Here is a 135,955-nt window from a genome sequence, read left to right as displayed (position 1 = left end):
TCTTTTTACCCCTCTTGATTCTTCTGCTAATATTATCATTCATATACCCTCATATTTTGAATAATTCATGAAGCTCTTTTATCTTCAATCATTCTCTTGCTCAATGTTTCTCTTCTTTTGAAACAAGTCCTGGACTATTAGCAATTCTATCAAATTGTCTGCAGAGCAATATTATTCATCAATATTCTTGATTAATTAACTCAAGTTAAATATCTAAGCCTTTTGAAGAGCATAATCTTCTGAACTGAAGTTTAGTTCTACTGGGTATTTCAATTTTCTTTACAACGTTATTTTATTCCTTGATCAATTTATGACATTTTCATCTACATAGTAGAGTCGACAAAAAAAAATGAAGATTTGAGAATAGATCAATAATACAAACACATATCTACAATACAAGAGGGGTTATGATCAGAGTGTAATATGTATTGTATCATAGAAAAATAATAAATATATAGATCTTCCATCTTTTTTCTATGATCAATATGACATTTTCATCTACATAGTGGAGTCGACAAAAAATAAAGATTTGAGAATAGATCAATAATACAAACACATATCTACAATACAAGAGGGGATATGATCAGAGTGTAATATGTATTGTATCATAGACAGATAATAAATATTTAGATCTTCCATCTTTTTTCTATGATCAATATGACATTTTCATCTACATAGTGGAGTCGACAAAAAATAAAGATTTGAGAATAGATCAATAATACAAACACATATCTACAATACAAGAGGGGATATGATCAGAGTGTAATATGTATTGTATCATAGACAGATAATAAATATTTAGATCTTCCATCTTTTTTCTATGATCAATATGACATTTTCATCTACATAGTGGAGTCGACAAAAAATAAAGATTTGAGAATAGATCAATAATACAAACACATATCTACAATACAAGAGGGGATATGATCAGAGTGTAATATGTATTGTATCATAGACAGATAATAAATATTTAGATCTTCCATCTTTTTTCTATGATCAATATGACATTTTCATCTACATAGTGGAGTCGACAAAAAATAAAGATTTGGGAATAGATCAATTAAATAACTCAAGCACATAGCTATATTACAACAGGATATATCAGAGTATAATAATATGTATTGCATAGATAAATAATAAAGATATCAATCTTTTTTATATGATTATATTATCTTATTTCTATTCTATTTATCTTATTCTATGCAATGCCAAAGCTCCGAATGTTAATGTCCAAAGCTCCGCCAATTTATGTACATGCATAACAATATAATTATCTGTAGTTATTATATTACAAATTGCTTTTTCATATCATATACAGTTCAATAATTATTTTCTTAGTCTATATTATGTAAATTCGTCTATAATTTTGCTGTATGTAAGCTATTGTATATAATAAGTGTATAAGCCAGTATATATTGTAATCTACATAAATAAAGTCTTTTATCTTATTTCATATTTCTTCTTTCTATTTTCTTTTTATCTTTTATAATTTTTTCTATGCTCCCACGATAATTATTAAATATACAATATTAGCAATATTATACAAATATTACACTTTATGGGAATATATAAAGATTAGTGCAATCTGTATTTTCTATTTCTGAACCTTGCTTTTCATCGTTTATCATATTAGTTTGATTACCACATTACGTATTACGGCTTGAATCTGTGGTATTATTCTTCAAAATCATCATCATTTCATTAATTAAAGAGCAATCTATTCTCCCTGAGGGTAACGTTTGTCGCCCGAGGGGAAATTTATTGTCGTCAAAAATCCTTGAGGGAAAATTGTCGGCTATTTTTCCCTCCACCTACATTCGTATTAATATATGTTATTTAACTTTTATTTCATGATCATCCGTTGTGTTCCATATACATAGCTTTTTCTAGCATAACTTATTCCTAGGCTCTTTATCGCTAATAAACAGTAAATTTCTCAATCTATTAAATTAGTGTTGTATTTTCTGGCTTTTATCTCCAATAACCAGTAAATATCTGAATCTAGTAAATTAGTTATATTTCAGGCTTTCTAAAGGTAGATTGCCACATATCAGTATGAAAATATGATTCCTTCGAGTTCTATTGGGACTATTCATACTCGTTTGGCCGGGTTGAGTGGCAATAGTCCTATTAGAACTCGTAGGAATAATATCTCTACTGTACCGGACATGTTCACTGATAGGTACTGATATAATTGTGGTAATCCATATTTACAATGTTATATTATTTTCATATCTACTGTACTCTATAACTCAAGATAATTACAAATATCGGGGCACCGAGCTTCGCTCGTTATTTTTATTTATTGATAAACAGAACACAATTCTCTAAAATGAATATGTTTATATTTCACAGCTGGCTATATGTCATCTTATGAATTTCGGGGATGCGATATTTTGATTTTTCACATACTCACTCGCTCACTCACTTTTTTACTATCCACAGCTGTTTCAGCCAAGGATGAATTATCCTTTTAATGACGTTCAGCGAGTTTTCCCAAGGATGAGACCAAGTGCAATCGAATTTCCATATCATAAACCTACTGTTACAAATTTCGTGAAAATCGTTAGAGCCGTTTTCGAGATCCGTTAAACATAAATAACCAGATATAAAAATATATACAAATATACAGATATTGCTCGCTCAATATAATAGGATAAGTTACATTACATATAATAAATGATTATTTCGTTTATGTTAACATTTTATAGCTAAAAACATTACAATATTGGAATGAAAAAACAGGCGCTAGCTCAAATCTTCTTCTTCTTCTCCTCCTGTCTTTTTCTTCTTCTTTTTTATTCTTCTTCTTCCCTCCTACTTCTCTAACTTCCCTTCTTTTCAAACTTCTTTTCCACCTTCTTATTCTACTTTTTTCTTCCTATTCTTCTTCTTCTTCTTCATCATCATCATCATCATCATCATCTTCTTCTTCTTTTTCTTCTTCTCATGTCTTCTTCTTCTTCTCTTTCTTCCTCTCCTACTTCTTTCTCATATCCTTTTTCTTCTCCTTTTTTCCTCTTCTTCCCACCTTTTATCCTACTTTTTTCTCCTTCTTCTTCTTCTTCTTTTCCACTTCAACTTCTTCTTTTTTTCTTCTTCTCCACCTTCTTATTCTACTTTTTTCCTTTTTCTACTTCTACTTCTTCTCTTCTCCCCTCCCTTCTTTTTATTCTTCTCCCTCTTCTACTTCTGTCTGATATTCTTCTCATTCTTATTCCTATTCTTCACTTTACCTTGCCATTACTGTTCTAAACACTTATAGATAATAGGATAGAATGGATGAGTACCATAAATTCGGTATCAATAATTGTTCCACAGCCAAATATGATCTCTAGTTTATAATCTCCTTGAATTTGTGAGACTTACTGAAAGTCACGGCCAGGATGATTTCCCCAATCGTGATTCAAATTTTGAAGGCCTCAAAAAATCATTGAAAGTCATGGTTAGGTCTTAAATCGCATCTTAAAGTCAAACCAAATCCTTTTCTGGTTGCAGGCATTTGAAACATAATCTCTCTATTTGTGTCAGTGTCATTAGTAAAAGCCCTATTGCTTCAATTAGATCACTGATTCAAGACTGTTTATTTAGTCTATGGTTGGATTCAAGTGGAAATGTCAGCATTGTTTGGACGTGAAACATTGATGTAGTTCAAAGCAAGTACTGCAGAACAGTTCGATTTGCGTCACTGTAGACACAGGGAATATAGAGAGTAGACAATAATTATTGTATACTATCCGTCAGGCTCCCTTCGCTCGCCATATCTGTCTAGCCAGGGGGCTCCGCCCCCTGGACCCCCGTAAAAAATTAGATCAGCGGGCTCGCTTCGCTCGCCATATCAGGCGATATAATATTCCCAGTAATAGCTCTGATTGAAGTAGCAGGGCCCAATAAATTTTTCCGCGATAAATGCATTTCAATCTTCAACTTGGTGCCAACCTAACAAAGTCAACTCAACTTAATGCCAACCTGACAAAATTATTAATTTAGTTACCAGTTAACAACTGTTTCGAAGAGGTACTCTCTCTAGATTATAGTTCTATATTAACATATGGTATGGACATTTTTCAATTATAATTAAGAGAATAAGAAGAATATACATGCTAAAAGACGAACTTTAAACCCTTAATAACCACCCTTAGAGTTAAAATATTGCTAAAAGATTTCTTAGTGCGCCTCTAAAGGGCCAACTGAACATACCTACCAAATTTGAACGTTTTCGGTTCGGTAGATGTTTCGTTCTGCGAGTGAGTGAGTGAGTGAGTGAGTCAGTCAGTCAGTCAGTGAGTGAGTGCCATTTCGCTTTTATATATATAGACTTGTAGGTAACCCATGATCTGCAAGATTTATTTTAAAACTTGACAAACTGAAAACTTGACGTAATGATATTTTTAAAATTGAAAATAGGCATATAACCATCCTCCGTTAATAAATTAAGAATCTACATGTAAAATTTCAAGTTGATCAGTCCAGTAGTTTAGACGTGATGATGCGTCAACAGTTATTTGTATATCTAGAGTGAAAAGTACAACTTTTTCTCCTTGTGAGAATTTTCCTGAAGGAGTACAACAATTTTCCTGAGGGAGAAAAAGTATTTTTTGCTCGTGATGTACACAACATTTTTCCTCCATCTACATTTTTTTATAGAAACTGCAAATCAAATCATTTTAATAACTTCAGTTATTGGTGACAATGTTTTCTAACAACATAACCTAAAATCTAAAACCTAAAAACCGGTCGTCTGATTGGCACTTCTGATTGCGCTATCTATCAGCAAAAGTTGTAACAATTATCAGCTGGGGCGGCTATCAAAAATGGCTGACTCCAGATCACGCGTTTCAGATTTGAATTGCAGATGAAAAATATTTTTTGGCTGGTATTTTGAATAGAATAAAATATTTAAAAATATGTATAAATTTTCATCGTCTACTGATATTAAGTAGGTAATATCATACAAACATATATTTCATGAGTTGATCAAATTTCTGGTTGTTGAATTCGGTTGACTCAATGACAGACACCTCTATTATGCTTCCTCATCTGAGCTTAGGCCCTTCTAACATATTTCAAATGTAAGTTATTAAAATAGAGATACTTTCCATTTAAATGGAGTCACTTTTACGCTGTAGGGAGTTTTCCTGTTTTTTACTACCGAGAGCGAAAAAGTGACACTTTAGTATTAGGTTCCAGGGAGTAAAGTGAGCACTTTAGACAGTAGCCTTAGGAAAACATAATAATTTTCCTATCCCGTCCGCGTATAAGCCAGTTCTTTCCTTTATTATATTATAGATAATAACTTAGTTCTAACATGATAAAGTAATGACAGAACTCAAATCTTGTTTAGAAACCTTTCACAACTTAGTGCCAACCTGACAAATCTGGACTGGTTACTATTTAGTTACCAATTTTACTACTCTATATTATAATAGATTTATAGAGAGTGGTCTTAATACTGTATTAGTCGTCTCTAACACTGTATAGTAGGCATAATACTGTATTTAGCCGTCTGCAACACTGTACTGTATTTAACAGTCCAAGGCCGTTGCAACCCAACTTTCAACGTGTTTGCTATGATAGAATTCTGTTCTTCATTGAAACTGTTGACCTTTACAGTCAATATTTTTCCTCTGCCAGAGGCCTAAATTGTTTTTATCTTCTGGAACTCGTACAATAAATTGTCTATAGAGCCTGCCTGCGTTCTAGATGCATGATATAATCTGTTTCAAGAGCCTTTAATAAATTACGTTTCTGTCAGGAGTGAAATCTCTGGTAAGGTATCTGAAATAGAATTATTGACATTTGTTTGAAAAAATGTATTAATTTCTTGAAGGTTTCAAAAATTTTACAAAAATATCAAATCCTCCATGGCTTCATCAAATTCCCAAACCTCTAAACTATGAATTATGCAATTTATCTTTTACTTATCTTTTAACTTATGAACATCTTGAACTGATAAACATATTTCTTTAGTTATTTTCTCTTGAAATACGGTTAGCCTTTTCCAGGATATTTGAGCTATGGAATAAAAAAAACAATTTTCAATTTACAGATTAGATTTTTGTAAATTACGAATTAGAATAGGGTCTCCATTATTGCATAATTCTGGACTTTTTATACAATACAATAATTATTAAATAATTCTGTGTTTTTAATATAACGTTACATGTTTGAATATTTTGCCTGTCCTAAAATAAAACCGCTGAACTTCGTAAATTACGAATTAGATAGAAATAGAATCTCCATTATTGCATAATTCTGGACTTTTCATACAATACAATAATTATTAATTAATTTTGTATTTTTTAATATAATGTGTTACTTGTTTGAATATTTGAATATTTTGCGTGTCCTTAGATAAAACTGCCGAATTTCAGGAAGTTGTAATGGTGATGAAAACAAGAAAATGGCTCCTATAGAATTATTTTTGTAAATGTTTAATAAGTGACAAAATTAGGACACTTACAATTACAGGTATTGAGAATTCAAAGACGTTTTTTTGTATTCGTGGGAGTAAAAATAAGGAATATACCAGATAAAAGAAGGAAAGAATAAAAAAAAAGTGGAGGGAAGGATAATGTTTGAAGTGAGATGAATATGGAAATTAAGATTCTGAATAAATTTTAATACACTATATTTCAATAATACCTTAGAGAAAAGATAGAGTTATATAAAACATTCTTCTATGATAACATCAACCAAACTACTAGAAAATCATGCTATGATATTCTAGTTGATAAAAATGCTTGAGGTATTCATTATGATATTCTAGTAGATAAAAATGCTTGAGGTATTCATTATGATATATTCTAGTTGATAAAAATGCTTAAGGTATTCATTATAATGCTCAGATTATAATAACAGAGCTTATATAATGTTAGCATACAATAATCAATTCACTTCATAAGCAAGGCAGTTAATATTTCTATAAACAAAAACAATAGCTTCTACTACTAAACAAATAAATCAAAATTGGTGTATTTTATCACGCTTGAAGTAATTTCAAGGATGACCATTTCCGTAGCTTATTTACTGAATAATAGTTTGATTTAACTCCTTGTTAATTGAATATTTTAATAGTTTTTGATAGTTCAATTCATTGAGTGCATTGTTCTATTTTATTTGTAATGTGAAGGTCATCAAAAATATTCGTTTCTTCACACTACTATCAGAGATAGTAGTGATGCAACTTATATACCTACGCTATATTTTCTCTATGCTTCTATATACCTAATATCATAGATGAAGGATAAGTAAGTTTTTGTCTCTGCTAATATCTTCTCTTACCTTTCTTATTTTCAATTGGGTATATTATTTTCATAATATACCATTATTTTATTGTATAATGAATGACATTATATTATAGCCGAAACATGTTGTGACTAAATAATTTTAAAAAGGGTAAAATTATTTACCGTTTTATTAGAGTAAAAATCAGACTATAGAATTATTCATCATAAATCAGCTGATAAGTGATTACACAGATGTGTGGAGAAGCCAGTCTATTGCTGTATTTCCGAAGGTCTATAGTTTCAATCAGGTACTTGTGGATGAGAATACTGCGTGAGGTCTACTGTTCACAGAACTACTAGTATAATTTATGAATTCGATAAAAAGTATCCTCAATATCATTATCATGTTAGAATAACCGTCTACTCTATATATCATTTATGAGTTTGAAAATCGCTTCCCGGTGTTTCGGAACCCACCTGTTGGTCCACTCTTCTCTCATCATCATCTGTCCCATTACCCAACCCACACACAAGTCTAGAGCACATGTAGACATCACCCTCACCCAAACAAAAACAAAATCTCAAGTTGAAATAGATTGAAAAGAATAGAAAAAGACTAAAACTTAGAGACTGAGGAAATAAATTGAATTGTTCTTGAATAATCGATAATTTTATTGTTTAGTCTCCGTGTTGGATCTCTTGGAAATCGGTTCAATTGTAAAAAGTTAATTATTTTTCCGCCAACGTTCATGTACGTGACATTTTTCAAGTTTTTCCCAGTTCGTGACTTGTAACTAAAACTTGTCTCAATTCGTGGTATAGATCGGATTGCAATTACAATAATTAACTTTTTTCTGTCTCCAAGTATTGTGATAATTTTCCTGGAAATTTGAGTAAGTTATTTTTCAAAATAATTGGAAACATTTGAACTATCTCAATGGCATGTTGACTACAACATTCAGTAGCGGGAGAAGTTTGGAAATATTTTGATTGTTTTTCAATTAGGTTATTACAGTTCTATTACTTAATGAACTTTTATCCTTTCTTTCTAGATACTTTTGAATGCATTTTGTCTCAATTATATAAAAATACTAAATGTACTGTATAGTACTTTTCAAATTTTCAATTAGCATATCATAAGTTCGGTACTGATTTTATTCACTGAATTTTATCCTTTTTCAGTTGATAATCTGGAATAATCTTTACTTAATTACATATACTGAATGTAAAGTGGTTGTGAACAATTCATTTTTCAATAATTGAACATGACAAAAATTGTTTTTCCCATCACCACCAGGTTCGGAACTCATCTAAAGCTGCAGGTCCACTCATCCCTTATCATCATCATCATCATCATCATCATCATCATCACAATACTCTCCATCACCCATGCACAAACCTTGGCTTATATATAGGCATCACCCTAAAAAATGACTTATAGAATTAAGTGTTGTAGAATAATTTATTTGTGTTTTTTAATTTGTTTCTTATATTTAAAAGTTCTCGAAAAGGGTACAGTGGTGTTACTTCTTCTTCTTTCCAGGATTAGGCGTACACACCTAATTTTTCAGAGCTCTTCTTCTTCTTCTTCTTCTTCTTCTCTTCTTCTTCTTCTTCTTCTTCTTCTTCTTCTTCTTCTTCTTCTTTCCAGGATTAGGCGTACACACCTAATTTTTCAGAGCTCTTCTTCTTCTTCTTCTTCTTCTTTCCAGGATTAGGCGTACACACCTAATTTTTCAGAGCTCTTCTTCTTCTTCTTGTTGATTTGGTTTCTGTCTCTCTTTACTTCACTTTGCACAACGCTGTTGGTGACCCTTCTCCCCTCTCTCTCCTGTGGTTCACATCCTTTGTCTGGCTTGTTCCGCATTGATTCTGCTGCTGCTTTAAATTTGTTTGTTAGCTCTATGGTGAAGTGGAACCGCTGCCCATTTAATATTGATATACTGCATCTATGTTGTAACCCTCATACCTCCCAGTATTGCCACACCACAATGGCGGCGTCTTGACATTGATTCAATTTTTGCATAATTTGATTGGGGATTTGTAGTTTGAAATGTGGAAGAAATGGAATTCAAGTATAGTATTAAAAATATATATTAGATCATGTCTTATTGTAGGACTGTCTTGATCAAGCGTGTTTGAAATGTGGAAGAAATGGAATTCAATTAGAGTATTATACATTAGATTATGTTTTATTCTAGGACTTGATAAAGTATACCATTTTTGAAGTCGGCTGTCGGCTTTGTAAGATTGGTTCAATTTTTGCATCTTTTTGATTTGATGCCCTAAAATGCAGGATAATTGATAATGGATAATGGACTTAATTTAGAATAGAGTAGGCTATTATTCTAGGACTTTTACAAAAATAGAAATATTAAGAATGGCGTCTTGACATTGGTTCAATTTTTGCATCTTTTTGATTTGATGCCTTTAAATGCAGAAATAATGGATAATGGACTTAGTTTTTTTGGCAAATTTCAAATAGAGTAGGCTATTATAGTAAGACTTTTACAAGAGCACAATATTATTAAGAATGGATTCTTGATAAAGATTCAATTTTTGCATATTTTTGATTGGGGGTTCGAAGTTAAAATTGAAGTCAATTATAACTATATTTCATTCTAGGACTTACCATATTTGAAGACGGCTTTGTGAGATTGGTTCAATTTTTGCATCCTATTGATAAAGGATTGGATGCCTTGAATTTGGGAATAATAAACTTCAATTCAAATAGATTATTATTCTAAGTGCCGGTTACACAAAAACCGGTTAAATTTTAGCCGTGATTAATAATTTCACGAAAACCAATCAGAGTAGGCTTTATGGAAAAGACGGCTTCTCTGATTGGTTATCGTGGAATCATTTAGGGATAGAATTCAACCAGCTTTTTTACGACCGTACGATGACTTTGAGAGTGCATCCGTGGCGTATAGAGAATTTTTTTTTTGGGGGAGGGGCAAGGTTAGTGTTAGGTAAAGCGAATTTAAGTGACACCCCATGATACTTAATATCAGTTTTTCTGCTCATATTCAAAGGGTAATTTGCGCTGAACGCCCTTTTTATTTTACCGTCAGGCCGTCAAAAAGTCAGATTACTGTACTTTTTCTGTAATTATTAATGCACTGATTTTCCTTCATATTCATTATTTCGGGGGGGGGGGGTCTGGTCCTCATATACGCCCCCACATGCACTATTATCAAGGATAGTGTCTTGATATAGGTTTCATTTTTGATAGGGGATTTGAAGTTCATACACTGGAAAAAAAGAATTTAATTCTAGTTGTTTTATTTTAGGGCTTTAACAATAATGCACAATTATTCAGAATAACATATTCCATACTAAATACCATATTCGAACTAGTGATCAGTTTATGTGTGAATACTTGATACTTTTTCAAATAGTCAAGTTTTTATCACACTGAAAACAAACACTAAAACAAGGATATTTCAGCTACACCCTCTCCTCCAACTCGACATGAAGTCCAATAATAAAATTTTAGTCCAGTCATAAATGAAGAAATGAATTTCTATACTCATATAGTTTGTTATAAGTCATAAAACATACTCATAGTAATTATAGTCCTGATTTTAAGAAATAGCTTTGCAGTGACAGAGTGAGACTCAAGTATTGGGGCAATTTATAACGTTTCACAGTAGAAACATAACCTATTTTTTGGACATTTTATTAATTTATCCAAATTTGGGAATGGAATAGATTTGGGAAAAGCCTGTTGTTCCTTCCTAATCATATTTATATGATTTGTGATTCTGTCCACGAATAAATAAATAAATTTGCTAAGAAGTCATTCATTTCAAAATGTAGCATTGTTTGCATGGTTAGCAGTGATGTTGTATTTCCAATGAATGCTAACAGCTTATAGTTAATAACGAATGAATAATGAATTTATTGCCAAATACAAGAAATATTTTTACAAATAAAATTATTTCAATATAGTATAGACCTCTGTTCTACTGTCAGTATTGTTTGAATGGGAATCATTGATGTTAAACACAGGGAATACTGACAGTTTGAAGTGAATTTCAGTATAGTTTAGGCCTCGGTTGTACGCAACTCTGCGGTAATTGGCTTTTTCCTGATTCAATCGGACTGACTCCCCTCCCCTCCTCTGCTGTTTCTCCCCTCTCCTCCTACAAAACAATCTGTCTCTGAAGTCTGAAACCAAACACTATTAAATGTTCCACTCTTTGTAAACGTTGTCCAAGCTTTGCCATCTAGCGTAAAATATCTTTAAAAAACTAAGCCTAAAATATTTCTTTAAAAAACTAGGCCTAGAATATTCTTCAGACATTGGAAACTGTATACTCTTTCAAAAAATACTATAGAATTCATCAGAAATTGCTACGCCATGTCGTGTACAATATATTAAAAAAACTAGTCCTACTAGAATTCATCAGAGATTGGAAACTGTGTACTCTTTCAAAAAATACTAGAATTCAAGTAGTAGTTTAATGGAATATTTCTAATCAATTTATTAGTTCAAGCCATTTAAATTCAAAATTTATAGTTTCTATGTTTATTTTGGACTAAAATTTTGTAAAAATTGTACACGTGAAATTCTAACCTTATCTTGGACTTTGTCACCTTTAAATTTGGAAGAAAAATAGCACAAGGACTACCTTATTATTATTATCTACCAATGTTATTACATAAGTCTCATTTGCATTGTTATACAATAAATATTTGGTTGAACTATTCATCAGAAATTGATTATGGTGTTCAAAGGACTAGTATCTTCCAATGAATAGCTCAGTGGTTCAAAAACAACGTCTGTAAGAAATTGATAATGATGAATAACCGGAAATAGTTTTCTGGTATTCCAATCTCCGATGAATTAGTGATTCAAATCTAATTTTTATTTTTTTTTCTCTTTCATGTAACTCAGGTCAGGGGTATTTATGAAACATGGGTAAAACATTCACAATATGGAAAGTACTTTACATACTTGGATTAATTTCCAGATGGAAATTACTGAGATATTGCAATTATTAAAATTCTAATGAATTAATTATTATTACTAAACGAAAATCCAAAATTAATGGTGTAATTCACCCCAAAGATTTCTGCTACTGCAAATATTGACAACAGGGTAAACAGCTAGATAGAAATTCGATGAGGTAGCGCTATTCAAAAATGATTTGTCAGCCCGGGAATTATAATTACAGCATTTAATTTGGATTTTCGTTTAATATAAATATTGGGGCACCGAGCTTCCCTCGTTATCTTTATTACTTGATAAACAGAACACAATTCTCTAAAATGATCGTGTTTATATTTCACAGCTGGCTATACGTCATCTTATGAATTTCGGGGATGCGATATTTTGATTTACCACATACTCACTCGCTCACTCACTTTTTTACTATCCACAGACGACGAAAGTCTCAGCTGTTTCAGCCAAGGATGAATAAATTATCCTTTTTATGTCGTTCAGTGAATTTTCCCAAGATGAGTCCTCGTGCAATCGAATCTTTATATCATAAACCTACTATGTTCCAAATTTCGTGAAAATCGTTAGAGCCGTTTTCGAGATCCGTTGAACATAAATATATACCCATATAACCATATAACCACATAGCCAGATAACCAGATAACCACATAACCATATAAATATATGTATACAGAAATTGCTCGCTTAGTATGATAGGATATAATAGGATTGGATTAATTTCCTTAGACTATCGTGTAGCATCCCACTATAGAGTCTGTGTTCTATTCTAGAGTCTGTAATAACGTATTCAACTTTTTGCGAAAAGCTTCAGTGTTTGATGAGTTTAGGTTATTTACTTTTTATCCTTGTGTCCTTTGAATGGTTAAAGAGAGATAGATACAGTGAGTGGGACACTGTGTTTGAAAGGGTGATTGATTGATTGATTGATTGCCTTTATTAAGGGCGGAGTTGGGACTCCAGGTCCTATCTGCTACACAACCCTTTACCTAAGGAGAGAGAGAGAGTGTGAGAGTGAAAGTGTTAGAAAGAGAGAAAGTGTTAGAGAGATAGTAAGGGAGAGAAAGTGATAGATAAAGAGAGAGAAAGTGTTAGAGAGAGGGAGAACTGAGCGATTGTGACGTCACAAGTACCTAGTGGGAGTCATGACGTCATATTACGATACGTGTTAAGGGTGGGTTTCGCTCTGAAAACCATGAGAGCATGCAAGAGTGGCCATAATTATTATTCCTTACCACGTCATCTTTGACATGAATGTGGGTGAATGAACGAGTGAAAAATATGACCTGTTTCATTCATTGAGCCTTTTCATCGTGGGAAAATGAAAAAACGTTTTCCATTAATTTTCTTAAATGACAATTTTCTTATGTTGCAGAACTTCTTAATTTTCATACGGTAATAAAAATTGATAAATATGGAAGGTCATCACTGGCTGAGGTCCAGTATCAGAGTACTCAGGTCGCACATGATTAGTTTTGGGGATTTGTCGTCAGTTAACAGCTATTTTTAAAATTCGAGTCAGTGTCAATGTTGTAGAACCGTCCCATAATGAAATAAAAACACACATACAGGGTGTCCCACGAAAGGTGTAACAGCCGAAGACCATGGATTCTCTACATTGAATTTGCAACAAAAATGTCCAGTTAAATTTTCTTATATCGACCTTAGTTTTCGAGATTTTTCGATATTTTTGAAAAACGTTAATAACTAGAAAACTATCTGTCAAAATCTAATTCCAAAGACATGGTTGGAAAGAGGGAGAGATTTCCAATAATATTCATAAAATTTGTTCCTTTGTTTGACGTTTAGTGTTCAAACTGTTTGAAATTTGGCTTTGAACTCGACGAATGTACTTTTTACAACTTTGAACGCTCATAAAAAGTTCAAAAACGTCAAACAAAGGAACAAATTTTATGAATCTTATTGGAAATCTCTCCCTCTTTCCAACCATGTCCTTGGAATTAGATTTTGACTGATAGTTTTCCAGTTATTAACGTTTTTCAAAAATATCGAAAAATCGAAATATCTCGAAAACTAAGGTCGATATAAGAAAATTTAACTGGACATTTTTTGTTGTAAATTCAATGTAGAATTCATGGTCTTCGGATGTTACACCTTTCGTGGGACACACTGTTTATCATCAAATTCTACAGTCTTTAAACTATTTTAAAGTTTAAATTAATCCATTTTATCAAAACTGCTGCTGGATTGTTCCTGTTGTATTATTCATTAAGTAGGGCCGTAGGGGTAAGCCTATGTATACACTGTTAATTATTTAATTGACGTGCCATACACTGTTGGAGCTATGCTCAAATTATACAGTTTCACATGACAAAATAATAATAATTCTTGAAATCTTGATAAAATTTGCTAATCCTTTTGTCTTTTGTGAATTTTCTGTAAAGTGAACGGCTTTCGTGAAATTTGCCATCAAAAATTTGAAATGGCCACCATTTTGAAAATTTACATCGAAATTTTTTTATTTTATTTTATTAAGTTGAGTATTTATGGCATAAATATTCATGCCAAATTTCAGATCAATACAACATTTCGTTCTTGAGATAAAAATTCTTAAGTGAAGAAAAAAACAAAATGGCAGCTATAAGGATAACCGCTGAGTTTTGGACATTTCAAATAATATGCCATTAATTTGTAGTCTTCTATCATCCAGGAACAATACCCTAAAAAGTTCGACACTACTTTTGAAACAATCTGTATATTGAATCACGAAGTTCATAGTACATAAATCCACTAAAAAGTAAATAGACACTCTGAAGAACTTATAATATATTAGGTACGCCTACTATCGAAAATAATATATACAGTATTAGCATAGAGGATAAGAATTTCTCTGATATTTTATCCAACAAAATACTTGAATAGGAAGGTACTCAAGGGCTCAAGCAATGCTTGGCTGCATTGAAGGTTGAAGGTACACATACTTACGACGCTGACTTGACCTTCCATTCCTCCCACACTCTTTGAAGGGCTTTCTTGGCCCATTCATAAAAACGGTGAATAGTTATTGCCCTTTGAACACGTGTTGAGCTCCTGACCTTCAAAGTTTGCGCGTATTCAAGACTGGAATTCGCTTCAATGGAGGTTTATATCCATAATTAACGCTGTTAAATAGAGGTTTCTGTAACGTAAACAGCCTTGAAAGTTGTGTATCGAATTTATAAGTGTCGCCAGCTCTTTGGTACAGATTTATTTGGAGCTTTGCAAGATTTACTACCATTTTGTTCCTTTCCCAATCATTCGTGGTTGAGAATGATATTGTATCTATCAATGTTTAAATGAATATAGGGAAGTACAGTACATTATTTTGTGTAGACTATTCAATGTGGATGATTCTTTGCTATTGAATAATCAATGTATATTGTTTGAGTTGATGTCTTTTTCAAATCATAGAGTATTGAACCAATGCAATACGAAAGTCTACTTATTTCCAAACTCCTTTTTTTAGATTCATTTTCTAACGTCTTCAATGATATTGTATTAAATATAATACACGTTTTCCAATGAAGAAATATATTTCTCTTTTGATCCATTGTAATTATTATGTTTATCTCGATGCCGTTCATTGACTTGAATAAGTCCTCATAATTAGTTTCCACTTCTAAGTTACAAGCTCAAATTTTGCAGGTTTATTTCAATCATCATGGATTACTGTATTTATTCTGTTCAAAAATGTTCTCTTTAATTGTTCTAATGTTAATTCTATGTCCTAAGGTTATTAACAATATACACATCGAATTTTTTCACGCTGGAAATCATTTGGCTTTTAATAATTTGACTTGAAATTAGGCTATATTTTTTCTCTTTTGAAGAGAAAATTAGGCTATATTTTTTCTCTCCTGAAGAGAGAATTAGGCTATTTTTTTCTCTTCTGAAGAAAAAATTAGACTTCATTTTTTCTCTTCTGAAGAGAGAATTAGGCTATATTTTTTCTCTTCTGAAGAGTAAATTAGGCTACATTTTTTCTCTTCTGAAGAGTAAATTAGGCTACATTTTTTCTCTTCTGAAGAAAAAATTAGGCTATATTTTTTCTCCTCAGAAGAACTCACTTTCCAACTTGTTGAAGCTTTCGTACTACAAAAACTTACATAGTTTAAATTATTAACTATGTAATTTGAATGTAAATAATATAACACCCATATCTGATAATATTAGTTATAAGTGTGTATTAAATAAATTTATCTTTTCTATTCCAGGTGAGTCTCAAATTATCATTTTATGAAACGGTGTCACATCGTCACATCACTACCGTGAGTAGAAATATCAGTAGTCATTAGTAAATAATGTATTTTCTATTTAACTTTGTACTCAATTTTTTACCCAATTTAGCACCTACTTATCTCAGTCTCAACCTTATAAGAAGAGTCTAATACTTTTTTTGTAGGCTTGTTGAGTGAAAAGGTCAATTCTCTAGGATGAATTGCATGGTATTTTTTCTGAAAAAAAAACTCATGAACACATTACGGTGATATCTATCACGTATACGTTTACACATATACTGATATCTATCCACGGTTGTATAGATATTATTTGTATATATATTATAGATATTATTAGACTGATATTATTTTATTTATTTCATAACTAAACACCCTTCCATTTGCACATAATATAAAAAATATATAAATAGGTTACATATTGATTAATAATGTAGTTAATAATGGACTATCTGTTACCCCATCTAAATTTGGAAGAGAAATAGCACAAGGTTATCTTATTTTTTCTCTCCTTATAATTTTCATGAGTTACTTATATAAATGAATAAAGAATGAATGTAATAATAGATACTAAATAATAGATTCTTTTGATCTTTATATTGTGAAGGTCAATGAAAAATAAATTAACAGATAAAAAGTGGGCGGTATGTTGAAACTCCCTTTCAATATCACTATTACGTCACTCGGTGTAATGTGCATCTAGCTCTTGCATTATGACGTCACCATTGAGATGACGTATTAAGCGAGCGATTGTGGGCGTCTCATGGAAAGCGTGTAGTGCGTAAATTGTAGGCGGGAAAATGGGAAATTCAGAAATTTCCCCTCACCCCATATTTTTCCCTCACGTTTCCTACGCAAATTCCCACGCATGTTTACACACACTACATAGGGTGCAGTTGAGTGTGAAGGGTTTTTAACCTTCCCCCCCCCCACCTTGAACCCTTAGTACCCCTCAAATGATTGCGATCTTGAGATGCTTTTTCGTACCCGCTTGTTGAGACAACAGGGTTCGTGTGTAGATTGTGTGCCACACGAGAGGGCACAAGTGGTGTTGTTATCTTAGTCTCCCTCATAGTAAAAAGAAAAGCTGAATGAGGTTATGTGACCTTGTGTCAAAAGGTTAATTCACACGCAACAACTGTTACTGAATGGAATTAGATTAAAAACATTTGTATCATTTGAGTGACCAAAACCATAGTTTTATCTATTTCCGATTTTCCACTCCAATACTGATAACCTGTCTATAATTTCAAAATGTTGTCAATAATTGTATTTGCCACAAAATAATACAGATTGATAAAATAAATATTCTAATTTACAAAATGGCACAACCGGCCATAGAACAACTGGTGCGTCGGCAGTAGGTTCAAACAACTATGTACAGCAAACATGTCCATAGAAAAGAAAATAGAGCTTATTCAAACCACTAAAATAAATAAACTTACAGAAACTAGGTCACATCTCAATCTTCACAAATCTAAGACAAAATTACAAGCAAATGACAAATACAATTACATTTATAGTCGAACATTACCTTTATTTGGCCGATTTATTTTATGAAATTGGGATGGAAAGAAGCTTTGACTGTAGTCTGTTTCTTTGTCCTTGATTGTTGATTGTAAATGATGAATAAAAACAAGGAGAAACTAATTTTTAAGATTTATAACACAAAATTGAAACACCTCAATTCCAGATTGAAAAACAAATTTCAAAAATTATTTGTTCACTAGAAGACACTTTGTTGATGACGTAGGTTGATGGGGGAAAGGAAACCTTTCGTAATTTTTCTAATCCCTAATTCCAGTACTAAACTTTAGGTGATTAATGCATTGATAACTTAAATTTTCTTTATCAAGATGTTGATAAGAACATTTTGTTTATCACTATCGTAATTACATTGGCATGATATTTCCTCATCTAGCTTATCATGATTCGGTTGCTTCCTAGAACGAACAACATTAATTTATTAATAAAATCCTTTTTGTGTAGTTGAGAAGTTGATATTGTGGTAATTATTCATATTAAATGAAAAAGACTAAGAAATTGTCAAAAACCACAGATTTATTGATACTTAGAAAGACCGGTTTCGGTTATTACACCATTGTCAATCTCTGATAAATCTCTCAGATTTACCGGTCTTTCTAAGTATCAATAAATCTGTGGTTTTTTGACAATTTCTTAGTCTTTTTCATTTAATAATAAAATCCTCTTAGGTTGTCAGTATTGCAAAGTATGTAAGTATCCTGATTACATGGAACTCTCAAACAAATGTGATTTGTTAGCGCTATTTATTTTACACTTTACAACTTTATCAACTCTATTTTACAACGGATTAGTTTAGGAACTCAGTTGGAATTTCAATAATATAATATTGTACCGACAAGGAGCTGAATAATCAATGAAACATAAATAATAAACAGAAAATCTGAAAAACATAACAATGGAATATGAATAAAAATAGAAAACTAAGTACCGTATCTAAGTACCCTTTTTAAAATATTGTTCAGTCACAATAAATCATCAGCTGTTCTTAGTGAGAATTTGTGTGTATTTTTGGCTTCAAAATTCATAAAATAACTTAATTAATACAATGTGCAGTGATAATTAAGTGTAATATTTAACTATAATTTGGTGTTTTAATTTTTCTAAATTTAAAATTTGCATCTCATATTTATTTTTGGACGAAAGTTGAGCTTGAACTTCTTAGAGAAGAAACATAACCTATTTTTTGGACATGTAATCAAAATTTGGGAATGGAATAGTTTTGGGCCAAGCCTGTTGTTCCTTCCCAATCATATTTATATGATTTGTTATTGTATCCACGTATAAATAAATAAATAAATATGATAATGATAATGGCATCATATAGCCGAAACATGTTATGAGTATACAATTTCAAAAAGGGTACTTAGATACGGTACTTAGATTTCTATTTTCATTTATATTCTATTGTAGCCTTGAGAAAAAAAGATAATAGAAATATACAGTATTATCTTATACTGTAAAAATCCTCAATGTAACTTTTCTTGTTAGGGCTGCTTGTATTTACATGAAAATTTAAAATACTAGTACCCTTTTTATAATTCATTTTTACTTGATACTCAAAATATTGCAAGTTATAACATGTTGTGAAAATTAAAACATAATAATGTTTAAAATTATGCTTCTATTTTCAATTTTCATGTAACAATCCTGTACAGTTTTCTTCTATTTCTGGTGCCTATCCGTTACCGAATTTTGGCAATCATTCTGGCAATTAAGTCTATAACTTTGTTGAAAGTTGCTCTAAAAAGTTCCTGTACAGTACCAAGAATAGTATAAATAGACACTCTATATACTATCCTTGGTACAGTACAGCGCCCAATTGAATTATATTTCCGTGGAAACTTGAAAGAATCCATTCTACTCCAAAATGAAATACACACAATTCGTTGTTTTAAAAATCTGAAGACCATTAGGACGACCCGTTTCTTTTAGCAGATTCCCTTCAGCTCCACAAACCATTTTGACAACAAAGCTGTACCTCCTCGAACATTCCTATTGTACCAACAAAATGAAGAAGAATGGGATGGAAGGAAAAGAATACCAACAGAGAAAAAAGGTTTTAGGTGGTGATGTGAGGAGGAGCAGGAGGATGAGGATGAGGAGGAAGAGAAGGAAGAAGATAACAACGGCAACTGCGCTATAATCACGGCCCTATTGCATTGCTCATTCAAAAACCTTCTTGCTTGAGTTAGTTGGGCTTTGTTGTGAATGAAACAGATTACATGACATAGCAAAAGTAACGTTTGAAAAGAAACTATTTTGATAGATTAACTTACTTTCCCCAATGATAACTTATTTATTATTTATTGATTAATACAATAAGTACATTTAATTACTTTTAATTAAGTACTTTTTAATTTTAATTGTGATTAATTCCACGAGAACCAATCAGAGAAGCCGTTTTATCAAAAAGTCCTATCATAAAAATGATAGGGAGAGAAAAAATAAGGTAACCTTGTGCTATTCCTCTCCCAAATTTATTTAAGGTTACACCTAGTCCGAAATAGGTAAAGTGCCGGTTGCAAAAAGCCGTTTAAATTTTAATCGTGATTAAATCCACGAGAACCAATCAGAGAAGCCGTTTTATCAAAAATGACTTCTCTAATTGTTTCTCGTGAAAATAATCAAGGTTCAAATTTAATCGGCTTTTGTGCAACCGGGCCTAAGTCTTGTAGTTTTTCACTTCAAGATTGACTGTATTGTAGTTGTTCTTTAATTTGATTCGATACCTTAAGCAAGATTTAATTGACAAACAATAACACGAATTATTGTGTATTTGATTATGGGAATAGCGTGAAATTTAGAGAGTAATAGTACTATGCAATAGTAATATGACAGAAAAGGTCAATTATTTCCAAAGGGAAGTCATCCGATTCCAGTTTTAATACTTTATCATTAAACACACTAATACTCTAATACACTATGTAGAATACACTAATAGAATACACTTTAGAATCTTCTATGTATATAAAAGCGAAATGACACTCACTCACTGACTGACTCACTCACTCACTCACTCACTCACTCACTCACTCACTCACTCATTCGCAGAACTAAAAATCTACCGGACCAAAAACGTTCAAATTTGGTAGGTATTTTCAGTTGGCCCTTTAGAGGTGCACTAAGAAATCTTTTGGTGATATTTTAACTCTAAGGGTGGTTTTTAATGGTTTTAAGTTCTTTTAGCATGTATATTCTTCTTATTCCAATATCTTAAAATTATAATTGAAATGTCCATACCATATGTTTATATAGAACTATAATCTAGAGAGAGTACCTCTTCGAAACAGTTGTTCTGGTAACTAAATTAAAAAATTTGTCAGGTTGGCATTAAGTTGAGTTGACTTTGTTAGGTTGGCACCAAGTTGAAGATTGAAATGCATTTATCCAGGACCTCCTAAATACCAATTTATCCAATTAGCTAAAATTAGCGTTTTCTCAGCTTTTCTGCGTTTCCTCACCTTTTTCAATAATTGATGGAAATACATTAAATTCAGTACACAGGTTTAGCTGAGGTGGAAGAATTTTTTTCGCCAAAGATACGCCGATATAGTAACAGGTGTTTTTCGAGATCAAATTGACATAATACGTACAAATTCGGTAAAGAGATTCCGCTGAGGTCTACGTGCAGGCGAGCGAAGCGAGCCCGCTGATCTCTTTTTTGGACAATCCAGTCGGGGGTCCAGAATTCGGTACAGAGGTTCCGCTGAGGTCTACATGCAGGCGAGCGAAGCGTGCCCGCCGATCTCATTTTTGGACAATCCAGTCGGGGGTCCAGAATTCGTTACAGAGGTTCCGCTGAGGTCTACATCCAGGCGACCGAAGCGAGCCCGCTGATCTCATTTTTGGACGATCCAGTCGGGGGTCCAGGGGGCGGAGCCCCCTGGCTAGACGGATATGGCGAGCGAAGCGAGCCTGACGGCTAGTACACTATATAGAATACACTAATACTCTATAGACTAATACTCTGACAGAAAAGGGGTGTAATTTTAGTTATTGTTGGTATCCATCAGTACTACCTCTATAGTTCTGAGAGGAGCTCTATAGTATAGAGTTGATTAGTGTACTATCACTATCCCACGAAATCATCTCAGTGTGAAAGCTATCTGATGTGATGCGATGCAGATGCATTCATTGTTCATTGAGCCGCTCCAACACGTGCTGTATTTAGAGGAGCCACGTGGGTACCTTATAGCATGCATACAACAAGTGGGACACGCCGATTTTCCGAAAAGGGTTTGCGAGACAGTGGTGTGGGGTAAATTCAGACGACTATTGCGAATAGATAGTCTGTACTAGGAATCTCGACAGGGGTAGAGATAGGGAGAGTGAGAGAGAGTGAAAAAGAAAGAGAGAGAGAGAGTGTGTGTGTGTGAGAGAGAGTAGAGAAAGTGATGATTAGTCGAAGAGCAAAGAGAGAGAGAGTGGAAGAGAGAGAGAAAGTGATGATGTGAGAAAGAAAGAGAGAGAGAGAGTGTGAGTGTGTGAGAGAGAGAGTGATAGAGATATAGAGTGAGAGAGAGAGAAAGTGATGATTAGTCGAAGAGCAATGAGAGAAAGAGTGGAAGAGAGATAAAGTGATGATTAGTCCAAGAGCAAAGAGAGAGAGAAAGTGATGATTAGTCGAAGAGCAAAGAGAGAGAGTGGAAGAGAGAGAGAAAGTGATGATGTGAGAAAGAATGAGAGAGTGAGTGTGTGTGAGAGAGAGAGAGTGATAGAGAGATAGAGTGAGTGAGTGAGTGAGTGATAGAGAGTGAGAGAGTGAGAGAATTGAATTAAATAATTGCCTTTATTTATGTATTTAGAGAGAGTGAGAGTGAGAAAGAGAAAGAGAGGGAATGGGAGAGAGAGAGTGATAGAGTGCGAGAGCAAGGATTGAATTGGCAAGAGAGAAGAGAAATTAGTAAGATACTGTTGACCATCATCACACTGATAAAGGATAAATATTCTTGATTCTAGAAAGGATTAATAAAAAAGAATGAAAATATGTTTGTCAGAGACAGTGATTGAATGAATGGAAAAGACTGAGACAGAGACTGAATAGATGGGAAAAAGAGTGAGAATAAGTGAGAGAGAGTTTGAGAATTAATTAGAAAAGAGAGGTTTCCATGGTTGGTAGACAATGCAAGAGGTATTGATTTATTAATTCTCATCACAAAATTTCACAGAAACCTATTGCATCACAATACAATTACATGAAAAGGACATGATATTATAAACACAATTCATACTTGATTGTCAAGAACAATGCTTCAAAAAAGAATAATAAAATGGAAAAAAAGAAAGGAAAATCAGATTACAAACTTTTAAATCGTATCAATAATAAATTGAACACACAAAATAAATTCATATAATTCCTTAACAATTCATACTTGACTGTCTAGAACAATGCTTCAAAAAAGAATAATAAAATTAAAAAATCATATTACGAATTTCTAAACCGTACCCATGATAAATTAAAAACTCAAAATAAATTCAATTTATTTAATGTGGAAATCACATTAAATAATTTGAAAAAATGGTTTAATAATTAGAGAAAATAGAGAGAGTCAGAGAGAGAATTCTTCAAAGGGTGAGAAAGATTTGTGAGTGGAGAAGAGAGAATTAGGGTCTGAGAGTAAAGAAGAGTTAGTGAGTAAGAGAAGAGAGATATGAGTCAGAGAGGAGAGATTTGAGAAAATACTTTCGAAATGGTGAGAGAGAGAGAAAGATCAGTAAGATAAGGGTGATGAGGTGAGAAAGGAGAGAACAAGTGTGATGAGAGAGTGTTTGTGAGAGAACAGAGAGAATGAATTTGTAGAGAGAGAGAGATTGATTGATTGAGTACTTTATTTATGTAGATTACAATATATACTGGCTTATACACTTATATACAATAGCTTACAATACAGCAAAATTATAGATGAATACACATAATATAGACTAAGAGAATAATTATTGAACTGTATATTATGATATGAAAAAACAATTTGTAATATACTAACTATAGATAATTAGAGAGAGAGAGAGAGAGAGAGAGAGAGAGTAATAGATAACAGAGAGAATTGTTTTGAAGAGAGAAATAGATAGAGAGAGAGTTTGTGAGTGTGAGAGAAGAGAGAAAGAGTTTATATGAGAGAAGAGAGAGTTGTGTGAAAGAGAGAGACAGTAAGCGAGCAAGTGAGAGAGAGGAAGAGAAAGTGAGAAGAAGAGAGAGTGAGTCGCATCCTAGAGTCACGCTGTCACTAGTGACTGTGTCTCCTCTTGGGGGTTTATTCGCGAAACAGGAGGTTGTATGCCGCTGTATACAGGGTGGTGAGTGTGTGTGTGTGTGTGGCCAGATTATTGAACCAACAGTGCTGCCATCTAGGGGGAAAATTATCCCCCACCCCTTCTCCCACCCTATCTCATCCAGCTTCTCACTAGCACGGGGGAATTCATCCCTCCCCCCACAAATGGATCAAAGTCGTTCACGTGCTACTGTTATCCCCTCTTCCTCCCTCTTCGATAGGACCCTTCCCCTCTTCCTACTCGTTTCAGGGAGGAACCCCCCCTCGGTAGGACACCCCCCAAAAACGTCATCGCCAAGGTCTGTGCGCGAATCGTGCAATGATCCCTACTAGATGCACTGACATCCGTCGATTTCGCGAAATGCATCATCAGCTCAAAACTGAAATCGTCCTCTCTTCAAACCATAGTCGCGGGAATTCAGTCATGCTTTCATTTCGAGGTTAACATTATTAGACCCAATAATTTGATTGTATGGTGACAGATCTTTCAATTACTTTGCACCATCTTACCATTTGTACAAATTACCATTGGCACCATCTCAGTTTAAACGGTGATTGACCGATCAGCTGTTGGTTTAAACCTGGAATAAAACACATTATTATAAAATGTAAGAATTCAGGGCTTCTTTCTTGTATTTATAAAATAGAATATAGTACTCTTTAAAACGGTGATTGACCGATCAGCTGTTGGTTTGAACCTGGAATAAAACACATTATTATAAAATGTAAGGATTCAGGCTACTTTCTTGTATTTATAAAATAGAATTATAGTTTTCTTTAAAATTAATAAAATATTAAAAAACAAGAATACAAATTGTAACGTAACCACTAATTTCGATGATCACACCATCGTCAGGTTATAAAAATAAATGACAAAAAATTATAAATTAAAATTATTATTTAAAATAACAAAACTATTAGTAAACATTTATTTTTATAACCTGACGATGATGTAATCACCGAAACAAGTAGTTAAGTTACAATTTGTATTCTAGTTTTTAATATTCTATTAATTTTAAAGGGTAATATAATTCTATTTTATAAATATGATCATATCGTATTCATTATCAAAAACAAGAAAAATACAACAAAAATTGAACAATATTTTTGACGTGGCTTGAATATATAAATATGACTATATCATCAAGTGTTCTTATTTTATTGTCAAAAACAAGAAAAATACAAATAAAAATTGAATAATATTTTTGACTTGAATAAGAGTAGCCTGGCGCTCCAGCACGAGTGCATGTAAGGCTGGCCACTAACCTTAGGACACACACACATGTCCATCATGCACGTTTTGTCATCAGCTTCTTACATAGAATAAACAATCATGAACCACTGGAAAATTACAGTTTATAATGATAACTAAATAATAAATGATATAACTAATATAACTGATATAACTAAATAAATGATATATCTAGAGATAATGATAACTAAATGATGAATAATTATTTAACCTCGCAGCGAAGAAAAATAATCAACAATAAATCAAAAATACAAAAACCCAACCTCAAAATTTTCTCCGTAGCTTTTCACTGTGATGAACGTTAGTGGCCAGCCTAATCGTAAATTAATGTTTATTGTGCATTATATAGCTTTTAGTGCGAAGGCAACAGGTTAAAAACTTACTTCTGCCGATCTGCCTCCTCATAGCCTTGCGCACGCATCCCAGTGCGAATCGCATGACTGTGAAGGGAGCGGGAGAGTTTTTAAGCTGTGGTTAAATGGTTGAAATCATCGCATCGTGCCGTCATGCGAATCGCAGTGGTGTGTGCAAGGAGTGACGCAGATTAAATAAAAATAGGCTAGCATAAAGAGTAGACTATGATTGTACAGTATTATTGAACGAAAATCTAAATGAAATGTTGTCAACTACCTCAAAGAACTCTTTCTGCTGCTGTAAATATTAACAACAGAGTGAACAGCTAGAAGAAAATTTGATGAGAGGCACCAAAAGTATGGAACTGTTGCACTAAAAGAGTATGGAATTGTTGCACAATGCACGTGTGTCTATCAACTTGACCACACGTTTATCCGGTAAATTTAACCAATGATTAATGACGTCATCGGATTGTCGTTCGCTCCCTCATTGTTTCTCGTGGCGTTAGATGACATCACTCAATCGCGGTTAACCTTAACGAACGAACGAGAGAATGTAGACGTTTGTTGGGGAATGGTTGTCACGTGGTTGCGCTGTTATCTGTCCGTATATAACCGTTCAGATTAGATGAGAGGTACATGTGCTATAGTGAGGTCCACGTTATAATGGCAGTGGATAAAGAAAGAAGAATAGCAATACCGATTCTCTGCATTAATTAATTATAGTTCTACACTGTCAAAAACGTAATTGGCATCGTTGTGGACCTAGAAAAGGATAGTACCACCGGCTTTGTCGAATGATAAACTAAAATAGCAAAACCAAAGTTGATCAAAACTGTCATTATAACGTGGACCGCACTATAGCTGCTACTACCGTTGTATGTATGACCACTTGAGTCAACTCTACTAAATATGGTATCATTTAGGCTATTAGTTTAAAAATCGATTCCGGAGGTTCGAAACCCACTTAAATCTGTAACAGGTTTAAGTACCGCTAGTACAGCTATAACCCTGCTATATATTTTGGAAATGTTACTGTTTATAAAATTTAGGAGAAGAGCAGTTTTGGGCTGAACCTGTTGCTCTCTCTCAATCATTGCCATATGATTTGTAACTATAATGATAAATTAATAATAAATGTAGGTCCATTCCTATCTCATCATCATTATGATCCTTTCCATTACAAGCCATGAACTTATGTGGATATCACCTCAGCAAAAATAGTCATTAGAATTGAAATTGATGATGGAAAGGTGTTTGTATTTTTATTGGCGGTAGGCCTACTGTACATGAATCTATACTATACTCTATACAAAATACAATCAAAACTCACTTCTAAATAATCTCTACATGAAGTCTGTATTAAATTCCAACGTAAGTAAAAGTGACTAATGCTTTCAACAAAGAAAATACTTATTATATACAGGGTGTTTCAGAAGTAGTGTCGAACATTTTAGGGTATTGTTCCTGGATGATAGGAGACTACAAATGTCGTATTTGAAATGTCCAAAATTCAGCGGTTGTCCTTATAGCTGCCATTTCGTTTTTTTCACTTAAGAATTTTCATCTCAAGAATGAAATAATGTATTAATCTGTAATTTGGCATGGATAATTATGCTTTAAAGACTCAACTATGAAAAATAAATTGAAAAGTTTTCGATGTATCAAAAATAGCGGCCATTTTAAATTTTTGATGACAAATCTCACGAGAACCGTTCATTTTACAGAAAATTTACAAGAAACATAAAAGTTGACAAATTTTATCAAGATTTCAATGATACCTCATTTATTAAGATTGGTCAGAGAATAACAGAGAAATTAATTATTTTCGTACTGCATACATGCACAAGACAAACAAGATCATATGAAAAACATTGTAAAATCAGCTGTATTGCCATATGGAGCCATACTGAGTTTCAAACCTTCTTTTTAAATACAATTGGAATTAAAATTCAAATATTGATGTTCAAATGGTGAAAAGTAGTCATGCGTGCAGTACGAAAAGAATAATTCTCTCTGTTATTATTTGACCAATCTCAATAAATAAAATATGCTTGAAATCTTGATAAAATTTGCTAACTTTTTCGTCTCTTGTAAATTTTCTGTAAAGAGAACGGTTTTCGTGAAATTTGTCATAAAAATTTTAAATTGGCCGCAATTTTGAAAATTTATATATCGAGAATTTTTTATTTTATTTTTTTAAGTTGAGTCTTTATAGCATAAATATACATCCCAAATTCCAGATCAATACAACAATTCGTTCTTGAGATAAAAATTCCTAAGTGAAAAAACAAAATGGCAGCTATAAGGATAACCGCTGAGTTTTGGTCACTTGAAATACGACATTTGTAGTCTCCTATCATCCAGGAACAATACCCTAAAATGTTCGACACTACTTCTGAAGCATTCTGTATATTGCAAATGTGTATCACAATGAAGTTACAAACTACAGACACCCAAAAACGTTTAAACTAAATCTGGTTCCAATTCTTGAAGCGATAATAAACCACTGCATAAAAAGTTGATTCAAAACATGTCATTCACTCTCTGCCTTCTGTTGTATCTCTCAAGCTCAGTTACACAAAAGCCGGGTTAACTTTAACTGTGATTAATTTCACGAGAAGGCCTTTTTGATAAGACGGTTTCTCTGATGTAATTAATCACGATTAAAATTTAACCGGCTTTTGTGCAACCGGCTCTCAATGTCTTTTGAACACACTTTGCGGTATGTTGAAGTGTATTATATTATTATTTTTATGGTCTGTAAAAAATGGTGGAAAGAAAGAAAGTGTTGTGTAATGAGATGACAAGGAAATGAATTCAGTTCAAATCTATTAGTTTAGCTTCGAATTATGGAGGTACAGAGAATAATGATGAAATGAATCGTGGTTGGTTATCCCTTTTGAAAGTGAGGGACAGTGAGAGCGGATTGAAGCAATTAAAACAAGGAAAACTGCATCATTTTCCTTGTTGAAGCCTGCGTTATTGAAAGAGAAAATTATTCTGCTGCACGGTACTCTATCGCGTTTGAATAACAGAGTTGAAAAGTTTTTATCAGTGCTGTACCTTTGAACTGAAAGTTTTCGTTTTCACAGATACTTTTCCATTATATGTATCATATATTTTGTACTCTGCTGTATTTCAAATTAATAATTTCGTAGCTGAGTGATTCCTAATAGAATTTCACGATCTTGAAATTTTTTTCATTAGAGGCTGCAATCGTATTTTCAAAGAAATCCTTTCAAAACTTTCCCCCCTATTTTCAGGTAATAATATAATATTTTGCATTCTACTGTGCTTCAAATTAATAATTTCGTAGCTGAGTGATTTCTGATAGAATTCCACGATCTTGAAAATTTTCTCATTGATTCAATTATTGACTGCAATTTTTTTCAAAGAAATCCTTTCAAAACTTTGTAGATTTCTCCCACTACCTCTATTTTCTGGAATAATGGATTAGTTTCTAGAATCTCTTCTGAATTTCGGTCTCTATTCTCTCAAATATTATGTTATCTATGTCATCCTCTATTCAAAAAAATAATTATTATTAGGCTTTATACAGATAATTTCAATAGATTCTATTTTCTCTACAGAAATCTCCTCTATAATTCCATTCCCTAATAGATTAATGGTGAGGTGTAAATTATAGCTCAATTTAGCTAAGTTATAGTTTACAGTTTAGTTTTACAGATAGTTTCTTATTAACTTAAGTTCATATTCAGAAATTTTCTCTTTAATTTGAATTATTAGGCTGTGAATAGTTTTCAATCTATCTATATAAAAGCGAAATGGCACTCACTCACTCACTGACTGACTGACTCACTCACTCGCAGAACTAAAAATCTACCGCACCAAAAACGTTCAAATTTGGTAGGTATGTTCAGTTGGCCCTTTAGAGACGCACTAAGAAATATTTTGGCAATATTTTAACTCTAAGGGTTGTTTTTAAGGGTTTAAAGTTCGTCTTTTAGCATGTATATTCTTCTTCTCCCAATCTCTTAATTATAATTGAAAATCCATATCATATGTTACTATGGAACTATAATCTAGAAAGAGTACCTCTTCGAAACAGTTGTTAACTGGCAACTAAATTAATAATTTTGTCAGGTTGGCATTAAGTTGAGTTGACTTTGTTAGGTTGGCACCAAGTTGACGAATTAAATGCATTTATCGCGGAAAAATTGATTGGGCACTGCTACTTCAATCCTGGGAATATTATATTACTAGCCGTCAGGCTCGCTTCGCTCGCCATATCCGTTTAGCCAGACGTTTAGTCTGGACCCCCGACTGGATTGTCCAACATATGATAAAAATTCTCAAATGAAAAATGCAGGCGACCGAAGCGAGCCTGCTGATCTCATTCTTGGACGATCCAATCGGGGGTCCAGGGGGCGGAGCCCCCTGGCTAGACGGATATGGCGAGCGAAGTGAGCCTGACGGCCTGTAGATTCTATTTTTTCTTCAGAAATCTCCTCTATAATTTCATCCCCTAATAGATTAATGGTGAGGTGTAAATTATAGCTCAATTTAGCTATAGTTTACAGTTTTTGAGATAGTTTCTTATTAACTTAAGTTCATATTCAGAAATTTTCTCTATAATTCGAACTCCAATAAAATAATGCTGAGGTGTAAGTTATAGCTTTTTTGCTTCGGTCTATAATAGGTGTTCTTGGTTTTATTCTCTAGTTCTATGCAACTATTCTCTTGAAAAATATTTGTAACAATAATACAAATAGGTCACGTTCTCTATTGAAGTACGAGTTTGTAGATCAAAACCATTTTTATCTCACGTTCCCTACAATATCATAATACACAACTAATCTAAAAAGTCTACTCTACAGTGTGGGAATACGTTACTTCCACAATAAAAGGGAATGAAGTTAAGCACTTTTATTTTTCATTTGTTCTGTCTTGGGTGGTCTCTTTCCATGCTACTGAAATTGAAATTGAAATTATCTTTATTCTTCTTTTTAGAAAGTACAAAAAAATTACATGTACAAAACTTGAAGAAGGTTCCTCACATGGGCAAAGCCTGTGTGCGAGAACATATCCATTATTAATTATATCGATCCAATAGATAATCGATTCTAAATATCGATACGAGATTGGTTATCCTATGATACTACTGTACATAGATGAATTAGTTTCACCTCAACGCTAGTATAATTCAAATTCAATATTATTGTCTCGTCTCACGAATCCTCAATCAACCTTAATTAATCAACTCTCACAAATTCATACTTATTTTGCTCCTTGTTAGTTTGACCTGTATGATGTTCATCTCACAGATAATAGTTTCTCATTCATTGATAATCAATTTCATTGAAGAGCCTTCTACAATTAATAACACTAAATCGTAATTACATCCATACTATTTTATATGAATGAAAAACAACTTTTAATGTGTCTTCTATTCCACCTTATTTCAAGGTTCATAACCGTATTAATGAGTAGATCTGGTTTTATGGTACATACTCTACAAACCTAAATAAATAAAAGGATTGAAACGACTAGAAGCCTATAAACCTAAATAAATGAAAGGAAAACAACATGAAGCTTCAGGTTATCTTGTGAAATATTACAACTTGTTATCTTATTTATGTTGGTGATAATCAATGTATCAAGATTTCAGTAGAACCAGCACAAGTAGGCAACTTCAGTACATCAAGTTTTCAGTACCTACAGCTCCTGTTGCTTTTAGAAAATCCACAGAACAGTATTATACATACATTTTTAAAAATAATTTAATAATTTTATTCTCTTCAACTCAATATACACAAAAGAAATCAAAATACAAAACAACACAATCAAAAATTTGATTTCTCATAAAATACCAAAAACAGGCTTCATGATGGGGTGTGCTGAAAAGGAAGAAAGGAGGAAAAATAGCTATAGTAAGGTCCACGTTATAATGACAGTGAATAAAGATAGAAAAATAGCGATGCCGATTCTCTGCATAATTTAATTGTATTTTTACACTGTCAAAAACATACTTGGCATCGTTGTGGACCTAGAAAAGGATAGTACCACCGGCTTTGTCGAATGATAGACAAGGATAGCAAAACCAAAGTTGATCAAATACTGTCATTATAACGTGGACCTCACTATAGCCAACTATGGTTTTCCATGTAATAGGCAGGTGGAGGGTATAAAAGTGAGGAATGAAGGGTGATGAGGAGAGGAAAAGGGAGAAATTAGAGAAAAAGAGAGAAAAAATTAATCAAAATTCGTAAGCTAAATCACAAATTACATACCTTAAAGTATTAGTACATTACATAGATAAAATACATTAGATTCAGTATTATATTATATTTAACTCCACCTATCAAATACTTCTGAATAATACTAGCATATTGTCATTTAAAAGCAAAAACCAAACCCCTAATCTTACCTTTAACTTTTCCCCAACCCATTCTCCATAATATTACAGTCAACCGCAAGAAAGTAGTCCGATGGAAATTGAAACAGATGAGTCCCCCGCATCCATAGACGTTGCCAATTCGTCTGGTGTATTATGAAAATATTAATTAATTCTCATTTATAATCAGCTGTGAACGATAACGTTGATCAACTCTTTATTTGGCAACGTTGATCAACTCTTATTTGGCAACGTTGATCAACTTCTCATTTATAATCAGCTGTGGACAATGTTGATCAACTCAATTGGCAACGTTGATCAACTCTTATTTGACAACGTTGATCAACTCTTATTTGCTGGCAACGTTGAACAACTCTTAGTGCCGGTTGCACAAAAGTCGGATGAATTTTAACCGTGATTAATTCCACGAGAACCAATCAGAGAAGCCGTCTTTTCAAAAAAGCCTTCTCTGATTGGTTCTCGTGAAAATAATCACAGTTGAAATTTTACCGGCTTTTGTGAAACTAGGCCTTATTTGGCAACATTTCATTCATCTGTTCCAATTTCCAAAGGAACTCGTGCGGTTGACTGTAGTTTGCAACGGTTGGTGACTGTTTCAACCAGCAACGAGAACAGGATGCCCTGAAAACTTGACATACTGCTGAATGGCACATCTTTTCATTTCTTCCAGTATCTTTAGGACTGGTCAAAATAGGTACTTGAGGTACTTGACAACCTGAAAACTTGACGTACTGATGTAGGCCTACTCCCATATATGAATTAATTTGTAGCTTGGCTGCTTAAAAGCCTGTCAAATTTCAATCCTGATGAAATTTCAATCAGAGAAGGGTTTCCTGAGAAGAAGGCTTCTCCGATTGGCTCTCGTGGCATTTAATCAGGATTAAAAGTTAACAGACTTTTGTGCAACCGGGTGATACTGTCTCACTTGTCTTTTTAGGGCTACTGAAATTATTGAAACACAATTAAATATATTGAGTACCCTTTTTATTTCAAGTTGTATTGTAATAAAATTGAAATTGAAATTTATTTCCACAAAGTAGCCTACAAAAATTTCAACCATACAATACAAATGCAATGCATTACAATCAATTCAAATGTAGAATATTCCTTACTAAATAATAAAAGGATACTTGATATCTTTTATCACTGTTTCAATTAGAGTCTCTGTAAGAAGCGCATCTGCGTAGATAGCTGTTTTACATTGGGGGGGACGTACTAGGGGGTCTCGGGGGGTGCCCCCAAGTTTTTTTTTAATATAGCTTATTAAAATGATGGTTTTTGAAGCATATTTCACTTCAAATCCGTTTTCAATCCTCTTATTTGGCAGTGGGTAAATAAAATGAAATTCTGAGTTAATGGTTTTAAGTTTTACTAAATATAAATCATTTACAAAAAAAAAAAAACAGCTTCATAAATAGCATTACTTAGTTGTATTGTTTGTTTTGATTACCAACCAAAGGAGGATAGCTAAATAACCAGAAAAAAGTTCTCCACTCACAAACCATACAAAGTTGTAATTTTCACTTAATTACTTAATACCTAAAACTGTGTTACAAAGATCAACATAAATTCTCATTTTTCAAAACAAAGTCTTAAATCTTTCTGATTGTAACTCTTGTAACTACTGTCCTTGTTTGGAGAGAGTTTCAGATACAAAATACTTATGTAACAATCGTAACATAATAGATGAGTGTGTTAGTGTGTGTTCGTGCATAATAAGGATATAGATTCTACTAGAATACTCAGCACACTGGTCACTCTTGTCATACATACAGACGACACTATGTATAAATATTTCTTACAAGGCAAGTTTATTCCCAATTTACAAATAAACTAATAAAAATGTGTTATCATAATTAAAAACTTCAATAAATTTATCCTGGGGACATAGCCTATACCAGGGCTCTCCAACCTACGGCCCGCGGGCCACATCAGGCCCGCGGATACATTTTGTCCGGCCCGCCGAGAGTTTGAAATCAATTTTAATAATCGGAACCACAAAGTTTGATCCTAAATGGGCAGACATTATAAGTGGAAAACAAATGCAATCTTCTCACTAAAAATAAGTGTTCTCTTTTAGCTTGGTAACTATTTGTAAATTCGTGTGTTGTCAAGTTGTCTTATTACTATTAAAAAACTTATTATTTTGTTTAATTTGCTAAATTCATACATTGTCAAGTTTTCTTATGACCTTTTTACACTCAATAGATTGGACTTTGTATTAAAGTGAAATGAATTGGGTTGTTTCTTCCTGTGTTTTAATCAAACCTACTTAAAACTCCTCATATTATTTTAATGGAAATATAATAATTTTACACCCCCAAAATCCCCCGTCGTTTGTGTACAAGTCAAATTCCGCGTACATCTTTGTTATTGGCCCTTCAAGTCTCCCAAACATTATCAATGTGGCCCTTGGATAAAAAAGGTTGGAGACCCCTGGCCTATACCATAAAATATTGGGGGGGGGGGACGCGTTCCCCATGTCCCCCCAGGATCTACGCCCATGATAGAAGCGACACACATCCAACCTATTTGAGCTTTCAACTTATAAAAAACCTTTGTAGCTTCTTTTGTGTAGCAGTATTACAGTACTCTATATTCTTGTTCTTCCCAACATTTAGAAACTAAACTGGCTCCTAGGCTTCAATAAATCTTATTTCATTATTAGAGCTGTTTTGCGTTCTTTGCTGTGTCGTCCTGTCTTTATCATGGTGTCGGTTTAATGAATGTTATTATTGAGATACTTTCCGGTCGCCTTGGAATCTTGGCAATTACAACAAAGATAATTATAAATTAATCTAGGACTATTGCGATGTGTTGTAACGGCTAGAGGTCCATTTTGTTGGGTAGCCGAGTGTACATGGTCCCGTTTCGCCCGATTATTGTCGGGGAAGCAGAGTGTACCGCGGCGGCCCATTCCCATTCCATTTACATGGTGAATGACTGCTTACTGCTTCTGAATCCATTTCGCTGCCAAACTATACAACTATACAACACTGTGCTCACTGTCTCCCGAATATTCTTCTTCTTCTTCTTCTTCTTCTTCTTCTTCTTCTTCATCCTTCTCTACCTCTTTATCCGTTGTCCTCTTTTATTTCCTGTTTCAATCGTCGGATTAGTCGACTCTTCTTCTTTTCCTCCCTCTTCACTATTGCTCCTCCTCATCACCCTCATCCTCATTCTACTCCTCCTCATCCTCTTCCTCCTCCACCGCCTTCTCCTTCATGACACTCCATCAGCACCGCCAATGAACCGCTTCAAAGCTCTGTCCAATTCGTTACTCTTCTGCTTCTCCTCTTATTCCTCCTCCTCCTCCTTCTCCTCCTACTCCTCTTTATCATCATCATTATCATCCTCCTCCTACTCTTATTTCCACTTCTCCACATCCACATCCTCCTTCTCCTCCTCCTCCTCCTCCTTCTCCTCTTACTTCTACTTCTCCACATCTACATCCTCCTCCTCCTCCTCCTCCCTTACATCCTCTTCTACTTCCTCATCCTCTTCCTCTTATCCCTCTTCATCACCTCCTATATCTTCTTCTCCTTCTCCATCTCGTGTATTTATTTCCCTCCTTTTTCGGCTTTGACAACCTTTGAATTTTCTTTCTTTTTTGGCATGACATTTTAGCGTCCAACATTTCCACTTTCCAGAGCACTGGAAAAGTCTGGAAAATCGTCAGAGGTTTTCCCGGTTATTTTGAAAAAATATTTGGTCTATATCAAATGATGCATGTGAGCTAGTTGTTATGGAACGATGTTTTGGTTAAATTCATTATATTATACATATTTTCAATTTATTTTGCTTTTCTCCCTTTTAATCCCCTTTATCCAAAACATAAATGAATGAATTTGATTAAGCTCTTTTTGAACAATAAACTACTATATTATGTACTGGCAGGTAACCCGTTTTCTGCAAACGTCTGATTAAAAACTTGGCAAACTGAAAAGTTGACCTAATGAAATCCTGAAGAATTCAAAATAGGCCTAAAACCATCCTCGGTAAATTAAGAATCAATATACGAAATTTCGAGTTGAGTAGTTCAGACGTTATGATGCGTCATTTGTGAATTTCTTATCCCGTACGTGTTCAAGCAAATTATTTCTTTTATTATATTATAGATTTGTTAAGAACAATATAGTCCATTTGTTTTTCAAACAAACAAAATGGGAAATCCACAAGTCTCTGTAAGTTTCTGATTTCACTTATTAATTTATTTATGTATTTTTAATCATGGATACAATCACAAATCATATAAATATGATTGCGTAGGAACAACAGGCTTGGCCCAAAACTATTTCATGCCAAATTTTGATAATGTTACATGAAATGAATTTTGTTAATGTTAATGCATTTATACTGAAATGCAGTCATTATTTTATATCAAAATTAGTAACGAATCGAGAAATTTGCAATGTAAATTTCTCTGTCATTCCTTGAATGTGTAACAGTTGGTTCATACATTATCGTGTCGTTACAGAGAGTAGAGGCGAGACTATAATGCCCAATCAAGATTCTAAAATAGCAAACCTCTTTGATGCCGTTCAAAATAATAGATACGAAGTCTATTTGTCTGAGCATCAGTCTCTTTCTCTTCCTCACTCACTCTCTCTCTTATCTTGAGAATGTCTCAATCTCAACACCACCGGCTAGATTGGGATGATAGCCAAATTATCAAGTAGAATGCAAAAAAGTGGACTTCATTCTGAATAGAATAGCTCACTTCATTCGTGTAGAATCACAGATGTAATTTGAATCAAGTGATCACATTACCAATATTTTTTTCTAGTATAAGATGAGGTAGAATTGAATAAATTTATTGAAATGAAATGACATTAATACCAACTGCATTTCTGTGTAAAATCATTAATGTAACTCGACTGATGCGGTGGTGATCACTTTAGCAATATACAGATGGAAATTAGCATTGTTCAAATGCTAATTAATAAACGCTAATTAGAAATGCTAATTAATAAAATGCTATTATCAAACGAAAATCGCAATTAAATGTTGTATATCACCCCGAAGACTTCTCCTACTGCAAATACTTTAGCAATCATTTGTTCAGTATAAGATGAGAATGAATTGAATAAATTTAGTGAAATAAAATGACAATAATACCAACTTATCTTCTGAAGGAACAGTTCATTAATGTGTAGATTTGAATGGTAAGAAATGAGATAAATTAGAATAAAATCAAAATTATAACTAAATTACTGGGAGAGGGATCACTGAGTCAATTCAAAATTGAAAGGTAGAGAAGACGTTAGTCTCTACTCTGCCTAACCTATAATATAATAAAGGAAAGAATCGGCTTATATACTTACAGAATAGGGAATTCACGAATGACGCATCATCACGTTTGAACTACTGGACTTATAACTTGAAATTTTGCATATAGATTCTTAATTTTCCGAGGATGGTTACAGGCCTATTTTAAATTCTCCAAGATTTCATTTTAAGTAAAGTTTTCAGTTTGGCAAGTTTTTTATTAGCCCCGTGCGGAGTTTAGGTTACCTACTAGTAAAGAATATTTTTATTCAATTTTTTTTAGAATGTTATAAAATGGATTGAATGAAATAGCTGGCTTTATCAATAATAATGTACAATCAATTATTAATATAATGTAGTATATTAATATAATGTACAATCAATCACTCCCTAACAGTAAGAAAAGGTTTGGGATGGAAAGGAAAGGAAAACTCAAGAAAACGACTATTTCATCAATGGTTTGATTAGAATGAGCAAAAATAGAATCGAATAATGTCATCACTTGACTAGTATTATCCTCATGTATCAAATTGTACTAATATTTCTAGCAGAAATCCATCATAATCCAACAAAATTCCATCCCAAAGTTCCTCAATACCAAATCATTGTACCACTTGTGGCTGTCATCAATATTTTCTTGAAATTCAACATGTAAAAATCAATGATTTCTTCTTCTCTCTCCTTCACCCATTATAATTGGATATTCTCGTCTTATAAACAATATTGACCTTGAATCGATTCACAAAATTAGTGTAGACGGTAATGACATTCCTTACTGTAGCTCAGTTAAAAATTTAGGCATTATTATGAAAAATACTCTTGACTGGTCAGAACAAGTGAACAAAACTTGTAAAAAGGTATTCTCAGCCATGCATGCATTGAAGAAAATGCACGATATTCTCCCTAGAAACATTAAATTATTATTGGCTCAATCTCTCATCTTCCCACATTTAATGTATTGTAATTCTGTTGTTCTTAACGATATGCAAGTCACGCTGAATGATAAACTACAGCGTTGCCAAAATTATTGTCTACGTTTCGTCTACTCTCTCCAACGCCATGATCATATCACCCCAGCCCACATTGCTAGTTCAACATTAAAGCTTCCCGATCAAAGGCTTTTTCGAATAGTCAAGCTTGTTAGAGATATCTTGAAATACGGTAATCCGAACTATTTTAAAGATGATTTCAAATTTGTCTCTGAAGGTAGGAGGATAGATGCTTCACATACTAGAACCGGAGAAAGTACTTTAAGGATACCCAATCATCGAACTACTATTTTCACAAAATCCTTCTTAGTCAGTGCCTGTCGTGCATGGAATGCACTTCCTGTTTCTATCAGTCCATCGAGAGCCGAGCGAGCTTCATCCTGACTTTAAAAAAACATCTTCTGGAACATATGACTGAAACTGTCCGCCCTAGAACGATCACATGACAACCATCCCCCACCCATCCAACAAATACAAACCTTTAAACCTGTTATAGAATGAATTGTGTATATATATATTATATAGACTCATGTTTTTTAATTATCCACTGCATACTGCTGTATATACTGAAAGTTGATTACCCTTACTACTTTCAGCATACTTCATTTTATTAATCAATAATTTGATCTTATCTACCTATATAATTATTTTACTCTATCAATTTTCTGTTTTTTTTCTCTTAAATATTTATATTAATTAAAACTTTTACAAAATTCCATTAATAAATAAATCCTTAGCTTAATTAATTAAATTAACGTTTTGGTAGAGAGTTAGTGGGGGGGATATTTTTAATATTCTTTCCGAAGAATGGACATTGATATGTCCAAAGCTCCGCCAATTTATGTAGATGCATAACAATATGATTATCCATAGTTATTATATTACAAATTACTTTTTCATATCATATACTTTCAATAATTATTTTCTTAGTCTATATTATGTAAATTCATCTATAATTTTGCTGTATTGTAAGCTATTGTATATAAGTGTATAAGCCAGTATATATTGTAATTTACATAAATAAAGTACTCAATCAATCACCTTCTTTTGGTAGAGAGTAGGATATTTTTAATATTCTTTCCGAAGAATGGACATTGATATGTCTAAAGCTCCGCCAGTTTATGTAGATGCACAACAATATTATCTATAATTGAGCTAGCTAAACTCAATTACAATAGTAAATGTATACAAGAAAGTAAAAATAAAATTAAAGCTGCATGGGAAGTAGTTAATAGGCATCTTGGTAGGAATAGTTCTTCATTAAATAGTTCCTGTAAGTTGTCCGGTGATGAAATAAACAGATTCTTCTTAGATAGAATAGAAGCCCAGAACAAAAACATTCCTAAGAGTACTTTAGACTCCAATTACTACTTATCAGAAGTGCCAAAGCCAGAATCAAAGTTCATCTTTGAGCATTTCACCGTGGAAGAAGTTTTTGACACAATTCACAGAATGAATAACAGCAACTGTCTGGATGTGAATGGCCTTAACTCTTCAATACTGAAACGGCTGCTTCCGAAATCTGAGAAGTTCTAGCCCACATTTTCAACCAGTGTCTGGACATGGGGATTTTCCCTGACAAACTGAAAAGGGTGAAGATGATCCCTGTATTCAAGAAGGGTGATAAGTCTGACATAGAGAATTACCGACCTATTTGTATAATAGAAATAATTTCTAAATTATTTGAGATGCTGCTCCACAAACAATTGGTAGGTTATTTCGAAAAAAACGGTATACTGACAGAAAGCCAATATGTTTTTCGTAAGAACCTGAGTACTTGTGACACTGTTTTGAAGCTTGTTCAGGATGCTATTGAAAAGTTGGAGCATAATAGACGTGTCAACCTTAGAGCCTATGATCAATCCAAAGCATTTGAGTCAGTAGAATATAGTATCTTAGCGAACAAACTCTCATACTATGGCCTTGAAAACGCGGCAGTAAACCTCATTCATTCATACCTAACCAATAGACTGCAGTTTGTTTGTAGAGATGGTAAATTTTCAAGTGGTGAAGTCGTTAAGTTTGGTGTGCCACAAGGATCCATACTTGGGCCACTTTTATTCATCATCTACATAAATGACTTACCAAGTTTGATAAGCAATTGTCACATTGACAACCAACCCTACCTTTTTGCTGACGATCTAGGTCTAATAGTGAATGGTTCTGATAAACAAAGTGTAGATACAGTGGTTGAAACAAGCACATTGGCTATAAGAGATTGGTGTGCATCAAACAGTTTAAGCTTGAACCTACAAAAAACCAACGACCTTCAGTTCAGCTTCAACACCAGGTCCACCGACATAGGCTATCTAAAGTTCTTGGGTTTTATGCTAGACACTAATTTAAATTGGAAGTGCCATATAACATACATAGCTGGGAAGCTGAGTAAAGGTTTATTTGTATTGCGCAGGCTGAGACATATTGTTAGACATGATGTTCTAATGAGTGTGTATTATGCTCATATCTTTAGTCATCTAGCTTATGGCATACAATTGTGGGGAAACTGTTCCACAATTATCACACTTTTAAGACTGCAGAAGAGGGCTGTAAGAATTATCTGTAAGGAACCACCCCGAGCTTCATGTAGAGCGCTATTCCGTAGATTAAGGTTATTGACTCTGCCTTCACTTTATGTGTTTTCATGTTGTTTATATGTTAAAAAGCACCTGAGTAATTTTAGATTAAATGGTGATATCCATAGTTACCCCACAAGAAGCAGTCTTAATGTTAGAATTGAGAGTAATCAATATACAAGCTCTCAGAAAAATTGGAAATACATGTCGGTAAAGCTATTCAATTAACTTGATGTTGACGTTCGAACGATGAACGTTCCACAATTCAAGACTCACTTGAGGGATTTGCTAATAGAAAGGTGCCTGTATTCTGTGAGAGAGTTTTTTGTCTGACCAAAGCTAACTGTGATATATTGTAAATTGTGTTAGGCGTCTAAGTGTCTGCTATTATTATATTGTATTATTTTACTGTTTACTATTTGTAATGTCGGTCTTTGTATAATCTATTGTAGAAAATGACGTTGTTTGTAACATTTTTATGTTCCTTGACAATAAATGATTGATTGATTGATTGATTGATATAGTTATTCCAAATTCCTTTTTTCATATCATATACAGTTCAATAATTATTTTCTTAGTTCATGTTATGTAAATTCATCTAAAACTTTGCTGTATTGTAAGCTATTGTATATAAGTGTATAAGCCAGTATATATATTGTAATCTACATAAATAAAGTAATCAATCAAACACCTTCTCTCTTCTTCTCTTTCCTTCATTCTTCTTCTCTCTCCTTCTCCTTCTCTCCTTCTCCTTCTCTCCTTCTCCTTCTCTGTCCTTCTTCTTCTCATACATACCCTCCTCCTTCCTCCCTTACATCTCATCATCTTTCCCCCTTTTTGCGACATCCTCTTCCTCAACTACCATCACTTCCGGATTTCACTTCCGGGTCTTTAATCACTTCCCATCGGTCCCATCTCAGTGATAAGCTAATAGTTATCACAGTTGATAACAATTATTGTTCAAGATGTCAATTTGAGGAGTTGTATTTGAGCTAATTTAATTGCAGGTTTAATGAATACATTGTGTTGGCGTTGATATTTAGAGTTAAAAATCGGTTTATCTTTTTATAGCAGTTTATAACTCATAACCCACGCACAAGTATTTTAACTGGTGATCATGTTGACAAGGGATATATCACAGGGAGATGTCTCTGTAATGTAATATGGATAGATAATTAGAATTAGTGTTATTATGTTTCCACCTACACCTTTTCTTCCTCCTCCTTCTTCTCCTCCTCCTCCTCCTAGTGTTTCTCTTTCTCCTCCTCCTCCCTCTACTCCTCTTCTTCCTCATTCTCCTCCTCCTCCTCCTCCTCCTTCTCTTCCACTCTTTACCACCCCTTTTCAAAAACAGTTACGACAGTTAAAACTGTTAGAAGTAGTATAACTCTCGCACAAGTCTGACTTTTCTAAGCCTCCTCTCCACCCTATTTTCCTCTTTTCCTTTGATCCTCTTCTCCTTTTACCTTCTCCTTGTATTTATTGTAACGGAATAGAGCTGTCAAGTGAATAAATAATTTATCCACCACCTACTCCTGTCGTGATGTGAGTTGATCAACATCATTTTCATAATCCACATCATGCACAAGTCTCAGCCTCTTTTAGACATCATCTTCTCTTTTCATTTCTCTACCACTTTTTCCTTGAACCATGTTCATTTCATATCAGTTCAATCTATTGCAATATAGGCTTCGTCAAAATTTGTGTATATTTTTAAATGAATAAAAATAAAGTTGATGATAGATTGATTGAGATAAACAATTCAATTCAAAATTAGTAAATAATTAAAGACTGAAAAGTGAACAACTACAAGACTGTTTATCTAAATTTGGGAGAGGAATAGCGCTTTTTTTTCTCTCCCCCCATCATTTTGATGATGCACTCATTGTAAGAATAGATAAAGTAGGGTAAAATTGATATTTTCAATTCAGTATAATCTCAGAATAAACAATCTTGTATAGAAGTTTTCTTTGCTAGTACAAGAACAATAAATCTGTATATAAGCACGGAGTTAGTATAAAGGAACAATATCCTTCTACCTTCTATCCTTTTCTATGTTACAAGAATATCATTTTGGGCATCATATTAAAATTATCCCTCAATTAGTCAATTTGCGAGAGGTATTTGTGTAAATTAGTTGTAAATTTGATAGCTAGATAGCGTTGGCAGTGTGATAGCTGATAGGATTTGACGCGAATGTGGTTTGTCTTCTACTTGTGTTTTTCACGGCGTGTTTAGTTACGGGTGATGGTGCACTGCATTGTGAGTATTGTGCTCTTTCCTCTCTCTTTCACACTCTGTCTCTCTCTAGCGCACTTCTGCTCGCAGCCGTCAACGGAGGAAGATTCTGTTGGGTAGTCACATTCAACCAATATACATAAATATATTGTTGTAGTCTTGTTGCGCTCCGAATGACACTTGACGGGAAATTTCGGTTTCCCTGTTTGCGAAGGTATGCCGGGCGCGCAGGGAAATTTTTAACCACGAAACGAGAACAGAGGGAATTTCGTAGGAGAGAATATCGCAGCTCACAACCTTTTGCTCGGCTTTACATTCTACAAATCACCCCGCGCCCTCCCCCCGGCCTTGAGTGTACACTGTCCTATTGCTTCTACCCCCACCTACTGACATCTATTCAATATGGCCTCCGTCCTCAGTCTTGGCTTAAACGTGTGTTGGAGAGTGCGTATTTCCGATACCTGTCCGCTTATTCGTCGCTTTTCTGTGCAATTACACCGTTTATTCACAAAGTGTTGAGTGAAAATTGTTATTAAAGTGTTCCATTGTGGATTGGTATCGTTCTCGTAAGTGAAAAACACCCACTATCACTCAAAAAACGCCGATAAACTGTTTTTGTTTTGCGATATCCCCAATGTTTGCGAGTACTCTACCGTGTACTACAAAAACACAATCTCATCTCACAACTATTATATTTATCTAACCACCTACCCTTCATCTTTTATCTCATCATTCTCACAAAATCTTCTCACTTAAACAGCTACCGGCCGTATATTCAATGTATGCTCGAATTCACGCACGTCAGTAATGTTATTCAAATCTGTGAATAAAGCGAACTCAATTTGCAAGTTAAATTTGATTGTCCGCCAGTGTGTGTGATGTGATAAAGAAATCATACATCCTTTCCTACCCTCGTACTACATTTTGTTCCAAGTTATTCCAAAAGTTGTCTGCTCAAAGTGTCAAACTTTTGCGTACGATAATGATGAAAAGTGTATTATGAGATTGTAGCCTACTTTTAGTAAGTTAGTTTTTAAAATAACTTGTATCACAACAAACTCTAATTGTGAAACTTAGTTTAGAAATTGTTTGTTTCACTAAACATTGATTAGAAAAAAGTTTTATCTCATTGAAAAATTGAAGATAAACTTGAGATGGATGGAATTCTGTTTAGAATTTTCCCCAACATGGTAATCATTCAGTTGTTTTTTTATTGTAGGCTAATCAGACAGTTTTATATGAGTTTATCGATGTTGAGAGCTTCCTAAATTAATGTAGTGAAATATCATATTTTTTCTCATGAAAGAGAGAACTTTACAACTTTTTATAAGATTTTCTTTCCGAGAATCTTTTTTTATCAGGCTCTGTATCAAATTTCTATCTGTACTGAAATATCTATCCTTTCAATCATTAGGATTGTGTTGTTTACATACAAATAAGTTTTTTTTGTTGTTTAATTCACCATTTGAAAATACAAGCTACATCTTTTATTTGAAGAAAATGTTTCCTGTAACAGGGGGGTTACGTGATGAGATGTCGTTCGTTGTAGTGATGATGTGTCATTTGTTGATTCGTCATTTATCTTTTCTTGAGACTAGGTTTAATGTTTGTCCTTCTATTTGTATATGATTCTAGAAATTGTATTTGATCTCTCTACAATCCCTGAGACAAACCCAATCATACATTGTTTTGTAGATTATTTCAGTATTGCTATGTGTGTCATTAGTATCTCTGTTTTGATGACAGCACATAATCAATTAGTGCCGAAGTGGTCTTTTGTAAATGCATCTCAGATCTAGTACTTTGATAAATATTATACTATTCATCGATTCACTGTTATATCAATCAATGGAAAACAGATTTCCTGAAGCAGCTTTTCAGTTTTATGTAGTAAGTAATTTGAGGCACGTCAAAGGTTTACTAGGAAACGCTCACTTCATTCAGATCAGATTGCAATGCAGCCATCTTTTCAAGTGAAGCGTAGGTTTTTTTGTATCTGCTCGTAGAGTAATTTTTCGATGACATTCATTTTACTGGTCCAATGCATACAGTGAGGATGGAATGTAATGAGTTCTATACTCTCTGAATGCATAGAATGTATTGGCATTTACTTTCTGGTCCAGCTTCAAATCATCAAAGGGAAATCAATGGTGATTTGTTTCACAAACGTGTACCTTACAACAGTTGAATTATTGAATGGGTTTTTCTAATTTTATGAATGGGTCTAACTTTATTTGATGTTTTTCAAATGAAAGTACGTTACAATTAATTGACTTGTCTGTTTTTAGAGTAATCTTCTATTTTGGTTTATTGACAGATCTGTAACAAAAGACATGTCATTATTGAAATATCAAGGTTTAATAGGTGGATAAAAATTTTTTAATTTGTCTAATCAGCAAATGTGAACTTATCTTCAATAATTGACCCTCTGTAGGGTTCTCACTTTTAAAATTACTGCTATGGATATTTTGAAATAATCCTTCTTTTTTGAGTGGAATCCTTCCATGATCAAGAGAAGAGTATCAAGACCTTTATCTTACTTTTCATTTTACATTGTCTTGAACATTTTTCAAATATTTGTTTCTTTTAAGAGAACATGAAACTGCTAGGATTTAGTTGCTATCACTTAGTCATTTAATTCTAATATTTGATGAGTGGATGTATTTAAGATGTCAGTATTTCTCAAATTCAGTTCAAAATTGGAAAAATCTTCACGTCATCCTTCAGGATGTTGTATAAATAGCTTGCTCTTAACTTATATCTCATCATCATCTGATTCATTACACATGCACAAACCTGGAGCTCATGTGGGCATCATCCTTAGGAAAAACCTTGATGGAATTTGATGGTGTTTTGAATACTTTGTATATCATAATCTCAATTCATTTCTCATCATTATCAACACCTATGACCACCCAATCACAAGTCTAGGACTTATGTGAGCATCATCCTCAACTAGATCTCGAATGTTTCAAGCCTTGAATGAAACCCCCACCTCTCAGAAGCATCCATCAAATCCCAGAACATATTAAATTAATCCATGTTTAGTTATCTCGGTGGTTAATTTGAAGAGTTACTTGGATCTCTTTGTGCTTTGGAAGGAGAGGAGGTTCTATTGAGATTACCATCTCTCTCCTTCAAGTGTTATTTCTCTATATGAAAAAATTACACCTATGTCATCTGTCAGAGATGACATCTATGAAACCACCTGTTTTCCAAAACTCAAGTAGGTAGGCCTAATACAATAAATTCCCTTGAAATCTTATAAAAGATTATTCTATGAAACCTCCTCTTTTCCAAAACTCAAATGAATCCAGTTAGGTATAATCTAATACAATAAATTTCGTTGAAATCTTATAAAAGATTTTATACTGTATTACCAGAGAGTTATAATTCAAGTACCTATGTTTCCTCTATGAATTCACTCAAATTTTAGATGTATTTCAAATTATCTTGAGATGAAGGTGATATAAAAACGATTTGTCAGTTCCATATAATTTATTTGAGCCAAACTTAAGTTTCAATGCACTAAAGCTGCGTTTACACCAAAGTTATTAACAAAATGTTTATTTCTCCGTCCTATTAGATTCTATCAGATTGAACGTAACCTATCATACACATGATGAAAATATGTGTTTGTCATGTTCCGTTCAATCTAATAGAATCTATAAGGACAGAAAAATAAACATTAACATTTGTTAATAACTTTGGTGTAAACGCAGCTTAAGGCATCATCTTCAGTGGTCTTTTTTGTTACACTTCGAAGATGTTTGCACTTTTGTTTTGTTACACTTCGAAGATGTTTACACTTTTGTTTTGTTACACTTCGAAGATGTTTACACTTTTGTTTTGTTACACTTCGAAGATGTTTACACTTTTGTTTTGTTACACTTCGAAGATGTTTACACTTTTGTTTTGTTACACTTCGAAGATGTTTACACTTTTGTTTTGTTACACTTCAAATAAAGAGAACGCTATCTTTATTGAGAGGGATGGAGTATTGTTAAAGCTTAATCATATGTTACTCCTTGAAGTTGGATGAAATTCATCAAGCCTCTCTGTTAATGAATCTATTATCTCAAAATAAAATTCACACTATGAACAGAGGTGGAATTTATCCATATTAAGGTGAAATAGAGACGATATTGTCAGTTCCAGATTATTTATTTGAGCCAAACTCAAGTTTCAATGCACTAAGGCATCATCTTCGAAGTGTAACAAAAAAATACCACTGAAGACGATGCCTTAGTGCATTGAAACTCAAGTTTGGCTCAAATAATTATCTGGAACTGGAACTGACAACATCGTTTTTATTTTTCAACTTAATATGAATAAATTCCACCTCTGTTCATAGTGTAAATTTTATTCTGAGATAATAGATTCTTTACCAGAGAGGCTTGATGAAAATTCCATTCAGCATCAAGGAGTAACATAATTATGATAATAATACCCTAACCCTCAGAGCGTTACCTTTATTTGAATCTTGAAGTTTTTATACATTTATCCCTACTCTCTCATACCCCATCCCTCAGAGCGTACTCTTTATTTGAATCTTTATACATTTATCCCTACTCCCATGTGCAACTTTTTTCATCTATCTCCAGCAAAATACACGTTAATGAACTCCTACTTTTGAAAACACTGCAGCGGATTCTCTTTATTTGATTCTTGAAATCTTTACACATTTTTATCCCTATTCTCATGTTCAACTCTTTTCATTTATCTCCAGCAAAATACACGTTAATGAACTCCTATTTTTGAAAACACTGCAGCGGATTCTCTTTATTTGAATCTTGAAATCTTTATACATTTATCCCTGTTCTCATGTTCAACTCTTTTCATTTATCTCCAGCAAAATATACGTTAATGAACTCCTACTTTTGAAAACACTGAAGTGAATTTAGAAAAGTGGTGGAATACAATAACTAGTTCGAATGAAAGACACCATTAATCCACCGAAATATCACTGTTTATGTTTATTTGATGAACAGTGTGCCAAGTGATAGAGGAACATGTGATTTGTGAAGTTCTGTGTGCTATGAATTGTGTGCAATATTATGAAAGTCACAGTCTAGCGTTTAGTTTTGTTTTCCTTTTGACAAGGGAAATTTGTTTTGGTTGATGGTTGAGGCGGTTGAAATCGTTCAAAATTGAGTGCTTCAAGTTTTCCAACCTGGATACATACGATTTTGATAATCATGGACTACTCCCTCTGCCCGGAACTGACCTGTCTGAGTACATGACAGAACAATGGTGAGTTACAAGCTTCCTGAAATTTAAATTGTGATTTTCAACTTTTATTAAGATTTTATTATCTTGTTATTGTGCAGTAAGTCATTCCAAATTTATGAAATTTGAATTTTCAAACTTTCAACTTTTTGCGAGTTTCAACTTTCATTAAGATTATTTTTATTGTCTTGCTGTTGTGTAGAGTAACTTTTACCAAATTTCTGAAATTTTAATTGTGAGTTTCAACTTTTATTAAGATTTTATTGTCTTGTTGATGTGCAGTACCATGGTGTCAAAAACATGGAAATGATATTATGATAATGCTTTTAAAGACATATATTATTCAGTAACAACTTTTATTAGTACTTGATCAGTTCAGTATCAGCTGGCCTGTGATCTTTAGCTGAAATGTTAGCAGATCTGCAATGCACACTCTTTTTAGCAGAAGAAAACAGCGGTTTGATGATATCATGAAGCAATATTACAAAATACAGGATTTGATATAATTTCAATAGGAGTGAAACCTAATTATTGATAATTTTATGACTGAAATGCGAGCATAACAACATTTTTTCCAATTTCATTTGATCAAATCAATAGCTGCTTATTAAATCAACAGCTATTAATAGCTAATCAACCTTTATCATCAACTGTCTTTGATCTTATCAATTAGAATTGCTTGAAATTGGGATGAAGCTGCATGCATTTAGTTACTGATTGTGCTATTTAGTTACGTTTCTATTCTCCTATTATATTAGTTACTTTCATTTTTGCCTATTTCTCTGATTGATGTCTTAGTAATAATTGTCTTATTTTATGATTCTTCAGATCTGACACTCAGTTGATGTAAATCCTTACTTAATTTTTGTTTGGTATCACCGATTTTATTTCCTAGGGGTTTCATCAATGTTGCACTTTTGGACTCTTCAGATTTGATTGATTCCAAAAAATTTGTATTCTGATTTAAAAATGATATTATAAATTCTTGAATTTGATGGATAAGATACCTTAAGAGATAATTACTACAGAATGAAACCGTTCCTTAAGGCTGTTCGCTACACTTTTCTCATTATTTAAATTGGATAATCTTTCTCAATATAATTGTTAAGATCATTATAAGAGTCAGAAAAAGTGGCAACTGAAATTTTTAAGTGGTCTAATAAGCGAGTTATGGGTTGTTGAAGTGCTAACTTTCCAGATTCCGTTTTCTTTCCAGATCATAAACGGTTTCGACTATTTATGAACAGAACTTCTCTTAAAAATTCAAAAATGTATCTTTCCAAACTAAAACATTTTATTCCCCATATCGTTCATAAATAAAAAAGTAACATTTTTTGTTAATTCGATAACCTGCTTATTTTGGCATTAATCGCGAAAAAACGCATATTAGAACAAAGCCAATGATATTCTGAATGTATTAAAAAAACTCCAATGGAAAATTCGAAACCGTTTTTGATCTGGAAAGAAAACGGAATTTAGCACTTCAACAACCCATAACTCGCTTATTAGACCACTTGAAAATTTCAGTTGCCACTCTTTCTCAATCTTATAACGATCGCAACAATTATATTGATGAACATTATCCAATTTAAATAAAAATAAAAAGGTGTAACGAACAACCTTAAATGTCAATCATTAAAGGGGTTGAAACGGATCTTGTGAAAAATTATGAACTATTGTAATCCGATGGAATACTCTCTGGTTCTCATTAATATCGCCTTAGTTCTTCAAAAATCAACCTTATATCTCAGATCAAAAATCAAGCTTAACGATTACGTTGAATCAATATTGGGAAAGAGTTTTTCCCATTGTTTGTTGGGTTATCTATCTCCAACTCTCCACAGTTTTTTAAACGCTGTGAAACTTCCATCGACTGCATCCGATTCTGATGAAATTTCATTGGGTAAACAAAGAGGATGTATTTGATCAGAGATTTCTTCCTCATTTTTTATGGATATTCCTGCATTATTTACTCTTTACTTTTCTGACCATTGTTTGTTGAAGATTAATATTTTTCTAATATATATATCTCTCTCCATATGAGAGAAACATTTCCACCTATTGATTACACCCGTATATTTTCAATCTACCAGGACAGTCCACGACAGTTTCTATCCACCAATTTTGTTTTGTTTTTCTTGAATTGAATAAACATTTTTAAAAATACAAACATATCTCTATCTCTCTCTCCTCGGCTTTTGTTCAGAACCTATTTTTTTATCTCCCCCGAATTCCCATCTTAAATCTCTCTATTGTTATAATTATGTATCAAAACTACTTATGCAGTTTCCATAATCCAATGAACGTTTCTGAAGATACAAACATATCTCTCTCAGAGAGATATTCTCAATTCCTCAATCGAAAAGAATTGCAAAAGTTCTTATAGGCCATTCCACACAGCACGTGGGGTGCGTGGCTGGACGCACGCTAGCTACTTTTCAAAACATCGCTTCCCAGCTAATCAAATGAAGCAATTCACATGGCAGCCACGGCCACGCGGCAACGCTTGCTATACTAGCCACGCGTGGCTACCGTTCGCTCTCTGAGCGATCTTTTCAAACGTGTCCGGCCACGTTTTGGTCCGAACATGCGCAGAACGTATACTATCGTATAGAACGTATACAGACTATCATTGTCAGCCTCAAGGTCGCGCATTAAATGATGGGATTCGCCATAGGTCTTCCTTTTTTTATTGATTGGATGTACCTACTGGTCCCGTGCTGTCACCGAATACAATAAAATCAGCTCATTATCATTACTACTGCTGCTGTTGGAGTCATCAAACCAAGGTAAGCCACAAGAAAATCCAGATTTACACCACGGGACCGTCGGAGTTGACATCTTCCTACATACTGACGGGAAACGTGGCCGGTATAGCATCGCAACAGTCGTGGCGGTGTGAATTGGCATGTGGCTAGCGTGGCCGGCGTGGCGTGCGTCCAGCCACGCACGCCACGTGCTGTGTGGAATGGCCTTATCAATACGTTTTGGTTGATCCCAGTAAGTTATTCGAATTCATTGATTTGTTAAAAATGAATCGTGAATCACCATAATGGATTACATAAAAATTGATGATAAAAGTATAATTTAGTTTGTATTTTAAAAGTTCTTGTCAATAAGTTCTGGTTGATCCCACATCCCAGTATTTGAATTTATTGATTTGTTAAAAACGAATCATGAATCACCATGTAAATCATAATGGTTTACATAAAAATTGATAATAAAAGTACAATTTAGTTTGTATTTTAAAAGTTCTTATCAATAAGTTTTGGTTGATCCCACATCCCAGTATTTGAATTCATCGATTTGTTAAAAACTAATCATAAATCACCATGTAAATCATAATGGTTTACTTAAAAATTGATAATAAAAGTACAATTTAGTTTTTATTTCTCTAAACAAGGGTACTTTCATTTCAATTTTCATGTGAATATGAATAGCCCTCACCAAGAAAGTAAATATCTTGGATGGTCTATTGATAGTGTGTTCTTGAGAAAATAAACACAGTGATTCCCTGTAATTCCCTGGGAATTGTTTACCCTGTTTTATACAGTTTATCTATTTAGGCTATTTTATCTAGGCCTGAAGAAATTTTCGTCATAGTTCATAGTTCAATTTATTAGCGAGACTCTATTTAATGTCACCATTGGTTGGAATGGCAGCATTGGTGCTATCTAGCCCATATGGAATTCCAAATGTTGTTTAAATAAATAAAGGCTATAATATGAATAGAACGAAATGTAAAATACTAGTGACGTAAAATGTAAAAAACTGTTAGGAGTGAATCTCACTACAGTGAGGTCCATGTTATAATGGCAGTGGAGAAAGATAGCTGAACAACGTTGCCGATCCTCTGCCTTGTCAATGCCTTTTATAGACTGTAGTTGTTACAGGTTTATTGATGTAATATTAACTGTTCATTCTCGTTTAAAATAATAAATTATATTTTATTAAGCTAGAAATTATTTTTCAATCTTTTCATAATGAATTTTCATAATTAAGATGAAATATATTGTTATTTAATTATTAATTCCACATTGTTAAAAGACGATCTGGCAACAGAACAAAACGAGAAGAAGATAGCGCTATCCGCTTTGTTGAATGACAGACAAGGATAGCAATACCATTGCTAATCAAACACTGCCATTATAACTTGAGCCTCACTATAGAGTTGATATAATTGATCAAAGTTATATTACAGTAAATTTTATAGATTCTGATGAATTTCTCATCTATCTACAAAGTTTCATTCAAAGAGCCCCATAAATACAAGATAAACCACGTTCAGTATTTGTTCATTGATAAGCGTATGGGAAAGCAATTTTAAAACGCCATAACGATTAGTAGTTTACGAGGCTTATGAGTTTACATGCTTCTTCTCCACAGTAATAACACTAAACAGTCAATCTATACACTGTTGAAGCTCTTGAACTTACAACATATAGAAGGAAAATTGTACACAGTTATAGCAATCACACTATGACGCAAGTCTCTTATCAATTTTCAACATAATAAATTCTCTAGCAACGTTGAGCTAGTCTATTTGTGTGCGGATTTTATTGGCTGCAAGGCAATATCTCTTTCATCCAAATTGATATTATTTTATACTGGAATAACATGGGTTCATTATAATTTTTACAATTTCTAGTAATGTAATCTGAAACAGTGTTGCTGTTTATCCATTTATTTAGAGAGTGAATAAATCTGGTTTTGAAAAAAATGAATGGAATTCAAAGAGAGGAAAAATGAGAATTTCAATTCTGTGAAGGCAGAGATTCACTCTTTCTGCGAATTGGACGTGACTGCTGTTTCGTTTTACCTTTAATGCAATGTTTATTAAATAAACTGTATGAAACAGTGTAAACAATTCCCAGGGAAATACGGGGAATCACAGTGTTTATTTTCTCAAGAACTGGCAATAAAGCATGCATGATATTTTCATTTACATTGGTTTTCGTGATTGGTTTTTAACAAATTATCTAATTAAAATATCCAGTATTTTACAGTTGAGATAAATTTAATTCAAGCTGTGAATTCTGCAATTTGATGAATTTTGTATTATAGAATCGATAAATCCCACCTCATTCACAGACACTTGTCTAGATGAGGATTATTATTCTTGTTTTTCAAGATTTTTTCATTATAATCACATTTTTCCACTCGATCATTTAACAACTCCAATACATGTATCGATCACATTTTCTCAAGACAGAAAATAGGCTCCACCTATGGAATAAACTGCTTTATAATTGATAGTAATATTACCGATCATAGAATGATTTCTCCATGTTTTGATTACAAATTAGGAAAACCGAAAACAAACAAAACTGAAAACCAATCATTCCTTGAAAGTTGATATCAGGTACTAATTTTTCAGTATGATTCATACAATGCTCTTCCTATAAGTATAAATTAGAAAAATGTGAATATGTTTTTTAAGTGAACTTCACTAGGAACCCTTAAAACCATGATTTATGATTTTTATGAGAGGCTTATGGAGTTTAAGGGCCATATGCTAACACTTCGTTAATGCTAAACCACGTTTACTTGTAGATATGGTTTCATTTATTATAATGTGTTTCATACGGGGTTTAAACGAACTGCTGACATTTCTCCGTTTAAACCGAGTATCTGCATAGGGGCCTAAGTCTTATCAGGCCTTAACGAACTATCAAGGTTCAATAAAATATATTTTATGCAGTATCTTATCGTTGACTGCTTCTACACATAAAAAATGTTTAATTAATTATATCTTTGTTGCAATTGAAATAAGTTGTTAACATGCATGCATCGATTCTGTCGTGATCTTACATATTGATCAGGTTAGAATCCGGTTACTCGAATAAATTATTTTGAAATCTAAAACTTGGTATTTTGTGTCTTGGTTTTTCAAATGAAGAAAAGAGACTCCTAAAGTATGCCTCACAAGTCTCAAAAGTTTGTAGGATTTAAATTTATTCTCTTTGAAGCAAGGGTACAATAGCCTGGAATAAACATGGAGCAAATTAATATTTTAGACTACTATTCATTGTTTAGCATGTTTAGCATCTAGCATGGGAAGCTATCTAGATCTGGACATTGGGAGGAACGAGAAATTGGAAGGTTCAGTAAGTAGATTAGATTTTTTGATTGTTTTTTTTGTGCTCCAGAATTTAGATAAGGTTACTCTTACACATAGTCCGAAATAGGTCAAGCCTTGTAGATCTTCACTTCAAAAATGTTTTTTATATTATATATTAAACAGCTCACAAAGCAGATTTTTGTTTGTTTTCTTTTAATTTGTTTCAACAAATAATTGTCGACTCTTGAAAAAGGATACAAAATAATTTCCTTCCTATTACCACCGGATAGAAAAAGAGTTCAGAATACTCTCTAGATGCTCTACTCTGAATAAAACCCATATGCCCCTCAATAACCTAGCAGACGACCATCAAATAGTTTGTTTACAAAATAATGTGTAAACAAATAACTGCTAATAAGAGTTGGGAATCCGTATAGAGAGCAGAAACTGAATGTGTGGCGTGGCATAATAAAGAAATACGGAGTTACGATTACTTTGTTTATTCCAGCAACAGAGTTGTGGTAATAAAAGGAGGTCAACGTTTCATAGTTGTGGTCTTTTAGACCAGCACGCTTCCAACAATATTTCTCTATTTTATTCTTCACCTCACATTCCATTCTCGTCTATTTTTCCTTAATTCTATGCTCTCCATTTAATTCTTCTCTATTCCTTCTTTATGTTTAATGTGTTTTCGATCTTCTTCTACTCCTACTTCTATTCTCTCATCTTTGTTCTCACAGTTTTTCTATTTTCTTTCCTTAAAATGAAATCACCTGTATTATTTTCTTACTAAATCAGTCTCATAAGAATATACTGTATTTGAATTAAAAATAAATATGTTCAACAGTTTTCCAGGGACCTTTTTTCTCAGTTTTCCTCAATTCAATGTCCTCCTTTTCCTAATTTTCCACTCTCTACCTACTCTTTTTCCCTCTGTATTTCTTCTACTTTATTATTTTCTATGTCCATTTGTTTCCTTCACTATCTTTGTATCTCTTGATTTTTCCTAATCTTCCCCCTCATCCACCTCCTCCTACCCTTCTCCTCTTCTTCTTCCTCCTCCTTCTCCTCCCTCTCCTCCCTCTCCTCCTCTTATTCCTTATTTTCGTCTCCCTTCATCTTCATCTCTATTTCTAACCATTTTCCAACTCATTTGTCCTTGACTCTGTCTTCTCGTTCTCGTCTTCCCCTTCTTTTCTTCTTCCTCTACATCCCATCTTTTCTTCTCTTTTACACTCTCCTTCGTTCTATTTTCTTCTTTTACTTCGTCTAGCGTCTCTCTATTCCTGTCTGTTTTGCTACAGATATCTTACAATTTCTTTTCTTTACACTTCTTCAGCTCTCTCCCTCTTCCTACTCATTCAATTTCTTCTCCTTTTATCTTCTCTTTCTTTAGTTCTATTCTTCTTTATCATCCTCTTCTCTTAAACTCTTTAATTTTCCTTCATCTCACACTCTATTTCTCTATCTCTCTGCCTTTTTCTTTACCTCACACTCTCCATCTCAGTTTCCTCATTCAATTTCTTCTCCTTTCATCGCCCCTTTCTTCAGTTCTATTCTCCTCTATCATCCTCCTCTCTTACACTCTTTCATTTTCCTTCATCTCACACTCTATTTCTCTCTCTCTCTCTCTCTCTCTCTGCCTTTTTCTTTACCTCACACTCTCCATCTCAGTTTCCTATTCAATTTCTTCTCCTCTCATCGCCCCTTTCTTCAGTTCTATTCTTCTTTCTCATCCTCTTCTCTTAACTCTTTCATTCTCCTCCATCTCATACTCTATTTCTCTCTCTCTCTCTGCCTTTTTCTTTACCTCACACTCTCCATCTCAGTTTCCTCATTCAATTTCTTCTCCTCTCATCGCCCCTTTCTTCAGTTCTATTCTCTTCATCATCCTCTTCTCTTACACTCTTTCATTTTCTTTCATTTCACACTCTATCTCCTCTCTCTCTCTCTATCTCTCTGTCTGTCTCACTCTCTCTCTCTATCTATGTATCTCTCTGTCTTTCGCCCCCCCCTCTCTCACTCACTCTCTCTCTCTTTCTCTCTGCCTTTTCTGTACCTCACACTCTCCATCTCAGTTTCAGTAGTAACCAAACACATCCCAGCTAAAGATTGACTAGCAAACTGTTGCTTATCTAGTAGCTCTAGCTCTTCCTTCGCACTCTTTCCCATTTATTTTTATCCCATCATTAATTTATCAACAACTCCAAAATTTAGCAAATAGTAGCCTAGACAGGCTGAACTGTCAATCAGCTCTAGTCAAATTCACTTCCAAATGTCAGTATTTCTTATCATTAGCCTCAACACTTCCCATTCCAGCAATGATGACTATAGTGAATTTCACTGTAGCTCCCTCTCAATTCTCATTGTTTTGTTTATATTTCATTTGACCATTGTGTATTTTGCAATCCATGCGTAATAAATAGTCAAGAAATTTGATGATAGATTAGTTTCAATTGAAGAGAAGTTGCTTATTTTGATAATTGGTTAGTTTGGTTAGTTTCATTGGGATTAAAGTAGTAATGCATTCAAGATTCATTCATTCACTATTCTCATTTATTTATTTATTGGGAAAGGAACGATATGGACAGCAAAATATATTTAATTATTGTAATTGAATAATTTTAATTTATCAATTTATGTAAATAAGTAATGTATATTTATTGTAGCATACCGGTGGTTCAAATCATGAACCTACCTAGAACTGCTGGGTCGTTCATATTACATTATAATTTATTTATTTATACATTGATAGATACAATATAATTCTCAACTATGAATGATTGGGAAAGGAACAACAGGCTTAAAGCACAAAACTGGTCCTTTCCCAAATTTAGATAGAAATTGTCCAACTACAAATCATATAGTTATGACTGGGAGAAAGCAACAGGCTTAGCCCAAAACTGCTCTTCCTCCCAAATTTATAAGCACTAACTTCAGTCATTTCCAAATTTGATAGCTAATTTCTAACAGTTATTTTCAAAATATTGGTTTCATTCCACTTTGTAGCCTAAAACTGCTTCATTCCCAAATTTTATAAACAGTAAATTAAAAATTTTCCAAATTCAATAGCTAATTTCTAAAAGTTATTTCCAATTGATGGGGTTTATTTCTCTTTTGTATTCATTAATGTTCCCACCTTCATAATCATTATTTCTTGTAGCTCTATTGTTTGCCATATTGTTTTGCTAATGATAGTAAACCTACTACTAACTAATCTCTTCTATGTACATTAAACATTGAAATGTGTTGTACTCCAAAACTATAAAATTTATGGATCGTTCCTTTCATCCCACTGGTATTCTTGGATGATAACTACCAATCTCCTTTATTCAAATTCAAATTCACTTTGTATACAAAATAATACTGTAGTTGTGATTTTTGAAGGAGAAATGTTGTATAGTAGAAAACGGTTACATGACCCTATATGAAGAATGTGTTGGATTTGGGAGGAACAGAAGTTTAGTCCTATATTTTTCATTTTCTGCTAAATCAAGTAAATCAAGGATTGAATTACTGTAGTTCTTGAAATATATAATAATCCATTGTCAGTTAAAATGAATCCCTCTATTTTATCATTCAAGATTCGTTATTTTTTCATAAGATTGTGAATCTTCCATTCAACAGTGAGTATTTTCAGAAACTAATAATATAGTTCCTGAGATAAAATGAATTAAGCTTACTCTATTTCATCATTGAAGATCCGTTATTTTTTATACGATTTCGAAGTTTCCAGTTAACAGTTAGTTTTATCAGAAATTAATAATACAGTTCCTGAGATAAAAGCTCTGTTATCAACCACCAAACCAATCTATTTAACACCCACAGCGTTATAAAAACAGAAAATATTTTTGAGTTTTGATAAGGGCAAGCGATAAGCACGATGCCGGTTAAAGGTGATTATATATAATCAGTTAGCTCCCTAAATTATCTCACTAAAGTCACAGTATAGTTTCAGTGTTCCTTATAAATAACATCAATGTTGACGTATTCAATTGACGTTTTGTTTGAAAAGTCTATTTATTTACAAAAATATGGGAGACACGGGAAAATTCTGAAGATGGCTCCCCAATCAAGAAAATTACAATAATCATCAAGTTGACAATACGTAGGATACAATACTGTCATATTGATTTTTATTGAATTTTATTAAAACTAGTCACTTGGACTAACCACTAGTAGTTCTGTGAACAGTAGACCTCGCGCTCAGTAAGTTACATTAACCTGTTGTTATTTTTTCTCAAAAGTTAATAAATAATTTATTAATTTAAAATGTCTAGAAAAAATCCTAAATAAACAGAGTTTTCTGTCCTATCGTACCGTGACGTGTCGTCCCGGAATGTGAGTGTGAGCGCTGTTATCAGGTGTGCCTGCAACAGTTTACATCGTTGATGGAAAGATACAATTTTGAAGATGTTCGATGTTTTTGAAAGGATAGTATTACAGTCAACTGTCTACTAACGTTGATGGAAAGATACATTTTCAAGATGTTCGATGTTTTTGAATGGGTAGTATTATAGTCCACTAGACAGCTGATTTATGATGAATAATTCTATAGTCTGATTTTTACGGTAATATTGGCGTAGTAGTGGAGTAGTATTATAGTCCACTAGACAGCTGATTTATGATGAATAATTCTATAGTCTGATTTTTACGGTAATATTGGCGTATGGAGGCTCCTTTTTCCTTTTATATTATCCTTGAAATGCAAAATTTCCAAAAACCTTGTATATACGTCGATGCACAATTTAAAAAGAAACATACCTGTCAAATTTCATGAAAATCTATTACCGCGTTTCGCCGTAAATGCACAACATATAAACATTAAGAGAAATGCCAAACCGTCGACTTGAATCTTAGACCTCACTTCGCTCGGTCAATTAATTTGAATTTAACATTTCTTAAAAAGTAAAATACATTTTAAAATACTAAAGTCTTCCACTGAATCATCCTCCAGCTCTGTTCTACAGTTATTACTCTATATAATTTGTTTTTGATTGTTTAATTTTATTTATAAACACAGTTGACAATACGTAAGATACAATACCGTCATATTGATACACAAGATTCACTTAAAACTGTCAGCGTTATATTCACAGCTGAGCATCACAGTAGTTGAGTCTCCCTATCAGATGGCCGCGTTATCAGTACCTACGCTACTGGCGAGAAATTGCTGTCTGTCAAGCTGGTAGCCCTGCTTTTACGTTGCGTGTGACGTCACACCATGTTTTCCCATTACGTCAGACAGGCTTTTTCGCAGCCCACGCTTTCAGAGTTATTATTGGTTTTAAATGTAGCCTCGCATCGTAGTGAGCATCTTTTACTCTCATTTTTATTTTCCCTTTTCGGGTTACTTCCTACGTTTTGTCTCTTTTTGGTTTTTCGTTTGGATGCGTTTGAAAAAGTATTCATAACCGTAGCTACTTTATTAGCTTGCTTTATTTATCTCGACTCTGACCGTCTGACGTGAAGAAAAGTAACCACAATAACTAGGCTATATTGACGTCATAATAATATTTATACTAATTCATTAAATTTATAATATCATTCATTGAATTCATTAAATTCATTTTTATCATTCATTAATATTTATACTCATTTTCTCTAAATACAACTATAGAAACCCACATAATCAACTAATTTATTATTCAATAATCGATATCTCTATTGAAAAAGTCACCCTCTCAAACCAAGTACTGAGAGCCCACTGCTTATAGTCTATAAGGTATTGGATGATTAGTGATAATGATTGAAATTAGTAATAACTTATAATTGATTAATAACTCAAATTTAATAACTTTAACTTATAATAAATTATAATTCAACTTGTAATTTCTCAAAGAATAATGTATGAATTCTGGTAGTATTGTTTGGATCAGGTCACATTACACCTGACATAATATACATATGATAAGATTTAAAAATTAATTAATCTGATAAAATCAAAATTATTGTAGTACATACATTTTTTGAACTGAAAATAGTGTGTGAATTAAGTTATCATTTACATAACCTCTAGACTGTGTATTCCAAATTAAGGTTTAAAGCAGTTTTGGGCGAATGCCTGTTGTTTTTGCCTGCATTGTATATTTATTGTCTATAAATAAATGAAATAACTGTTCCCCTCGTGTTTGCATATATATCATATCAGTGTATTGGAATACATTAGCTGAAAATCAATAACAAAATTAATGCTCCGCTTTCAATAATTAAATTCAGCTGAACTTGAAGTTCTATTATTAAAATCCAAAAACCATATTTTTCAATTGTAAATACATTTAAGAAATGTTTAAAGCATGGTTGTAGAAATATAATGGATTGATTAAATTTCCAGAAATAATAATAAACAAGCACTTCAGAGATGACAGGATATAAAATAAGTATTTACTTACTTTATGGTTCCTTGATGTGAAAATCTTCCCAGTTTCTTTATTTATTAATGCATCAGTTAATCAGATTCTTGACTTATTTTCAGTTAAACTTAGGCCTATATTGGAAATTTTCGTGGAAGTTGTAATAAAGGATTCCACAATTCAGGAAAGGGATAGACTACCCGCAGTACTCAAATATTGACCTTGAAGATTTAAATGCTGATAAAACCCTTCATCATAGAAACTGGTTTCATTCAAAATTTTCTGCACTCCAGTTGATTATTTCTACTCATATTCTTATCTTCTCATCATCCACATTATTTTATACAATTTTTATAAATTTTATTACAATAACGTTTTTATTATCTCACTTTCGTTCTTGTTTCTAATTCCGATATTGAATCTAATGTTATTACGAAATATGTTGATGATTTTCTCTTTGATGATGTTCTTATACTCGTCTTCTTTGTCTATTTCTCCCGCTTATCTATTCTCCTCTCCTAAATTTTTTATTGGATAGAGCAAACATTACAATAGTTGGAAAAGAAAAATCATGCTATTGTCCAAAACTTCTTCTATCTCCTATTATTTTATGCTATTAATGTCAATTCTTAATGACAGCTTCTGATGACAGATTTACGCATTGAACTTATTTCCCCTGAATTCAATTCTTCGTTGATAAATTTATTTCTCTTGAATGTATCAAATTAAGTGGATTTGTCTTGATCATTCTAGATTAAAGTGGAACAAGGTGTAGAATATGAAGTAGTAGAGAAAAGGAAGAAAGAAATGAAGTCGATGTTCAGAAATGGAAGACAATGTCACAACTTTCAAATGAAGTTAATAAGCTACAAAGCTACAAAGCTCAAGAGAAGAATTAAGTAGAAAGAGGGAAGGAGAGAATAAGAGGGAGAAAAATGAGGAGATAATGATGATGATGATGAAGAAGAAGAAGAAGACTTAATCACTTATCACAATATCACCTTCACAAATATCCACAAAGAGTAGAATAAGAAGGAGATGATGATGATGAAGAAGTAGAAGAGGAAGAAGTAGAAGAAGAAATACATAGTAGTGGAGAAGTAGGGAGTATAAGAGGTAGAAGGTGGAGGAGGAGGAGTAGTAGAAGAAGAAGAAGAAGAATACGAAGAATAGTAAGAAGAAGAAATTATGAAAAAGAAGAAAGAGAGGTAGTAGAAGAAAGAGAGGTAGTAGAAGAAAGAGAGGTAGTAGAAGAAAGGGAGGTAGTAGAAGAAGAGGAGTAATAAGATGATGATGATGATAAAGGAGGAGACGAAGATGAAGAAGAAGTAGAAGAAAAGAAGAAGAAGAAGACGAAGAAGTAGAGCAAGAAGAAGGAGTAGGAGAAGGAGAAGAAAGAAGTAGAAGAAGAAGTATAAGGAGATGAAGAAGAAGAAAAAGGAGAAGAAATACATAGACAGATCAATCAGTAGTGTGAGTGGTTTTATAGTGTGGCATTGGAGCTGTGACGTCCCCCCAAGCATTTAGTAGTAGGAAGGCCAGGCCATCTGTTTGTGTTTCCAGACGACAACATATAAACGACCAGGTTTTAAAGTTTAAAAGGACTTCTGCTCTCTTTGTTTTTGTAGTACAGTAGTTATCGGCTGTAGAATTCACAAACATAAACTAAATACTTTGAAACAATCTAGGGGACTTGATGTGGTGACAGCATGCAGGCTGAAATATGCTTTCAAGAGTAAGTCCAGCTACTGTAAGTGCAATATGAGAAACCCGCGCATTTTTTTCAGAATATAATTAATTAACAAAATATTCAATCTTGATTATGATAATTTATAATTAAATAATTGAAAAATATATTCGCTTGACGAAAATATATAATAGATTTTAAAACATGAATCAACAGTTGATATTACTATAGTGTGGTCCACCTTATAATGGCAGTGGATAAAGATAGGAGAATAGCGATGCCGATACTCTGCATTAATTAATAATTATATTTCTACACTGGCAAAAACATAATTTGTATCGTTGCGGACCTAGAAAAGGATAGTACCACCGGCTTTGTCGAATGATAGACAAGGATAGAAAAACCAAAGTCGATCAAATACTGTCATTATAACGTGGACCTCACTATAGTATTAGCTATTCTCTATAGTAGGCAGTTACAGGGCAGAGAATCGGCAACGCTGTTATCTTATCTTCCTCAACTGCCATTATAACGTGGACCTCAGTATAAATTTGGGCCAATTCAGTATTTAACAAATTAGAGTAACTTTCTAGAGGGGCTTGCCTAAACCCAAATCATTACAACATATTCTCTATTGATTCATACATACAATAAGTACATCATGAAAATGATAGGAAGAGAAAAAATAAGGTAACCTTGTGCTATTCCTCTCCCAAATTTAGATAAGGTTAAGATAAGTCCGAAATAGGTTATGTCTAAGATTCAAGTCGACGGTTTGGCATTTCTCTTAATGTTTAAATGTTAAATGTTGCGCATTTACGGCGAAACGCGATAATAGATTTTCATAGAATTTGACAGGTATGTTCCTTTTTAAATTGCGCGTCGACGTATATACAAGGTTTTTGGAAATTTTGCATTTCAAGGATATTATAAAAGGAAAAAGGAGCCTCCTTCATACGCCAATATTACCGTAAAAATCAGACTAGAATATTCATCATAAATCAGCTGTCTAGTGGACTATTATACTACCCGTTCAAAAACATCGAACATCTTGAAAATGTATCTTTCCATTAACGTTAGTAGACAGTTGACTATAATACTACCCGTTCAAAAACATAGCACATCTTGAAAATTGTATCTTTTCATCAACGTTGTAGACAGTTGCAGCCAGACCTTGATAACAGCGCTCACACTCACATTCCGGTACGACACGTCACGGTACGATAGGACAGAAAGCTCTATGTTTATTTAGGATTTTTCTAGACATTTTTAATAGATGAATTATTTATTAATTTTTGAGAAAACATAACAACAGGTCACTGAGCGCGAGGTCTACTGTTCACAGACTACTAGTATCTAGTTGTTCACTTCACAAAATTTTCAGTCCTTAATTATTTTCACAAAGTAGATTTTTAAATTGAGATGCTTCAAAACCAAACATAGAAATATTCCACATTATCACTAAAATAGGAAATATTCACCAAAAACAAACTTGATATTCTAAAAGCACATCATAGCGTTTTTATATTCTACTCTTAAGACAGAAGTGCTTATCAATTCTAGTCTAAAGTTCGTATACTGTATTTGATAAAATTCTTATTTGGAAATAAAAAATTGACTGCCATTAATTTGAAAAACGTTTGAATCCTGAATTTTTATCGGCAATAAAACTGAGGCGATTGTGCATCGTGCAAGTGGAAGAGAGGAGAGTTTTTATGGCTCACTAAATAGTAGAGTTTGCTAAATCGTTCTCTCAAGTTGGGCTAGGAGCGCAAATATTGCATTAGTGCAGTGCATAAAATTAGCCAACTCTGTTTATTTGCATTGAGAGTAGTGGCCTGCACTCTGGCGAACGGCGCTGTCATGTGACCCTGCAACCAAGGTCGTCTCTTGGCCTCAACAAGAAGATGGAGAAAAACATGAAAAAGATGAAGAGAAGTTGAAGAAAAATACGTTGAAGAGGAAGGAGGAGGAGGAGGAGGAGGAGAAGAAGAAGAAGAAGAAGAAGAAGAAGGAAATATAGATATAGATAAGAGGAAGATGGTGGTGAAGAAGAAGAAGAGGAAAGGGAAGGAGAAGGATGAAGAGAGAGAAGGTGAGGGTGAGGAAGAAGAAGAAGAAAAATAATAGTGAGAGGTAGAAGAAGAAGAATGAGAAGTAGTAGTAGAGTAGTAGTAGTAGTAGTAGTAGTAGTAGAATAAGAAGAAGAAGGAGGAGGAGGAGGAGGAGGAGGAGGAGTAGGAGGAAGATGTGGAGAGGAAGAATGAGAAGAAGAAGCAGGAGGATGAGGAGGTAATTGAGGAGGAGGATGTGGAGAGGAAGGAGGAGGAGGAGAAGGAAAAAGATATGAGGAAGAAAAATAAATGACGAAGGAGAGAAGAGAGATGAAGGGAAGGAAATGGAGAAGACGAAGAAGAAGAAAGATAAAAAGGAGAAGGTGGAAAAGAGGCAGAAGAAGAAAAATAACATGAATAATAAGGGAGAGAGGAAAAATAAAGCGTAGAAAACGAAGAAGGAGGAGGTGAAGAGAGAAAAAGGAGAGGAGAGGAAAGAGAAGAATGAGAAGAATACAAAGAAGGATAAGGAGGAGGAGGATGAGGAGAAATGGAAGTCGAAGAAGAGAAAGGAAAAGAAGAAAGACAAGAGTAGGATAGGTAGAGGGGAGCTGAAGCAGAAGAAGACGGAAGAGGAGAGAACGGATAATGAGAAAAAAGTGATCGAAGGACGATAATAATAAGAAAAGGAAGAGGAAGGATTATGAGTACAAAAACAAGAAGAAAATGAAATATGAAAAAGAAAGGAGAGGAAGAAGCACGAAAAGGACAAGAATGAGAGAAAGGAGAAGGAAATCGACAGTAGGAAGAAATAGAAGAGAAGAGTATGAAGGAGTTGATGAAGAATAGGAACAGAGTAGATGAGGTGATTATAAGGTGAAAATAGGAGGTGTTGAAAAAGAAGGATAGGATGATAAATGAGAGGAAGAAAAGTTGAAGAGAAAGAGAGAGTAGAATAAAAAGAAATGGGGTGCAAGAGGAATGAGAATAAAAAAGGGTGGAAACGATGATATGGTGGTAGGGTGGTAGAGAAGAAGTCGAAGGTTTCGAAGAACAAGAAGGTTTTGAAGAATAAAAATATAAATAAAAACAACCAATCATCAAACAATAAGAAGAAGAAAGGGGTGTCGAACAAAAAGAAGAAAGAGAGTTAATAGAAGAAGATTAAGACGTCGTTTGGCTTTTACAGTGACGTCGGACCACCCTGGTTACCATGGCAACCAAGGAAAGCGTTTGATGCTGAAATGCACTGCAGTTGTAGATTACTTTTGCACCGTATTGTTATTATTTCTTGCAGTTAGTCTGGGTTGTTGCACTCTATAAACCCTCTTAAATACTCAGACAACCTTCGAATCTCTCTGTTCGTTTTTTTTGCATCTAGCCAAAACTGTACAATATTGGAATAACTTTTTGATTTTTAATAGTCCTTTCTGTCTGGTTATGCTATTGTACTGTACCTCTTCAACCGTCTAAAATGAGTTGGAAATAAGTTTATTAACTCCCCTTGGGTTATTAATTCGTGTCAACGATCTAGAATGAAGCTATTAACTTCACCAACTTTCTTCTAACTAACTTTTAAATCTAATAACTGAGTAACTAAATTTCAAATCTTCAATATTACGTAACTGAGTAACTAACTTTCAAATCTTCAATATTACGTTTATTCTTCCTCAATTAGCACTGCGGTTACAGTTTGTGAATTAGTGTTGTGAACTCGTAACTTTGTAAACTTTCAGAACTTTTTAAGTAATTTTCAAATCGAATAGCTTAGTAACTAACTATCAAATCACCAATATTACGTTTATTATTCCTCCATTAGCTCTGATGTAACGGTCTGCAAACTGGTGCTTTGTGAAAACCCATAACTTTGTCAACTTCAAAAACTTTGTTAACTCATAGCTATGAAATAACTCGTATAAGTTTAAGAACATAAAGTTATGTGAAACTCGTAACTCTGTACACTTCGAAAACTAAATTGTATAATTTGAGAATATAAATCATGATTATTTTATTATTTACAAACGCTTTTGTGAATTACTTTGACAATTGTGTTAGATATCAGCCATTAGATACCATTAGCCGTTGGCCAATGAAGGTTGAGCTCGACTGTCATTGGCAAAAACTGGACACGCCCATTCATGACCATAATTATTTCTACTGTGGTAGATATCTATATTGAATGAAAACGAATCGATTATAACCAGTAATATTAGGATACGGATAAAAGTGAAAAGAAGGAGAAGAAGTAGGATATGAATGAAGACTTTGGAGAAAAGAAGAAGAAGTAAAATACGAGAATAGGAAGAAGAAGAGATGACGAACACGAAGAAAGAAAGGTAGAAGAAGAAGAGGAGTAAAACTCTATTTGAACAGACACGTCAAGTATTCCAAATAATTATGGTCATGAATGGGCGTGTCCAGTATCGGCCAATGGCTAATGGCCAATCGTATGGCTTCACATCTTCTCTGATATACTACTGCTCAATGTTTTAGCTGTCAGCTTACTAGAGATCGATAATGTTGTAACAACCGAAACTGGTATCTCAAAAATGGATTCAATAAATTACTTGTTTTGACAATATCGAGTTGTTATCTTTCAATAATTCAGTCATTTACAGCTTATTGCATTAGTTCTTGTGACTCCTAGTTCTCTTGAATTTTAATGAGTTCTATGACTTTGTCTCTGTGTAATAAGCTCTCTCGTTTTATCTGAGTTCATCTCTGTCACATTAATAGGGCGTTTACCTCTTTGTTGAAAATTCAGCTCTCAGCTCTCCCTATTCAGCTACCGTCAAGATTAGAATCTTTAAATCTTTCTTACTTCTTTATGCGTCTGGTAATGTACTTTGATATTATAGCAGTTGAATTTCAAAAATATGATTTATTGACACTAGTAATAAGTCTATTATTTTTGCATGTATTTGATAATTCATTCAATTTTGTTATTGACTGGTTACAAAGAATCGAAAAAACACTTCGTTTTCAACCGAGGGTGTAAGAAACTTATGAAATGAAATATTGATGTTTTACTTAAGAATACTGTAATGATAATTAGAATAATTGTTTTAATAGATCAATGTACTTTACTTTAATCTTGAATATTCTATTATTGGGGTCTTGAAATTTAAAGAAATAGATTAATTAAAAGAGAAAAAGATTAATAATATCAAGTAACGTGGCTGGCTCATCTATAATCATTCTAAACTAAAGAAACAATATTGCAATTTACTTACAAATAAATAGAAATCCAACTATATTCTAGACAGAAGATGAATACTGTAATTATTGTTTAATAAATTGGCTACTCCATGTTATCAGAAATACTTATGTAATATTAAAGTCATGAGAATTTAGTAGGGCTGTTTTCACGTTTATCGATTTCTAGCAGATTGATCTGTTTTTAAAGTAATGCGGTGCTATGATAAATGAAAATAATTTCCTCTTATTATGAACCTTATTTGCTATTTTGAATAAGCCAAAAAAATTATTCTTCTCTTGGATACTCTTACGCTCTAATCAAGAGGAGCAACTACAAAATATAATAGAAGTGAGCACTACCAAATTTCATGATCAATAATTCTAATAGGCCTAGTTACTAAAAAAACTGGAAGACTTTTGATGTATTGAATAAAACCAAATAAATTATTATCCTCTCTGATCCCCTCAGGCTCTAATCAAGAGGAGGAACTACAAAATATAATAGGAGTGAACTCTATCCAACCTAAAGACTATTATACAATTAAGACTGGAAGACTATACTTTTGACTACTATTTTACTTTTGTGACTGATAAATAAACATGGCGTCTTCAAGGTGATTCGGCTTCTCTGAGAGTAAAATGAGAAGAGTATTATAGTACAAGCTTTTACAGAGTTATAACAGAGACAAATAATCTTGGTTATCTTTTACTCTATGGTTTTAGTTAGTTGTAATAACTATAGTGTTATAGTGACCTTGATCTCAGTCAGTTCAGCTTCTGCACTATGCTCAGGATATGAATCTAATTGAGGAAACAGTCCGGCCTTCAAGCTAAACTCTATTTCTAGCTATAGTGAGGTCCACGTTATAATGGCAGTGTTTGATTGGCAATGGTATTGCTATCCTTGTCTATCATTCAACAAAGCGGATAGCGCTATCTCTTTCTTGCTTTGCTCTGTTGCCTGATCGTCTATTAAGAATGCAGATTTAATAAATTGAATAACAAAATATTTTATCTTAATTATAAGAATTCATTATGAATTTATTGAAAAAGATTATAATTTGTTGCTTAATAAAATATAATTGATTATTTTAAAGGAAAATGAACAGTTAATATTACATCAATAAACCTGTATCAGCTACCGTCTATATGGCAGCTATCTATGTACCGTCTATATTGACAAGACGATGGATCGGCAACGTTGTTCTACTATCTTTCTCCACTGCCATTATAACGTGGACCTTACTACATAATGGATCCACTAGGAATGAAACAACTGGCTCAAAGACTACCCAGAAGTCACTGTCTGCAATATAGGTATAGGCAATGTAGATATTTCTAAGATATTGATAAGAATTCATTATAAAATTATTGAAAAATATACTTTCTTGCCTCATAAAAATATAATTAATTATTTTAAACGAGAATGAACAGTTAATATTACATCAATAAACCTGTATCAGCTACCGTCTATAGAAGGCATTGACAAAACTGAGGTTCGGCAACGTTGTTCTCCTATCTTTCTCCACTGCCATTATAACGTGGACCCACTATAGACTGAGATTCATCTCAATCTGGCAGCATTCCCTAATAAACGCCTCCCATTTATCCAATGCTGACAGTATGTAGTGAATTGTAGGATGGTCTCCCCACTTCTTCGCACACTATTGTTGTGTTGTTTACCAATTTCGTTGCCATAATTGCTTATTTTTCGCTGTGTCACTGTTGGCGGATTTCCTATGACGTTATGTTGGTTTGAAAATTAGTTGTCAGTTTCGGTGTGTAAATCACACTGTATTTTTTATTTGTTCCACACTGGATATAATAATTATTCTGAATGATATTAGTTAGATCAGGTGCTGTGATAAAGAGTGATACAATAGGTAATTCTCAAATCAAGAGATTTAATTATTAGCTTTATTACCATTTTCATCGATTGATATTTTTCATCATGATTTTAAATTTGATATAGTATTTGACTGTAATTTATTACGAATTCGGAATTCAAGCTATGAACCTTCTAAACTAATAATGGTGAATCTATATACATAGTTTCTGGATTTCAAATATAGCCTTCGTATTCCATTGTTGTTTTGGAGCTTAATATTCCTTATCATGTATATATCATGTATTAACATTCTGAAGATTTATCAATATTGCTACGACTACAACTATGATACTAATAGAGACGACATTATTGGCTTTACTGAACTTTGATCTGTTTCATTGGAGAAATTTGAGATTTTGAGCATAAACTTCAGTTATTTATTAGGATGATTACGTGATTTTGTGTTTCATATATAAACATGAATTTTCCGGGTAATTTATTAAAAAGTTGGAAAGAATAATCAAATCAAATCAAGTTTTATTCAATGATATCACTTACATGACAAATTTCATTATACAAATGATATTACAGATCATTGAATACAATACTGTTTGCTTATGAAAATCCTGTCTGCAAACAGGAGTGGAATACATTCAGAACTCGACTAAAAATGCTTATCTATAAACTCAAATGGAAATACTTATCTTAATTATAGAAAGAAGAATATATGTGCTTGTTGGTCTTTCCTCAACTATTTGAAAAAATAATTGTGTATCTCTGAATCAATAAATAAAGGAACGAATAAATGAAAATAGGCAAGCATATTTTCCCTGAGACACCCTAGAATTATATTTCTCATAATTTATATAATTATCATTTCATTTTTCAAATATTCTGTCATCTGTATCAATCAATAAGAGCCAAGAGTCATTCTATCTCACGACATTTGAATAGTAAATGAAATGAAGCCCTACTTATTCCCTCCGTTTCTAAACATGTTAGCTAGTACTCCTTGATAGTGAAATTGTATGGTGCTTTCCAACCATTTTCCAACGCTTTTCCAATCAACTGTTTTCCAAATCCATTCATAAAGTACAAACAATATATTCTTCAACTCTTTTCCAATCAACTGTTTTCCAAATCTATTCATATAATACATAAATAATTATATTCTTCAACTCTTTTCCAATCAACTGTTTTCTAAATCCATTTATAAAGTACAAACCATATATTCTTCAACTCTTTTCCAATCAACTCTTTTCCAAATACATTTATAAAGTAAAAACAGTACATTCTTCAACTCTTTTCAAAATCCATTCATACAATACATTAATTTTATTCTCCAACTCTTTTCCAACCAACTGTTTCCCAAATCCATCCATTCCAATACAGTAAATACTGGACAACACATAGACCATACTTTGCTATACTTGAGTGTTCATGCCCAGCTCAAATTCTATACTAGACGCTGGTCTAAAAATAACCTACACAGTTTTTAAGCTGAGACACTGAACCTAACCTTGCGTAGTATAGTAACCGGATAAACAGGCACCTGACAAGTGGTCGAGGGGCGGAGGGTAGTGGCCTTATGGGTTGCCATCAGCTGTTTCACTTCAGCTGGGGAGGCAACCAAGCCTGAATTCTGAATTGTAAAGCATACACAATGGTCTCAGTGTTCAGTAGTTCCTTTGGCCCTCCTCCATTTTAGTAGTGTGTTAGTTATAGCAACGGTAGTGTCCTAGTCCGTAGTTGTGTGAGAGTCCAATGATCTGATTAATAAACATGAGTAGTGTTTAGATAGGATTTAGTTTACTAATCTAGTGATAAGTGTTTTGTGTAGTAGGTCTACTTAGTTATTGAGTTCAACATTCAAAAGGTCTCAATAAACATTAGATCTCAATCAATCTCATGGTCTAGCAGCGGTAGTGTTCCTTGGCCATGTTAGGAGTCCAATGATCTGATTAATAAAAATGATTAGTTTTGTGAATTGTAGGAATATAGTGTGCTAATTCAGTGACTACTGTATTGAGTAGTGTGTAGTGAGACTTCTTCGTTATTTAGTTCACCTTCAAAGAGCTGTAGAATGGTTAGATCTCAATCAATCTTTGAACTAGCAACAGTAGTGTCCTATTTCTTTCATATGAGCCATTCCTAGCCCTTGGCCGTGTGAAAGTCCAATCATCTAATCAATAATCATGAGTAGTTTTTAGATTAGTAGGAATTTAATTATGTAGCTAAGGTGAACAGTTTTTTTGTAAAACTGTTGTTAATTTATTGGTGAATAAAAATTGATTTGATTGATATGATTTACTATCAATCCATCCAAATTTAAAATTGTTTGTTTTATTCTAATCTATATTCTCAGATAGTGATTTGGTGTAGAAAATTTGACAATTTGAAACTAAATTAGGAAATTGAAGAAGTTTTGGGCAATAGCCTGTTTTTTCTTTTCCGATCATTGTATTGTCTGTGCTAACCTAATAAATAAATTTATAGTGTGATAGTACATTATGAATTTATAGTATACGTTAGTATAGTGTGGTAGACGAGTGACTCCTGTATTGTCTAGTGGGACAGTGGTATTCTACTTATTTGTTGAGTTTACCTTACAAAAAGTCTTCAACTGTGGAATGATTATATCAATCAACCTTATGTTTCATGTTCAGAGTAGTAGGAATTTAGTGTGCTAGTACAGTGTCTACTGTATTCAGTCTACTTAGTAATTGAGTTCTTGACTCAATAAAAGACTCTTTAAGGTCCTTGGCCGTGTGAGAATCCAGTGATATGATCTATAAACATGACGAGTGCTTGATTGATTGATTGATTGAGTACTTTATTTATGTAGATTACAATATATACTGGCTTATACACTTATATACAATAGCTTACAATACAGCAAAATAATAGATGAATTTACATAATATAGACTAAGAAAATAATTATTGAACTGTATATGATATGAAAAAGCAGTTTGTAATATAATAACTCTAGATAATAATCATATTGTTATGCATCTACATAAATTGGCGGAGCTTTGGACATATCAATGTCCATTCTTCGGAAAGAATATTAAAAATATCCTCCCCACTAACTCTCTACCAAAACGTTAATTTCGTTATTTAAACTAAGGATTTATTTATTAATGGAATATTGTAAAAGTTTTAATCAATATGAATATTAAAGAGAAAAAAAAACAGAAAATTGATAGAGTAAAATAATTATATAGGTAGATAAGATCAAATAAATAAAATGAAGTAGGCTGAAAGTAGATCAGGGTTATCAACTTTCAGTAATATACAGCATTATGCAGTGGATAATTGAAATAACATGAGTTTATATATATATATATATATATATATATATAATATATATATATATATATATATACAATTCGTTCTATAACATGGTTTAGAGGTTTGTATTTGTGGGATGGGTGGGGGATGGATGTCATGTGATCGTTCTAGGGCCGGACAGTTTCAGTCATTTGTTCCAAAAGATGTTTTTTTAAAGTTAGGATGAAGCTCGCTCGGCTCTCGATGGACCTGATAGAAACAGGAAGTGCATTCCATGCACGACAGGCACTGACTAAGAAGGATTTTGTGAAAATAGTAGTTCGATGATTGGGTATCCTTAAAGTACTTTCTCCGGTTCTAGTATGTGAAGCATCTATCCTCCTACCTTCAGAGACAAATTTGAAATCATCTTTAAAATAGCTCGGATTACCGTATATCAAGATATCTCTAACAAGCTTGACTATTCGAAAAAGCCTCTGATCGGGAAGCTTTAATGTTGAACTAGCAATGTGGGCTGGGGTGATATGATCATGGCGTTGGAGAGAGTAGACGAAACGTAGACAATAATTTTGGCAACGCTGTAGTTTATCATTCAGAGTGACTTGCATATCGTTAAGAACAGAATTACAATACATTAAATGTGGGAAGATGAGAGATTGAACCAATAATAATTAATGTTTCTAGGGAGAATATCGTGCATTTTCTTCAATGCATGCATGGCTGAGAATACCTTTTTACAAGTTTTGTTCACTTGTTCTGACCAGTCAAGAGTATTATTCATAATAATGCCTAAATTTTTAACTGAGCTACAGTAAGGAATGTCATTACCGTCTACACTAATTTTGTGAATCGATTCAAGGTCAATATTGTTTATAAGACGAGAATATCCAATTATAATGGGTTGTGTTTTGATGGGATTAAGCTTGAGGCCATTTTTCTTTGTCCATTCCACTATCGAATTGATATCCTGATTCATTATTCCAACTGTTTCATTAATTTTTGTTATGGGACAGCTTAAATAGATTTGAAGGTCGTCTGCATAAGTATGGAAACTGGAGAATTTGATAATGGAAGAAAGGTCATTAGCATACAAAGTGAAGAGGAGAGGGCCTAAAATTGAACCTTGTGGTACTCCATGCATAACGTTTTTCCAAGTTGACTTTTTGTCACCGACAGATACACATTGTTTCCTACCTAATAGATAGGATTTAAACCAAACTAACGAGTTGTGACTGAAACCAAGAATAGCCAACTTATTCAGAAGGACTGTATGATCAACAGTATCGAATGCTTTAGAAAAATCAAATAGGGTGAGGATGGTGCATTTCCTTTGGTCCATAGCTAACCTTATATCATCAGTGACACGAAGCAGAGCTGTCTCAGTTGAATGGAATTTTCTAAAGCCTGATTGAAAGTTATGAAGCTTACTATTGTTGTCTAGAAATTTTACAACTTGAGCATGAATGAGTCTTTCTAGCACTTTGGACAATGCAGGTAAAATACTGATTGGTCTAAAATCCTCAAATTTATTGGGTGATGGAACTTTATTTAGAGGGCGAACCAGAGCAAACTTCCAGTTTTCAGGGAAAATGCCTTCTTCAAGTGACTTGTTGAAAATGTATGTAATGGTTGGTAAAACAGCAAATAACATCTTCTTGATAAATTTAATAGGAATTTTGTCTACACCCGTAGCATTACTATGAATACGTTGAATTGCTCTGAAAGTGTCTTCTTCTGAGATTGGATGGAAATGAAATTGATCAGTGATTGGTAAATCTAAGTTTGTAACCTGCTCTTCAAGATCATCGATGTGATTAGCAATGACAACTTCGTCGCGTTGGTTAGAGTGTGAAACGAAATGGTCATTTATATTGTTCAATGGTAAGTCAATTTGTGGATTCGATTTCTGTTTGCCAAGCCCGAATTCTTTTATTCCCTGCCAAAGTGATTTAGAGTCTTGTCTATTGTTTGTCATAACGAATTCAAGTACCTAATCTTTGAGTTCCGTAATTCCTGTTTAACCCTATTTCTAAGGCTCCTATACTCTATCAAACTGTCCAAGTCAAATGTCTTTTTAAATTTTCTATGTGCTTTGTCTCTACGTCCCATCATCTTAAGTATGTCTTCAGTCATCCACGGTACTCGTCGTTTTCTATTAATCCTCCTTGTCACATAAGGTGCATGTTTGTCATACAAAGTCAAAGTCCAATTCTCGAAAGTCTTGACCATGTCATCAACTGAGGGTAATGCTTCAATTTGATGCCATGGAGTCTGAGCCACATCAGTCAGGAAGGCGGCTTCATCAAAGTTTTTGAAGTCTCTATAAGTGATAATTTTCTGTTCTGGCTTGGGTATCTTATGGGAAAGTACACAGTAGATCAAATCATGTCTAGAAATAGCTGGGACTGAGATTTGGCCTGCTTGAACAACCTCATTGGGATCACTAACAATGAGAAGGTCAATGAGTGTGTCTGATTCATTAGTATGATGAGTTGGATCGAGAGGTAAAATAGTCATGTTTAGGCATTGGAAAATTGTAGTCAGTTGAAAGTAGTCAAAGTTACGATTTGTCATGTTCAAGTCGGTGTTCATATCCCCCATAACTAGTATACGGTTATAACAAGGCATAAGAGAAAGCAAGGCATTTTCGAAATCTGTGAAATGACCTATTTTTGGTGGGCGATAACAGATACCAACGAGTAATTTATCAGTACTAGATAAGGATAATTCAAGTAGCATAAACTCTGGTCTGGAACAATACTCTTGTTTAGATGTGATTAAAACTTTTGTTTTGATACCTTCTTTCACATAAATTGCTACACCCCCACAAGCTTTATTTAATCTATCATTCCGGAAAAGATTATATCCAGGCAATGCAACAAAATTTGATGAAATACTAGGCTTCAAAAATGATTCGGAAATTCCGATTATATTGAAGTCCTGAAAACGGAAGATTGCTCTGAGTTCATCAATGTGGCAACTGAGGGATTGTACGTTAAGGTGAGCAGCCTTGAAAAGTTTTTTGAAAGAGTGGAGCTTATTTGCTAGAAACATACCTGCGTCATTATTACTATTATTGAAATAATCATACCTACTTGAGGGCGAGCGAGCTGACGTGTCAGTGAGAGGCATCATGGAAGCAGCAGACCAATCGTGAACCGACCTCAGAACGACACATGACGGGGAAAATGGGGATGAAACTGATAAAACTTAACCTAAATGAAAAAGTCTCTTGATTCGAGTGCATTCAGCATGCCTTGACAGTTCGGCTCCCTTCACTATTTAAAGCACTAGTTCAACAAAAAATCACTAAACACAATAAGATGTAGATGTGTGGAGTTCCGGTGATGAATAATCCTAATGGTGAATAAGATGAAGATTGAGGAAGAACTGGTAGTGGGAGATCTGGTCCAAGTGGAGATAGAGCGAGTAGGTATCCAGTAGTGGAAGAATCGGGTCCAAGTGGAGGTAAGCGAGAAGGAATCCAGTAGTGGAAGATCGAGTCCAAGTGGAGACAGAGAGAGATGGAATCCAGTGGTGGAAAATCGAGTCCAAGTGGAGATAGAGAGAGATGGAATCCAGTAGTGGAAGATCGTGTTCATGGTGGAGATAGAGCGAAATGGGATCCAGTAAAAACTGAAAAAGAGAAGAAAAAGCCAGCAGAAAAACGAAAAATCTTTGAAGAAAGTTATCAATTGAGAAAAGATACATAATACAACTGATAATGAATAATATCGCATAAAATTGAAGAGGAATAGTATGATTTAATGTGGGAAAGAATCGAATATTATATGGATAAATATATGGATATTATAATATAATATATGGATACTAGTAGAAGGTAATCAGATAGAAAGAGAAAAGGTAGAAAGATAAATAGATATAGAAAGAGAAATAAACATTTGAACATGCTGGATAGCTAGTGAAAAAATCACAGGGAAAATAATGATAATAATAGGGAAGAAAAGAAGAGAAAGAAGGAATGTGCACAAATTGAGAAGAACTTATGAAACTGAACTATAGAATAAGAAATAGAACATCGTATTGTGATCTTGAATTAATCAAGGAGAGAAGAAGAAGAAGAAGAAGAGAAGAAGAAGAAGAAGAAAAGAAGAAGAAGAAGAAGAAGAAGAAGAAGAAGAAGAAGAGAAGAAGAAGAAGAAGAAGAAGAAGAAGAAAAGAATAATAATCATCATCGCAAACAACAATATTCAAGTGATCATTATAAATATAAGACCAAGAAGAGGAATTAGAAAGAAAAATAAGAAGTAGAGGAGACGATGGAGAAAGTGCTAGATTATTTTAGATGAGTTTTAAATAGGATTGAACGGTGAAGTGTGAAAAATATTATATAGTATTTTACTATACTTCTAATAGAATATAATTAACTATTGGGAGTTGCAATAACAATAAAAGTAGTAAATTGAGAACTGTAATATTTTAGTGATGAATGTCTAAGATAACGTTAAATGAAACACAGCCCCTATATAAGCATATGAACAGACTACCCACCCCTCCGTTCTATCAATAATTCTTCACACATTTGCTTCTATTGCTCGAGCTGTGGCAACAGTAGGAGATATCATTATGTACACCTTATATAGAAGAGATTACTATCTTTACCTATAGATTACATCCGTATCTATAACGTATGTTAATCATCCAATTTATTTGAAATTCAGCATTTCGAAAATTATTAATTATGGAAATAATTTTGTTAAGAGATGTAATAATTATTAGTAAGAATAGAGATAATGATTCTCTAAGTACCCTCTGGAGTATAGTAGTTGATGCATTGAACGTAGTTTTGGGAATTAATATCAAGATAAATTATTAATCAGTATTAACAAATGTGGATCTCCTTAGTTTGAAATAATTGCCTCATACATAATCATAAATAGCAGTGGAAAGATTCATTTATAGAACAGAAAGCCAGCTCATGAAAATGCCAAGGTATATCTAATGTGAAATGTTTTAATACGAATTTCCTATTATTGTAGTGAAGGGCACCTTAGTAATCGAATCCTGAAATGATTTAATTTACCTTTATTTTTTGAAGGTCGGTCATCCTCTCGACTGTGTGGACCCTCTTGGATCCTCCCTCGCCGATAGAGATCTTGATCCTCCCGTCCGATGACCAGACATTCCTATGCCCATGACAGTCGGCCGCAGCGTTGAGGATCTTGAGACGCTCCGCAGTCAGATCCTCGCGAATGGTGACGCCGGAACCCTTCAGCTTCTTCTTAGCGTCGAAGATCATCTTCCTGGTCCGGTAGCTGCAGAGTCGAACTATGATGGGTCGGTCCTTAGGTTTCGCTTGCCCTTGTTGAGGTGGTTGACGCCTTCCAACGCGATGCGAGCGGTTGACATCCGTGCTGTGAGAGTTGTGGGAATTTAGCCCGCTAATCCAGTGACTACTGCATTGTTTAGTTTACTAATTTATTGTGTCGGTTAGTCCTGTGAAAAGTTCTTACATGTGGAATGGTTAGATCAATCAATAATCTTGATAGCTTGTATCTTATCTACACGAATCCTATGATTCGTATTATAGTTCGTTTGGCATTCAACATTACGGTATATGATTTGTAGGAAGTTTAGATTAATGCATCAATCTATCTCATTATCCGTGTTGAGGGTATGGAGTTCTTTGGTAGAATTACAGTAGGCCAGTAGTTCAACTAAGAACTTAAGTGGGAAATCCATAGATTTTATTTATCATTATAGTGTTGAGGCTCTATGAGCCTACACAGTCTATAAAAAATCTTCAGAAATGTCCTTATCCATGGTGTGATTAGATCGATCTTTACTCGTGGTCGCTTATACTATAAAGTAAAGAAATATTATGATTATAATTATTTCTGTCATCACTGCTTATACCTACAGGTTCCATATTTTTTATAGTTTGTTTAGAATTCAACACATCTATACTCCAATATTGATGTAATTGGAATACATTGTATTCCCTATCTTATACGTGGTACACCAACTCGGAAGCTATATCAAATAGAGTGTAGTTATAGAAAATTTGAGAATGGTTCAACTTTCATTCGTATCTGCAATATTTATTTATTGAATGAAGCAAACAAAATAATACAATATTCAGAGAAGAAAAAACAGGCTATTGCCCAAAAACTTCCATTTCTTAATGTTGTCTCAAATAGTCCCAAAAGGTTATGTCCTATTTCATTTCTCTTTTAATTATGAAATTAATTCATTCATCAAATAATCAATCATAAATAAATACATTCCACTTTTAGTTCTTGAATAATCAAAATTCCTGTTTAGTTTTAGTGAGCCACTACTATGATAAGAGATTGCTTATCTAGCGACCCACTCCATAATAATATAAATGGACCCCTAATTAAATAAATGTTTATTTCTCAACAAAAACTAAAACTACTACATCAATTACAGAAAATATTAGATAGTTTACAAATAGATACAATTGTTAGTTTCATAAATTTCTTATGTGTCTTCTACTTCTACATGTTAAGTGTTTTCTGTGTGGAAATTTACCTACTATTTTCAACTAGTTTAAATAATAATTTAGTTGAAATTAAATCAACTAATTAAAATTATAACACCATTGTAAACCGTAACTGACACTAAGTAAATTGTACTAACACTTACTAAATTATAAATTATAACACTAAATTTTTTACTAACTTATAGTTTGTTTTGTAGCAACAAAAAGGATAAGGAGTAGACATTCTATTTTCTATGGTAGCATGCAAGTCGCAAGACCTTGGCCGTGAGAAAGTTTAAGATTGAATCAATAAGTGTTTGGCAGGGATTTAGTGAACCAGCCCTGTGACTAGTGACTAGTGAGACCTACTTCAGTGAACCAACCCATTCAACAATATGAGCTTGGCCTCATGATAACAACCTCATAACCACTACACTGTACAAAAGCGATCAATAACCATGACGAGTGTTTTGAAAAGGGTAGTAGGATGTCAGTGAGCCATTCTTGTATGACAAGTGACTGCCAATTGAGTGAGTGAGTGAGTCCGTCCATGAAACAAATCCATATCGTGCGTTTTGGGATCACGTATTGTGATCCATATCCATAATGTATGCGTTTTGGGATTCATATGCATAACTATACATAACTATAGAATAAAACAGTGTTATAAAACAGTCGTGTAAGTTTTCTCTGGCATAACGTGCGCGTTTTGGGAGCACGTATTGGGATCCATATCCATGATGTATACGTTTTGGGATCCATATACATAACTATCGAATAAAACAATGTTATAAAACAATCGTGTAAGTTTTCTGTGGTGTAACGTTCGCGTTCTGGGATCTATTTCCACAATGTGTGCGTTTTGGGAAGCATGCAGTTTCTAGACGTTGTTGCTGCTATCTTTCGAGTGAATGGCCTTGAATGAATTGTCTGCTCGAGCCCATCAGTGAATGTAGCCACAGAGAAAGAAAGAGAAAGAAAATTCCTTCTAGTTTGTGATGTTGTAGTGTAGAGTTCACTGTTCACTCTTCACTGCTGCCCATTCAACTGATCGTTCACCTTTGACTGTTGGCTGAGATGTGCGCCGTTGCAAGCAAAACGGTCAACATGCAACTGGTTGCAAGGTGAGGCATGCGATTCATTGCAACATGCAACTTGAAATGTATCTTATTGGCATGCAATTCATTGCAACTTGTAACTGATTGCAAGGTGAGGCATGCAATTCATTGCAACTTGCCACTTATTGCAAGGTGAGGCGTGCAATTCATTGCTACTTGCAACTTATTGCAAGGTGAGGCGCGCAATTCATTGCTACTTGCAACTTATTGCAAGGTGAGGCATGCATTTCATTGCAACTTCAAACTGGTTGCAAGGTGTGAGTCATGCGATTCATCGCAACATGCAACTCAAAATGCATTTTATTGCAAGGTGAGGTATGCAAGGATGAATATTAATTTGGTATATGGGATTCCCGATTTCTGTAGTCACAGTCACATGGTTTTCTTGTGAAGCTATTACTGTGATAAATATCCATTGGAGAATGAATTTTCTATAAATAATAAAAATCAGTTTACCTAAAGCCGGGTCCATACTGAACAAATGTTCGACAAACATGTTTGTTGAAACAATTTGAGCAAATTTTATTATGTTTGACAAACAATGTTTGCCCGTGGCCAGTCTAGTCGCGTCACCAAACAAAATATTTGTAAGTGGGAAGAACAGATTTTATGTTCTACAGCAAACACTGAAAAGTTTGGTAAAACAGTAATTTTTGGTTTGACAAACAATGATTGTCCAAACTTTTTAAAATGTTTATCCCTGAGCCCCTTCAACAAGCATGTTTGCCGAACATGTATGTCGAACATTTGTTCAGTGTGGACACGGCTTTACATAGAAGTGAACATTGACTTATTCATGTAAAAAAATAAGTCTATGTGCAATTTTTATTCTACAGTGCATGGAACATAGACACACGTTCCCAATAACATTCGAATCTCATGACACAGTTGTAGAGTATTCACTGTTGAATGTTTAAATGATTTTTATAAATTTGTATTATGTTTTTGTGAATAAAAAGCTATTTGATTTGATTTGAGTAAGGATTATACTAAATAAGAAAAATTTAATTCAAATTTAATAATTTATTCTTGTCTATTTCAGGTGAGAACCAGTTCATAATGCAATGCAGTTATCGTAAGTTGCTTTGATTCTTTTAAAATTATTTTCAAGACTTTCATAAGTATCATAGTGAAAAATAAATTCAATCACTACTTCATACTTGAAAAATGATTGTAATTTACTATCTCTCAGCTCATGGTCAAGATTGTCAAGAGTTCATTCAGAATTATTATTTCATAACAATGATTGATATATTACTATAATATATTCTGCATTCTACATTGATTCATACAATAAGTACATCATCAAAAATGATAGGGAGAGAAAAAATAAGGTAACCTTGTGCTATTCCTCTCTCAAATACATATAAGGTTACACATATTCTCCACAAATAGCGGCTTTTCTGCGATCTCACACTCACTATAAATCAGATATGAAATAGCAGTTTTATTAATTTGTGAGCTTTGAGTTTTTATAACTATTTATTAATGTGGCTCATATTTTAATGGGATTTAATCATACTGAAATTGAATAACTTGATGTCAATACTCAGTTCAGTGTCGAAAGTAATAATGTTTAATAATTATATGATGATCTGTGCTGTGATTGTAGTAATAGATGGATGAATAATGAGGATTATGATAAATGGTAGAATTTGGTAGAGCAGTAATTAATTAATATTTATATCACCACATTATTCAGAACCAGGCAAAATATGGGGATCATTTTATGTTTTATTTTATGATAATTTATGCCAGTAATCAGAACCTATATTATTAGTTCGTGAATAATGTGTGATCGTTGATACTACTCTGTTGTCTAAAATATTTATTAATTTAGGATTAGTAGTTCAATTTGTGATTCCACTGGAGCTGTTTGTAGAGATTTAGAGCAGATTCGTAATGCATCGTCCATTATGGTCATTGAGCTTTCATCAAATTCATATTCATTTCGACTAATCCAGATTTTCAAACCAAGCAAAATACAGATTTAACAATTAAATTTCATTCGTGTCTCATTATCATATTTGCAATTACTGTACCCTCATAATACATAAGTGTTACTCATGTGGGAATTATTCTGAGAAAAATATTACACATTCATGTCTCATTATGTTATTTTTCCACCAGTTTCTTTTTAGAATTAGTTCAGTTCAGTTTTAGTCCTGGTAAAGAGAATACAAGAGGTTTTAATATAGAGGATTGGAAAGAGGATACAAGTTAAAATATAGATTCATGTCTCATTATCTTATTTTTTCCCCAGGTTTTTTTTAGAATTAGTTCAGTTCAGTTTTGGTTCTGGTAAAGAGGTTACAAGAGGTTTCAACATAAAGTATTGTAAAGAGAATACAAGTTTAAATATAGATTCATGTCTCATTATGTTTTTTCCACTTTTTTTAGAATTAGTTCAGTTCAGTTTTTGTTCTGGTAAAGAGGTTACAAGAGGTTTTAACATAAAGTATTGTGAAGAGGATTCAAGTTTAAATATAGATTCATGTCTCATTATCTTGTTTTTCCCCCAGTTTTTTTTTTTAGAATTAGTTCAGTTCAGTTTTAGTTCTGGTAAAGAGGTTACAAGAGGTTTTAACATAAAGTATTGTGAAGAGGATTCAAGTTTAAATATAGATTCATGTCTCATTATGCTCCAGTTTATTTTTTTAGAATTAGTTCAGTTCAGTTTTAGTTATGGTAAAGAGAATACAAGAGGTTTTAACATAGAGTATGTTGAAGAGAATACAAGTTTAAAAATATAGATTCATGTCTCATTATTATCCAGTTCTTTTTTAGTATTAGTTCAGTTCATTTTTAGTTCTGGTAAAGAGGATACAAGTTTGAATAAACATTCTGTTTTTCTCTGTGGTTTCAGTTTTAGAAGAAATAAAACTTCAATTTTAATTAACACTTCTCATTAACGATTTTCATGGTTATGATTCAAATCCAGTCCCTTTTTAATTATTGTCCATTTTCAAATAGAATTTGATTTCAAATTGATAGATTAATATTCATTATTCAGAAAGATGCACCCAATCAGTTTTCGCTCAGTCCTAATCGTGCATCCATCACTAATGTAACAGGATTTAAGGATATCTTGTGTCATCATGAAATAGCGACACAATACAATACAATTTTCAATGCATTATTTCGTTACACTTGTTTATTGTGTTGCATGTCAGAACTATTATTCATATACTACATGTGTCCTCGGCCGTATCTAATTGTAGGCATTGAATTGACCCGTTGTAACATTGAATAGTAAGTACCGTTGGACGTTGAATTGATAAATAAATAAACTCAAGTGCATCGAATTATTAGATATAATGATTTCTGACTTGATTGAATCATAGATAATAGATAGCATAAGAAGATATTACATGGCAGGGCGTTTATAGGGCAGGATACTTTATAAGGCAGGCGTTTATAAGGGCAAGATATAGGCAGGGCGTTTATGTTGCAAATTTCACTGTTAACTCAATGTGATAGTCCTAGTAGTTATTTTTTGTGAAGCTATATGACGATGGTAATCTTTCATACTCTGCCGTTCTAATACTCTCACCACCAAAAAACAGTAATAATAGACAGTAGTCGTCAGTATCGGCTTGAAATTTTGAACATAATTATTTATTTATTAGGTTAGCAAAAACAATACAACGATCGTGAAAGAAAAAATAGGTTATTGCCCAAAACTTCTACAATTTCCTAAGTTAGTTTCAAATATTATTTTTCAATATTATAATATTTGTCCAAATATTATACACAGGTTACGTCCATTTCAATTTCTACACCAAATCACAATCTGAATATATAAATTAGAATAAAACAAACATTTTTAAATTTGGATGGATTGATAATAAAACTCTCGTAAAAACATGAGACAAATTTTTAATTTACAAAATAATGGATAAAACTACTTAAATTTTGATTTTGAAAATATCACGTTCACCTTAGCTTCATATACAATCTAAATGAACGACCTATACCATGGGATTCTCTTATGCTCTCTTTTCTCTATAATTAAATCTAGATTTATACATTATAGTGACATCTGACATTACATTAGACATTCCCACAAATGACAGTTTATTAGTTTATTATGTAAACATTTCGTGACATATACATATACCCTTATCACGAAACCATGGTCTCTTGATTGTAACGGTAAATTTAAATCGTCACAAATTTCAAAGCATACCAACTCTGCCCATTCACTGAATGACTTAATAACTCCATGATTGGAGTAAATCTCACAAAGTTGGTCTGTCTACCTCTTGTTGGAACAAAGCAGAGCATTAGTGAGGCACTCAATTTCGAATGTTTAACTCAGCGCAATGCTGTGCTAATTGAGTACAGGTTAATTAGTGAGCGACCACTTCTGTCAGCTGATGGTTCTTTTGCGTTTTGTAACAACCCTTTCTTGGAACATCAACTTTGGCGAGCTCGTCGGCGGCTGATATTAATTCAAAGTAATTAATTATCCTCTTGTTCCGGAATGCTGTTCGTCAATGTTCAAATGTTGAATTCCTTCCTGGATTTTGAGAGAGAGTGGAATTTTGGTTGGATTCATTCCCTTTGAGTTGAATCAAGAGAGAAAACATGGGTTAATTTTTCTGTTCCCCTGTCATTGAATCCTTTCCAAGGAATAGAAATTTATAGGATGCGTGAAAATGTTTTAAATTACCTAGAGTTTCCAGTTGTTTCACTCGGTGTCATAGAATCCTTTCCAATGAATATAAATTTATAAAATGTGTGAAAATGTGTTGAATTCACTACAATTTCCAGTTGTTTTACTAGGTTCTATTTCTAGGGTTTTTTAATGAATGACATCAAACTAGGAGTCTTTGAAAATGTAGTTCATCTTTTGGGCTACTAATTTAGTTTTTAATGATTAAGTACCCTTCCATATGTTATTAAATCACATTAAGTGTAATAATATAAATTTGATTTACTTATTCACTTCAAGATTTATAATAATATGTAGGAATGGAATGTATAGCAAACACTATAGGCCTAGTTGTCGTTTTTGTATTTTGTATACATTAGGATCTCTTTTTTTTTGTTCACTACAGTGATGAAGTATCATTACTGTTAATCAGTATTGTTATATATACATTTTTTCCAAGTTAATTTATTTTCTTCTCTTTTCAATTATTTAAAATTTGTTATTATTTCAAATAAGTAGATATTGTTTGTTTTTTCATATTGTTTGGAATTTTCTTTTCTTTATCATATTATTTGTATTATTTTGTATTGTTATCTTGTAATAGAGAGTTAAGTGTAAGAGAGGGCCGACTGCGCCCTAACTTCGCTCTCTACGAAAATAAAGGCAGTAATTCAATTCAATTAATTTATGATTTAATAAGATAAGAAAAATACTTTTTATTGTGATTCAATATAGTTATCTTAATAAACTGAGTCCCATTAGAGCTTATAGGAATAATATTCTCACCTTACCGAACACTTTAACTGATACTGGTATGTGGGGATCTGTCTTTACACGATTTTCTTTTGGGCGGTTTTAGAGAAAACATTTCGAAATCTATATTCAACCGGGGTCTCAATCTCAATAGTGTTAAGTGATTCACCAGTTTGGCGGGCCAGTAAATAAGTGTCTGTGATATTAGGTGTTGTTCTAATGTATTGGCCTGGTGAATTCGGGCTTAGTGGGATGGGGGGGAGGTGATTCCAGGGGTTGGGAGGAGTCCCCGTGTGGCTATTTATAGAGCAGAGATTATTGCCAAAGTCACTTGGCCTAGTTTAACATGTCACATACACACAAAACACATTGATACTCGTGCCCTGCATGGGATTCATGCATTGCATACGTCTCATGCATTGCAATGTCGCATTCATGCATATTTATTCACATACATTTGATAAGAGAAATGCTCTATACAAGTGAAGCTTCATCTGAATAATAGATTGAAGATTTGAAAAAGATTAAGTATTTTCATAAGGCCACTTAGTAGAGTCGTGCCGTAAGCTATCAAGTTTGAGAAGTATTGTTATTTATTGAAAAGTATTAATTTATTACGATTTGTTGAAAAGTGATAATAAGTGTCTAAGTGTTAATTTATTGAAAATTATTGACATTTTAAGGTTAGTTCTGTTCACTAGACAACATACTTCACCTAAAATAAAAACAATATGAAAACTTTTAGTACCCTTTTATTAGAAACTTTAAATATTTTAACGACTATTTTAGACTATAGGTTATTTTCAAGTTGAAAATTTCACCTAACCAAGTTAGAAATTTAACTTGAAAATTACCTATGGTCGGAACTAGTCGTTGAAATATTTTGAAGTTTTTAATAAAAGGGTACTTGAAGTTCCTATATTGTTTTTATTTGAATCAAGAAGCCCATATAAGCAAAGTGATTTCATACTTCACCTACTATTCTCAATTGTTGTGAAAACAGTTACTTGACCACTAACTCTACTAGTGAAAACCAGCCTTTATAGAAACTAAAAACCCCAAACTCATTCATTCCTACCTATCCTAAAGCCCAAAACGAATAGTTCATCATGATTCGAGTCACCTTTTGTCAGTTACTCCAAAACTGAACAGTCCTTTCAAACCGACATAAGGTTATATTCCGGAAGTGGGTGAATGGAATAAAAGAACTGAAGGGATTTCGGAAGGAGAGGAATGATGATGAAGTGAGAGAGATTGAGTGGGAAGGGAGAAAGCATTCAGAGAATACAAGACCTACCAATCCTCATAGGAGAAAGAGGAGGGTGACAGAGATATGTCAGTGTGGGAATGTGAGTGAGTGAGTGAGATAGCATGTGTAGTTACGAAAGGGGTGCTTTCAAAAATCATAGTCCACTGCCATATAGGCGAATGAGGCTCAAAGACTACCTATACAGGAGGCACTGTCTACAATATAGCTATAATGGACCTAATAGAAATTGAACTGGCTCAATATAGCTACAAAGAATCTACTATTTTGAGGTCCACGTTATAATGGAGTGTTTGATTAGCAATGGTATTGCTATCCTTGTCTTTCATTCAATACAGCGGATAGCGCTATCTCTGTCTCGCTTTGCTCTGTTGCCAGATCGTCTTTCAACAATGTCGAATTAATATATATAATTAACAAAATATTTTATCTTAATTATGAAAGCTCATTATGAAATTATTGAAAAATAAAATTTATTGCTTAATAAAATATAATTGATTATTCTAAACGAGAATGAACAGTTAATGTTACATCAATGAACCTGTATCAGCTACCGTCTATAGAAGGCATTGTCATGACTGAAGATCGACAACGTTGTTCTCGTATCTTCTCCGCTACAAGACAAGACATGATCAGACACATTCAGTCACAATACTCCACATAAAATGGGGAAATATTGAAAAATATAATTTTTTGCTTAATAAAAAGAATTTATTATTTGAAACCAGAATGAACAGTTGATATTACATCAATAAACCGGTATCAGTTTAGAAGGCATTGGCAAGATAGAGGATCGGCAACGTTGTTCTCCCATCTTTCTCCACTGCCATTATAACGTGGACCTCACTATAGGAATGAATCAACTGGCTAAAAGACTATACAGGAGGCACTGTCTACAATATAGCTATAATGGATTTACTAGGTGAAAAAACTGGATCAAAGACTATCCAGAAGGCACTGTCTGCAATATAGGTATCATGGAGATAGAAAGAACACAGTATAGATTATCGGAAGTTGTAACCGCCAGGTGTTGGTGTGGAAGGGTTTGTTGTTTTGTAGGGAAGAGGGAACAAGGAAGCACTGCATGTGATAATCTTCCAACTCAACAGGGCTGGCTGGCTTTTCAAGTTGTCACGCACGACGTGTGCATTATTGACACGATTCAAGGTCACTGAAAGTTTGGCTCTACTTTGAAATAAATTACAGTATTGTTTACTGATTTTACAAAATTATAGTTAAAAGTTTGGCTCTACTTTGAAATAAATCTTAAACAAATACTTCCTAATTACTATTAATTGTTTTCTAAGTTGTGTTTCCATTCATAGGGTACGCTTTGTGTGAACACTTGATTATTACAAAATTATAGTCAAAAGTTTGGCTATACTTTGAAATAAATCTTAAATACTTCCCAATAACAATAAATTGTTTTCTAAATTGTGTTCCCCATTCATAGGCTACGCTTTGTGGGAACACTTGAATATATCTATATTAAATTATAAGGCGTAGCCTACAAATGGGGAACACAATTTAGAAAACAATTTATTGTAATTGTGAATGAAGTATTTGTTTAAGATTTATTTCAAAGTAGAGCCAAACTTTTGACTATAATTTATTGTGTAATAATCAATAGAAATAATCCCAGAAAGCGTAGCCTATAAATGGGGAACACAATCTAGAAAACAATTTATTGTAATTATTGAAATCTATATTAAATAACAAACAAATACATCTCAAAAATACAATTACAATATTGTTTTCTAAAGTGTGTTCCCTATAAGAAGTATTTCAAAGTGTTGTGGAAAAGAAATTTATTTTGAGTATTCTGAAGGACAGACGGCATTCTTGGCTTGGACATGCAATTAGACACAACGAATTCACGTTAAGAATACTGGAAGGTATAATAGTTACACAAAGGGCTCGTAGAATACCCTGGCTACAATTTATTGTATCATATTATATTATTAGATTTTAGTAATATTAGATAAATTGTATCTGAAGCAAGTTACCAAAGATCTAGGGATCCAGAGCTACAGCTCTAGACAGAAAACGATGGAAAGCTGTCTACCAATCGAATAATTCAAGCTAAAGAATTGATTGATTGATTGAGTACTTTATTTATGTAGATTACAATATATACTGGCTTATAGACTTATATACAATAGCTTACAATACAGCAAAATTATGGATGAATTTATAAAATATAAATTAAGAAAATAATTATTGATTAAGTAAAATAATGAAAATTATTATTTTATTGAAAATAATAATATATAATATGAGAAAAAACAATTTGTAATAACTATAGATAATATTGTTATGCATCTACATAAATTGGCGGAGCTTTGGACATATCAATATGCATCACCAAGAATGAGATAGGTTAAGATGTGTGGGACACTTGAATATATAATCAATAAATTACAACCAAATAGTCTACATCTCAAAAACAAATACAACTGTTTTCTAGTTTGTGTTCTCTACACGGTACTCTGTGTGGGGGCACTTGAATCTAATCAGTATTCGTTACAAGTAGTAATTGAGTGTAATATTTCTAATTAATTTATTAATTCAAGCCATCTAAATTCAAAATGTATAGTTTTAATTTTTGTTTTGGACTGAAATTTTATCAAAATTGTAGGCTACTCGTAAAATTCTAACCTTATTTCGGATTTTGTCACCTATAAATTTTGAAGAAAAATAGCACAAGGACTATCTTATTAATTTATCTTTCAATGTTATTACATTAGTGTCATTTGCATTGTAAATAAATACATAAAATAAAATGTGTCATTTTATAGGTACATTTATACATTTATTTTAGCATCATTAATGATGATTTCTACTTGAAATTTCTTCAGTTTTTGACAGTATAGTTTTCAAAAACAACGACCATGTACTAATAAAAAGCTTATGATGTTTTCCATTATAAATACTATATTGAAATACGTAAAATCTCGTGTTAAGTTAGAATGTGCTGCATTTCAATTTCAAAACAATCACGCAAAGTATGCTCTCATGCTTTCTCAAATTAATATACCATGTTTACTTTCAATTTGGATTAGGCCTAATATGTTGACGGCTTTCTATATCACTCGTCTGTTTCTCGGTTTTCGGAAGTTTTAAGTTTTTTTTTATTACTATTGCTATCTAGTCATGAGACTAATGAGCAAATTTTATCGAACTGAACCTACTAAATAATAATAAAATACAGTGAAACTCTCACTTGAATCTCTTACTGCTAATGATAATTTATTGTGTACTTAAATTAAATAATAGTACTATAAGGCATAATTTTATTGTAAACTATTGAAAGTTTTAAGTGATATAAATTCTCTCAGTATATGATTAAATTCAATAAAAAAAATATTTCATAGGCTACATGATTTCCCCCTTTTTATTAAACCCGTCATTTATTGCGTTCAAACCCCCGAATCTCCTTTGAAAAATTACAGGGTATGACTCATATTGTAAATATGAAATAGTAATTTATTTGGTACTCCTGCTAACAGATAACGTGGGGCTATACTTAATATATTATCTTATAAATGACTCATCACTTGCATCCGTACTATAAGTGGAAATTTAAAAATAAATAATAATAAACATAGTTAGTCATCAGGACTAAGTAGTATGGAAAGGAAAGCCCTCGGTCAAGATAATACTGTATCAAGCAGAAACCAGGTTCCGACATTCTCAACAATCCAAACTCACAAACTTGTTCAGTTCTTTTGCTCCCTCCCTCACTCTCTGCCACACACCCACTCTCTCTCTCTCTCTCTCACACTCTATCTCTCAGACACACACCTGACCGTCCTTGCCCTTGGCAATACTGTTTCTCACTCTGTGGTATAGTTGGCCCTGGGTTATATGGCGCAGAATATCTGTACATATGAATGGGTACTATGTTTAGTATGATCGATGGGAACAGCTGTTTTCGTCCTTCTCTTTCCAACACATTCGTTATGGTATTTCTGTTTCACATAATATCTCCCTTTGAACGGACAATGTGTGTGTGTGACAGACGAATGTTGGAAAAGGTAGGTTCAGGCTGGAAACGGAAGTAGAGGTAAATAGAAAATAAAAAGAATGTAAAGAAGAATAAAAAGATGAAGATGGTGAGGAAGAATGATGAGGGGGTGAAGTAGAAGAAGGAGGTGAAGAAGAAGAAGGATGAGGAGGCGAAGAAGAAGAAGAAAAAGAAGTCGGAAAAGAAGAAAATGAAGGAGGAGTGAAAGAAGAAGAAGATTTGATTTAGTGCCTATTTTTTCTATTTCAATTTTGAAATGTATTAAACTAAAAAATGATTACATAAACGAAATAATTTTTTATTAGAAAAATATGGATGAGGAGGAGGAGGAAAAGAAGAAGAAAAAGAAGTCGGAAAAGAAGAAGAAGAAAAATAAGTCGGAAAAGAAGATGAAGAAGGAGGAGTGAAAGAAGAAGTAGAAGAATAGAGTCGGGTTTTACGTTCGCCATTAACTTCACATTAATAATGTTTGTTGGGGTTTACCTGATTTTACCACTGAATAATGGTGAAACCAAAGGAAACAATAACTTTTATTGGCACTACACTCCATTATAATGTCCAATAACAATAAAAACCATTATTTGAAAAACAATCCAAACACAATGAAATTGATTGTAGTAAAAATATTGTACTGGGATTTCCTGATATTTTAATGTACAGAAAACAACATCAATGAAGGGAGAATTATCAATAGAGAATATTTTCATGATGTCGATAAGTCTCTTCCAATCTTGAGAAATCCCGATATATTTATCTCTCTACATTCTTAAACTTTGAGTGCCCTCTGATAAAAAGCTAATAAAAAAACAATGTAATGTATCTGAACTTGATTTTCAAGTTCAGATTTTTTCTTGTGTGAGAGATTAGATTTACTTTACATAATTTTTTTAATCTAAAGTAGGAAGGATACTAACATTGATTATAATTATAAATTTTATAAAGTATATTATGCTTGAATATAATATTCTAAAACCCACAAGTTTAGCCATATTCTTACAATCTAATCAGTAATATACTGATTTTTACAATAATTCTAAATAATTGAAGTGATACAATTTATTTTTTCAAAACTTGTATCCTAATATTGTTAGTAATATTAACTACTCCTTGTAGTGAAGAAGCTCTCTTTCTCTACTTCTTCATCATCTTATTTTTCTTATTCACCTTTATCTTCTTCCTCCTTGTATTTTTCTTCTTCTTTTTCTTCTTCTTTTTCTTCTTCTTCTTTTTCTTCTTCTTTTTCTTCTTCTTCTCCTCCTTCTCCTTATCTTCTTTTTCTTCTTCTTGTAAAAATGTTTCTCTACAACATCTTAGTAACGTTCACATGGGAATTTACATGAATTGGGGAATCCAAAACAAATGAATTTATTTTCAAACTTCTCAACAAGTATTTCATTCTACTGTATTTTGTGTTGTGTGGGCTATAACACAACATGGAAGGTGCCTGGTGCCTATCATTGAATTCTTTTCCATTCACATCTCAACCTATCAGTGGAGGAAGACGATCCCTTCTATTCTCTTTTCTTTTCAATGAATCGTTCTTCCTTTCTAATCCCCTGCGCCTAACTTGTTTCTTTTATTCTCGATTCGCAATGGTTGAATGGTAGCGTTGCAAGCAACTTACAAAAATACCAAAATCCAACTCGTGTAGCTCATCTAGATCTAGAACATCTGAAAATATTCTTTTACAAAAATATCTTGTTTTGTTGTGAAAGTGATATCCATATTCATTCATTCATTATTACATTGAAAATAAACATAAATAAAAATTAACTAAACAATGAATGATTGGGGATCAACAGGTTCAGTCCGAAACATTTCCTTTCCCAAATTTTGATAGACTATATAATAGTTTCATATTGAATGAAAATGACTTAATACAGTTAATATTGAAACTAGTTGTTATAATTTGTATTCTTAATCTATTATTCTATTTATTTCAAAAAAGGGTACTGTAATTATTCTACTGTATTTATAAATAAAAATAAGTAGCCCCGATTTCATATATTTTGAGAAGATTTAATACAGGTCTATTTGCATTTTTTGTAAGGCAATAAATTTTATATGATCTACCCCAACACATATCATTTATAGTGGGTTGTATATTTATTCATTGAATTATCTATGCCTATTAAGAGATTATTCAATGCTTAAAACTACTTTGTTTTATTTCAAATGCAAATTTTATTTGTCAAATTGAAAACAATACAATGTAGACTATGAATCATAAAAATAATAGACAAGCAAGAAATACATAATAAGATTCCAATAACACATAAACTCTTAAATTAAAAATAACTTGTTTTCTATCTGACAAAGCCAGCAAAACCTAGGTTTGTGCGCTGGCATAGGTACATAGCACCATAGAGAAACGATAGCATAAGTAGATATCCCATGGTATAGGGCGTTTATGTCGCAGCTTTTACTGTTATCCCAAGCCGATAGTTCACGTGGTTCTTTCCTATACAGATGTGTGACGCTGGTAGTCTCTCAAATTCTGCCGTTCATATACTATCACTCCATCAAAACAGTAAAAATTGACAATAATCGACAGTAATCGGCTTGAGATAACAGTAAAAGCTGCGACATAAATTCCCTATACCATGGGATATCTACTTATGCTATCGTTTCTCTATGATAGTACTAAACTGATAGAGTTTGTAAGGGAAAATGTAAAACATGTTTTAATTGTATTAAATTTTGTAGTATTCAAATTTGTATTGTAATTGTTTGTGATGGATAAACTTTGATTTGTTTTGATGTTTGAATACCAATAATTTATCAAAACAATTTCAAATATTAGTTTCTGTTTTTTTACCATTATCATTCCCTAGTGAACAGAATGATTAAACTTTGATCAACAGAAAATATAGTATGGGTGAAGCCATACGTTTGTCTATCAGCTGTGAACCATTGACGGTTGAGCTTTACTGTCATTTGAATTTTCTATAGGATAGTACCATAGAGAAACAATAGCGTAAGTAGATATCCCATGGTATAGGGCGTTCATGTCGCAACTTTTACTGTTATCTCAAGCTGATAGTCCACGTAGCTCTTTCCCGTGAAGCTTTATGACGCTGGTAGTCTCTCATATTGTGCCGTTCATACACTCTTAAGCTGCTTACACATATCCGCGCTTCCAACCCGCACCGAGCACTCATCATGAACGTTACGGAAGATGTTAGATCTTCTCGCGTTCCCCGGTCGAACCACTGTTGCTCCCCGGTCGATCATCAATCGCTCTGCTGGAGTGACGTTCGGTTGCGGAGCAGAGCGAAAGTCTGTACGCATCTTTACCCGGTCAAAACAGTAAAAAAATCGGCAATAATCGACAGTAATCGGCTTGAGATTGTTGAATAGAGATTGTTGTTGTTCCTTGTTGAATAGTGTTTGATTGATGTATGTTATGTGGGATCTGTTGTGTTGAAATAGGAGGGATGGTAGATATTAGATTAAACTTTGACGTGTCATATACTGCGGGATCGTTGCTCCCTTAATGCAGTTCAGTAATTGTGACGAACAAGAAAAGTAAAGTAAAGTAAGTAAAGAGATAACAGTAAAAGTTGCGACATAAACGCCCTATACCATGGGATATCTATGCTATCGTTTCTCTATGATAGTACTCACATGTATCCTAAACATGTAAGGTGGTGATGATGAATGATGGATGGTTTCATTAGATTATGATGCAATAAATGATATTATATAAAAATTAAGGAAAACTTTCTCTAAAACTGCTCTCAATCCCATGATCCTTGAATAAGGGTTCGGTACAGCCCAATAGCCCCGATTGAACAATATTGAAGTGAGATAATTTAATTCAATCACCTTTTCAGCACAGTTTTTATGATAATTTCAAACTGCTCGGTCAAGGTCAATTTGATAGAAAAAGGGGAGAATAATATCAAGTTTGATAGAAAGATAAGGACAATAATATAAAGTTTGAGAAAGAACAAGGAGAGAGAGAAAGAAAGAATGATGGAGAATCCAGAGATCAAAAACTCACTAATGGTTATAAACTCAGTTCACGTTTAAATTTGTTTCCCATATGATAATTTACCCAGTTCCGAGATAATCTTTACATCTGATAAAAATATTTCTCAACTATTTTAAACTTATTTTTTCAATCAAGAAAATTAGGGGAAAAAAAAAGAGTGAAAGATATATATTATGAGAGAGTAAGAGATAGTGAGGGGTGAGAGAGAGAGTGTAAGCGGTTAAGAGAGAAGGGAGAAAGAGAGAGAGATTGATTGATTGAGTAATTTATTTATGTAGATTACAATATATACTGGTTTATACACTTATATACAATAGCTTACAATACAGCAAAATTATGGATGAATTTACAGAATATAAATTAAGAAAATAATTATTGAGCTGTACTGTATATAATATGAAAAAAAAACAATTTGTAATAACTATAGATAAAATAGATAATATTGTTATGCATCTACATAAATTGGCAGAGCTTTGGACATATCAATTTGGAAAGAATATTCGAAGTATTCTTCCCACTAACTCTCTACCAAAGGAGAGAGAGAGTGAGTGAGAGAACGAATTACATTAAGAGAGAGTACAGAGATTAAGCGAGGAGAGAGGAAGATATTCATTGTGAGAGAGAGTAAATAGAATGAGCGCAAAAGAGAGAGATAATTTGAGCTGAGAAGGGAAGAAGAGAGAGAAATATGTTGAACGAGATTCAAATAATACAATGGCAAGTGGCACTGGAAAGTAGGAAACAGTCACGACATTTGTTTAATTATAGAATAATGATTTTCGCGAGTCCTTGTTGCAAGAAAGCTGCAAGCAATTGAGTAAAGCCTGGCTTAGTCACCAAATGTCACCGAGTTATTTGTTGGGTCAAATATTGCTTTGTTCTCAATTATTTTACTCAATTTCTAAGCTTAAACTGGCGAATTTTCAACTAACAAAAACAAAGTAGCTTCTTTCATCCATCAAGGCATACTAACAATTTACCAGAGGTTTCATAGTTTGAAACATAGAACTACGGTATTTTAGTTTTTATTATATTAAGTACCTGGAATCGTCCTGATATAGGTATTTGATTTAATGGTTTGAAATATAAACTTCTCACAAATATTATGAAATAAGTGGAAATCTAATGATTGTGTACAATGCAGTATTCATCATCAATAGAAACTGGCTGTGCAAAGGCTAAAATAAACTTTCTACTCGTGATATTTTTCCAAGTTTTTCGATTTGTATATCATCGAGCAATCAAAATGAAAAAGTTTTCGCAGAGAACATTTTTTCCGATCATTACTTTTTGAGATATGAGCGACTGAAGTGAATTTTTGGGACAGAACATTTCAAATTCGGTACGATATAAATCCATGAGACTTAGAGGATGGATTCTTCATGGTATTGTTGATCTAGTAAAACCAAAATTTTATGAAAAAATCAATTTTTGGAAAAGTTATTCAATTAAATAACTCAACTAAAAGTTATTTTTTCCTCCACCTACTGTCTAAAGTACTTACTTTACTCCCTGAAACCTAATACTAAAGTGTCACTTTTTCGCTCTCGGTAGTAAAAAACAGAAAAACTCCCTAGGGAGTAAAAGTGACTCCATTTAAATAACATGGGGAGCATCTCTATTTTGAAACTTACATTGTAATAGGTTAGAAGGTCTAAGCTCAGATGAGAAAGCATAATAGAGGTGTCTGTCATTGAGTCAACTGAATTCAATACCACAACCAGAAATTTGATCAACTCATGAAATATATGTTTGTATGATAATAATTATATTCTTAATATTAGTAGACGATAAAAATTTATAAAATTTATACAATTTTTTAATTATTCTATTCTATTCAAAATACCAGCCAACAAATATTTTTGATCTGCAATTCAAATCTGAACCGCGTGATCTGGAGTCAGCCATTTTTGGTAGCTGCCCAGCTGATATAGTTGTTACAACTTTTGCCGATAGATAGCGCAATCGGCAGTGCCAATCAGACGACCGTTTTTTAGGTTTTAGATTTAGGTTACGTTGTTAGGAATCATTGTCACCAATACGTAAGTTATTAGAATGATTTTATTTGCAGTTTCTATAAAAAAATGTAGATGGAGGAAAAATGTTGTGTACATCACGAGCGAAAAATACTTTTTCTCCCTCAGGAAAATTGCTAAATAAATACATTTATTTATTATTATTATTATTAATTTATGTGTATAAAATTTAGACATAATTAAATAAATTGGAAGAGATAATATAAAATTGAAGTAATAATGGTAGGCGCCTAGGGAAAAGTATCTATTGTCAAAACCGATATTTTATTGAAATACTAATCACTGTCATTTATAATATTATCATCATCAAATCATCATGCATTGATATGTGATGTTGCATCCTGAACTAGGTTAGGTTGCTGTCGGTCTAAATGTGATGACTGCTTTGATAACCTCTGATTACAATCATGTTGTCATCTCATCGGGATGGCTTGGCGTCTTGTTATGTAATAGATCTACGACAACACTCGCCAGATTGAACTCAAATTCTCAATTCTAGATCATTCGGTCAAGGTGAACATTGGGGAACACCCAATCAAATTTGACAGTGAGAAAGAAAGATTACTATGTGTTTCTCTTGCAAAACTAGTTTTTGTTTATTGTTGTTTACGTTAAAATTTATTGTAGTTTTAAATTACATTTTTTAAAGTTTGGTGGTAGATCAATCAGTATACTAGACTAACTAGACTGACCCTGTACAGTGTAAAGTGCCGGCTGCTTTTATGACTGTATTCTCTCGTAAAACAACGCCTCTTCTACTGGAACCTCTGATTTGTCAATAATTTTATAGTTTTCAAGTATTAAGATATCATCTAATCGAATAGTTTTATTGAGTAAAAACATTACAAGATAGTTTCACAGTCTTGTTTGAAAATCAGTGTTGATTTTCTTTGTTAGGACCTGCTATCAATGTTTAGATTTCATCTCTCATTGCAGCCCTCATGATTTGTCAATGATTTTGTGGCTTTCAAGGATCAAAATATTATTTAATCTAATAGTTATCATTCAAAACATCATAGAATAGTTTCACTGTCTTGCTTGAAAATCAGTGATAATTTTCTTTGTTTGGACAAGCTTTCATTGTTTAGATTCCATTTCTTATTTCAACTCTCATGATTTTGTGGTTCTCAAGGATTAAAATATCATTTAATCTAATAGTTATTATTCAAAACATAGAATTGCTCCACTGTCTTGTTTGAAAATCTGTGATGATTTTCTTTGTTTTTACCTGTTTTCATTGCTAAGATTTCATTTCTCATTTCAACCCTCATGATTTGTCAATGATTTTGTGGTTTTCAAGGATTAAAATATAATTTAATCTAATAGTTTAAAAACATCATAGAATCGCTCCACTGTCTTGTTTGAAAATCGGTGATGATTTTCTTTGTTTGTACATGTTCTCATTGTTAAGATTTCATTTCTCATTTCAACCCTCGTGACTTGTCAATGATTTTAGAGTGTTCAAGGATCAAAATATCATTCAATCTAATAGTTTAAAAACATCATAGAATCGCTCCACTGTCTTGTTTGAAAATCGGTGATGATTTTCTTTGTTTGTACATGTTCTCATTGTTAAGATTTCATTTCTCATTTCAACCCTCGTGACTTGTCAATGATTTTAGAGTGTTCAAGGATCAAAATATCATTCAATCTAATAGTTACATTCAAAACATCATAAAATTGTTTCACAGTTGTTTGAAAATCAGTGTTTATTTTCTTTGTTTGAACAAGTTTTAATTTCTCATTCCAACCCTTCACAATTCAAGTAGATATATCAAGCGTAACTGTAAATCAATTTTGTAACTTACGTACAGTAATAGTCATTGCTATTTATCTCGTTGTGCAGCAACAGGCTTTTCTCATAGCAGAATTAAAAAAAATATTAAACGATAAAGCCTGCTCATATAGGAACGGTAACATTTATTATGAAGCAAACTGCAATAAGAATTCATAAAATCTTGACATCTGCTAGTCATTAAAAACGTTGATCAGTATTATTTTGATCTCCGGCTACTGGTAATCAATCATTCATCATTCCTAATCAAAGATGAAGTGTTTCACTATCTGCATGCAGTTTAAAATATAAATATCACCATTGAAAATATAAGTATCATAGATAATGATTATTCATCTCTGATTAGAAGTGATTGGTGATAAAATCCTGATAGATATCACTTCATGTTGTCTTTATTGACTTGTAGAACTGATTGTTTAAAATCGCTCACTTGTTCTTGAAGCAAAAAACCTGCTCAATCAATTACGATGTTTAGCATAATTAAAAAGTGTTCACTTGAAGGTGTAAAGTTTGCGTGTATAACGATCGGCAACCAGGAAAACCTGTCTTAACTGACCTTTCTTTAAAATGTCACTGACAAACTCTTGTGATGCAAACTCTTTCCAACTCTTAATAGACATGAACTGTCTGCTTTTTTGAAACACAAGGAACTCAAGTTCCCGTATTCTACGTAGCTTCATTACTTATTTTGTCGAAAAAATTGAGGATAATAATCACGTCTAGTGAAAAGAAATTACTCATATTATTTTTGAAGATTTTATCTTCTGTAAGACAATAGTCTCTCACTCTAAAACTCACATTCCCTCTAAAATATAAATATCACCATTGGAAATTTAAATTAAATTTTTTTTTAATTTTCGGAACAAAATATATCAAATTAATATTTATTTTACAGTTTTGAGTATTAAGTAGAAGGAATTTTGTTATCAATTCGGATCTTAATCTTTCTAAATTCAAAATTTTTGTTTCAAGTGTTTGTGTTTTGTTTCAATGTGGAAATTAGTGAAGAGTGAAAAGTCGCACATAACCTTTGGACAATTTATTTTATGAAATTGGGATGAAAAGAAGTTTTGGACTGTAGTCTGTTTCTTTGTCCTTAAGTTGATTGTAAATGATATTTAAGTAAATAATAATAAAACAATAATTGCATAAGAATAAATGCACCAAATTATCAAAATTATGATTAAAAGTGTCAAGTCCCTAGAGTCAGTCTAAACTAACAGGGAAGTTCTATCAAACAATGTAATTTTTTTTTTATTCAACTCACAAATTTCAAATGAGGTAATCCAAGACTTGATGATAGGATGATTTTATCTTATTGTGGAATTTACAAGATATAGGCCTACGTTTTTTCACGAATAACATCTCAATTACAATCTGAATTTTTAAGCATCTAAATTTAAAAATATACTTTGTGAGAATAATTAAGGACTGTGAAATTTTGTGAAGTGAAGAACTACAAGACTTGACCTATTTCGGACTGTGTGTAACCTTATCTAAATTTGGGAGAGGAATAGCACAAGGTTACCTTATTTTTCCTCTCCCTATCATTTTGATGATGTACTTATTGTATCAATCAATAAAGAATAAATAATCTATATAATGTAGTAATGTAATAAATATATATATAATGTAGAATCAATAAAACAAAATAAATCTTATAGCACCCTTTATTCTTTAAAAAAACTTCGGTTTAGGAAACCGAAACTAGTTGTTCAACTATTTTAAAGTTTTTTAAAGAATAAAGGGTGCTATCATTTTGTTTTAATTATGTAAAAACAGCCCATGTCAATAAGTGTTTTATAAAATGTAGAATCAATATTTTAGTCCTTGTGTGAATATTGTTTCGTAGTACAAATTTTGATCTACGTCCTTGGTCCTTGCTTAGGACATGAATGTTTGTACGCCCTTAGGGGTGGACGTTTTTGAGAGCCCTTCCGCTGAGTGAAAGAACCCCAATCTTGGCCTATCATTACTGATACAAAATTGTCGATTCACCCCAAGTTAAGGGTGCTGCTATTATAAGTTAGTAGAACTGGCAGGTAGGATCAACAGGTATACCTTTTATATATCCTGTGTTTATGCACTATAGTTATAACAAGAATGCAATAAGGATCAAATATTTTTACATCATACTTCAACCCTCTTCTGTAAGCCCATTGATATTATGATGTGGTTGGGTGTTCACACATGGTATCAAACCTTTCATAAAATTGAAATTTGCTTTTCTTTCTTTCCCTTTCTTGTTATTTTTCTCGTTCAGACACTTCATTTCACATTAGTTATTTTCATTCATCTCTATCCATCTCTCTCTTTCTTATGTCGAGTGAGTAAACGTGTGTCAGTTCGGCTCCGTCTTCTAACAGATATTTCGTAGGGTTATACAGTTCAATTCACTTCAAATTATACATCTAGTTATTCAGTTTCTCGAGCTTAATTCAATAGTGAAATTATATTTTTGATTAACTCACACTCTTTTTATTTATCTTGAAAAAACATTCCTAAATCTTCAGTTCACCTTCTCGCCTATAAAAGTGTAAATCCACCTAACGGTACACGATGGTTCGACCGAATAGAGGCACACCGAAGAATGAGGTCAATGCTCCGAAGCCAGCTATTTCTGGAGCATTGTCCGAAGAGACCCTCCTCATTATTCGACAGCAAATCGAAGAGTCTGTCCACAGTGCTGTATCAATGGCTGTGAAATCTATTTTCGAGGAACTTCAGGCATTGAAGGAGGAGAACAAACAGCTGCACGATAGAATTCGTGAGCTGGAGGTGTCTTGTCACCTGAAGGTCGACGACCTCGAGCAATATGGGCGCCGACATTCTATACGTATTTTTGGGATCCCGGAGAGTGACAAAGAAGACACGGACCTGCTGGCGCTCGATGTCTTTAACAAGAAGCTGAACGTGCCCGTGACTTTGGCGGATGTCAACCGCTCGCATCGCGTTGGAAGGCGTCAACCACCTCAACAAGGGCAAGCTAAACCCAAGGACCGACCCATCATAGTTCGACTCTGCAGCTACCGGACCAGGAAGATGATCTTCGACGCTAAGAGGAAGCTGAAGGGTTCCGGCGTCACCATTCGCGAGGATCTGACTGCGGAGCGCCTCAAGATCCTCAACGCTGCGGCCGACCGTCATGGGCATAGGAATGTCTGGTCATCGGACGGGAGGATCAAGATCTCTATCGGCGAGGGAGGATCCAAGAGGGTCCACACAGTCGAGAGGATGACCGACCTTCAAAAAATAAAGGTAAATTAAATCATTTCAGGATTCGATTACTAAGGTGCCCTTCACTACAAAAATAGGAAATTCGTATTAAAACATTTCACAATAGATATACCTTGGCATTTTTCATGAGCTGGCTTTCTGTTCTATAAATGAATCTTTCCACTGCTATTTATGATTATGTATGAGGCAATTATTTCAAACTAAGGAGATCCACATTTGTTAATACTGATTAATAATTTATCTTGATATTAATTCCCAAAACTACGTTCAATGCATCAACTACTATACTCCAGAGGGTACTTAGAGAATCATTATCTCTATTCTTACTAATAATTATTACATCTCTTACCAAAATTATTTCCATAATTAATAATTTTCGAAATGCTGAATTTCAAATAAATTGGATGATTAACATACGTTATAGATATGGATGTAATCTATAGGTAAAGATAGTAATCTCTTCTATATTAGGTGTACATAATGATATCTCCTACTGTTGCCACAGCTCGAGCAATAGAAGCAAATGTGTGAAGAATTATTGATAGAACGGAGGGGTGGGTAGTCTGTTCATATGCTTATATAGGGGCTGTGTTTCATTTAATGTTATCTTAGACATTCATCACTAAAATATTACAGTTCTCAATTTACTACTTTTATTGTTATTGCAACTCCCAATAGTTAATTATACTTCTAATACTATATAATATTTTTCACACTTCACCGTTCAATCCTATTTAAAACTCATCTAAAATAATCTAGCACTTTCTCCATCGTCTCCTCTACTTCTTATTTTTCTTTCTAATTTCTCTTCTTGATCTTATATTTATAATGATTACTTGAATATTGTTGTTTGCGATGATGATTATTATTCTTTTCTATTCTTCTTCTTCTTCTTCGTCTTCTCTTCTTCTTCTTCTTCTTCTTCTTCTTCTTCTCTTTCTTTTTTCTTTTCTTCTTCTTTTCTTCTTCTTCTTCTCTCCTTGATTAATTCAAGATCACAATACGATGTTCTATTTCTTATTCTATAGTTCAGTTTCATAAGTTCTTCTCAATTTGTGCACATTCCTTCTTTCTCTTCTTTTCTTCCCCATTGTTATCATTATTTTCCCTGTGATTTTTTCACTAGCTATCCAGCATGTTCAAATGTTTATTTCTCTTTCTATATCTATTTATCTTCCTACCTTTTCTCTTTCTATCTGATTACCTTCTACTAGTATCCATATATTATATTATAATATCCATATATTTATCCATATAATATTCGATTCTTTCCCACATTGAATCATACTATTCCTCTTCAATTTTATGGGGATATTATTCATTATCAGTTGTATTATGTATCTTTTCTCAATTGATAACTTTCTTCAAAGATTTTTCGTTTTTCTGCTGGCTTTTTCTTCTCTTTTTCAGTTTTTACTGGATCCCATTTCGCTCTATCTCCACCATGAACACGATCTTCCACTACTGGATTCCATCTCTCTCTATCTCCACTTGGACTCGATTTTCCACCACTGGATTCCATCTCTCTCTGTCTCCACTTGGACTCGATCTTCCACTACTGGATTCCTTCTCGCTTACCTCCACTTGGACCCGATTCTTCCACTACTGGATACCTACTCGCTCTATCTCCACTTGGACCAGATCTCCCACTACCAGTTCTTCCTCAATCTTCGTCTTATTCACCATTAGGATTATTCATCACCGGAACTCCACACATCTACATCTTATTGTGTTTAGTGAATTTTGTTTTGAACTAGTGCTTTAAATAGTGAAGGGAGCCGAACTGTCAAGGCATGCTGAATGCACTCGAATCAAGAGACTTTTTCATTTAGGTTAAGTTTTATCAGTTTCATCCCCATTTTCCCCGTCATGTGTTGTTCTGAGGTCGGTTCACGATTGGTCTGCTGCTTCCATGATGCCTCTCACTGACACGTCAGCTCGCTCGCCCTCAAGTAGGTATGATTATTTCAATAATAGTAATAATGACGCAGGTATGTTTCTAGCAAATAAGCTCCACTCTTTCAAAAAACTTTTCAAGGCTGCTCACCTTAACGTACAATCCCTCAGTTGCCACATTGATGAACTCAGAGCAATCTTCCGTTTTCAGGACTTCAATATAATCGGAATTTCCGAATCATTTTTGAAGCCTAGTATTTCATCAAATTTTGTTGCATTGCCTGGATATAATCTTTTCCGGAATGATAGATTAAATAAAGCTTGTGGGGGTGTAGCAATTTATGTGAAAGAAGGTATCAAAACAAAAGTTTTAATCACATCTAAACAAGAGTATTGTTCCAGACCAGAGTTTATGCTACTTGAATTATCCTTATCTAGTACTGATAAATTACTCGTTGGTATCTGTTATCGCCCACCAAAAATAGGTCATTTCACAGATTTCGAAAGTGCCTTGCTTTCTCTTATGCCTTGTTATAACCGTATACTAGTTATGGGGGATATGAACACCGACTTGAACATGACAAATCGTAACTTTGACTACTTTCAACTGACTACAATTTTCCAATGCCTAAACATGACTATTTTACCTCTCGATCCAACTCATCATACTAATGAATCAGACACACTCATTGACCTTCTCATTGTTAGTGATCCCAATGAGGTTGTTCAAGCAGGCCAAATCTCAGTCCCAGCTATTTCTAGACATGATTTGATCTACTGTGTACTTTCCCATAAGATACCCAAGCCAGAACAGAAAATTATCACTTATAGAGACTTCAAAAACTTTGATGAAGCCGCCTTCCTGACTGATGTGGCTCAGACTCCATGGCATCAAATTGAAGCATTACCCTCAGTTGATGACATGGTCAAGACTTTCGAGAATTGGACTTTGACTTTGTATGACAAACATGCACCTTATGTGACAAGGAGGATTAATAGAAAACGACGAGTACCGTGGATGACTGAAGACATACTTAAGATGATGGGACGTAGAGACAAAGCACATAGAAAATTTAAAAAGACATTTGACTTGGACAGTTTGATAGAGTATAGGAGCCTTAGAAATAGGGTTAAACAGGAATTACGGAACTCAAAGATTAGGTACTTGAATTCGTTTATGACAAACAATAGACAAGACTCTAAATCACTTTGGCAGGGAATAAAAGAATTCGGGCTTGGCAAAGAGAAATCGAATCCACAAATTGACTTACCATTGAATAATATAAATGACCATTTCGTTTCACACTCTAACCAACGCGACGAAGTTGTCATTGCTAATCACATTGATGATCTTGAAGAGCAGGTTACAAACTTAGATTTACCAATCACTGATCAATTTCATTTCCATCCAATCTCAGAAGAAGACACTTTCAGAGCAATTCAACGTATTCATAGTAATGCTATGGGTGTAGACAAAATTCCTATTAAATTTATCAAGAAGATGTTATTTGCTGTTTTACCAACCATTACACATTTTCAACAAGTCACTTGAAGAAGGCATTTTCCCTGAAAACTGGAAGTTTGCTCTGGTTCGCCCTCTAAATAAAGTTCCATCACCCAATAAAGTTGAGGATTTTAGACCAATCAGTATTTTACCTGCATTGTCCAAAGTGCTAGAAAGACTCATTCATGCTCAAGTTGTAAAATTTCTAGACAACAATAGTAAGCTTCATAACTTTCAATCAGGCTTTAGAAAATTCCATTCAACTGAGACAGCTCTGCTTCGTGTCACTGATGATATAAGGTTAGCTATGGACCAAAGAAAATGCACCATCCTCACCCTATTTGATTTTTCTAAAGCATTCGATACTGTTGATCATACAGTCCTTCTGAATAAGTTGGCTATTCTTGGTTTCAGTCACAACTCGTTAGTTTGGTTTAAATCCTATCTATTAGGTAGGAAACAATGTGTATCTGTCGGTGACAAAAAGTCAACTTGGAAAAACGTTATGCATGGAGTACCACAAGGTTCAATTTTAGGCCCTCTCCTCTTCACTTTGTATGCTAATGACCTTTCTTCCATTATCAAATTCTCCAGTTTCCATACTTATGCAGACGACCTTCAAATCTATTTAAGCTGTCCCATAACAAAAATTAATGAAACAGTTGGAATAATGAATCAGGATATCAATTCGATAGTGGAATGGACAAAGAAAAATGGCCTTAAGCTTAATCCCATCAAAACACAACCCATTATAATTGGATATTCTCGTCTTATAAACAATATTGACCTTGAATCGATTCACAAAATTAGTGTAGACGGTAATGACATTCCTTACTGTAGCTCAGTTAAAAATTTAGGCATTATTATGAATAATACTCTTGACTGGTCAGAACAAGTGAACAAAACTTGTAAAAAGGTATTCTCAGCCATGCATGCATTGAAGAAAATGCACGATATCCTCCCTAGAAACATTAAATTATTATTGGTTCAATCTCTCATCTTCCCACATTTAATGTATTGTAATTCTGTTCTTAACGATATGCAAGTCACTCTGAATGATAAACTACAGCGTTGCCAAAATTATTGTCTACGTTTCGTCTACTCTCTCCAACGCCATGATCATATCACCCCAGCCCACATTGCTAGTTCAACATTAAAGCTTCCCGATCAGAGGCTTTTTCGAATAGTCAAGCTTGTTAGAGATATCTTGATATACGGTAATCCGAACTATTTTAAAGATGATTTCAAATTTGTCTCTGAAGGTAGGAGGATAGATGCTTCACATACTAGAACCGGAGAAAGTACTTTAAGGATACCCAATCATCGAACTACTATTTTCACAAAATCCTTCTTAGTCAGTGCCTGTCGTGCATGGAATGCACTTCCTGTTTCTATCAGGTCCATCGAGAGCCGAGCGAGCTTCATCCTAACTTTAAAAAAACATCTTTTGGAACAAATGACTGAAACTGTCCGGCCCTAGAACGATCACATGACATCCATCCCCCACCCATCCCACAAATACAAACCTTTAAACCATGTTATAGAACGAATTGTATATATAAATATATATATTATATAAACTCATGTTATTTCAATTATCCACTGCATAATGCTGTATATTACTGAAAGTTGATAACCCTGATCTACTTTCAGCCTACTTCATTTTATTAATCAATTATTTGATCTTATCTACCTATATAATTATTTTACTCTATCAATTTTCTGTTTTTTTCTCTTTAATATTCATATTGATTAAAACTTTTACAATATTTCCATTAATAAATAAATCCTTAGTTTAAATAACGAAATTAACGTTTTGGTAGAGAGTTAGTGGGGAGGATATTTTTAATATTCTTTCCGAAGAATGGACATTGATATGTCCAAAGCTCCGCCAATTTATGTAGATGCATAACAATATGATTATTATCTATAGTTATTATATTACAAACTGCTTTTTCATATCATATACAGTTCAATAATTATTTTCTTAGTCTATATTATGTAAATTCATCTATAATTTTGCTGTATTGTAAGCTATTGTATATAAGTGTATAAGCCAGTATATATTGTAATCTACATAAATAAAGTACTCAATCAATCAATCAATCAATCAATCAATCAATCCATCTCCCGGACCATTCCGGTCGTGTGTTTATGGGAAGGATATCATTTTATATCCCTAGAGAATCGACAATATTATTTGTTGAAACATCGCCGATTTATGAAGTTACATTACATGTTATACTATCGTTATTCTAATTGCATTTAATCTTTATTATCAATGATCAATTTTTTATACTTTGTAAATTCGTTGAATAATTGGCATTACCGTCATTTAATGTGAATTAGTGTATAAGCCAGTATATATTGTAATCTACATAAATAAAGTACTCAATCAATCAATCAATCCATCTCCCGGACCATTCCGGTCGTGTGTTTATGGAAGGATATCATTTTATATCCCTAGAGAATCGACAATATTATTTGTTGAAACATCGCCGATTTATGAAGTTACATTACAATGTTATACTATCGTTATTCTAATTGCATTTAATCTTTATTATCAATGATCAATTTTTTATACTTTGTAAAATTCGTTGAATAATTGGCATTACCGTCATTTAATGTGAATTAGTGTATAAGCCAGTAATTATTGTAACATACATAAATAAAGAAATCTAATCTAATCTAATCTCCCTATTGTTTTAGTCTATTAAACAAAATAGTAATATTTGTTGAGTGTTTAGAACACTGTTCAATGAAGTGGTTAGTTAATCACGTATTGTACTCTATAGGTTTATATTCAAATCAAATCTTTTATAATAACTTATTTCATCAGGGGTACTTGATTTGTTGACGCACACCAGTTAGTCAAGACAAGACAAGACATGATCAGACACGCTTAGTCACAATACTTCACATAGTTGCTTATGACGCAACACACACTAATCAGTCTTTGCAATTAGACATGTCTTCATAAGCACAATGTGAAGTATTGTGACTAAACGTGTCTGATCATGTCTTGTCTTGTCTTGACTAACTGGTGTGCGCCTAGCCTTAGTTAAAAAATAATTCCATAGTAGCCTTTTTTTCCCTTTTGTTTATCAAATCAAATCCTCCCATCAGATATAACTAGCATCTTATAAAGAGACTATTTCTTACATTTTCAATTAAATAATAAATTATGAATATTGTATCTTAGAAACATTAATGATTTACTTCAAACGTATATGTTGATGCAGGTACTCGTGTTGACACTGTGTATACAGATTTATCAAAAGCTTTTGATACTTTGTAAATTCGTTGAATAATTGGCATTACCGTCATTTAATGTGAATTAGTGTATAAGCCAGTATATATTGTAATCTACATAAATAAAGTACTCAATCAATCAATCAATCCATCTCCCGGACCATTCCGGTCGTGTGTTTATGGGAAGGATATCATTTTATATCCCTAGAGAATCGACAATATTATTTGTTGAAACATCGCCGATTTATGAAGTTACATTACAATGTTATACTATCGTTATTCTAATTGCATTTAATCTTTATTATCAATGATCAATTTTTTATACTTTGTAAATTCGTTGAATAATTGGCATTACCGTCATTTAATGTGAATTAGTGTATAAGCCAGTATATATTGTAATCTACATAAATAAAGTACTCAATCAATCAATCAATCAATCAATCAATCAATCAATCAATCAATCAATCAATCAATCAATCAATCAATCAATCAATCAATCAATCAATCAATCAATCAATCAATCAATCAATCAATCAATCAATCAATCAATCAATCAATCCATCTCCCGGACCATTCCGGTCGTGTGTTTATGGGAAGGATATCATTTTATATCCCTAGAGAATCGACAATATTATTTGTTGAAACATCGCCGATTTATGAAGTTACATTACAATGTTATACTATCGTTATTCTAATTGCATTTAATCTTTATTATCAATGATCAATTTTTTATACTTTGTAAAATTCGTTGAATAATTGGCATTACCGTCATTTAATGTGAATTAGTGTATAAGCCAGTAATTATTGTAACATACATAAATAAAGAAATCTAATCTAATCTAATCTCCCTATTGTTTTAGTCTATTAGACAAAATAGTAATATTTGTTGAGTGTTTAGAACACTGTTCAATGAAGTGGTTAGTTAATAGATTACGTATAGTACTCTATATTTATATTCAAATCAAATCTTTATAATAACTTATTTCATCAGGGGTACTTGATTTGTTGACGCACACCAGTTAGTCAAGACAAGACAAGACATGATCAGACACGCTTAGTCACAATACTTCACATAGTTGCTTATGACGCAACACACACTAATCAGTCTTTGCAATTAGACATGTCTTCATAAGCAACAATGTGAAGTATTGTGACTAAACGTGTCTGATCATGTCTTGTCTTGTCTTGACTAACTGGTGTGCGCCTAGCCTTAGTTAAAAAATAATTCCATAGTAGCCTTTTTTTCCCTTTTGTTTATCAAATCAAATCCTCCCATCAGATATAACTAGCATCTTATAAAGAGACTATTTCTTACATTTTCAATTTAAATAATAAATTATGAATATTGTATCTTAGAAACATTAATGATTTACTTCAAACGTATATGTTGATGCAGGTACTCGTGTTGACACTGTGTATACAGATTTATCAAAAGCTTTTGATACTTTAAACCATACAATTTTGGTCCGGAAATTGTCATCCTTTGGGTTTTCACTGTCAAGTGCTAGATTTATTCTTTCCTATCTGTCTGATCGGAATCAATTTGTTTCTGTTGGTGGTCTTCATTCCAGATCTTTCAGTAGCCCATCAGGCGTTCCACAGGGTTCAAATTTGGGGCCTTTGCTGTTCATAATATTCATAAACGATTTGCCGGCTGTCATAAAGCATTCGTCTTGTCTACTGTATGCAGATGATGTGAAGATCTTCAGGGTGATTAGGTCTGAAACTGATTGTCAGCTGCTTCAAAGTGATGTGGATAGTTTTTTTGATTGGTGCTTGAGAAATCAGCTCAGAGTTAATATTGGTAAATGTGCTACGCTGTCTTTCACAAGACAAAGAGATCCGCAAATTCCCATCTATAGAATCAATAACCAAATAATTAAGAGAGTGGACCATTTTAAAGACCTTGGTGTAATTTTTGATCCTGAGCTCAATTTCAATCATCATGTGAGAAGTTTATGTTCCAGAGCATGTCAACATATTGAATTCATTCGGAGAACCTGCTCTCAATTTGATAATCACAATATTCTTATTCTTTTATATAAGACCTTATCAGAAGTTTATTGAACTACTGCTCTGAAGTATGGCATCCATATCTCGCCTCTCATGAGCTGGAATTAGAAAGAATTCAAAGTAAATTTCTAAGGTTTGTATATTTCAAGCGTTTTAAAATGTTCTGTCCTTTCAATTTTCCCACAGCTAACCTAAGAGCCATATTTGATATTCAATCTCTGGAAGCATCTAGGAGCTGTAATTGCTTTTGTTCCTATATAATATATTGAACAACCGTGTCCAATCAACCTACCTCCTTTCATTGCTGAATATATATGTGTCTTCAGTTTCACGGCGTTCCGGCTTCAGATTTCTTCCTCCCCAATGCAACTCCAATAGTCACTTCAATTCTCCAATCAACCGCATGATGAATCTTTATAATTACCATAGTTTTCACCTAGACCTTTTTCATATGAATCCCAGTCAGTTCAAGAAGGCATGTAAGCGGCTCCACCCAATGTGACACCTATTTTTCCCACGCTAGACCTCATCAACTTACATAGAGTACCATATTTAGTAGATGACTTCCTTTCATTCTAAGCTCTGTTATCATTTATCTCATTATTGGAATGTTATTTGTATTTTCTTGATTCCCCTCTCATCATTTTCTCATATTGTAAATGGTTTCTAGTACAGTATAATAATAGTATAGTATCTAGTATTTAGTATATTAAGTTTTCAGTATATTAAGTTTTCAGTATATATAGATTCTCATCACATTTTTTCTCTCGTCACAAATATGAAATAGTTTTTTCCTTATGTCTTTCTCTCGATTTTTAAGTTTTTTTTTTTGTAAAGTGCTTATTGTAATTTTTTGATTGGGGAGCAATTTTTGGGTTTTCCCGTGTGCTCCCATATTGTTGTAAATAAATAAATAAATAAAAAAATGTTTATTCTATGCTTATTAGCTTGCAACTTTGATTATTTATTGCATAGAGCTAACAAGCTAACAAATTCGGAAAAGAAAAAACAGGCTTTTGCCCAAAACTTCTTCAATTTCCTAATTTTGTCTCAAATCGTCCAGATATTATTTATTTTACTGTTTATCTATTTACAACAATATGATGAAAGCTTTAATTATGTAGAAAGCTGTATTTTTTGTAAAAAAAGTCCATGATAGAGAAAATAACATCAGTATTAACCAAAAACAATTCTCCCAATGTTTAATAGAATACTCTATCAATATTCTATTGAAGTAATGCGTAAATACTTTTAATTTGTAAAATGATTATAATATGACATCATAAAAATACTAGAGTGATGTATTGGCATTATATATTTATATGGTTACTGAAATTTATTCATTCATTCAATCATTAAGAATTACACAACTTACAGAAAAGTACCACAGGCTTATAAGCCCAAAACGGTTCCAATTCTAATTTATACAAAATTCTAATTTAAATTCTAATTTATTTTCATTTATTTTGAAATGACCAATGAGAAATCCTCAGCTATGGAAATAATTTGAAACTCAGTTACAGAATGTACAGAAATATAAATACTTAGCAGAGAATTTTGGCTTGAAACTGAGTATTCAGAAAAGATAAACTGGTCAAAGGTGAATAGACGTTTACGTAGCGTTGGTATTATTAGCTCATCGTTCACTGTTTATAATTTGTTGTGGAACAGAAGTGTTAGGTGAGTCATAACACAGTCATGCGTACTCTATTGATACTTCTATTAACTCTATTCTCAATACAACACCCTTAGTATGTTATCTGTGTTATGGAAATTTTGGCTCCAATTAAGTAGATGCTATAATTGTTTGTTTGAAATGTATTTCAACTGATTCAATGCATTTCAATTAGACTCTATACTTGTTTGGTTGAAATATATTTCAACAATAATCAATAATTTCAAGTTAAGTCTTGCAAACGACATTGAAATCTAGTCTTTCTACATGAATTTTTTCCATCTAACATCAGTTATATAGGTTTTTAATATGATATCTTCTTTATCTCTTTTCTGTATAGGGCTACTTGTAATATAAATATAAAGAAAATAAAAATCTCAGTACCCTTTTTTTGAAATATTTTATCACAACATGTTTCCGACATTTATGCCATTTTCAAGTGAAATATTTATTTTATGATATCTTCTGTTTATTAGGAATCAAAATAGTTTCTATTTTAAATTTCAGTTTCACAACTTTCAGGACTTCGATTTCACATCCTTTAATTCCACGATAGTGTGTTCTCTTTTTAACTCACGTGCTCATATTTGGAATTATGAGATTTTTATACAGAAAAAAATGAAATGGAAAATATAATATTAAATTAATTTTGATGAAAAATAACCTTGCAAGAGGATCAAAAGACGGTTGCTCAATAGCCGGTTAAATTTTAATCCTGATAATTTCACGAGAACCAGAGGTTTTTTCGAAAAGGAGGCTTCTCTGATTGGTTGTGGAATTAATCACGATTAAAATTCATCCGGCTTTTGTGCAACCGGCATCATTTAATGTATATTAAACCTTCATTGCTCTCTGTCACATCCCAAAAATTTGATTCGTTCACTTTTAATCTCTAATGACTTTGTTTTATTCTTTTAATTCTATATATAGTAAGGAAGAATTTAAGAAATTGAAAAATAGCACTCAGAATCCACCCTCTTGAGATGAATTTTCAGTAAATATTTTAAAGCAACATTGCTTCCATATTCTTGAGAATAAAAGCTATTCTTTCAAACTTTCCTCAGATGAATCTTTTATTTGTGACAACTGTCTTTATTCATTTTCAACAGGTGCTTTTTTTCTTCCCTCAAAATCAAAGAGGATGAGAATACGATTCTATCGATTATTATAGATTCTACATAATTATACGATTTTTTAGTATAGATTCTATTTTCTTCTCTCAAGATGTAATTTTTGATACATTAGTGAATAAATTATTCAGTGAGTTTGAAGCAGATAGATTATCAACATCGTCATCACCTGCTTTATATATTATGCACTTCTGATAACTTCATGTAAAAATTAAAAAATCAAAGTTCCATTTTTCCACTTTCATTTCTCACGACTTATTAGTCGAAACTTATATTGAGAAATAAAGTTGAGAAGGGGTACTTTGATTGTTCAATTTTTTACATAAATACATGTAGCCCTCACTGAGAAGGTCACTACTGCTTTATATTATGTAATTCTTGATATATACTTCTTCAAATTGCACCTGTACTGAATACAGCATTCCACATTCCTTCAACCTCAAATATTTTCTGATTCCCATTAATAATCACCCAAATAGATTTAATGAGTGCGAATTTTGCCTACCTTACTATTCCACCCTATTTATAGCACATAGTGTTCTCTAGTTGTGTATATTATACCTGATGCCTGATGCACCTCCACTTTCTATTGAGTAAATACTTGTTAGGTTCATGACGTCATCCGTTATCTATACCTGTATTGTCAACTCTACGAAGATCTATATCTGGTTATCTAGTTTTGTATTTCCCCGTATGTTGACTTGTTGGGCTCTTATTCGATTCGGATTCAGTTGTAAACTAACCTTGTTCACTTGATGAGCTTATTGATGTTAGTGTACACAGCTTTCCATTAAACCAATGCTTACCCTCAACCTGTGTCGGTTTTGTTGAATGATGTGTTGATTTCGGTCGATTGACTAGATACTTTTAGATTATTTTGTATTTAATTAAAGTTATAACGTAAATTCGAATTTGTTTCGAAGAATGTAGTGTCTCCTACTACGAACTTTGACCCGTGTTTACATAGTAGTTGACTTTTCAACAGACAGTTAGTTTTGAATATTGCAGTGACTTCATCAAGACGTTCGATTAGATGAAGTGATCATTAAGTTAGTATTCATTGTTTGTCTCAGTCATTTTAAACCTAAATTCAGGTTTAGTTTAAATTTGGCAGTTCAGTTGAACTTGAACTCGTGATGGTAGTGATTAGCTATATGGAGTGGAAACTTATTCCGATTGAGTAAGTAGACCTACAGTAGTTTCTATTATATTTTTTTCAAATCATCTTGAGTTACTACATCTGATTGTATCAGTCCTCCGTTAGGATATCCTCATACTGAGACGTGACGTTACTCGACACGACACGACATGAGTCTGCTAGACGAGTTGATATCATTTATGATCATATTATATTGTTCACATTGAGACAAAGCTAGCACATACTCTTGCTATTGAGAATAAGCTAGCACAAAGCTATGATCATACTTGGTATTAACATAGATTGTACTTTGTATTATCATAGTGTAAACATGAGTATTGATTTCTCTATTCTCATTCTATGGCATTATCATCTAATCAAGCTAGGTAATCCAATGATGGAACTCTAATTATTTTAGATCAATTTTTATTCCAATTTTCAAGAGTGAAGCAATCTGTTTGGATAAAGAACCACATCACATTTAAATTAATTGAGAACAAATTTTGTATCAACTTCTATTGGTTTCATTGTCAAAGAACAGTTTTATTCGAAGCTGCAAAAACTTTCCATTGTGAATGTTCTGATAAGGTCCAAAATTCAATAATTGTTTCAATGTTTGAGTATGATCATAGCCACCTCTAATACAGGTATTAGAGGTGGCTATGGTATGATGTATCATTCTTGTGTGATAATTCAGCATCAGAGCTCTTGAAAGTAAATTAAAATCACAGAATGTAAGGATATAAGAGTAATGATAATACAGTAATAACAAGTTATAACTGAGTGAATAATTTTAACGATTTTGTTAGATGGAAAGTTAATATTGTCTTAGGTTTAATGTGATGATATCACATGCGAGAATCTTCCGTTTAACTATTGGTGTCGTATGAAATGGATGAAATCATTTGCTTGGAGTCTAGTCAAAAATTGCATAGATGAGCTGGTCTGGATTATATTTAGACAGCAATCGTAACATTGTAGGCTACTCTCAACTTTTTTCTGACTTTTTCACTCTTTCTCTTCAACACTTCTTCACAGTCTCTCTTTCACTTCTTGAAAAATTCCTAGACTAATACCCACACCATCACAATTTGAAATACATAGTGCAGTTTTTAGAGGAGTGTTTCAGACTCTTGTGCCAATTTGGAGACTAGTTTTGTTTTGGGTTAGGCTTCGAAATCGTAATATAGTTCTTATTGAGTTTTATTAGAATTGAGGTAACTATTGGTGGGATATGGGATATACCCCTATTGTACCACATTGTTGAAGCCATGATATTAAAAATGTTCATGCACGATTCATCAAATAATTGTAATATGGTTCTTGAACTCAATAGTGCCTGACTCCATATTCCATTTACGTCTGTTTTCAAAGATTAACCCATTCATAGAAAATAGTATAGCAGATTGGGAGCTCTATGGTGTGTTCTAGGAGAGAAATAGATTTGAATAGTATATTCAGTTGAACTTGTTTGTGTTTTTACCGTATGGGATTCCTGAGTTTTGGGCATAGCTTCAGTCTGTCCTTGGTTCACTAAAACAAAAGTATACTTCCCTCGATCAGGTTTATTGAAAGATGTAGGGTTTTGAGAACTTATTCTCCATCTAGTTGGAGAGGAATAGAACTAAATTAGAACTTAACTTCTTATTCAATTCTGAGGGTGCTTCAGATTAGACAGATTTCAATTTCTATATTGTATGAAAATAAATTGAAAGGTTCTGTTCAATTGGGATTTAAAGGTGAAAGGGAAGGTGAGGGAGATTGGGTTTTGACTTTTAAATGGCAATATGTTAATATTTTCTGAAGTGTGTTGATGATTATAGATAATAAACACAAATAACGAAAAGTTAGATACTTGCACATCTGAGATATCGCACTTACGAATGCCACCCATTCTCTCTCGTTGATTCAGCTCCTTGATTTCTAATTTTAACTAATTTCCAACTCTAAACACAAAATACCATTCAATATTACACATAATACAATACCATGCAAATAAAGCCATTACTTCCAACTCAGCCCTTTGGTAGGCGCACACAGATCGTCATCGGACGGGCGGCACGCATCGGACGGATCTAACGATTAGATTTGATGCATTGTTTTCAATTGGAGTGCACATGCCTATATGATGCGGATAGGTATGCGCACTCTAATTGAAAACAATGCATCAAATCTATTCCTCCGACCCGTCCGATGCGTGCCGTCCGTCCGATGACGATCTGTGTGCGCCTACCTTTAAACGCCGTCGAGCTGAAACAATTATTTTTAATGTCTTTAGGTTTCAATATTATCATCATAATACACTTTGTTATTCTTCTTTTGAATTTTATTATTATTCATGGTTTGTGATTTGTTTCTTTCATTACCACCAATATTTTGCTTTCTGTCTGATAATTTGCGACTCCTCCCTGCTCACGGACAAAACATCCATGCAGGGAGAACTATTCAATTAATCAATAACACTGTTCTCACAGTTTTGATATTATATACTTCTTCATATTGCACCTGTTCTGAAACGAGCATTCCACATTCCTTCAACACTTCAACCTCAAATATTTCCTGATTCCCATTACTAATCACCCAAATAGATTTAATGAGTGCGAATTTTCCTACCTTACTATTCCACCCTATTTATAGCACATATAGTATACCTGATGCCTGATGCACCTCCACTTTCTGTGGAGTAAATACTTGTTAGGTTCATGACGTCATCCGTTATCTATACCTGTATTGTCCACTCTACGTAGATCTATATCTGGTTATCTAGTTTTGTATTTCCCCGTATGTTGACTTGTTGGGCTCTTATTCGATTCGGATTCAGTTGTAAACTAACCTTGTTCAGTTGATGAGCTTATTGATGTTAGTGTACACAGCTTTCCATTAAACCAATGCTTAACCTCAACCTGTGTCGGTTTTGTTGAATGTTGTGTTGATTTCGGTCGATTGACTAGATATTTTAGATTATTCTCTATTTAATTAAAGTTTTAACGTAAATTCGAATTTGTTTCGAAGAATGTAGTGTCTCCTACTACGAACTTTGACCCGAGTTTACATAGTAGTTGACTTTTCAACAGACAGTTAGTTTTGAATATTGCAGTGACTTCATCAAGACGTTCGATTAGATGAAGTGATTATTTAGTTAGTATTTATTGTTTGTCTCAGTCATTTCCAACCTAAATTCAGGTTAAGTTTCAATTTTGGCAGTGTAGTTGAACTTGTTTCTTGGATGGTACAGTTTAGCTATATGGAGTGGAAACTTATTCCGATTGAGTAAGTAGACGTACAGTGGTTTCTATAATATGTTTTTTTTGAAATTTATCTTGAGTTACTACATCTGCTTGTATCAGTCATCTGTTAGAATAGCCTCATACTGAGACGTGACGCTACGCGACACGACACATGAGTCGGCTAGAAGAGTTGATATCATATGATCTTATTATAATGTTCACATTGAGAGATAAGCTAGCACATGTGAATATGATCAAAAATGGTATTTACTCATCCAGCAAACTTGTGTCACGTCATGTCACTTTGCGTCGCGTCTCAGTATGTGAAAAGCCTGATCTACTTTACTACTATTCTATGATATTCTATTCTAATATTCCATACTGATCTCCTTGACTGCTATTGTTGCAAGTATACTAGTATACTAATGCTAAAGTATTCCAATATTCATAGTATACAATGATATTATTATAAATTTATAAAGTCTAATAGTATTCTGGGATTCCTGAAGATTGATTTGTTTTATGGATTTATATCAATTTGGGGAAAGTTGAGTCCAATATTCATTTGATTAACATAATTTTAACGGTGCTTAAATTAAACTATGGAACTCCAAACAGTTTTCCAGTTGAATCTTGTCATTATTAGAGTTTGAATACTATATTCAGTTGGAATGGTTTGTGTTTTTACGGTATGGAACTCCTGTGTTTTGGGAATAGCGTCACTCTGACCTTGGCTCACTGCAACAAATTGTATTCTTTCCTTGTTCAGGTCTTTTGAAAGATATAGGTTTTTAGAACTTATTCTCTATCTATTCAAGGAGAGAATAGTACTAAATTAGAACTGAACTTCTTATTCAATTGTGAGGGTGTCCCAGATAATATAGATTTCAATTCTTATAGTGCATGAACATTAATTGAAATGTTCTGTTCGATTGGAATTTAAAGGTAAAAGGAAAGGTTAGGGATTTATATAATAATTCTTTATTGATTCATATAATAAGTACATCATCAAAATGATAGAGAGAAAAGAATAAAGTAACCTTGTGCTATTCCTCTCCCAAAATTAGATAAGGTTACACAATCATAGTCCGAAATAGGTCAAGTCTTGTAGTTGTTCACTTCACGAAATTTTCAGTCCTTAATTAATTTCACAAAGTAGATTTTTAAATTAAATGCTTCAAAGCCAAAATAGAAAACATATTTCATATTTTGAATATTAAATATAGGTGGTCGGGTTTTGACTTTTAAATGGCAATATGTTAATATTATTTGAAGTGTGTTGATAATTTTAGATAATAAACACAAATAACAAAAAGTTGAAATACTTGCATATCTGAGATATCTTCACACATTTGATATCATTCACTTATGAATGACTCTCATTCCCTCTGGTTGATTCTGCTCCCTGATAGCTTTTATTGATTGTGAATTATCTAGTTCATTTCATGTTTTGTTGATTTGTTGTTCCCTATCTCTATGTCAATTCTGCTTCTTTTCTACCTCTTATTGTTTGTATATTGTCTCATCAATTCATGTTAATTTCATGTCGTTTTTATAAGTTTGTTGATTTGTTGTTCCCTATGTCTATCTCAATTCTGCTCCTTTGCTTCCTCTTATTGTTAGTATATTGTCTCATCAATTCATGTCAATTTCATGTTGTTTTTTAAGACAATGTTATTTATTTGTTGTTCTCTATCTCTATGTCAATTCTGCCACTTTGCACCCTTATATTGCTTGTATATTGTCTCGTCAATTCATGTTAATTTCATGTCGTTTTTTATGACAATTTCGTTGATTTGTTGTTCCCTATCTCTATCTCAATTCTGCTCCTTTGATCCCTCTTATTGTTTGTATATTGTTTCATCAATTCATGTTAATTTCATGTCGTTTTTTATGATAATTTTGTTGATTTGTTGTTCTCTATCTCTTTATCAATTCTGCTCCTTTGCTCCCTTCTATTGTCTCATCAATCCCTGGTTGTTTTCAATGTAAAAATTTGCTGATTAGTGCTTTTTTTTATTGTTTTAGCGTGGAGAGGGACCGGCTACGCGAGCGGGAGCGGCAGGCCCGCGCCCAAAGAGCTCAACAGATGGCCGCTCAGGAGCGCGATGTCGCTCCACTTTTTGGTGCCATTGTCAAGGTATGAAAACTTATCATCTTATCCTCACTAGAATAGAGTAGAACTTGCAAAATACGGTAGTTGAGTTTGTAAGGGTGGGGAAATGAAAACAAGAAATGATCGTACTGGTTTTGATAATTAAAACAAAACAATAAATTATTTGTACAAAAAAAATTAGAATTATAATTATAAATTATGAAATAACAATAAATAGATAAAAATTTCAAGGGCTACTCGCTTGGCTGCTAGTGAAGATTAAATTTGTTGTGACAATGGAAATTTTAAAACAATGACTCAGTAGTCACCTACCTTTTTGATAATGGCCCCCAATTTGGCATCCACTGGTTAATCGCGACGTTAATTATTAATGAGTTTCTTTCTCTCTCTCACACCAAACGTGCACGTGTTGATCTGTAGGGGGTGGTTTTTGGGGGTTGGGGGTTGCGTACTTCGCCCTTGCAATCCTTTTTCAGTTTTGCAGCAGCCTTTTCTGCTCTTTCAGGGGGGTTTGGGGGGTCTAGAGAGAGGCCGAAGACCCCTTCATACGGGGGAAGCTATAAAGGGGGGTAATAAGTGGAAACGTCGTATGTTTTGGTTGTACTACGCAAGCGCGTAGAGTTTCATCGTGGCGTACGAGCGAATATCACGTTGAGGCCGATTTTCCACTCAATGAAGATGTTTGTGGGAAAATTGTGGCGGTTTTCATCAGGTTAAAACGGGTTGAGTTGTAATTCTGTGGTGATCGATTGAGAGGGTTCTCTAGTTATGATAGCGCAGATATCACGGTTTGGGATCAGAGGGATAATCTTGATACGAACGTATTACGATATACGTATTACCAGATGTTTAATCTTTACTCTAATGAACATCTTCACTCTAATTCTCAACATTCTATATTATTTTTTATCTCTGGTATGCCGTGTAATTGATCATTGTAACATGATTTATGTTCTTAGAAACAATCTCTTGGAAGATTGCTTTCGTTTCCTCTATTCTCTAAATACTTTGAAACTCTTCGTTTATTTGTTCATCTTTATAACAATTTAGTTATCAAATTGTAGACTTTGACTTATACTCTGTCCAAATTCGCATGAGCTCTGAAGGATTAGGCTGACCCTCCTACTACTCACACACAACAAGCGCAGTCTCCTTTTGTGTGTGTGAGTAAAGGGACGGTCTGTCTACCTGTATAATACGTAGTATATATAGTATATCAATGGCGCAGGTAGGCCGGGCGTGTGTGCCTGCGCGTGTGGGAGCGAGGGTCGGCCTAATCCTTCAGAGCTCATGCGAATTTGGACAGAGTATAGTAGAAATATGTTAATTCAAATTAATTTTAAATAAATAATTATAATAATTTTATTAATGGATACAACAGGATAAACCCATTTTGCCTCCTTCACACAATACAATATTTTCAACACATTATACAATTTGGAATACAAGAAGATAAAAAATGAAGAAATATACAATTAATATGAAAGAATATAAATAATCATTGAAGTAATCGTAAACAATAATAATTGATTATAAGAATAATTATCAAACAAAATAGAATCAAGTAATAATAAAAAGAGAAAAAAAGAAGAAGAAAGAATGAAGGTTTATTTTTTTTATAAATATTTAAACCGTAGACTTTGTAGACTTTATTAAATTTTAATTGTGATGTTATCATCATTTATCTCTTCAATCAAACATATCTTTACATCAATGAAAATTATATATCATTGTCTGTTTTTTAATCCTATTAATACTTCAGTACAATCATTCATTACTTGAGCCATACATACTCCTGAATTACAAAAATACGTTACTCATGCATATGAAATTTAATTATGAATTGCATTTTTTCAAATGCTAATTAATGAATAATAATTTGGATTTTCGTTTAATAATAATTACGTTAGTTATCTTTTGATTGATAGATTTTATCCACCGGTTGATTTCAACTTGATCTTTAAATCCGTGATGAATCACCGTGATACATACAATCTGAGCATTTCAAGGATGTAAATCTTGGACCCGGATGAGCGGCAATCCCAAGTCGTAAAAGATCCATTCCTGGAAGTTTTCAGAATTCCGGTGCTCTCCCACTCACTTTTCTTCTTTCAATTTTATTTATTCCTCCAATAATACCGAAATCTTCAAGCATTTTACTATAGTTGGTTGTTCTTACAGCGATCAAGTTAAAAGTTGGGGCCTATTGCATGAGATATTTATTTCGTTACATAGTTACTGTAGTCCTACCCAGCCTTTCATGTTTGAACGATGGTTCTTTAATCAAATCATAACAAATGATTTTGTGCAATGTGTCCTGTTACTTGAGAAAATACAAACTAATAATATTAGTAGTGAGCTTGTTATTAGAATAGAAAGTTACTAGAATATTAGCTTGTATTTTCTCAAGTAACAGGACCTATTGTACTAAATCATTTGTTATGATTTGATTAAAAACCAACGTTCGAACATGAAGGCTGGTTTAGACTACAGTAACTGAATAACGATATATAAGTTATGTTATATAGTTACTGTAGGTTAGACCAATCGAGCGGGTGATTGTTCTGAACAAAGATTAATAAAAATGTTTCATTATGGAATTATTGAAAAATATAATTTCTTGCTTAATAAAATATAATTGATTATTTTGAACGAGAATGAACAGTTAATATCACATCAATAAACCTGTATCAGCTACCATCTATAGAAGGCATTGACAAGACAGAGTTTCGGCAACGTTGTTCTGCTATCTTTCTTCTCTGCCATTATAACGTAGACCTCACTATAATCATATCGCAAGTCAGTGCATAATATTGCTATTTGATTAAACTACACTTGATACTTGCATAGAGAAACAATAGCGTAAGTAGATATCCCATGGTATAGGGCGTTTATGTCGCAAGTTTTACTGTTATCCCAAGCCGATAGTTCACGTAGTTCTTTCCTGTGCAGCTGTGTGACGCTGCTAGTCTCTCAAATTGTGCCATTCATACACTATCACCCCAACAAAACAGTGAAAATTGACAATAATCGACAGTAATAGGCTTGAGATAACAGTAAAAGCTGCGACATAAATTCCCTATACCATGGGATATCTACTTACGCTATTGTTTCTCTATGATACGTGTTACTTGATCGAATGATCATCTTCCAATACCTGCAAAATTTGCATTTTGTAGTGAATACAGATTTGAATGCAACGCAAATTTTCAATTGAACTGTCTCAAGGCTACACACTCACATAATATGTGTTAGCCATATATTTACAATGGTTTTCAATAGAGATGTTGTAGGTCAGCTGCATCATAAGTGCCTGCTTACAATTAACCTAGACCTCAATTCTGATCCAATAATCGTAGAATGTACACCTATTGACCGAAGGTACGCTGCCCCAAGTAGCTTATCATGCATGGGTATTATACTGAATACACATAGCCCGTGAAAGCTCAATAAAATACATTATTCAAAGCGCGGGCGCCTGTTGATTAAAGATGGAGTGAGTCAGTGAGAGAGGGAAAGAGAGTTCAACAGAGATAGAGAAAGAAAGAGAGAGTAGTGGAGGGGGAAATAGAGATCAACAGGGATAGAATAGAATGACTGCCTTTATTTTATACCTGGGAGGGCGAAGTTAGGGCGCAGTCGGCCCTCTTTTACACTTAACCCTTAGAGATAGAGAAAGAAAGAGAGAGTTTGGGAGGGGGAAATAGAGATCAACAGTGATAGAGAAAGAAAGAAAGTGTGTGAGGGAATTTGGGATCAACAGAGATAGAGAAAGAAAGAGAGTGAGAGTGTGAGAGAGGGAAATAGAGATCAACAGAGATAGAGGAAGAGAAAGAGTTTGTGAGGGAATTAGGAGTCAACAGAGATAGAGAAAGAGAGAGAGTATATAAGGAAATTAGGGATCAACAGAGATAGAGAAAGAAAACGAGAGAATAAGATAAGATATCAATTGACAATTAGAGTTTAGATTCAAGTCAGTATTCAATACAAATTCCAAAACTTCAAGATGATAACTCCAACCTGAGGAAATATCGTATCAACAGTTGATTCAAAGCTAATTATGTAGCCAGATGCTTCTGTCTTGATGACCGTTAAGTAACTGATGGTCGTTAATGCAACAGAAATAACCCATTATAACTGAGGGCAGTTAGGTGACCGAGATCGAACTCTTCATTTGATTTGTTTCGTGTGCAACTTGCCGACAGAGAGAGAGAGAGTGAGAATGTTGAAGAAAGAGAGTGTATGAGAGTGAGCGAAAGACAGTATGAGTGGGTGATGGTGAGGATCGTAAAGAGTGAGAGAGTGCGAAGAATAGTTGGAGAAAGAGAAATGAAAGAGTTAAAAGAAGAGTTACAGAGAGAGGGAGTGAGTGAGTGAGAGGAATTATGGATGAGAGTCGTATGTGGTTGTGAGTTGAGAGAAGGAAAATACACAAATAATTTATTCCCGTTGTATCCAGGTCTTTCGGGACCAAACCCAGTTACAAATACACTCCATTTTCTACCTACACTAACTACAATGCTAGCTCAACCAACAATTTATTTATTGTCGTCTGTTGAATAACGGTTACTCTTAATTTGCGAGATGAAAATTGTAATCAGGTTAGATTGAATGTGTAGGTGGATTTGGATAGTATTATGATGGTTTGTCCTAAATAGGTGACCCCATTTTCTTGGCAAGGAAAATGCTGATAATATTTTTCATTTCACAATTACATCAAATTGATGATTGGGAGAAAATCAACAGGTTAACCCCAAAACTATTTCCCTCCCAGATTTTTTGATAATGAAAAAGTCGAAATGAAATATTATTGGAAATACTATTTTTCTGTTCTGACCAACTGACAGAAAAGTTATTAGAAAATTATTCCTGTGATTTCAGTAAACAATATTATCGTTCCTTCTCATCTCGTTACTAGTAGCCTAGTTCAGTGAAGAAAGAGTCAACGAAATTTTTCCGTTTCTGAGATGATTATGATTGTCTTTTGTGGAGAAGATTTTCCCTGTTGATATTGTTGAAATAACTCTGAAACTATGACGGGAATAAAGATGGCTGCCAATACTATTAATCGTAATGCGTTTACATAACAAGATTCATTTATTTATTCACTTCAATAATGTCTTTGAAGAAGCATGTTGCCCGAAAAACAGCATTACGGAAAAATATATTGTATCGATATTATTTTTAATGCTCTCATGATAGAAGATTATTGAAAATATGGTAATTTCCAATGGATTTTTTAGTTAGTGTTCGAGATTATAGAATTGAGATTGGGTTTAGTGTTTGAAATTTGGGAAAGTGAGTTGATGAAAAACGAAGAAAGAGGGAGATGAATAAAATTGATGAAAAATGCAGGAAGAGAGAGATGAATAAAATCATGAATTTCTTATAATATTGTAAAAACACGTAATGATCAAGTAATCGTTATGAGAAATGACACGAACTGTGTATAATGAATGTTTTCTGCGTTTATTCTAAAGTAAAGCCATTTGAAATATTGCTAGTATTTAATATTCATAGAGCATTTGGAGTGAGCGAGAAAGTAAACAAATTAGTTGAACAGAAGGAGCAAATGAGAGGGAAAAACCACACTGACTTTAATTTATCACACTTTAAAATAGTTGCTGACCTAAATACATTGTTTCTTTAGTCTTTGTTTCATAGTTCTCTCAGTTTTCAATCATAAATTACCTCGAAAATCGTTCGTTTATTCAGCTACGAGGAATAATTTCATACAGGCGGTTGAGTATTGAATTCGCTAAGGAAATCGGCTAAAAATAGCAGCAATCTTATCCATTGTTTCTGATATTAGTTAGACACGATATCTGTCTATTAATACACGGCTGCACTCTAGTGGCGACTTGATCAACTAGATTGCAAGAGCTGTGTTGATTCGAAGAAGAGATGAGAGAGAATTGGATTAGAGTGAGAGGGGAATGAGTGCTGCTTGTTTTTCTTTTGGAAGCGATTGTGTGACGTAAACACCGTTGTACAGTGTTGCCAATTTGACAAACTGTGAAAGTTATCAGCTCAACAGCTGACAGTGACAGCCAGCTGTATGTGTGTGTGTGTAGAGGACGCCAAGCTAGGAAATTCACACTCGGTGCAGCTTGTGAAGAGAATAATTTCACATCCACCTAAGGTTGTTGTGATGGGTCTTCTGTGCCTACGCAACAGGAGTTGAAATAATATTTACAAAACATTATTATTAGAGAGAACTTTTACTAGTGACTTAGGAATTCTAGCAACAGTTGTTGTAAACATTTATTAGGGGGAAACAAAATCTCTGTTTTATTTTGAAATTATCACCAATAAGAAATGAGACTATTTTAACAAGCAAGTAGCAATAGATGTAAACAACCAATATTATAAACCAAAATCTCTTTTGCGGTTAAACATTTGTAGATGTTATTCCTATCAATTATGATGATATTTTTATATTCATGATCTTGACACTAGCTCAACCTCTGATGAACTATCACTGAAATCTCGGTACCTCTCACTCTTTGATTCTTCCACACCTTACTCATCATCTACTTTCAAATTAATCACATTATTATAATCTACTAGCAGATAAACCATGCTCCTCAAGGGTATAATTAAAAACTTGACCAACTGAAAACTTGATCTCCTGGAATCTTGAAGAATTATAATAGTCATATAACCATCCTAGGTAAATTGAAAATCAAGATGTAAAATTTCAAGTAAATCAGTCCAGTAGTTCAGACGTGATGATGAGTCATTGGTGAATTTCCTTTTTCGTACGTGTATAAGCCAATTCTTTACTTCAATGTATTAAAGATTTCATTAATATTCATGCACCGACCACAATCTAAATACCATGGCCCAGTTGCACAACAGCCAGTTGAATGTTAACCGTGATTAATTTCACGTGAACCAATCAGAGAAGGCGTTTTTGAAAAGACGGCTTCTCTGATTGGTTCTCGAGGAATTGATCACGGTTAAAATTAAACCGGCTGTTGTGCAACCGGCACTATGAGTATTTCAAATCAAATTTTAGTCGTAAGGGTTGAAACATGGTGGTATCAGAGAAGGTAGCTGAGAGTGTTGGAAATGCATGTTATTATCATCCGCCTCATTAGCCACGCACAAGCATAGAGTTTATGTGGGCATCACCCTCAGCAAAATGTATTCTCATGTGTCAGAACGTGGTGGAGTGCGTAGGTGGGGTAGAAGGTAAAGTATAAGGATGCGGAGACATTTCGAATTTGGATACTTAAATTATTTTCAATTTCTACACTTAGCTACCTTCTCTGATACCCTGGATGATCAAATATCCTTCCCTCTCTCAACATTTCCAATTGTAGTACTAATAGATAAATAAATACATCTAAATCTTCTTCCATATTCAATGCAATGTTAAAATATGAATAATCTAAACTAACAAGGAAAAATTATAAGGAAAGTAAAGTTGAAAGTATAAGAAGGAAAAAAATCAGCTACAAAGACAGACTTGAAGTTTAGAATAATATTGGCACAATGAACCAACGATTTGTTTAGACACTGTCAGAAAAACTGCTGGCTTGTGTCTCTCTCAAGAAAGGTGTGAAGCTCAACTAAGCTAGACTTGCGTTAGTAATACATGTGTTGTGCCCCAGTTATCTTTATTTTTGTAACTTTGATTTTGTATCTGAACCATTACCCTCTATAAGCGTTGGCGTGTTTGTGAAAATAGATTCTATTCAGATTGTTATTCAGGTGCATTTTATTTGTGATTCAGTTTTATGTAACAAGGAAGATACTTGATCTTATAAATTAGAAACTCTCATTTGAAAAGACGGTCATTTTGTATATATCGTCAAAATCTTCTCCCTAACATGGATTACTACTTCATTCATTTAATCGTGTTGTTTTGATGCCAACATCAGCCATAAATAAACAGTTTTTTATGGGATAAAAAAATCAGTTCTTGAACCCTCTTATTCTAAACAATATCCAGTTCTGGACTTGTCTAAAAATAAAAATATTCAGTTCCTCTTCCAGAGGCACTCACACTCACAATGGATTACTATACTGATTTTGGAACACACAATTCCACTTTTTCTCAGTATAAATTTATTCTCGATTGAAACATGCATAAGTACAATTAAAACAAGTTGAAAATATTTGCCGTTTACAATTTTATAAAGGTGATATTCCTTTTCACTTTTTCTCAGTATAAATTTATTCTCGATTGAAATATGCATAAGTACAAATAAAACAAGTTGATAATATTTTAATTTAAAGTTGATATTCCTTTTTTGTTCAACAATGAATCAGCTAAATAAGTTCAACAACAAGCTTAAATCTCAATTATGATTGAATCATGAAAAAACTTAAACTCTTTGCGAATAAAATATAATATTTGTGATTGAATTCATCACAATATTAATATCAGCTCAGATTTTCCGGGATAACTTGAGTCTGCTATAGAAAAGCTGTCTTCTATACATGGCGGTGGAAACTCAAATCAAATGAAGTTTTATTCACAAATTCATTATACAGTACATGAATAAAAGAATATACAACACTTGTGAATTTTTCCCACTTAGACAAGTCTGTGTGTGGGGAAAGAGTTCTGATGGAATCTAATTTGGTACAAAAAAGAAAATTATTTTTAATGTAACTTAAATAGCTAAATAAATTCAGTAAAGAGGAGATTTGTTAGAATTGAAGTAAGACAATATAAATATTACGATACACAGCTTTTACATGGCACAAGACCAACTGAAAATTGGCAACAATGTCTTCCTTTATAATTTGAATCTCACTAAATGTAATTATATAATTGACCGAGCGAAGTGAGGACTGAGATTCAAGTCGACGGTTTGGCATTTCTCTTAATGTTTAAATGTTTGAATGTTTAAATGTTTATATGTTATATGTAGCGCGGTAATAGATTTTCATGAAATTTGACAGGTATGCTCCCTTTTTAATTGCGCGTCGACGTATATACAAGGTTTTCTGGAAATTTTGCATTTCAAAGATAATATAAAAGGAAAAAGGAGCCTCCATTAGAGTAAAAATCAGACTATAGAATTATTCATCATAAATCAGCTGACAAGTGATTACACAGATGTGTGGAGAAGCCAGTCTATTGCTGTATTTCCATAAGGTCTGTAGTTTCGATCAGGTACTTGTGGATGAGAATACTGCGTGAGGTCTACTGTTCACAGAACTACTAGTATAGGCCTGACATGTTGTTCGTCTTGAAGTCATTATTAAATGATTTCTCAGTTTAATTACTGATGTTTTATCATTGATCTTTTAAATTATTGAATTGAATTGATCCATGAATTCAATGTGTTTCTATTTGATTAATGAATCAGTTTATTAATGGAATTTGTTTGTTTGTGTTTCAGGTGAACCCAAACACCAACGACAAAGTAAGCCAGCAAATCCAAAGCCAGCTGGGGCCATACGACTATGTGCGACCTCTGCTGGAGGACTCGAAACGCACCATGGTGCTGCTGGGTTCCGACGGCATCCCGCCAAGTCCCGCTCCCGGAGGTGCAGCCGCCTCCTCGGCCTCCACCTTGGCGTCCTCGGGGGCGGCACGGTCGTCCTCTTCCTCCGGAGGCGGCGAGTTCAAGCGGCCGCCCGTGTCTAGCGGGCACTCGCAGCATCGGTCGTCTACTGCGCATGCGCACTCGGCTCAAAGGTAATTGAGACGATCTTGTGGTATGGAGGTGAGAAATGAAGACAGGGTCACACTGATTCTTTTCTAAATCTAACTTTTCCCTAGTTACTAAACAATCTGTAAGGGCCAGAGATTATAGAATTTTACATTGTATACTGACTATGTTGTTACATTCTATACTGTCTGGTAAGGGCCAGAAAAGAACGCTTAAGGCTGTGCAAAGGCTAAAAATGAACTTTCTACTGATGATATTTTTCAAAGTTTTTCGACTCTTATATCATTAAGCTATCAAAATGAAAAAGTTTTCTCAGGAAAACATTTTTTCCCGATCATTACTTTTTGAGATATGAGCGCCTAAAGTTCAAATTTTTGGGACAAAACATTTCAAACTCGGTAAGAGATAAATCCATGAGATTTAGAGGATTGATTTTTCATGATATTGCTGATCTACTAAAACAAAAATTTTCTGAAAATATCAATTCTTGATAAAGTTATTCAATAATTTTTTGTTGAGTTATTTTTGGTAAATTGAATAACTCTATCAAGAATTGATATTTTCAGAAAATTTTTGTCTCACTAGGTCAACAATACCATGAAGAATTTATTCTCTAAATCTCATGGATTTATCTCTTACCGAATTTGAAATGTTGTCCCAAAAATTTGAACTTTAGGTATCTCAAAAAGTAATTATCGGGAAAAAATGTTTTCCTGAGAAAACTTTTTCATTTTGATAGCTTGATGATTTAAGGATCGAAAAACTCTGAAAAATATCATCAGTAGAAAGTTTTTTTTTAGCCTTTGCACAGCCTCAAGCGTTATTTTCTGGCGCTTTCACACGGCGTTTTTAGAGTCTGCAGGGCAGGAAGCTCTCCGATTGGTTGATTGGGTTGTTGCCTGAAAAAACCCCTAGAACAATGCTTGAAAACCCCCTATGTGGTCTGGCCCTAATACCAATTCTTTCACACTATTGCACAATGATAAAAATATCATGAGGTATAGATAGTTGAATGCATATTTTATAACCAATTTCATATAGTTAGTTCATAGCAGAGTTTTTCATTTTGTTTTTGCTCCACGTTCTTTTTAGAATCCTGAATTTTGATCACCATACCTAAATTGCATTAAATATTTAGTAAAACATCAAATTGTAATGAGGTTGTGAACTATAATTTAAAATAAAATTTATTGAAAAAACACAAAAAAATTGTGTCAATCACTATTTAATATTGTCAACTATAAAACATAACAGAATCAGAACCAAGATTAGACCTATTTATTTATTCATTCATTTAATCAATGAGAATCACCACAGCCTACTATAGATAGACTTTACTAAAGTAAGCCATGGAATCACACAACTTACAGAGAAGTACCACAGGCTTATACGCCTAGAACGGTTCCAAATCTAATTTATACAACAGTCAAAATGCTAGCAAGATTAATGGTATAACTAGCCACATCTTTAGCTGTGTGCAAATAAATGAATAAAATAAATTAGGTATTATTGATTGAAAAATGGATAATTCGAAATAGGCCCACTGTCATACAAGTATTTATGAGTGAGATTCTAGAATCACTGATCGAAATTCTTTAAAACAATTGAGAATAAAACCTTAATATTATTAAGCAATTCGAAACTTGATACAATAAAATTTTCAAGGTTGAACAGATTTGTCGATCGCCTACACCAATATGTTTATGACCAGTGGGGGAAACTGACAGCTGGCAGCATTGTTTAAATGGGAAATAATAATGTTAACAAATGCTGAAAGTTTGAAGTGAATCCTAGTCTAGTGACATGATAACCTTGGAAAATTCTATCATTAATCACTTTGGAGAACAAGCTAATAGAAAATGAATATCATTGTTATTAGTAAGTTTGATCTCGTCTGAAGATCGACTTCTCATTGCTGTTGATTTGCATAAAATTAACATAAAATCGACTTTTATTTGATGATTTTCCCAGACTTTAAAACATGGCTGAACGTTTTTTTATGTTACAGCATTATAAAATGATGAAATTATGTGATTTCTGGGTTTTTATTCAACAAAGTAATGTTGAACGTTAGAAAAATAAAAATTTTCAAATCTACAACATTAGAAAATGATGAAATTATGCGATTGCTTGGCTTTTATTCAACAAAATAATCTTGAGTATATTCTTGGATTTTTAAGAAAACTACGGTAATCAATTGCTAATGAAACGTCATAGCTCAATTATTTTACCCTCCTTCATAACTTAATGATTTTTGTGTGTTCTGAATTTTAAATTGAGTGTGTAATTGAAGAATGTCAAGTGACACATAACCTAGCTACATTTGGACTGTTGTATAAATTAGAATTGGAACCGTTTTGGGCTTATAAGCCTGTGGTACTTTTCTGTAAGTTGTGTAATTCTCATTGATTACATAAATAAATAAAATAACTCATGGCAATCAACTGTCCAATTTTGACTTTCTGTGTAGTTGATATTGTGGTAATTATTCATATTGAATGAAAAAGACTAAGAAATTGTCAAAAACCACAGATTTGATAGGCCTACTCAGAAAGTATCATACTTAAGTATTGATACTTAGTTTCTAAGTATCAATAAATCTGTGGTTTTTGACAATTTCTTAGTCTTTTTCATTCAAGTCCAATTTTGAATTGAGGGATTCATTTGTTTACTCGTAGGATAAAACATTACAAAATTATATATTAGATTTTCATTATACAATAAAAGATTGTCAGGTACTATAAATAATATAAATATAGGAGCAAATAATCTCGATTCAAATAAACTTCAAGTGAAAAATTCTGTTTCATACGGATGATTACATTGAAATTGAATAAGTAATATCAGCTACTATTTTTAGCTCTTATCTCAATAACAAGCGCTTATCTTTTCAAACGAGCTGTAATACAGGAAGAATTATTGATTCTTTTCCTCGTATCAACTTGTTAGTGTATTTTGTTCTATTTCTAAAAAAATGATTAAAAAAGTGAATTATTAATTTTTATCTATTGCATGAAAGACAATAATTTGCTAATTTTAATCGATAGAGCGCATTCCAACCAACTGAACTCAATAATCATTGATCATTTAAATTTAAGTGTTGAAAGTAATATGACATTTTTATGATTGTTAAAAATATATTATTTACTAATCTTGAATATGTGTCTTTTTTAAGTTTATAAAGATGAACTTTCAAGGATTGTAAATTCTACTCTATTAACCTCACTCACGCTTGTAAAGCTGCGTTTACACCAAAGTTATTAACAAAATGTTGATAACTTAATCCTTATAGACTCCATTAGATTGAATATAACTTATCATACACATGATGAACATATGCGTTTGTCAAGCTCCGTTCAATCTAATAGAATCTATAACCGCAATAAAAAAAGAAGTAAATAAGCAAATTTGTTTACTTACTGACTGTTTTAATTATCAAATTATAATGTATTGTCTAATAGCAATGAAAATAAGCCTATATCCGTCCTAGGTGAATTCAGAATGTTTAAATTTTTGGGACAGAACATTTCAAATACGGTACGATATAAATCCATGAGATTTAGAGGATGGTATTGTTGCTCTAGTAAAACAAAAATTTTCTGAAAATATCAATTTTTGAGAAAGTTTTTCGATTTACTAAAAATTACCAAAAATAACTTTTAGTTGAGTAGTAAGTTAGTTAGTAAATCGGATAACTTTCTCAAAAATTAATATTTTCAGAAAAATTTTGTTTTACTAGATCAGCAATACCATAAAGAATCTATCCTCTAAATCTCATGAAATTATCTCTTACCGAATTTGTTCTGTCCCAAAAATTTAAAATTTAGGCGCTCATATCTCTAAAAGTAATGATCGGAAAAAAATGTTTTTCTGAGAAAACTTTTCAATTTTGATAGCTTGATGATATACAAATCGAAAAACTTTGAAAAATATCACAAGTAGAAAGTTTATTTTTAGCTTTTGCACAGCCTTAATGTATAGTATAGCTAGTAGTATTCCACTGTTTACCGTAAGCTTGATACTATTCTATTATCCCAATTTATGCAATTTAATGCTGATTGAAATTTATTTCTGTCACAGAAATGGCTTCGCGAAACCGGCAGACAGTAAGTCATCCTCACAGTACAGTAACAGCGGCAGCAGAAGTAGTTTCTACCAGGGCGGCCAAAAGACGGGGGGCGCAGTGCATGGGGGAGTCTCAAGTGCCAGTGGCACAAGTCGAGACTTGTCCGGTGGATCATCATCATCCTCTTCGGTGAAGAACTCCTACTTTCCTCGACCCACATCTTCATCATCTTCATCTTCCACGTCAACCTCGCATCTAGCCCGCAAAGCTAACCGGCCTATGCTGAATTTTCAGCGAGATCAGGTAAGAAATTGAAATTAGGAATTAATAAAGAATTGTAATTCAGTACTGAAAATGGATGAAAACTAGGGGGTGCATCAGTTTGTCAAGTTTTCAGTATGTCAAGAAGGCTTGAGACTTGCAAGTCAGTTTGACCAGTCCTTGAGATACTGAAATGAAGAGATTTCAGTGAGATCAGTTACGAAATTGAAATTAGGAAATGACAAAGAATTTAAATTCATTACTGAAAAAGGATGAAAAACTGGGGAGTGCATCAGTTCGTCAAGTTTTCAGTATGTCTAGTAAGCTTGAGACTTGCAAGTTAGTTTGACCAGTCCTTGAGGTACTGAAATGAAAGGACTTCAAATGAATTTTCAGTAAGATCAGGTAAGAAATTGAAATTGAGAAAATAACAAAGAATTGAAATTTAGTACTGAAAAAGTATGGAAAACTAGGGAGTGCGTAAGTTCGTCAAGTTTTCTATTTGTCAAGTAGGCTTGAGACTTGCAAGTCAGTTTGACCAGTCCTTGAGATACTGAAAGAAACGAAAAGTTGAGTCGTCAGTACGTCTAGTTTTCACGGCATCAAGTTTTCCTTGCAGGTTGACACACAGTCAGCTGGGCCGTTCCATACTAGTTAACAGATCAGTGAGAATGGGTTGGTTAGGGCTAGTAAGAAGTTAGTTTAAGGTTAGATAAATTATCAAAAGAAATGGGAATTTGAACCAACAGTACGTCAACTTTTCACGGCATCAAGTTTTCGTTGCATGCAGCTTCACCGTTGCACACTAGTTAGAGATTAGTGAAAATTTATTGGAGAAACTTGACTTGAAGGTTAAGGGCCGTAACACACGAGGCGTTCTTTCAGCCGAGTCGGCACAACACGAAGCTCTCGGATGGGCAAATTGGGTTTTACCAATCGGAGAGCTTCAAGTCCTGTCTTGCCGTGCCGTCTCGTCTAAAAAACGCCTCGTGTGTTTAGGACCTAAAGATGAAGGGTTAGGATTTTGCTTTAAAATTAGAATATGATGGTATTACTCAGAATTAATTTATAATTTTACAATTGAATTTATTATACTATATCCTCAGGTGTTTCTAAAATCAACAGGAACTTGAAGTACTGAAAACTGGACGCTGTGAAGTTGCCTACTTGGGCCTGTTCTTGATGTAATGAAATCTTGGTCAATTGAATGTCACCTAGAAACAATTCAAAGGAAAGCAGTACAATACAGAAATATTCCTGTTCAAACGATCTCAATAGGTTAAAGCTACGTTTACACCAAAGTTGTTAAAGTGTTTATTTTTCCGTCCTTATAGATTCTATTAGATTGAACGGAACTTGACAAACACATATGCACATCATGAGTTTGTCAAGTTCCGTTCAATCTAATAGAATCTATAAAGACGGAAAAATAAACATTTTGTTAACAACTTTGGTGTGGACGCAGCTTTAGCCATATTTACAACTAATCTAAGTTTACATGGAGATATGGTCGCATTTATTACAAAGTATCTCATCCAAAGTTTAAACCAAAAGCTTATCAATATCCGTTTAAACTGAGATTTTAGGTAATTATTTGTAGTTTTAATATGCATTTTTGTTGTTGTTTTAGGACCACCATGATGATCCAGCTCCCATGAGCACACCAAGCCAACATGATGTGGACAATATT

General features: G+C 33.2%; 1 protein-coding gene across 1 annotated transcript; it reads left to right on the top strand.

Moving 5' to 3' along the window:
* The first annotated feature begins 43,390 nt into the window (after window positions 1-43,390).
* LOC120353881 lies at window positions 43,391-134,150 on the top strand. The gene is made up of 5 exons (XM_039439267.1): window positions 43,391-43,862; window positions 48,149-48,549; window positions 120,216-120,327; window positions 129,666-129,964; window positions 134,019-134,150. The coding sequence occupies exons 2-4, from the start codon at window positions 48,547-48,549 to the stop codon at window positions 129,911-129,913; spliced, it is 363 nt and encodes a 120-aa protein (XP_039295201.1). The 5' UTR covers window positions 43,391-43,862; window positions 48,149-48,546; the 3' UTR covers window positions 129,914-129,964; window positions 134,019-134,150.
* Window positions 134,151-135,955: the final 1,805 nt, after the last annotated feature.

This window comes from Nilaparvata lugens, chromosome 12 (genome assembly GCF_014356525.2).
Source record: "Nilaparvata lugens isolate BPH chromosome 12, ASM1435652v1, whole genome shotgun sequence".
Taxonomy (NCBI): domain Eukaryota; kingdom Metazoa; phylum Arthropoda; class Insecta; order Hemiptera; family Delphacidae; genus Nilaparvata; species Nilaparvata lugens.
The sequence above is the reverse complement of the archived record's forward strand: the minus strand, read 5'-3'. Positions and strand labels throughout refer to the sequence as shown.

What these genes read in the sequence shown, in the direction of transcription:
- LOC120353881 (XM_039439267.1), top strand. An exon ending in TTTTTGGTGCCATTGTCAAG is followed by an intron (nt 120,328 to 129,665) that starts GTATGAAAACTT and finishes TTTGTGTTTCAG; the next exon opens with GTGAACCCAAACACCAACGA.